At 34.2% G+C, this 141793-nt stretch overlaps 3 protein-coding genes and 2 long non-coding RNA genes across 12 annotated transcripts; 2 read left to right on the top strand and 3 right to left on the bottom strand.

Moving 5' to 3' along the window:
• Nucleotides 1-20297: 20297 nt before the first annotated feature.
• Nucleotides 20298-51992, bottom strand: LOC143245881 (uncharacterized). The gene is made up of 11 exons (XM_076492134.1): nucleotides 51886-51992; nucleotides 44275-44365; nucleotides 39831-39882; nucleotides 38723-38827; nucleotides 38203-38258; nucleotides 36868-36973; nucleotides 34511-34653; nucleotides 33121-33240; nucleotides 32572-32669; nucleotides 30675-30792; nucleotides 20298-20405 (listed from the first exon to the last, which is right to left on the bottom strand). The coding sequence occupies exons 1-11, from the start codon at nucleotides 51990-51992 to the stop codon at nucleotides 20298-20300; spliced, it is 1104 nt and encodes a 367-aa protein (XP_076348249.1).
• Nucleotides 51993-54462: 2470 nt separating this feature from the next.
• On the top strand, nucleotides 54463-95107 carry LOC143246938 (uncharacterized). Of its 6 annotated transcripts, none has more exons than XR_013026259.1 (3): nucleotides 54468-55340; nucleotides 62159-62326; nucleotides 65920-72145. XR_013026259.1 is itself a non-coding variant. In XM_076494210.1 (2 exons), exons 1-2 carry the CDS (start codon nucleotides 55316-55318, stop codon nucleotides 73777-73779), a joined length of 327 nt encoding a protein of 108 aa, XP_076350325.1. In that variant the 5' UTR covers nucleotides 54544-55315; the 3' UTR covers nucleotides 73780-76492. The 6 variants fall into 6 exon arrangements, 1 of the variants encoding a protein (XP_076350325.1); XR_013026256.1 differs by lacking the exons at nucleotides 62159-62326; nucleotides 65920-72145 and adding exons at nucleotides 80527-80621; nucleotides 94952-95107 and having other exon boundaries at nucleotides 54474-55340; XR_013026257.1 differs by lacking the exons at nucleotides 62159-62326; nucleotides 65920-72145 and adding exons at nucleotides 80527-80621; nucleotides 81010-82664 and having other exon boundaries at nucleotides 54474-55340.
• LOC143246940 (uncharacterized) lies at nucleotides 58033-60745 on the top strand. The gene is made up of 2 exons (XR_013026262.1): nucleotides 58033-58474; nucleotides 59210-60745. It is a non-coding gene; the product is annotated as an uncharacterized LOC143246940 (long non-coding RNA).
• LOC143246939 (uncharacterized) lies at nucleotides 62319-68207 on the bottom strand. Of its 2 annotated transcripts, none has more exons than XR_013026261.1 (3): nucleotides 68189-68207; nucleotides 64263-64323; nucleotides 62319-62814 (listed from the first exon to the last, which is right to left on the bottom strand). It is a non-coding gene; the product is annotated as an uncharacterized LOC143246939 (long non-coding RNA). The 2 variants fall into 2 exon arrangements; XR_013026260.1 differs by lacking the exon at nucleotides 68189-68207 and adding an exon at nucleotides 66855-66963.
• LOC143246937 (uncharacterized) lies at nucleotides 79758-87992 on the bottom strand. 2 transcript variants are annotated; one of them, XM_076494209.1, is made up of 3 exons: nucleotides 87700-87992; nucleotides 86217-86438; nucleotides 79758-80615 (listed from the first exon to the last, which is right to left on the bottom strand). In XM_076494209.1, the coding sequence occupies exons 1-3, from the start codon at nucleotides 87729-87731 to the stop codon at nucleotides 80486-80488; spliced, it is 384 nt and encodes a 127-aa protein (XP_076350324.1). In that variant the 5' UTR covers nucleotides 87732-87992; the 3' UTR covers nucleotides 79758-80485. The 2 variants fall into 2 exon arrangements, with proteins under 2 accessions (XP_076350324.1, XP_076350323.1); XM_076494208.1 differs by having other exon boundaries at nucleotides 79758-80618; nucleotides 87700-87979.
• Nucleotides 95108-141793: the final 46686 nt, after the last annotated feature.

Below are 141793 nucleotides of genomic sequence, written 5' to 3'. Positions count from 1 at the left end.
GTACAATAATTAAAAACCTTCTTCAAAACATAAGAGATTTATTTTAATTTTAAGTGTAAACTCATACCTATGTTAGATATAACTAGCACAAAATATCTGTGGAGTTTAGGACCCTTCATGATTCACAGATAACCCAATATGTCAATTGCTTCCTTATGACATCTAATTATTTTATATTTAACCATAAGGATTTGTATACAAAAAACTAAACCCTTTTGGTATCAAACCATTGGCATTGGTATCTGTGCGGCAAGGTATGTTTAGTTTCAATAGCTTCTGAGTGAGAATATAAACACAGTTTGAAACTTCATGAACAGAGGATCTGGGGAAGAGGGAGGGCAGCGAAGAAACAGATACTAGATTCGGTTAGTGCGTTCCTTAAAACTATCCATCGTGTTTGGGTAATCTTCATGGAACTTTGTAACCCCTCCCATTGGTTTGTTTTCTGGTGTGTTTTAATTTCGCACATAAAGCTACTCGAGGGCTATCTGTGTTAGCCGCTAATTTAGCAGTGTAAGACTAGAGGGAAGGCAGCTAGTCATCACCATCCACCGCCTGTTAAAATACGACATTGTCTAACTTGCATTTATAAGGACACATTTTTTCTTTACATTTTAAACAGAAACAGCATTTAGGTTCAGTTAAGCTTCTATTCCCTCAACTTCTAACTCGTCCACATATTTACCTCTAGTATCCATAGTTTAAAATAGTTTACATCCACTAAAGGAGTTGATATTCACACCCTCGTAAAATAAGGTAATTCTGATGAAAGGAAATAAGTTACTTTCAAGAAAAGTAGTGATACTCTACTGTGTCTATGTTTTCTTAAATACAACTTGAGCAATGGGCTATGTGTTCAATGCCTAACAAGTATATCAAGAGGTAATAGTCCTCAAAATTACTGTTAAGCCTATAGAAAAGTTCACACTCTCATATAGCTTATTTGTGACACTGTGGAGGCCTTATCTTAACACTTTTCAACCAATAACAGTACTGATGCATAGTTACAAAATAATTCTAATATTTTAACTACCAAAGATTGCCATCGTGCTATTAAACAGAGGAGGATAGATTCAGAAAATCAGATGCTTCATTATAAAGTGGTTATTTCTAATAATTTTTATATTTGATTAAATATTAATTTCACGATATGTAAGCCTCCGACGCCATAGTAGCTAAAAAAGCCTCAAAACATCTTCAAGGGATGTCCTACGAACTGATTGATGTGAGATTCTTGAAGTTTCTCACCCGGTCAAAGAAGTCTGCGAACATGCAGACTTCTTTGACCCTAACCTGAAATGAGCCTCGTCACTGAATACCACCTTCTTTCATTGTTTTTGCGTCTAGTTCTTGTATTTCAGACCTCATTGATACCGTTTTTTCTTCATTGAGTTGATAAGAAGTTGTTTTTTGACTGGCCTCTTTGCCCTTCTAATGTAATTTCGAATGACGTAATATTCCTCAAAATTTCGTCATATATTCCAAAAATAGATCGACCGTACCGCAAAACACAGCTAATGACGCCGTCTGTGTGAAAAAAATGAGTGTTAAAGGAAATCCAACGAGCCAACACCGGCCATCATGCTGAAAATATTGTAAAATGACCATTTGTTTCAATTAATTTGCACAAGGGTGTAGAACACAAACATATACCTATTTAAAAGCTGCGCACTCATCAGACAATAAACAAATAAAATAGAGCAAGCAAGCAGGGAAAAATAAGAAAACAACGACATAAAAACACCCAAATAAAAACATAAATCTAGCAAATAAACAACAGTCGACCTCTTTGATTATCTATACCTTAGAAGGAGCCAAAACATCTTCATAGAGTTCACCCACAAACATCAGAATTCGCAAATACAGATAACATCACTTTACTTTAAGAAATAGCAAAGAAACATTTGATACTGATAATCCTATATTTAATTGGAACAATTATTATTTTTGTTTGTTCAAAACCAAATAATTACCCTTACCAGAGCTTACTTTACTGGTATTAAATATACTATAAATATTTACACATTCAATATGAAATGCGTAATTTTATTTTCCGCTCATAATATTGTGATAAGTGATAATTTACCAGTGATCTATTTGAAGTGATATGCACGATGAAATAAAGCAAAGTGGTAATGGAACACTAAATGTATTACATTCATAACCATGGTCCTGATAATGGAAAGTAAGTAGCTTAAAATCCCTCAGTATTAAATATATAAAGTAGTTTAAAATCCTTTTCTAATCAATTAAGTATGTAGCTTAAAATCATTATGCAACAAATAAAGTATGTAGTTTAAAATCTTTTTATAATGAATAAAGTAAGCAGTTTAAAATCATTATGTTACAAATAAAGTAATTAATTTAAAATTATTTCTGTCATAAATAAAATAAGTAGCTTAATATTCCTTCAGTAACAAAGTAAGTAGTTTAAAATACCTCTGTAATAAAGAAATAAAGTAGTTTAAAATCACTTTCTAATAATTAAAGTAAGTAGGTTAAAATTCTTTCTGTAATAAATCAACTAAGTAGTTTAAATATTTTTCTATAATAAAGTAAATGGTTTAAAATCATTAATTTTGTAATAAATAAAGTAAGTAGTTGAAAATCCCTTCTGCAATAAATAAAGTAAGTAGTTCAAAATCATTACGTAATAAATAAAATAAGAAGTTTAAAATACCTTCTGTAATAAATAAAGTGAGTAGTTTAAAATTATTCCTGCAATAAATAAAGTAAGAAGTTTAACACCCTTTTTGTAATAAATAAATGAAGTAGTTTATTTTTTTTCTGTAATCAATAAAGTAAATAGTTTAGAATCATTATTTAATAAATAAACTGAGTAGTTTAAAATCATTATTTAATAAATAAAGTGAGTTGTTTAAAATTATTAATTTTGTAATAAATAAAGTAATTTAAAATTCCTTTGTAATAAATAAAGTGGATTAAAATCATTATGTAACAAATAAAGTAATTAGTTTAAAATTATTTCTGTAATAAATAAAATAAGTAGTTTAGTATCCCTTCTGTAGTAAAGTAAGTAGTTTAAAATCCCTTTGTAATAAATAAAGTAGTTTATAATATCTCTATAATAAATAAAGTAAGTAGTTTAAAATTCCTTTTTAATAAATAAAGTAAATAGTTTAAAATTTCTTCTGTAATAAATAAAGCAAGTAGTTTAAAATTGTTTCAATAATAAATAAAGTAAGTAGTTTAAAATCATTATGTAATATATAAAGTAAGTAGTATAAAATCATTTTCCAATAAATAAAGGAAGTAGTTTAATATTCTTTCTGTAAATAAAGTGAGTTGTTTAAATTTTTCTGTAATAAATAAAGTAAATCGTTTAAAATCATTATTTAATAAAGTTAGAAGTTTCAAATTATTAATTTTATAACAAATAAAGTTGTTTAATGTCCCTTTATAATAAATAGACTAAGTAGTTTAAATCCCTTTGTAAAAATAAAGTAAATAGTTCAAAATTCCTTCTGTAATAAAATAATTAGTTTAAAAATATTTCTGTAATAAATAAAGTAGTTTGAAACCCCTCTGTAATAAATAGAATAAGTAGTTTAAAATCATTATGCAATAAATAAAATAAGTTATTTTAAATCATAAAGTAATAAATAAAGTATTTGGTTTAAAATTCTTTATGTAATAAATAAAGTAATTAGTTTAAAATTATTTCTGTAATAAATAAGTCGTTTAATATCCCTTCTGTAATAAAGTAAGTAGTTTAAAATCCCTTTGTAATAAATAAAGTATAAAACTGTATGCAGAATACAAAATTAAGGTTAAAAAGTAGTTCACCATAGTAACGTATTAGTGAAGTTATCTAACCTAATGTCACATCAATTTCTCACAAATGTAGGTAAAGGAACTGTAAATATCATTTTAAAGGAACTGTTTAACATTGTATTAAATCATGATATGTGAATAAAAAAATTGTGGTTTCAAATGTTTTGTGAATTATTGCGGAAAACTGAACTGTGTTTGCAAGTTCTTAATCGAAACAAGTACTAGCACTAACCCATTTCTACGCATTGAAACTGAAACATTATAAAGACCCACAGTGGCACAACGGTTGTCTGCGGACTCACACCGCTAGAAACCGGGTTTCGATACCCGTGGTGGGCAGAGCACAGATAGCTTTGTTCTTAATTCCAAACAAACATTATAAAGAACCTCCTCATCACCACCCACTACTCTTTTACCAACGAATAGTGGGATTGATCGTCACCCCACGGCTGAAAGAGCGAGCATGTTTAGTGTAACGGAGATTCAAACCCACGACCTTCGGATTACGAGTCGAGCGCCTTAACCACCTGGCCATGCCGGACCCGTTGATAAACCCTGTTGTAATTTATCTATACACTTTTATATAAGAAAGCCCTTAAAGTAACTCATTTATGTAACGTTTTTAATTTAAGAAAGGAACTGAAACCATGAACTACCTCTTGTAGATTTTTTTACTCAGTGACATAACCTCCTTCCCTCATAGACACCAAGTGGCTAAGCAATAATTGTACAGGCTCGTGACACCAAAAAACCAGGTTTCTTTACCCGTGGTGGGCATGACACAGATAGCCCATTATGTGTCTTTGTACTCATCAACGAGCGAACCATACTAGGAAATACTGTTAAAATATTAGTACTGATTTATTTTAGGAATAACCACAATAAAGATGCTATGAAAAAAACATTTTTATTATTTTATACTCTTTTATTTAATGTTAAAGCCTACATTATTTATAGAAAAAGAGATAAAAATGAAGGCTTTATATTTGAACTTACATCCAGCCATACAGCATAGCTCGGATGTTACATTCCAGCCAGAAACATCATATGAAGTTAACATTCAAAATTTATAATATAAACATACAAAACAAAAATGTAATATTTTAACGCAGTTTACAGGCAGAAATAAAAATAGTTCTATGTACAGCAAAATTCCACGTCTAAATATCACTTTAAAGCCAAATTTTGCTTGTTTAATACAATAAAAATACAATATATTTAAAGCCTTTAAAATAAAGTATCGTTTCAAAGACACGCAGATATTCGTTACGTTCTATTTAAAATATTCAATCGTTGCTACACACTGTTTTCATAAATAGTAATATTTTTATAACAATTCATAAAAAACACCTGTTGTAGTCTAATTTTTATATCAGATCATGAATTGATAATACGTTTTTTAAAGCGAAGTATGTTATTATTATTAACGAATTTGTATTACTCCGAGAAGATAAATAAGTCCCCTGACAAAATACCTAAGTGACCCAATAATATAACATCAAAATTCCTTACAGCAAAGTTATCAACTATCTCGTGTAGGTGCTAATTTGAAATTACAGTGGTGCCTCGGTTTTCGAACAATTCGGGTTTCGAACATATTGTTTGAGAAAAAAATGTCTCGATTGTCGAACATAAACTCGGTTCCCGAACCAAGCTGTCGTAGCCCGAATCCCCAAAATAACCCGACTGATGACCCAAACGACCATTTTCAGCCCACGCCAAGCTTGCCCAAAACATTTTACCCGCATCTGTCGCTCAGTCCACACCCCCGCTAAAATCTGCTGTGAACGTTCTCGTTTTTCTTTGTTGTTTTTTTTCTAAATATTCTGATTAAATAAGCCACCATGGGGTCAAAGAAGTATAATAAAAGTAGCAAACCAAAAAGAAAAGTTGTTAGAGCCACAATAGAGGTGAAAAAAAAATCTCATAGCGAAGTATGAGAGTGGTGTTCGCGTGTTTAACCTTGCTACACAGTTTGGTATGGTGAAGTCTACAGTCTGCACCATACTGAAAAATAAAGAGTTCATCAAAGGAGCTGATATTGCAAAAGTAGTGACAGTGCTTACGAAACAAAGATCACAAGTAGTGGAAGAGGTAGAAAAACTGTTATTGATTTGGGTAAACGAAAAACAGTTATCTGGTGATAACATTTCTGAGACCATCATTTGTGAGAGAGCAAAGCAGTTACATGCTGACCTCCTGAAAACACCGCTGGAACGAGTGCTGATACAAGCGACGCCTTTAAGGCTAGTTGGGGATGGTTTGAAAAGTTAGGAAGAGAAGTGGCATACACAGTGTGATGAGACATGGGAGGGTGCCAGGCAGAAACAAACCTTATTAGACAATTTGTTAGTGAGAAATAGGTCAAGTGAGTCTCAAGCAGGTTGTAGCGGTGCAAAGCGACAGAAAAGAGAAAGAACCCCAGAAGTTACCTGACGTTTTTATGGAAGGTGACACCCCTTCCAAACAATAATAACCCTCTTACTCTCCACGTTCCTCACCACCTTTCACTTATGCCATCAGCTCAAAACTAACTGCTCAAGTTTCGAGTCATTGCTGAAACGTTTGCTTCCGGGAAATTTTAACTGAAAGAAAATGTATTTTTTTTAAAAAACACGTGGAGCTTTGTAAACAGTTTCGGAAATATCCCTAGCAACGGGTGGTAAGCAGTCGTGGAAATGTCCATTGCAACAAGGGTTTAGCAATGTCGGAAATGTCCCTTGCAATGGAGGGTAAACAGTGTGTGAAATGTCCCTAGAAATGGGGAGTAAGTAGTGGGTGAAATGTCTTCAGCAAAGGTGGGTAAGAATTGGGGTAAATTTCCCTAACAATGGGGGTTATTCAGTGGGGGAAATTTCCCCAACAACGGGGGGTTAGCAGAAAGTGAAATGTTCCAAAAAACGGTGGGAAGTCATGTGTGAAATATCCCAAACAATGGGAGTTTAGCAGGAGGCAAATGTCTCTAGCAACGGGGGGTTAGCAGGGAGTAAAATGTCCCAAGCAACGGTGGGAAGTCATGTGGGAAATGTCCCTTGCAACTGGGGGGTAAGCAATGAGGGACATCACCCTAGGAACGGGAGTAGGCAGTGTCGTAAATGCCCCTAGCAACGGTGTGTTTTCAATGGGAGAAATTTCCCTAGCAACGGAGGATAAGAAGAATGTGAAATGTCCCTAGCAACGGGTGTAAACAGTTTCGGAAATATCCCTAGCAACGGGTGGTAAGCAGTCGTGGAAATGTCCATTGCAACAAGGGTTTAGCAATGTCGGAAATGTCCCTTGCAATGGAGGGTAAACAGTGTGTGAAATGTCCCTAGAAATGGGGAGTAAAAGTGGGTGAAATGTCCCCAGCAAAGGTGGGTAAGAATTGGGGAAATTTCCCTAACAATGGGGGTTATTCAGTGGGGAAATTTCCCCAGCAACGGAGTGTAAGCAGTGAAGGAAATGTCTCTAGCAACGGGGGGTTAGCAGAAAGTGAAATGTTCCAAAAAACGGTGGGAAGTCATGTGTGAAATGTCCCAAGCAACGGGGGTTTAGCAGGAGGCAAATGTCTCTAGCAACGGGGGGTTAGCAGGGAGTGAAATGTCCCAAGCAACGGTGGGAAGTCCGTGAAATGTCCCTAGCAACGGGGTCAGACTGTGTGGGAAATGTCCCTAACAACAGGAGGAAAGCAATGAGGGAAATGTCTTCAGCAACGGTGGTGAGCAATGTTGGAAATGTCCGTTGCAACGGGTTATGCAATGAGGGAAATATCCCTAGCAACGTCGGTAAGCCATGTGGAAAATTTCCCTAGCAACAGAAGGGTAAAAGTGTGGGAAATGTCTCTAGCAACGGAGAGAAAGCAGTGGGGAAATGACCCTAGTAACGGGTTGTAAGTAGTGAGAGAAATACCCCTCACAACGGAGGGTAAGTAGTGGGGAAATGTTCTTAGCAACGGGGCTATTCTGTTGGGGAAATTTCTCTTGAAACGGGGGGTAAGCAGACTGGGAAATGTCCATTCCAACGGTTGTTAAGCAGTGGGTGAAATGTTCCTAGCAACAGGGGTAAGCAGTGGGTAATAATCGGCAGTAATCCATGTGGGAAAAGTCTATAGCATTGGGGTGTAAGCAGTGTGGTAAATATCCATAGCAGCGGGGGGTAAGCAGTGTGTGAAATGTCCCAAGCAACCGGGTGTAAGCAGTGTGTAAATGTCCCTAGCAACGGGAGGGTAAGCAGTGTGGGAAATATCCCTAGCAATAAGGGGTAAGCAGTGTGTGAAATGTCCCTAGCAACAGCGTTCAAGCTTTTGTAAAATATCCGTAGCAACGGGAGGTATGCAGTGAGAGAAATGTCCTAATCAACGTGGGTAACCAGTGTGGGAAATGTTCCTAGCAACGGTGGTGTAAACAGTGGGGGAAATTTCCATAGCAACGATGTGGAAGCAGTGTGGGAAATGTCCCTAGCAAAGGAGATTAAGCAGTGGTGGAAATGTCCCTAGCAACAGGGGTAAGCAGTGGTGGAAATGACTGTAGCAACAGGGAATTAGCAGTGAGGGAGATGTCCATGGCAATGGGGATTAAGCAGTGGGTGAAATACACCTAGCAACGGGGTGTTTAACAGTGTCAAATGTCCCTAGCAACGGATGGTAAGCAGAGAGGGAAATGACCCCATCAACGGGGGTAAGCCATGTGCGAAATGTCCCTAGCAACGGGGGTAATTAGTGTGAGAAATGATACTAACAACAGGGGATATGCAGTGTGGGAAATGTCACTACCAACGGGGGGTAAGCAGTGGAAGAAATGTCCCTAGCAACAGGGGTAAGCAGTAGTGGAAATGACTGTAGCAACAGTGAATTAGCAGTGAGGGAGATGTCCCTGGCAACGGAGATAAAGCAGTGGGTGAAATATACCTAGCAACGGGGTGTTTAGCAGGGTCAAATGTCCCTTGCAACGGATGATAAGCAGAGGGGTAGATGTCCCTAGCAACGGGGGTAAGCCATATGGGAAATGTCCCTAGCAACGGGGAGGTTAGCAGGGAGTGAAATGTCCCTAGCAATGGAGGTAAATCATGTGTGAAATGTCCTTAGCAACGGGAGGTAAGTAGTGAGGGAAATGTCTTTAGCAACGGGAGGTAAGTAGTGAGGGAAATGTCCTTAGCAACGGGGGTGTAAGAAGTGATGGGAATTTCCCTAGCAACGGGGGAATGCAGTGGAGGAAATGTCCCTTGCGAACGTGGGTAAGCAATTAAAAAATTTCCATAGCAACAATGGGGTAAGCAAGAGGAAAATGTCCTTAGGAACGGGGGTAAGCAGTTGTGGAAATTTCCCTTGCAACGGGGAGTAAGCAGTTAGAGAAATGTCCCTAGCAATGGAGGGTAAGCAGTGGGTGAAATGCCCCTAGCAACGGGGTGTAGTCATTGGGGAAATGTCCCTAGCAACGGGGGGTAAGCAGTGAGGGAAATTTCCGTAGCTACGGGGTAAGCAGTGGGCGAAATGTCCCTAGACACGGGGTTAAGCAGTGTATGAAATGTCCCTAGCAATGGGGGGTTAGCAGTGGGGGAAATGTCCCAAGCAACGGGGGGTAAGTAGTGGGTCAATTGTCCCTAGAAACGGGGGTAAGCAGTGGGGGAATGTTCCAAGCAAACGGGGGTAAGCAGTGTATAAAATGTCCCTAGCAACGTTGGGTAAGCAATGAAATTTCCCTAGCAATGGGGGGGTAAGCAGTGAGGGAAATGTCTTCAGCAACGGGGGTAAGGAGTGTGGGAAATGTCCCCAGCAACGGGGATGAAAGCAGTGTGGAAATGTCCGTAGCAACGGGGGTAAGCAGAGAGGAAATGCCCATAGAAACGGGAATAAGTAGTGTTCGAAAAGTCCCGAGCAAAGAGGGGTAAGCAATGTCCGAAATGTGCAATGGAGGATAAGCAGTAGGTGAAATGTCCCTAGCAACGGGTAGTAAGCCGTGCGTGAACTGTCCCTAGCAACGGGGTAAGTCATGTCGTAAATGTTCCTAGCAACAAGGGTAAGCAGTGGGTAAATTTTTCCTTTCAAGTATTCAGTCTGGAAATGTCCCTAGAAACGAGGGTAAGCCAGGTGTGAAATGTTTCTAGCAACGGGGGTAAGCCATGTGGGAAATGTCCCTTGCAACTGGGGGGTAAGCAATGAGGGACATGTCCCTAGGAACGGGAGTAGGCAGTGTCGTAAATGCCCCTAGCAACGGTGTGTTTTCAATGGGAGAAATTTCCCTAGCTACGGGGTAAGCAGTTGGGGAAATGTCCCTAGCAACGGGGACTAAGCAGTTGGGGAAAAGATCCAATGCCTAAATTTTTGCTGTGGGAGAAAACAGGAGCGCGCCGATAAAAACCCACCAAAAAAGGTAAAAAAGTTTTACCTGTCCTGTGCCCGAGACCTAAAAAAGAAAATAGATAGTATTAACGTGAGTTTTGTCCTTTAAGTACTTTGTTGTGTGACTTGTGATTCTTGAAATATGTTGTAAGGTGAAATATATTTGGTTGGTGCACTAGTTAATTTGTAGAGTGATGCCGTTAGTTTGTTTATGTTTTCTGCTTTTAAATAGTATTTGTGTGATATTTTTCTGTATATGTCCAAACTTTTATATATATAAGTATGAAAGAGAGATGAAATTATTGGTAATAGTAAATTTGAGAAATATTTTCACAAAAGTATCTTTTCTATTTTGAAATAAACTTAATATTAAAGGTAAAATATTTATTAATATTAAGTCTTAACATGTACTAAGGCCGGGCATGGCCAGTTGGTTCAGGCGCTCGACTCGTAAACATGCCTCTCTTTCAGCCGTGTGGGCGTTATTATACGATAGTTACTCACTCTATTTCTTGGTAAAAGTAGCCCAGGAGATGGCGGTGGGTAGTAGTGACTAGCTGCCTTCCCTGCAGCCTTACACTAAATTAGGTACGGCTAACGCAGATCGCCATTTGTAGTTTTGCTCCAAAATTCAGAAAACAAACCATATATTAGAGATTAAAATATTGTGTAAGTTTTGAGTCACACTATTACTACTTCTTGTAAAAATTATTTTTATTAAACTTGTATAATTTATATGGTATTTGAATTATTATTGTCAATAACAACTCGGTGAAAATGAATTAAACCTACTATTTATGATAAATATGTAAAAGTTCCCCATTGGCACAGCGGTATGTCTGCATACTTATATTGCTAAAAAACCGTGTTTCGATAGTCGTGATGGGTAGAGCACAAATATCCCTTTGGTTTCTTCTCCCGAGTGCGGCGGTAAGTCTATGGATTCACAATGCCAAAATCAGAGGTTCAATTCCCCTCGTTGGGCTCAACAGATAGCCAGATGTGGCTTTACTATGAAAAACACTTTTTGGCCAAGTGTGTTAAGGCATTTGACTCGTAATCCGAGAGTTGCGGATTCGAATCCCGGTCGCAAAAAACACGTTCGCCCTTTCAGCCATGGGAGCATTATAATGTGACGGTCAATCCCACTATTCGTTAGTAAAAGAGTAGCCCAAAAGTTGGCGGTGGGTGGTGATGACTAGCTACCTTCCCTCTTGTCTTACACTACTAAATTACGGACGGCTAGCACAGATCTTTGTAGAAGTAATAGTTTTCTTTTATTATTTCTTTAAAAGTTAAAAAATGTTTATTTTTGTTAAAACACGTTGTCATAATGAGATATTTCTTCATAACTTCCTGGTTTTTATTGTATCAAACAGCTTTGTTTTTTTCGGAAAAGCTTTTCCAGGAGGTGGCAACAATTGTTGCAACGATTTAGTATGTTAATATTTCTTTGTCAAAATCTTATATTTACATAAAATCACACATATGACAGAGTGGTATTGTTTTGGTAAAATAGTTAACAATTCCGTATATATGTATATTTACTTTTACGAAATTTTTCCCCTCTTCTTTGAATGATAACATCACGTAGACATTCTATGTACTTAATATTATAACTAAAGTAAAAGTTCTTATTAAAACATATCCAAATAGAGCTTGTTTGTTTTTTTTTAATTTCGCGCAAAGCTACACGAGGGCTATCTGCGCTAGACATACATAATTTAGCAGTGTAAGATTAGAGGTAAGACACCTACCATCAACTCTTGGGTTACTCTTTTACCAACGAATAATGAGATTCAACGTCACATTATAATGCCTCTAAGGCTGAAAGGGCAAGCATGTTTGGTGCGACAGAGATTCGAACCCGCGATCCTCGGATTACGAGTCAAACGCCTTAACCCACCTGGCAATGCCGGGCCTCTAAACAGAAATTTTCCAAAGTTTAGTTTTAAGAGACAGATTCCTAACACTATGAAGAAAACGTTTACTCAGAAATTCTATGTTTACATAATTGTTTTTAGTTATGCGACTGAATGTTACTTGGTGCCACTATTTTCATATTAAGATACCATTGAAATTTCAAATGCATCTTAACATGTCTACTTGGTGATTCTAATACATAGTGAGGTATTAATCAGTAGTTTGTTTTAGATTATCTTATAATAATAATAATTTTATACAAATCTTTCTTTACTGTTGGACGCTCAACTACAAGTCTAAAGATCACGGGATCGAACCCGGTCACACCAAACATGCTCGTTCTTTCAGTGATAGCGTTATAAAGTGACAGTCAATCCCTGTATTTCTTTGTAAAAGAGTATCCCAAATGTTGGCCTTGGGCAGTCGTAACTAGTTGCCTTTTCTCTGGTCTTACACTGCTAAATTAGGGACGGCTGGCGCATATAGTTATCGTGCAGCTTTCCTTTAAATTGAAAAACAAAGAAACAAACTTTACTAGTAGTGTATTATGGGTTTCTCGTAAGAAGAAAAATTGTGATACGAGTTAGGGATTTCAATATAACTTCAATCCCCTTACACGGGTTTAAGATGGGCTCAAACATTCAGACAAATAGTATTGAATGACTGTGTTTCCTCAAGTATATGATTTGAAAATTAGGAACACCAAGCGTTGGAAGCCATCTCGTAGCTTTCCGCGAAATTAAATAACAAACAAACATATCGGTATTTCTACCACACACCTGTGTGCTTCACGTCATCACGAAGAAGAACTGAAGATCTTCAATTATAAAACGTTATGTGTATGAAAACAGCTTTCCGCTTGTACAGCGGTAAGTCTACGGATTTACAATCAGGGGTTCAATTCACCTCGGTGGGCTCAGCAAATAGCTCGATGTGGCTATTTGTTAGAAGAAAATATACACACATACTCTCAAATCGTTAGTTCAATATATTCTGCACACAAAATTTTGTTTTTTTCAAATAACAGAAAAGTAATTTGTCAAAATAAAAACAAATGTTTTAATGTAAGATAAAAATAATATTTGATCATGAAAACGTTAGCGGTTCTAAATAAAAGAATTGTTATCAAGTGAGCGAATGTTTGTTACCGAAATGTTACTATTATTCATATATGAAATTTACACTGAACGTTTGGTAAAGAAAACTTTTTAAAAATTCCTGTCAATATTTTTGTGCTCTAAAGAAAACTTACCAGACAGTGGGCAGGATTCATTACATATAAAAAATTAAGTACCATAATGAGTGAAGAAACTAATTATAAAGTTTGAAACGGTAAGTGAATAGCAGTTAATCAGAGAGGGTTTGTTTGATTTCTGTTATATATCCTTACAGCTTTGGTGAGTCGAAGTTAATATAATTAAGTGTTTCATGCTGAGTTGTATAATAAGTTAAATATCTTGAAGAAAATGGTGAGATATTTGACTCAGTGGGAAGGTTGCTCGTCATCACCACCCACCGCCAAGTCTTGAGCTACTCTTTTACGAACGAATACTGGGTTTGACCGTGGAATAATAACGCCCCCTTAGCTCAAAGAGTGAGCATGTTAGGTGTGACGGGAATACGAACCCGCGACCCTTACACTACGAGTCGAATGCATTAACCTTCCTGTCCATTCCGGGCGCTGTTTAGTATTAAAATGCATTATAAATGCAAGAAATATCGTATTTGTATCTCACAACAACTGGTACGTGTATTAACGTTTTAAAACGTTATTCTGTACTTATCAATAAAAGTGTTAATACCCATACCAGCCGTTCTGAGATACATTTTTATTTTAAGTGGATTTCTCGTCATGAATAAATATCGTATTTATTGAATTAAAAGTTTAAATATGTTAAATCAAGATTATTGTTGGGCTTAAAGAATTATACACATTACTATTATTGTTAACTAACATTTGAAATTTTTACGAAATCGGTAGAGTAAGTAAACTAATTTTAAATACGACTCTCTGTCTTGAGATCCAACTGAAGTGGTTCCGAAGGCTACGCTCCCCTCGGTTTCAAAATGTACAATTACAAGATTCGCTTGGTGGACAGCACTCATTTCGATATGTCTTATTGCTTTGTGGTAAGTTACATGTTATCTTCAGTTTCATTATAATTAAAGTATGTGGAAAACAGGGAGTAATCATTTGAAGATATTGATTTCTGTACTCACACTGCTGTTAGAAACATATGCTTTCATGTGAGGTACTATATTCATGTATCTGCCTTCTTACGACACACTATGTTGATAGATCTAATTTCAAGCAAGGTATTAATTTGAGATCTCCGCCTTTATATGACGTATTATTTTGGTTCATGTGAAGTACTACGTTCCATGGGTCGAAACATTATAACTGAATACACTTGTCTAAAGAATCCATACAATTATTTGTTGGTTAAGCATGAAACACATTTATAGTTATATCTGTAACCCATTATCCATAGCTTATTTAATAATAATATGTATTTTAATGGTCTTGAAACACGTGATTCTTATTTATTTACTTTTTGTAATGATCGTGCAGCGTTCTTTGTTGTTTCTACAACTGGAAAGAAAAAACTCGGGAATGTTTTGAAAAACCGTGTTTTACACAAACAGCCTGGTGATGAAAAGATAACCACTAATGAATTGGATATATTGGAGGCTATGCCACTGATCACTGAATGTGAGAAGAAGGTCCCTACAAAGAACGTTAAGAAGACAAAAACTAATATACTAAGAAAGCAAAAAGTGACCAAACGAACAACCCTGGAGACGATATATGAAAATGACCTAGAAGAAAGGAATACATTGGTTCGAAATTCAATTACGTTCTTATTCATCTTACGTTCTAATTAATATTTGGTACAAGTAAATTCACATTTTTACAGTTAAAAAATTCCATTTTAATGTACGTATACTACGTCAAACTACGTGTACAATATCAAACAGATGTTGCATGTTTAAAATCAGTGTTGTTAATACCTTGGGTTATCCCCAACTACTGAAAAAGATGCGTTCAGAAAATCTTTAATGTTCAGAGTCATTTGAATGCATGCGATGTTTTTTCCAAAATAAACCTACCTACACGTGTTAGATGCTATTGAGGTCTGATAAGTCTGATTATCTTTTCTAATGTCCATAGCATTAATAACATGTGGAAAACATAAAGATCAGAATGCCCTTTCGTGATTTTTCATTCACATACATACTACTACTACTGATATTGAATTGTTGAATATTTTAAAGCACCATAAAGTACGTGATTTACTCCAAAGTTGCAGAAAAAATAAGACAGTTTGGATACCATTTCTCTCTGTAACATAAAGTAAATAACCAGTCATTTGGAGTTCAGATCACATAACTTTTCATGTTTAATTTATATAACAATAAATTGAGTAGAACACTTGACATTTAATTATAACCCCACTTTCATCTTATCTAGTAGTTCTTAAGTAGTACCACCGACTACTGTGACCAATAGAAAGAGTATTTTACCGGGTACGTAATTCTGACAATTGTTTGTAAATATGTGATCAATAAGACGTTTCTCTGGAAAGGAATGGGATTTTTCAACCCACATATATTTCATGATTGATCATGTTAAAATGGTTTCAAAATACAGACGAAGTTTTTACTTCTGCTACCATTACGAACAAAAATAAATAAGATAATAGATGTTTTTTAAGAACGACTCAAATGACACAATTTCATGAACGTATAATTTTGTGTATGTTTTCTTTCTATCTAATAAAAAGTCGATTTTCGTCTATAAGTGATTTTGAGAATTCCATTACTATTTGACTTTCCTTCAAGCCTTCTTTTGGGTCATGTCTGATTCTTTTATATGTTATTAATAATATATAAATTATTAAATCATTATTATTAATGATTCTAAAAAAAACTATGGTAAAAATTATTTGGTGCTTTTTAAAAACCAAACTAATCTTATCATCCATTACACAGATATTTGTGTGTTCAACTTGTTTTATACGTTTTTACAGCAGTTTCTTAACTTCACATATGTGATTAAGATACAAAAAAAAAAAGGATTGGTACAGTTTTCCATGTTGATGATAACCTCCAGCAGGGAAACTGTTGGTGTGACTTCTAAAATTAACAATTTTTTCAGTTTAAAAATACCTCTTTGGTTATCCTACACGTTTTTAAGGTGCTTCTGTTTCTATTTCTTCTTTGTGAATATACACTATACTTAAAGCAAACATGCATCTATACAAATTGAATATAAATATCTTCAAAGTAATGTTAAAAATCTCGTATTCTTCAGTCATCTGAGAGACTTGAACCACAAGAATGAAAGGATCAGTGCAAAATAAAACACCAGTTTTTACAAATCAAATTATTATTAAAATTTTTAATTCAAAACCCTTTTTACCACTGAAGTTCTTTTGCCACATTTAGTCCAATTCAGACATTAAACCTCAGAACGTGTGAAACCATTTTCAAAGGAATATGGCCAAAGAATATCTTCGCTTGAAGATTAGCCGAAAAGCTTTTTGCTTCACCATCTCAATCATTTAATTTCCATGTTATAAATATATTTTACGATGCATAAAGAAAAAAGTATTTTCCGTTTTACAGTCAAGCTTCACTTAAAATTGAAGATAACGTAGACCTGAAACAAAATTTTCGCACACCAGTAGCCAAAGATCGACCTAAAGTGGGGTGTATAAGTAAAATATTGTGTTTCTTTACGTTTACAAATTTTTAGTGAAAACTTTGCGTTCCTGAAGTTGATCCGTCAGAGAGTATCTTGTGTACGTTTAACCTCGTTAACAGTTAAACTTTGTAACAGAAAAGCCAGTAATTTCATAACAGTGTTTGTGTGTTTTTTTCGTATAGCAAAGCCACAAAGGGCTATCTGCTCAGCCCACCGAGGGGAATCGAACCCCTGATTTTAGCGTTATAAGTCCGGAGATATACCGCTGTACTAGCGGGGGGCAATTCAATAACACTAACTAATGGATGCACATTAGCTTAGACACAAATATCGCAAACATATGGTTATTGTTTGTTTATTTGTTTTTTGGAATTTCGCACAAAGCAACTCGAGGGCTATCTGTGCTAGCCGTCCCTAATTTATTAGTGTAAGAAAGAGGGAAAGCAGCTAGTCATCACCACCCACCGCCAACTCTTGGGCTACTCTTTTACCAACGAATAGTGGGATTGACCGTCACATTATAACGCCCCCACGGCTGGGAGGGCGAGCATGTTTTGGCGCGACTCGGGGCGCGAACCCGCGACCCTCAGATTACGCCTTAACGCGCTAGGCCATAACATATGGTTAAATTGATAAAATATTTGTTATCAAATTTCTAGCGGCAGTAAAAGTATATTTCAAATACTTTCCAAACAATAAATAACACAATTTTTTTCTTTGTATGTACATCTAGCTTGGTTGTTTGTAAAAGTAAGACATTAATATAAAATTCTAAAGTTATAAGTGATACTATTGTGATCATATTCATAATCTTACGTATACATAAGCAATATAAATTATTTTTTAATCAACACACATGGTGGGTGAAATATCAAAGGAAAACTTAATGGCTGTAATACATTTAAAAGCGAGATGGGTGATTTCGATTTAGGTGGTCTTGCTGTAAAATTAATATAGTGCAATCAATGAAAATAAGGCCTAAAATCAAAAACTTTGAAATAATCTGTAATATCACGTTTGTAATGGTCATCACTATATTAACATTTGTATATTCATGCGTCTCACAATTGTACGTCAGTCAACACTAATTCGCTGCTATCTTTCCTTCGTATTCTCTCGCTACTAGTCACTACTTCATTGAGAGGAATGTATTAAGTGATTGGTTCTTCTCCTACGGGCTTCTATTGTACAAACTAATATAAGAGTGGAACTACGTTCAATTTCGTGGACTACTTCAGAACCTGAAGCAAGCAGTATACAAACGTAAATATAGATTAATTGACCAAAAATAGCCATAGATAATTATTTCTCTCTGCACTGTACGCTTTATATGTAGCTTTGTTTTCTAAGTGAAATAACACTGTTACTATGGGCACAGAGTATACTTATCTGAGTGATGTCGTGAACTGATGTAACATTGTCAGGTGAAAAAAACTTTCTATAAGAATAGTGATATTAAATTTAATTGTTTTCTCCTGAACTGGGAAATTATAACATGTTTGTATTATGCGGTACCAAATTAAGTAAATTAACCGTAATAAACAATAAAAACTTTCTTAAGATTCAGCGTGAAATTAAGGTACAATCAAACATAATATATACAAAGTTTCTCTTTGCAACTTCTTTCTTAAACCAGTCTTAGTAGGTAATGTATGATATTAATCAAAATAAGACCGATAATAAACATATTATAATACACTAGTATTTGCGATGAAGAACCCGTATAGTTACGGATACGTTTATTTTCGCATTTCATAAGCCATAATCTTATTTTTTATTTGTGTGTGTGGGGTAATTCTCCCAGTGTTCCAAGGCCTAAAATATACACCACATGTTATATTATATACGTAAATTCATATATATACACACACAGTGGTACCTCGGTCCTCGAACGACTCCCTTCTCGAAGAATTCAGTTTTCGAACATATTATTTGAAAAAAAAAAATGTCTCGGTTTTCGAACATAAACTCGGTTCTCGAACCAAGCTTGGCGTGGGCCGAAAATGGTTGAAGGGTCGTTCGGGTCATCAGACGGGTTATTTCGGGGGTTCGGGCTAAAATCTGCTGTGAACGTTCTCGTTTTTACTTCTTTCCAAATATTCTGATTAAATAAGCCATCATGGGATCAAAGAAGTATAATAAAAGTAGCAAACCAAAAAGAAAAGTTGTTAGAGCCACAATAGAGGTGAAAAAAAATCTCATAGCGAAGTATGAGAGTGGTGTTCGCGTGTTTAACCTTGCTACACAGTTTGGTATGGTGAAGTCTACAGTCTGCACCATACTGAAAAATAAAGAGTTCATCAAAGGAGCTGATATTGCAAAAGTAGTGACAGTGCTTACGAAACAAAGATCACAAACAGTGGAAGAGGTAGAAAAACTGTTATTGATTTGGGTAAACGAAAAACAGTTATCTGGTGATAGCATTTCTGAGACCATCATTTGTGAGAAAGCAAAGAAGTTACATGCTGACCTCCTGAAAAACACCGCTGGAACGAGTACTGATACAAGCGATGCCTTTAAGGCTAGTGGGGGATGGTTTGAAAAAGTTAGGAAGAGAAGTGGCATACACAGTGTGATGAGACATGGGGAGGGTGCCAGGCAGAAACAAACCTTATTAGACAAGTTTTTAGTGAGAAATAGGTCAAGTGAGTCTCAAGCAGGTTGTAGCGGTGCAAAGCGACAGAAAAGAGAAAGAACCCCAGAAGTAGAGTTACCTGACGTTTTTATGGAAGGTGACACCCCTTCCAAACAATAATAACCCTCTTACTCACCACCTTTCACTTATGCCATCAGCTCAAAACTAACTGCTCTCTTTCGAGTCATTGCTGAAACGTTTGCTTCCGGGAAATTTTTACTGAAAGAAAATGTATTTTTTTAAAAAACACGTGGAGCTTTGGTTCCGAAGCACAATAATAGATTTATCCATGGATGGTGGATCCGGAGGGGACAGGTGCCCCTTTTTCTTTCCAAAGTAGTAAAGTTTTCTTTTCCAAAGGCAAAAACTATAGCATAAAAGTATAGTGAAGTTTGTGACAACAGTGTGTAGAGTCTTAAAATACAAGTTGGGTTGAATTTAATAAGGTTTTTACCGGCTCGATTATTTTTTATTGGGATAATTGATAAATTGGACATCAGTTTGTATTTATTGAAAATGGTGAAGCTGGTGGGTTTTAAATTATCGAAATATAGAATTGTTTGTTTATAAGTTTTCTTCTGTCGAAAGACTTGGGGTGACTATTTTCCCACAAGTAGCTGAAGAGAGTAAAAGGCATTTGAAACTGAGATACTGTGTGTTCAAGCACTCAACTCCTGCCCCTTAGCTGATTCTCCATAGTTGCTGACTAGTTTGATATCTGCGTTTGGATCATGTCTGATAGATAGAATATCCTCAATGTTTTTGGGAGCTGTTACAACTTGATGGTAATGCAAAAATCTGGTAATGAGTAACATTTTTAGTTTTTTTAAGTTTGATTTTTAAGGTTTTGGTTTTAATTTGTGTATGTATGTGTATATATATATATAGTCACTGTCAAGCTTTTAAGAGTTTCATCTATTTCAAGGGCTTAACATGTCCTTGTGATTAGGATGCTCCTCTCGCAATCTGGGGGAGGGGTCACAGGTCGGAATTCCATCACAGAAAATGCTGTCCTTTTCTGCCGTAGGCTATCGTTTATAATTCGGGACAACTAACGCAGGTATCTTAGGTATAGTTTTGTTTATAATTTAAGAAAAAAAAATTTGATAAAAAAATTTTGTAATTATATTATTCAAAACTTCGCCTCTGTTTGGTTTGCCGACTTGATCACAAAGATGAACACTGATAATTAGTTAAGTGAGGATATCACTAGGGGTTCAGATGGGTGTGACTGTTTTTACACGCAATTATCCGTTTTCGAAACGCGCGAAGGACAAACAATCTAGATGTGAACTAAACATACTACCTCAGGGTATTCAAACATACACGGTACACGACGACTTCTTATATACCTGATGCTAATGTAATAGGCGGTTTTTATTGTTTCAGACTGAACATACACTAGACAGGAGTTCAGTCTGTTACCACACTTACAGAGTCTAATGGGTTATTGTTGTGTTAGAAGAAGTAGGCTAATAAATAACGAAACAAACGGCATTCTTGGCCTTAATGTGACCAAATTTGATAAGTGTAACCTGTAAGAAAACTATGCTTTCCTTTGTAAATGTGAACAGGGGCTTTGAAGCAATAGAATTGATATGTGTAATAGACGTTGCCATGGTGGCTATTCGTTACACATTGTATTTTCATATTATCGTATAAACACACATTATAGATGTGATAACTGTTTTGGAATTACACGTAACAGTGGCTTACCTTTTCTTCTCAACTTCTCATATCTTGAAGAATCTACATTATCTATGTCAAGGTCTCTTCGTGTGGTTGGATGGTAACAGTAACATCGTCTTGAAGTTAACGAGTCCATTAAAGCTACGTGTGGTTAATTGGGCTTTAATTTCAAATTATGTTTTAATTGGTTACTTCATATTTTGCGGTAATGTTGGAAATATTTATATTTTAAATAACTCGAAACAGCTTTCTCTTTTGGACCAGTTTAATAATGTGATGTTCCCTCATTACAGATGCTATTTCGAAAGCAACATCACGTTTCGACAGTTCGAAACTTGGACATCTGTGTCATCAGACGTACAATTATACGTTTCTCATCCCTGAGTTCAAGATCAGTGAAAGTGGTTGAATAAATGCAAACATTTTACTGTTTCGTAACACAGAAACAATCGATATCCAAAACTTTTGAAATATTGGATGCATCCTCAATGATCTTTAAATCTCCCCGCGAAAGATTTAAGCACTCAACTCAGTTGGTGAGACACTCGCTTTGCTCGAAAGAACTCAAATATATATTTTAAAACTTTATTACCATGTTAAAAAATGTTTCCCAAGTAATAGTTATTTCATGCCCTTGAGACAAGGGCTTGAGGACTAGTACTTTTGTAAGAGGGAGAAAGAATGTAGTAACTTGATTTGTTAAGATGTGTATTAACAGCAGTAATTAATGGGTCACTAGATAACTAGAGAAGACAAACCTAATAAATAATGTGTTAATCTTATGAATGGGACAGTGACTTGTTATAAAAACATAATGGTTCCTTGAGAAACACGTGTTGAGTCATTTTGAAAGGTGTCCTAATTATGTGATTCAGAATCATACAAATTGAAAACATACTTTGTTTCTTTTACATGAAGGCCCTTGTGGACTGTACAATACTAGAAAACGGATTTCAATTCAAATGGTGGGTAGAACACAAAGAGACCTTTGTGTAGCTTTGTGTTTAATTGCAAACAAACAAATCTTACTTGAGGACGGATGTTATTTTCATGAATTAAGGTATTTCTTTCTGTTATTTTTATGCAATATTTCCATCTCGCTGTCTTCAAAGCAGGTCATCTCAGACATTATTTAAAATGAATGACTTTGATTCTTGTTCTATGATAAACTAATAAAAGCAAACACGAATAACAGTAATCTATTACAATATTTTTCTCTACAAAAAGAAAATAACAATCGAGCAACCAAACGATCAGGAAAATTTCTAAATATGAAGAGAAGGAGTATTCATAATAATCAAAAGTCAGAGAAATTTCCAAACATGGAGGTGTATGGTAACAATTAAAGAGATTTCCAGAAATGGAGGGAGGAATTATTCAATAATAACTAGAGAAGCGCAGACATTTCCAAACATAGAGGTACGGGGTATTCAGTAATGACAAAACAGCCAGGCGTATTTTCAAGTATAGAAAGAAGAATTATTCAGTTATAACATAACAGACAAGGACATTTCCAAACACGGAGGAAGAGATTATTTAAGAAATAATTTCCTTGATTTACTAAAAATAAAGCAAATGTGAATTAATTCTGAAAAACATAAAGATTCATTATGAATGAGACGATAACTCACAATAAAAAAATATGTTGTCTTGCTATGAAAGAAAAGAAGACTTTTCGGAAGACTCATTAAGAGAGACAATGCCTTATTATAAAACTCATGTTAAAGTATTGTAAGAGATGTGTTAATTGTTATCGTCCAATAGCGATATCATGCTCAAGAATTTTGATGAACAAAACAATTTACTGAAATTTGACAAAATGCAAAGAAAATTTGAAAACAAGCATGTGTTTGTTTGGAATTAAGCACAAAATTATACAACTAACTATTTGTGTTTTGCCCACCACGGGTATCGGAACCACATGCTAGTGGTGTGAGTCCACAGGCATACCATTGTACCGTTGGGGGGTCACAACAAGCAAGTAAACAAAATTATTAATTCAAAATAGGCTTCTTCTTAAATTTCTGGTCCTTTGCATTGATATGATTAACTATTGTCAGATGTAAAAGATTACGGACTCTTGTTGATTCTGTTGTTGTTATTGTTTTAAATTAAGCATAAAGCTACACAATGAGCTATCTGTGCTCTGCCCACCACTGGTATCGAAACTCGGTTTTTAGCGTTTTTAGTCCGCATACATATAGCTGAGCCACTGATGGGGGGTGTTGATTCTACAATCTTCATGAATACCTTGTATTCTGCGTTTAGTTGTGGGAATGCTTTGACGCTTTGAGTCAATCTGATGTTGAAATTACCCAAAGACATTATCCTTCCATCTGAATGGCCTTCTTACAGGTTCCATCCTCTTATAAGACTTTAAATACTAAATGTTCTCACGACCCCGTCCCCTTAGAAATGTTACGTTTCTGAGTGCAATTTCGACAAATTTCATTTTTATGCAAAGCATTAATTACCTATGTTTCTTTTTCCCCACAATTTCAGTTACGTAAACAGAAACAAGTGTTGTTTATTTCAAACTAATGTTTAAACATTTGTTTTTATATTTGTTAGTGAATTTAGCAAAAAATACTTGAATGATATTTGCGCTCGCTGTCCCTAATTTTGAACTCATAGATTAGAGGGAAGGCTGTTAGTCAGCCACGACTACTCTTTTACCAACCAAGAGTGGATTTGGCCATAACATTATAATTTCCCCATGGCTGAAAGGCCAAGGTTGTTTGATGACGGGATTCAAATCTTTAGGCCGCAGATTGCGAGTCAAGTGCCCAAACCTTCACACTATTCCAGACTTTGTATAAAGGAAATAAATAATTTTCTCCACCCAGTCCATACCCATTAGTCCCTAATGGTGAAATGGAATTACGTCACGATAACAGCCATAAAGTTAGTAACTGTTTTGTTGCAAGTATAAAACAAAGACATCCATCAAGAGAGACTCTGTTTAATTTTATGTTAACACAAAAACTCTACCGAACTTAAAAGCTCAGCAAAGCTGCGAATAAAAAGAATGTACAGATGCAACTTAGACATCTTCGTACTAACTTCTATCCTAATACGAGAAGTAACACAATACACTTGCGCAATTACTCCAGATCCATCTGTCGGTAAGTATACGGACTTACAATGCTAAAATCCGAGGTTCAATTCCTCTTAGTGGAAAGAGTGTACATAACTCATTATGTTCCTCTGCACGACAACAACTCCACTATCTTCGTGACTCACGGTAATAATAATACTTCTTCCTACTTAATTATTTTCATTTCGACTCCCACAAAGAGTCGATTGATTAATTCCACCCACGTAGATTTTGTATGTGAATACGGGTTTTGAAAGATTCAACCCATTACAAATAGTTATAAACACAATTTTAAACATAATCATCACACTCACCACTGGAACCATTTGTCATGCTTGACAAATAGTATTTTGATCAACCAATACACCTCTTTACAAATATATCATATATATCCACAAAGCTATAAACCGTGACTATCTTTACTCATGTAACGTTGATCGTTTCAATATATTTGGTCAATTATCCAACATAATGCAGAGGAATATTAGTGTTTAGCAGTTAAAACACTAAGAACATCACACCAGATGTGAAGTAACAACACGCCAGCTTACTCTGTGTTTCAGTCAAAGTAGTTTACCACATCTACTTATTCTCTGTTTCAGTTACAGCTGTTTAAAAGGTCAGCTTGCTCTGTGTCACAGTTATAGATGTTTACTACGTCAGCTTACTCTAGGTCTTCGTCATAGCTGTCTACCACGTCAACATATTCTCTGTTTCAGTTACAGCTGTTTATCACATCAACTTATTCTCTGTTTCAGTTATAGCTGTTTCCCCGTCACCTAACTCTGTGTTTCAGTTTTTGCTGTTTACAACGTCAGTTTGTTTCAGTCATAGCTCTCTACCACATCAACTTATTCTATGTTTCAGTTATAGCTGTTTAAACGTCTGCTAACTCTGTATTTCAGTCATACCTCTTTAGTATCAGCTTACTGAACGTTTCAGTTATAGCTGTTTCTTACGTCAACTTACTGTTTATACGTTTCTATAGCTGTTTCTTACGTCAACTTACTCTATATTTCACTAACAGCTGTTTACCATGTCAGCTTACTCTATGTGTCAGTTACAGCTGTTTACTACGTTAGCTTACTCTATGTTTCAGTTATAGCTGTTTCTCACGTCAACTTACTCTGTTTCAGCTTACTTTGTGTTTCAGTCATAAATGTCTACCACGCCAGCTTACTCTATGTTTCAGTCATAGCTGTTTACTACGTTAGCTTACTCTATGTTTCAGTTATAGCTGTTTCTCACGTCAACTTACTCTATGTTTCAGCTTACTTTGTGTTTCAGTCATAAATGTCTACCACGTCAGCTTACTCTATGTTTCAGTTACAGCTGTTTCTCACGTCAACTTACTCTATGTTTCAGTTAGCTGTTTACTGTTTCTCACGTAGCTACTCTCTATGTTTCAGTTATAGCTGTTTCTCACGTCAACTTACTCTATGTTTCAGTTATAGCTGTTTCTCACGTCAACTTACTCTATGTTTCAGTTATAGCTGTTTACTCACGTTACTTACTCTATGTTTCAGTTATAGCTGTTTCTCACGTCAACTTACTCTATGTTTCAGTTATAGCTGTTTCTCACGTCAACTTACTCTATGTTTCAGTTCAAGGTGTACATAATGACAACAAAACATTCTAAGACACTTGAACTTCCTCCTGATGGCATCAAAACAAACATCCAGTGGCATGTTCTAAGTATTACTTGGTAACATTAATATGCATCCAATGGCATGTTCTGACCGTCTCCATACTGTAGTCACATTACTCACCTATCTGAAGACACTAACATGTACTTTCGACCAAAAGTAATATGGTCATAGCAAGAATTTTATGGTAAAATTATATTCCTTAAGTTATATTCATGTCTTATGGCTAAAACTGTATTTTTTTTCTCAGATGTAGTTGTGTTATTTGAGCAAATACAATAACTTTGTCTTCCAGTGTCAAAGCTTTGAGGCTTCCCTAAGCCTATGAAAGGTGACGAAAGTTCTGTTTAAGTGCAACGTTTTAATCACATACCTCATAATTGATTTATTTTGGAATTCATCACAGAAGATGTAAACAACAAAAACTGATTTTAAATGTAATTTTCACTCTTATTTTAATCTTATTAAAGTTCTGATTTGAAGGAATGCGAAAAAATGCACAAATACGATTTTTAAAGGTCGTTGTGGATTAAATATTTTAGTGCACACTAAATAACACGCAGTGCTCGTAACTACCTGGCAATGGAATATTTCTCTAGCTGCTTCAGAAAAAGAATTTCAAGATTAAACTGAGGCTAAATTACAAAGACACTAAATCTAAACGGAAAAACAAGCCAAGCTGAAAGTATAAAAATAACCAAGCCTAAGGCCCGGCATGGCCAAGCGCGTTAAGGCGTGTGCTTCGTAATCCGAGGGTTGCGGGTTCGCGCACGAGTCGCGCCAAACATGCTCGCCCTCCCAGCCGTGGGGGCGTTATAAGGTGACGGTCAATCCCACTTTTCGTTGGTAAAAGAGCAGCCCAAGAGTTGGCGGTGGGTGGTGATGACTAGCTGCCTTCCCTCTAGTCTTACACTGCTAAATTAGGGACGGCTAGCACAGATAGCCCTCGAGTAGCTTTGTGCGAAATTCCAAACAAACAAATAAACAAACAAAATAAACTAAGCCTAAAATACGAAAACCAGTCAAGCTAGAGGTACAAAAGCAAGAGAATCTCAATCACTAGGTGTAAAAAAATGAAAAATAACAAAGTAACATATATTCAAAAATGTAATTTATAGAAAACTTACAATCTTTATTATCTTTACTGCTAGATTATTCAACGTTATCTGAACTGCTACACCTTCATACACCGGATACAGCGACCTTATCTACCACTAAAGAAATTGATCTACTGCGGGATGGGTTAGTTATGTATTAGTTTTATTCTCAGTTTTGGAAACAACGGATAACACACAATTTGGCAACTAATTAAAATTCTATTTTTTGTTTCGTTTGAAAAGTATTTAAACATTTGACTGAATACAAAAGATCTGTTGATTTTTCTGATTTTTTGTGTCTGTTTGTTTTGTATAGATGTGGATGGTCTGACAAATGAAGTTGGAACCCCACGTCCCTCAGAGGACATCTTTTTTTTTTCCATCGCAGTGACCTCTGGTGGGTCTTCAATTATTATCTCATTCTTTCTCTTCCGCTGACTCTTCAACCTCAGGGACATCTGGTCTCTCATTTGGACTCTGTGATCTAACAATGTTGTTGTTGATATTGTTGTATTTAATCTTCTGTTAAATTATTGTAAAAACTAACAAAACATTCCTTAAGAAAATTCAGTGGCTTTTTCGCACCTTTTCTCCAGTAAAATTAATCACACACTGCTAGAATGTCATGTTTAATATGGTAAGCTTCATGGGATATCAAGCTGTTGTTGAGACGATTAGCTTAATCTAAAGACACAGCGACCCGAAATATTTCAAAACACTGGTCGTAAATAAAATACAAATCTCCAAAAGAAGTTACTATTTTCAACACAGAATAAACCATATTTCGTCTGTTAGTAAAATGGCGCTTTATTTTTGATATTTCTTATTCTACTTAGTGTAACAGACCAGGATTCACTGACCGAATCGAATGCAGACATTTTTAACTGAGTGATTAGGTTAATATGAAAATTTAGGTTTCAGTTTTCTTTAAGATACAGACTCGTTTCCTGAAGCCCCGCCAGAACAGCGATAAGTCTACGGCTTTATAACGTTAATATCAAGGGTTCTATTACTCTTTGTGAGCTCAGTAAATAACCCAATTTAACTATGTTGTAAGAAAACTACACACACTTCCTGAATGAATTTGTAATTGTTTTCCAAATTACACTTAAAATGCAACCTCTTTACGATCGATAGAACTATATACAATTTACCAAAGACACACAGTTAAGCCTAGTATAATTGTAATGCATGTACGATATTTATGAGGGATTTTAACTCGTTTTGTAGCTCACTATATAATAACCTAAATTAATTTAGGTGTGAATAATACTGAGGAATTTTGAATAGATGAAAATGAGGTCCACAGTGACTACGTCACAGATTATGTTTTCAATTTTATTTTTGGTAAAATACACGAAATCAGAAAAAAATTGATATAATACAGTTAATTTCACCAACACAAATAAGCAATCATAAAAACATTTATTCTGTCACAGAAATAAAAAAATGGCATAAAGAAACATTTGTTATCGAAAATACAAAACAAAATTAGGATCGCCATCTGCCGATAAGTAATATACACTTCTGTAATTTCACAGGTAATTTCAAATGGGAACATTTAACACTTAAAAATAGCTCTCTTTACTTGGAGAAAATTTATAAATTTTCAAATAATTTGAATTTTAAAACTGATGTTTCTTGCTTCTAATTTTGAAATATTTATTTTACACAAATCATTCTCAGTTTAGAACAAAACGACGAATAAATACTTACCATAACCAATGGGCTACTCTTTTACTAAATAATAGTAGGATTGATCGTTACATTATAATGCCCCCACCTCTGAAAGGGCGAACATGTTTTGTGTGACAGAGATTAGAACCCGCGACCCTCAGATTACGAGTCGAATACCTAAACTACCGTATACATTTATACACGTGATATTATTATAAAAAATATCAACAGCTCTAACTTTATTCACTGTCTGAAGTATTTTTCTTTGCGATGTATTTAGATTTAAATTTATTTTGGCAATTAGTTTTTCCGTGTCAGAATTGTTTGGTTATAATTACGTTTAACTTCTTTGGTTCATCAAAACACTAAACATTTGTCATGCTCCACATTTTGTGGTGTAGTACAACAAGTATCATGTGTTTTCTACTGAGCAGATCTGAGCTTGTTTTAATACCAATATGTTCTCAAGTATAAAGTCAAGTTTGTCCTTGTAAAATAAAAGAAAGAATTTATTAGAATTAGGGACTTTTCATAATTGTTTAGTTTCTTACATTTCCTAAAGTTGTAAGTTAATCTAAGCCTTCAGCCACAGTAGTATTTAACTTAACGTGATTTTCACTTAACTTTGGTCGAACCATTATTATTTTCTAGGGAAGTAACGTTCACCTTTAAAAAGGTTTTATTAAAGAATTTTGGAAGAGTTGACTTGTGCTTTAATTATAAATTACTTAACATTGCTTTGCTGAAGTTAATAGTGCTGCATTTGTGATTTATAATGGTTTTACTAATCTTCATTGAATAACATTTATGTTTTAACTTTTAAGAAGATGGGCATTTGTTTGTTTGTTTTCATTTTTAGTGACAGTACAATTTACAGAGTAGAGGAAACACGTAACTAATGAGAATTCAATCAAAGTTTAACAATAATCGTGCATGTTCGACGCACCCAGTTGCCCTTGTTTTTTATGTTTTTATTTTGTGATTGTATTATTGTTTGTTTCTGTGAATATACATTTTTATCTTAGTAGTTCTTTAGACTTCATGTGGAGACCTAAGAGATGCTCAGTCACACTATGTAACCAAGTATATCACATATATCTAGTCAGTAGGCCTAACTGACTACTCAGTAGAATAAAACACTCTACGGAAAAAGCCTTAGGGGTCATAAGAGTGACTGTCAAATTTCATTATACGATTAGTCTATGATTCGGCGGAGGGTGAATACGGTATAATTGATGCCTTCTTTCTAATCTTCCTGGCCTGGAATCACCGGGTGATTAAGGCACTCAACTCGTAATCCGAGGGTCACAGGTTCGAATTCCCGTCACACCAAAACATGCTCGCCCTTTCAGCCGTGGACTCGTTATAATGTGACCGTCAATCTCTCAATGTTTTGTTAAAAGAGTAGTCCAAGAGTTCGCGATGGGTGGTAATATCAGACGAGCTGCTCTTCCTCTAGGATTTCCGATGACTCTAGATAAAGATTTCAAAGTTTTCATAAAGATCAAATATTTATAATGTTTTATATACTTAAAATCATAAATGAATATTAAAGGTTTTGAATGTTCTAAATATTCATTCAAATTTTCTCTCAATAGCCACCCTTTCTGTGCAAACAGTGAAAGAATGTAAAGATGCAACTGTTCCTTTTCTCTTTATACTACACATATGAGGTTGAACTAGGTAGTGGATGTTCCCTCCCCCTCAAACACAATTTGTGTTTTACTTCTGCTAGTACTTAAAAAACAATAAACGCCCTAGCATTCTACATTAATGAACCACCACATTCGAGTCGAAGTACTTGGGTTGCCCCCGCTGGTACAGCGGTATGTCTTCGGATTTACAACGCTAAAATCAGGGGTTCGATTCCCCTCAGTGGGCTGAGCAGATCGCCCTTTGTGGCTTTGCTATACGAAAACCACCACACCTGGTACTGGGTATTTGTTTAAGGGGCTAAATTTTTTTCATTTATGTACTTATCTTATAAAGAAAATGTACAACCAGATATTGTTCACAACAAAGCAATTGTCCCCACTGTGGTGTAATGAAACAATACATACAATCAGACACTATTGACAGCAAATGATTTACCTCCATTGCTTGCTTTAGTCTCCACTGGAGTTCTTCATTTTCCATCGATAATCGAGACTTTGACTTAACTTCTTTCTGAAACTCTTCCTTCAGCTGTATACTTTCACTTCTTAACTGTCTGCAAGTTGAAATATGAAAGTCAAACTTAGTCATACAACAGTTACTATCTAACGATTTTCTTGAACAAAGCAAAACAGATCTAGTTTGTTCTTTGTACAAGTTAATCTTATTTTATTATTATTTTCATGACATATATTGTCAGAAATAATATCTGACAACTGATGGATTATAAACCAGGTACAAATTATTTTAGTATAGAACTATTTATGGTATGTCAGACAGCTGAAAATTCCCAGTTTTGAGCTAATGCTTAAATTAAGGAATTTTCAGTGATGGGACAAATATCATATCTTAATGTATAATGTATAGTTTCAGAGCAAAACCTGTTTTATATTGGTGGCTGTGTTAAAATCGTTTCATGTTTCTGCAGATATAGTTTTATTAAAAACAAATAACCTCCACATGCATGCATTACAAAATTTGATCCTTAAAGATGTGGTGTTTACATACTCTGTAACAACATAACAAGTCTAGATAGTTGTTTGATTCTAATAATGAGCTGTCATGTTTACATAGTTCATAGTAACATGTTTATAATCAAAGTCATTGGTGGAATAAGTGTTCTATTTCTATACACACTTTTACAAAACACGTTTTGAACTGTGTTATACTCGATTAAATTATGATTAGTTCTTTTATCAGATTAGACAGTCTTTGACAAGATGAGATGAAATATAGTAATTTGAGTCTGTACTATTAACAACTAATAAGTCAAGTTTACGATCTTATGTTTACTCATGAACAACTTAAGTGATTAAGTCATAAATATAGTTAACAGTAATTTTACAGAAGTCACGAGAGTAATCATTGAAATGGCACTCTCTGTTGTAATCATTAATTTTACACTGTCTGTTGTAATCATTAAAATGTCACTATCTGCTGAGCTGTCGTAATAATTGATCTCAGAACCTGTCTACAGTAAAAGTTGCTGTTGTTTTATTTTAGAATTAATTTGTGATTTTATGTTTAATAAATATTTTACTTTTAAGATTTCTATATTTTACTTTCAGTATTGTCAAATTATAGAAGAACATGGTTAAACTATAGTCTAAGAGAGATACTGAAAAAGTAAATTAAAATTATCGAATTATTTCATTGAAACTAAAAGTAATTCATAGATTACTTAAGACAATTAGCTAATTAGAAACACTCATTGTTCTAAAAAAACAAAAGTTAAACCCATAATAGACTAAATCAATGACACTCTCATGGGATATCTTAAGCCTCATTATGACATTATGTTGGATGAAATGAGGATAAAATAAATCATATCACAGACGTTAACACTGCTGTTTCCCTCATTATGTTAAACAATTAGATACAAAAAGTAACTTAATCTAAACTGGATATATTCTTAATGGATTATAATTGAAACAAATACACATAGTTATGATTAATTCACTTGTGTCAAGGAAAATGTAGTTCACTACAGAGTTACAGTAAATGAATAACAACAGTTGGCACCAGCTTTTTTGTGTCAAGGAGAAAGCAATAAAACGTAATATCAAATTAAAATCTCAAAAGGTTCTTACAAATAATTGTTGTTTTAATTTAATTTTTAACAATAACTGTACAAGCAATAACGATATCAATGCAAATAAACTTGGAATTAAATCAGGAGAATGAGAAGACACTCCTTAATTATGATTGTGGTGTTTGCTGTTTGGTCATACGTTTACAGTTAACCTGTAAACTGGTAATCGTATTTGATCACAACTTCAAATGATTTAGTTCACTTTGGACTTAGCAGTAGTCTAGTTGCTGGAACTCCTATTACCTCTCAGTTCGAACTTTCTCGTCCAACATCGCTTGTAAATCTTCGTTTCTGGCCTTTAACTTCTGAATTTCTTTTCTTGCTGATGGTAACTCATTCAACTAGTGATTTAAATAAAAAACAAACTTTAATTTGAAATATATACAAATAAATTTGTTTACATATTCTATAATAATGTAACAATTCTAAAAGATGGCTCTTTGATCCTAACAATGTGATAGTGTGTTTAACAACATATATATAGTCTCGAATAATGTAACAAGTCTATACGGCTCACTGATGCTAACAATATGTTGTTTTTATTTGACTATACTTAAATAGGTAATAAATCTACATAGCCATTTGATTGTAATGAATAACTATCTTGCTTAGCTATGTTTATAATATTATTATAATAAGTCTAGATCACTATTTGATCCTGACCATGTGAAACTGTGTCACTTAAAACAATACAATAATGTAGTATAGCTGTCTATATTTCTTTTTTTTTTGAGATACTTAAACCCTAAATAAATATTGCAACAAAAAACAATAAAAAAAAAGTAAAATAACCTCTTCCTGCATTTCCAGGTTTTCTTTACGAAGGCGATGTACGTCTCCAACCTTGAATTCAAGCACAGTTTTAAAACTTTCGACTTCTTGTTCAAGATACCAATTCTGATCAAGAATCCTCTGCAAAGAAAATGTATTCCTTTTATTTCAACACGTATAACTAATGGCATGTTTGATGATGTAGTTTTACTCACACAGATGTGTTTTTATTTTGGACGAGCAATTAGCCCTTTTGTAGCTTTGTGCAAATATTCATAAAAAAACAGACAAACAAACAAACATTGTAGTTTCTTCTCTCATATCTTTATATGTAAGTAATAATATAATCATCCACGATTTAGTGTGATTTATTTTTTGTTTTAAACATAATAAAACTCACTAATGATATTAACATATCACACCAGATTAAACATTAAATACAATATTAAAAATTTAAGTGTATTCTATAGATAAATCCACTGACTTTATTTGAGTGTTTTTTGTTTGTGTTTTTTAGTAGAGGTATAAAATCATTAATATACACAGGTATTAAAATTATTCCATTATTTAGTGTGGACAAAATGAATATTTTAGCAAACATTAGCTTGTCACATCAGAAAATTTCTAGAATTGTATCTCTTTCATAAAATTACTCCACTAGAGGGCATTAAAATAATGAAGTAAAAAAATAATATCATTACTGGGTAGCTGCTTGACCAAGTTAAGCGACAATGAGTCTCATCTATCAGGCTTCGTTGTTAAAACTCAATACCGATGAAGTTTACCTATTTCTAAAGTCCTGGATTTGGTTATAAACAATTTCAGTTTATAATGACAAATGCAACATATTGGAGAATGAAATGGTAATCATTCTTAAAAAACAAAACAAAACACACTTACCAGTAATATACAAGTTGATTTTCGAAAATTATATATTTTATTTATGCCATGTTGCTTATAAGACTTTCTTAAGAAAACAAGTTTAAAATAGAAAAGTTAATAATATGGAATATCTTTTATTTAAAGAAAACAGAAAATTAAGCCATAGAAATATTTTTGACAAACTTACTTCAAAGTAGGAAAGTTGAAATAATTTTAGTATTGTTTCCACAAAATTGGTAATCAGTTGAAAAAAAAACATCCAGACAAAATTTTGTAAATGAATTTTCTAATTTTATGAAGTAAAGTTGTATATTATCATTATTATTATTGGTTTAATACTGTAGTTGTTTAAAGATGTTTTTCTAAAGTGTCTATCTCATTTCTCAACCTATATTTGCTATTCTACTCAATGAGCTAGTTGCGATCTGCCCACCACAGGTGATGAATTTTAGTGTTATAAGCCTGCAAAATTATCACTGAACCACTGAAGGCCCTATTCTAGTAGTCAGATACCAGTCAGAGATCATACCTGTAGTTTGGTGTCGGTGTCTGTCCGCAGATTGCTTTCCATCTGCTTCTGTAGGTCTTGTAGCTGCTGCTTTAAGATGTCTAGAGCTTTCTCGTGGCTCTCTGAAGCCTGTTGCATCTGTTTTGCAAAGCCGTTCTTTAATTCTGTTGAAAAGAAAAACAAAGATATTGCAGAACCACTCAACAAATACAGCCATGACAAAAGCCATCTCAATATCAATTTTTGTCTTTTGCATTTGCCTTTAAACCTCGAACCTAAGCATTAACATCATTTGATGATAGTTAATTTTAATAAATGTTTCAAAAATCTAACCAAGCTGTAACAGACAAACAAAAACCTTTTCCTCTCCAGTGATATAATAAAGATTCTAACCTATACAAATGTAAAACTCAGTGCTACTAAGACTTTCATACAAAAGTATGTATTTCAGCTGACACACCTAACAGAAATTAATCATTGTTCAGGCCTAACTTCAGGTATCCTGTGGATCTGGAAAGAATGAGTTACGATGTTACTGGTGCTACCTTAACGAACAGTTACTGACAATAAATATGACTAATGTAAACTGAAGGAATGGTTACTGACAACAAGTATGACTGATGTCAACTGAAAGAATGATTGCTTACAACAACTATGACCAATGTTAACTGAAAGAATGGTTACTGACAACAGATATGAATAATTTCAATTGAAGAAATTGTTACTGACAACAAATATGACTGATTTCAACTGAAAGAATGGCCACTCACAGCACATATGACTGATGTTAACTGAAGGTATAGTTACTGACAACAAATATGATTGATATCAGCTGAAAGAATGGTTAGTAACAACTGGTAGCTCACCCTTCTAAAATACTTCTCATAATTTTGAAATTTAAAATAGACTTTCAACATTTTACCAACAGTCGAAAGTGTCATTAACAATACAAATAATTAATCCTAATATCCAACTTGTCATTATAAGTCATAACTAAAAATGTCAGTGAGTTGCGACTGAAAGATTAGGAAGAGAAAGCAAGAAGAAAGTGAAAACCCTAAGACGTCCGCTGAGAAAAACTTGTAATTATATCTGTGTTAATGAGGTACAATTAATGTACAAATAAAGACAAAAAATACAAAACTTTGAAACAGATGCCAAAATAAATAACAATAAGTTATGTAAATAATATAAATAATAATAAATAATGGCAAATAACGTAAATACTGATCCTTTGAAAAACCATTAGAAAATTTTCCACACACCATAAAAATTAACCAAGAAAAACAAGAAATAAAAACTAAAACTGGAGTAATATCAGAAAACAATATTTAATAATTGGTTTGTTTAGAATTATGTGCAAAGATACATGAGGGCGCTCTGTGCTAATTATCCCTTATGTCGCAGCGTAAAGAGAAGGTAGCTATTCATCACCACCCACTGCCAATTCTTTTTATCAACGAGAAGTGAGATTGACTGTGATATTATAATGTCCCCATGGATGAAGGGCAAGCATGTTTGGTGTGAGGGGGATTTGAACCTATGAATTTCACATAACGAGTTAAGTGCCTTAGCCATGCCAGGCCTAATAATTCATCAAACAAAATATGAGAAATATTGGAAACCAATGAATGAATAAAGATTCCACATATAAACATCAAAAACCAATGAATGAAAATAAAGTCAACATAAACACATCAGGAACCTGTGAATGTCAGCAACAGATGAATAAAAGAAACCCCTAAATGGAGACGAAAATAAGAATGAAATAATAGGATCCCATGAATAATAATAAGTACTTATTTATCACAGACATTAAATAAAATTTACTATTCTTGTGAAGTAATTTTAAAATAAAAATAACAGTCAACAACAACAATTAGGCGTTACTGAATAAGAAAGCAAATCTGCCCCCCCAAAATAACCATTTCGGTTCATTTAATAACCACTAGGTGATATTCAGTGAACTTATTACTCTTTATTATGCTGCCGAACTCGCTAATTAATGTTTTATTTCCAAATACTTTTAGAAATCTGAAATGTGTTTCGTTATTTGGATACATGAAATATTCTTTATGTCTTTTAACTTTTGATCTGAAAAGTCTCCATCATGAACATAAATATGTACCAATAAATTAACACAATGACGCATAAAAGTTTCCTTCCTGTACTGATATTTCTATTTTTAAAGCGGTGCTTTAGATATGTTAACCTAATATATTCTTCCTTTTCTATTTATAAAGAGAGTAGAATTTCAAAGGAAAAACAACATTATGAGATGTAGATCTATAGTATTTCATCCTTTAATTCACAATAACAATGCTTTATGAGTTTAATTGCACATAAGTTTTTTATGTTTGAATATCAACAAAGGTTACCTTCAATTTCACGATTGTGTAGTTCTTTCAAAGATGCAACTTTTTGAATGTTTTCGTTCTGGACATCTTTGACGGACTGTGCATGGATATTTTTCAAGTCTTCAATCTTCAGGAAAATATGAAATGCAATTCATTTAAACTGCTATCAAGTGTTTTTAAGCATAAATAATATATTTTGTTGTTTGTTATTTTAAAACAAGAGATGACGCCACTAAAGTGTTATGGTAACCACCTTTTCTTTTCTAATTTCGCACAAAGCTACACGAGAGTTATCTGCGCTGCTTGTCTCTACTTTAGCACTGTAAGACTGGAGGGAAGACAGCTAGTCTTCACCATCCACCGCCAACTCTTTGGCTACTCTTTTACCAACGAATAATGGGAATGGCATTCACATTATAACGCTCCCACGGCTGACAGGGCGAGCGTGTTTGGTGTGACGAGAATTCGAATTCACGACCCTCGGATTACTAGTCGAGAGCCTTAACCACCTGGCCACGCCAGACATAACCAATTTTTGAGACTAAGTTTACAACTTTAGACCGCGGTTCTTTCATTAAGTCAACTTGCTTGGAACTAAAACGATAAAACTAAATAAACTCTCAAATATAAATTAAAATCGAGTCATAATTCATAAGTTCTCTTCTTATTTTGTATCATTATTAGAATATGGTCTAAGAAACAGCTCTTATACCAGGCTAATACTTTAACTGAGACAAAGTTCCTTCTATATAAATCTTAGTGTTTGAAAGTAAAGACGAAATTGCGGTATCCAAAGAAAACTTTTTTTTTTGTTCGAACGATTAAATCATATTACGAAAAAAACAAACCAAATTTCACAAATATGAATTCAATGCAATTAATTAATAATGATTTGGTTTGTTTTGAATTTTGCGCAAAGCTACACGAGAGCTATCTGTGCTAATCATCCCTAATTTAGCAGTGTAAGACAAGAGGGAAGGCAGCTAGTCACCACCGTCCACCGCCAACTCTTGAGCTACTCTTTTACCAACGAATAGTGACATTAACCGAAACATAATAACGCCCACATGGTTGAAAGAGCGAGCATGTTTGGTGTGACGGGAATTAAAACGAAGCACATACAGAAGTTACATCTATCAAACCTACTTCATTAACTTAAGCCTAAATAATCAAGCTCACTTCATTCAATTAAGCCTAAATACTTAAACTTGTGTTCTACAAATGTTTTTAGATTAACATCTGTTGTACTCGACCAGTGAAGTATCAGATGAAAATTTAAGAAAACGAATAAGTTTAAGAATTTCATTATGATTGGTAACGAGAAATCAGTAACTCTGAAAGTGTTATTAAACTCACCTCTTTGTCATACTCAGCTCGTAATTTTCTAAATTCTTCCTGGTGGTTAAAGGCCACTAAAATAAATAATAGTTGTTGCTGTTTACACACATTTTACTTCAACCGAAATAAAGTGCCTTAAAGAACCTGTAATTCCATTTACTGTAAGATATTAAGCTTACAAGATTTGTAGTAACGAAAACAGAAGAAGCAAATAGATCTATACTAACCACAACTAATTCTTGGATAACTCTTTCACCAACAGATAGTGCAATTGATTGTCTCTTTATATCGAACACACAGTGGAAAGCACAAGCATGTTCGATGATTGAGATTTAAACCACCATGAGTCAGTGGGCAGAATAGAGACAATCCATTGTATGATCTTTTGTTTCATTTTGTTAGCTCTAACTCTCCTAAAATATGCTATAAACTCAAAATTAACGGTTAGGTCTGTTATCCATCTAAATGTTCGTAACAGACATTAGGTTTATCTCATACTGAGAATGACTTTAATGTGACAATTTGGAAGAAAACTTACACGTTTCGGTCTCTTCTTTGTGCGTTGCTGTCAGCTTCGAATTCAGTTCTTGTATTTCCTCCGTACGGTTTCGCCTCAGTTGTTCTAATTGCGTTCCGTAATCTCCTAGATAAAAGAACAGTGTCTTTAATAGCTCTATATTTTCAAATTCTTATCGTTTTGCGATTTTTATAATCTAGTCCAGCATTTCGCACAGTGTAGGGGCGGTTAGGGTAGTGTCAATAGCGTAAGAATGCAAAATGAAGATTTTTTATTATTTATTAATTAATAGAAATAATAAGAAAGAACTACAACAGACAAATTTAATGTACGTGCCTCGTCTCTTAATTCAATCACAAGGGGTAAGGAAGCACAAGAAACTATATTTATTAAAGCAGATTTGTTTGATTTTGAATTTCGCGCAACGCTACACGAGGGCTTTCTGCGCTAGCCATCCCTAATTTAGCAGTGTAAGACGAGAGAGAAGGCAACTAGTCATCATTACCCACAGCTAAGTCTTGGGCTACTCTTTTACCAACGAATAATGGGATTGACCGTCACATTATAACGCCCCTATGGCTGAAAGGACAAGCATATTTGATATGACGGGGATTTGAACCCGCGACCCTCATATTACGAGTCGAGCGCCCTAACCACCTGTTCATATTACTAGATATACACACACGTCAAACTCTTATCCTATACATTCCGGAAACTAAATTCAGAATCTGTACACTGTGGCGACTAAAATCAAGGTCTCTGTACTTCGGAATGTAAAATCAGAGTACATTAACTCAGACAATTAAAAGATCTGAATTTTAATATCCGGAAAGGTAGAGTATAATCGTATTTGGAACACGTGAATAACATAAATCATGATATAATGGGCGTGAGGTAAGGCATGTCATTGGCGTCTGCAATGGAGGGGTCAAGAAGGGCATTTCCTCCCTGGAACATTAGAAACACAATTCTTTCTTTCTTCATTCAGCATATTTACGTGAGTTTCTATTCAATTCACAATATCACTATACTGATATTTAGAGTGATAAATTTCTGCGGGCGTCTTTGAAGCGGGTGCTTCACTTTCTTAATAATAACTTCATGCAACGAAAATATTTAACCAACATACTTTGCTGAGCTCTCCATTCCAATAAAGTGCTTGAGTGGGACAACGCATCCAACTGGAAATAAACAACGATTAACAATTAACAAGCATGTAAATTATAAATAATTAAGAAATTATTACAAAAATAATTACACATGTTAAATAATGTCCCACGAATTCAAAAGTGTAGAATTCACGGTATCTAATTTTTTTTTTTTTTTATGGGGAAAGTAATTTCTCGAATAGAACAGGTGAGAAATTTTATTATGCTTTAAGCTAAGTTTTCTAAAATAAAAAACGAATAAACACTTAAATAATGGAAATTATTATTGTTGAATTATATTGCTAGTTTTGTTGCAACTCTTATCTACATCAAATAAAAATGTTACTGCTGGCTACATTCAACGAAACGACGGTTAAGTAACCAGTGTAGAGTTAACAAATAACTTTGACAGTGCTGTTGTTCGTTAGGTGTCAAGATTTACACCACATTATATATACCATATATCATATTCACATGATGCGATATACTGTTTCAGGTGTGTATAAGTGCATAGTTTTGCTACTTAATTTAAAAGTATTCCCTTTAATATTCCTCTTCCAACAGGTGAAGGGTTTATCTACATGCTTTCTTACATACCTCAATCAGTTTATTTGTCGTTTAATTCACAAAATAATTTATGTAGATGTGTATTGGTATAATATTTGTAATATATTATCTTTCTATAAGCCTTATCGTGATACTTTTTAAGTTATGAGCAAAAAACTACTCGGGACGCAAGGGATACGAACACTTTCTGTCGTAACTGGAGTTATGTTGAAAGAGAATAAAATTTATATAATACGTTCAAAAATCTTTACAGTAAAGGTAATCAGTTTCTAAATGCTGGTAACTTTACACGTGGTTTGGGGTTCACCACGTTAATATTTGGTAACACACACATGCGAGTGAGACGGCATTACGAGAAGTTACTGAAAATCTTTCCCACCACTGAGAGTCTATTTTAACACCGTATTCACTATATGGGAGGAGAGTTGTATATTATCTTGTTGGAAATTGTATAGTCCCCCATCCCCTGGAATAACAGTAGTTATAATCCTTGACTTATTAAATTTGATCACGTTGTTCAACAAGATACGGAAAATGGAAAGCCAACTTCAAAGAAAATTTAAAATTTTATCCTCGCCATAATGGCTCATAAAATGTCTTTAAGTTGGTTGTTGTTGTTTTGGAACAGCCATTTTTTCTTTCTTATTTTTGTCTTTATTTCTAGGATCATTAAATAAAATATGTCAAATGATTGACGTAAGATTATCAGAATCTCAATAACAATATTCTGCAAAGACAAAAATTCATATAATAGTTTTAATTCTCAGTGTAAAAAATTTGAAGCTCTTACTTATTTCACCAACCAGTTAAACATGCAAATCTCTTGTGCTGAGATACAAACGTTAACACTTTTACACTTAAAATGTATTTTTGATAGGTATCTATCTCCTATCACACAAAGCTATCTCAATTACTCTTTGCACTCTAAGCTTTGCTGAAAAATATTTTTGTAATTAGTGCATCAGTCTTTATACCCTATCAACTTTATGCTTTTTCTAAACATGTGCATATCATGTGACTGTTCTCCACCAGTAGTGGCACATCTGTCTCCCTCTACTATTCCTTCTTACTCCTCACTTTCAAGAATTGACCTGTTCTAAGTGAAGAACACCAGCCATGAGGAGGGTGGATGTGAATTACCAATGGGAAATTATATTTTGATGTCAAAAAATAACTTCTGATGTGGTATTATCTTCACTCTATAAAGGTAAAAGGGTCAGTTAAGAAGCACAGCAGAATAACTAACTATCCAGAATGAACAGATGTACTCTGAGATGAATAAAGCCCATAAATGGGGTACTTCTGGAACAGGTATGTTCTTTACACAGGAAGGTGGGAATGAAAGTAGAATGTGTGAAAAATGGAACAACAGGTTCAAGCATTAGTCATGTATAAATAAATGTAAGTGCAATGAACTATATACTTTCTCACCCTCAACAGTACAGATTCTATAACTCATTTGTAACCACAAGATTGTGGATAAGGCATGTAGACCAATATACACACACACACACACACCAACAATCAACTGTAAGTAGAATACCATCATTGTTTGTTCTCTTGTCTTCCTGAGAGACAATCAGTCACACTATGATGGTGTTACAGAACAGTTGCCATCTCTATTTTTCATTTTGGGGGGATTTTAACAGACACTCCCCTGTGGAGTAGTACTAATATATACATGAGGGATTGTTCCATTGAAAATATGTTCTCAGATCACAACCTATCTCTCTTCAGTAGTGGTTCTTTTCCCTATTTCCATGCACCTAGTCAGTTTTTTACTGCTGTGGATCTACGTATCTATCTGTTCCCCTTCACTTTTCTTGGAGAGATGACAATGGTAAGTGGTACAGTGAAACTACCCATTGTTTTAAGAGAGAATGGCTGTGGTCAGTGCCCTCTTACTTAAGTGCCATGGTGGAAGTTGGACCAGATTGACTGACTTTTTTACCACTCTTTGGGAACTTGGTCCTGCAGTCCTCAGTCTTCCATCTGTTAACAACTGCATGGAGGCAGTAAGTAATTGCATAATTCAAGCAGCTGCCAGTATGCCAACTGTATAACATTTCAAAAAAGTTATTTTCTCATTCTTTAGTAAGAAGAGATATCATCCAATTTTCACAACATCAGTAATTGTAAAAAACATTACAATGTATCTAAGAATGGTTTTGTAATAGTACTGACATCATTGTTGTTTAATGAAAGGAGAGATCAAAAGAAATCTGTATGTATGTCATATCGAAAGAAATAATAGTGTCTGTAACTATTTGTTAACAACAGCTTAGCATTCTTATGTTAGTTCCTGTTAAACTATGTTGAAGCATACTAAATAACCCTATCCATCTGTTAACAGGATTAAAATTATATATTTCTATATCAGTTCCTGTTGAACAAGTCAGAAATTGTGTTATCATCAAGATTAAAAGTGATGTAACATTAACAGTTGCCTGTTGAAAAGTCTAGGAATATGTTAAACAGTTTCTTTCAAGGTTAAACATTGGTTCATGTTATACAATCTTGGAGTTAAACAGCTGATACCAAAACTAAACGTTAGTTATTTTCAACAAAATTCATACATAGTAAACAGCTGGTTCAAAACCTAAACAAACATGAGACACACAGTTGCCACCACTTCTAAGCATTGCTTCCTGTTGAACACAAGTAACACATATTAAAAGCTGTTACCAAGATTTGTTAATTTCTTCTATACTCTCTGTGTTGAATTTCTTTAAACAGAGAGTGAGATTGTCATTGAATGGTTTGTAAAAGATGATCTCATTTTGTTTTTTCTCAGTCTCTTAAATATACAGATCTTTTTTAGACATCATTACTGGCATTTCCAGATCTACATTTGGTGCTGACGTACATTACAAATGCACTGAGAGCTCTTTCTATTTACATTTTAATTATTTCTATCTTTCTTGGTACAAACACTACCTTTCAGGGTCAATTCCTACATTTGAGATGTCTATACTCTGACATTACAAACGACATTACTCGTTATTTCTACACATCAGAATTATCCCAACAACACCAATAAAAAGGCTAAACTTGCCACATTCTTCATTGCAAGTTTATTTAAATTTATAAGATTTAAATTGGAAAACGGTCAGCAAAGTATAGTGATGTGTTTTTAAACTATTTTGATACACCAATTGCTTCCACAAATTCCAAATAAACTTTATCATAAACCTAATTTTGTTGGTGAACAATGAAATATTAGATACAACTGCATGTGTGTGAAAGTCAGCACCTGTGTGTGTAATCTTATAGAAGAAAGTACATTTGTTTTTATTCATGACATTTACTTTTCTCATAACGTTTTCAAATGCATTTGGGAACACAAACTCATCCACATAAGAAAAAGCCTCGAATTAAGACAAATAATATTTACGTTTTGAAATTTCTCTGATCATCTTTTCAGGTGAAATTAAGAGCATGGTCATTTCTATACATAACCAGAAAAAAGTTGTTTCCATAAAACTAAAATGCAGTGATTATACAATTAATCTGAGAGTTACCAATTGGGGTCATCAAATCCATTAGTTGCAAAAAGTTGGGTACACTATAAACCAAACATCTGAGTAAACTGAGGGTTCAGTACATTATAAACAAAAATTTAGAGTATAAAGAGGGTTGAGTACACTTTACTAAGATAATTCTGAATAATTACTTTACACAACTGTCTTACAATAGAAACTTTTCCAATAGGAACTGTGTTTGACCATCAGACATTATTTGACTGTAACAATATTGTGATGTATCAACCTCTCGATATTAAGATCATTGTTTTATTCTAGTTAGAGATCATCCATTATTGTTAGAGTCTAACATATAAAATTAATAACTAGTACTCACATTCTGTACAGATCCCGGCCTAGCATAATTGTAAAATCCCTCTACGGGCCAAGTCTCATCCACCTTTGCTTTTGAAGCTCGGTGCTTGTTTCTGAATAAAGAAATCACATCAGACCAAAAATTTATTATCTAAGGTTTTTAACATCGTGTTTGTCTAAAAATTCTTCATATGCTATTTAGTTACTACATTATTTAATATAGATTGAGAACTTTCTCGGTTTACTCAGGATAGGTTGGTGTGGGGGGGAGAAAATTTGACAATACACTTTCGTATACTCAGACAAATTGCATAGCTTAATATCAGTTCACTAAGGTCTTTTTTAAGATTGTTTCTAATATAAAGCTGCAATTCTCTCTCTTGAATTGTCTCCCAGTAGCACAGTGGCATGTCTTGGAATTCATAGCACGAGAAACCGGATTTTCGATTGCCGTAATGACCATGGTGAGCTTTATGCCTAATTTCAAAACAAACAGTCTTGAACTGAAAGTGTCCATTCTGTGTGCTGTATTTTTGTGTGTATTTAACATTGTTAAAATGTCTATTAGAATAAGAACAAGTATGTCATCATATACTGTATAAACATTTCAGAATTATTTAACTTACTGTTGATAACTTAGCAGAAATGAACATTTTTATAAACTACCTGAAGTAGCACAGCCTCACCATTCGAATATTAAAATTAGTCAAGGTATTATATCATTCAGGTTTCGTCATTCTTCGTATGTTAGTAACAGCTGATTTAGATATGTTATATATATATATTGCTTATGCAGTATGCGATTGTTATTTAGGTTGAATGCAAACTTCAGAAGATACTTTCGAAGATTTTTTTGTAAATAGAAACTGTTTTCTTATATATTTAATCATCCTTCCTCACTTTTTTGTATTACAATGGATTGTCAGGTTCATGGGACTGAATACTCTGTAGTTGGTGATGAATTTGAACAATAAATGGACATAACAAAATTCAATCATTTTAAGAATAATATATTCCAAACAAGTCAAATGAATGTAAACCCACACATATGACAAAAACTTGGTTCAATGTTGTGTATCACAATTGTTTATAAAGCTTCAAATAATACTCATTTCCTCTGAAGCATTCGTGCACGCTCGTTTAATAACTTCAGAATCCAACTGACAAGGCCTAACATGCACAGGTGATTACGGTGCATGACTTGCAGTCTGACAGTTGCGAGTTCAAATCACCATCCTACCAAACATGCTTGTCCTTTCAGCTGTAGAGAGCATCATAAAGTCGTGGTCAATCCTACTAAGCATTGGATAAAATAATAGACCGAGAACTTAGAAACTGAAATAAGACTTCTTTTGTTCACTTGGAATTCGTCAAACCACTGTAATGTCAAAAATATGTTGTTTCAAAAGTAATCATTTATAAAATTATGTTAACTAAACAACACAATAATCAGTGATGTCGAGAAACCCACTTGTTGAGTGCTCGTTTGGGTTGAGAAATATTTTACATAGAAGAGCGAACAACGTTTCGACCTTCTTCGTTCATCGTCAGGTCGAAACGTTGTTCGCTCTTCTATGTAAACAACACAATAGTTGTGCTTGTACTCAACAGTAAAGCCAATATACCATCAGGGGGGAAGTTGTCATTCAATAGTATTCTTCAACTCACCAAACACGTTAAGGGCTTGACTGTCACTCTTATAACAAGCCCATACCTTAAAGTGTAAAAATAATCTGTGGCTTCAATGTAGCATTGTTTCTAGAAGGTTCCTAGGTTAATTTATGAATAAAAGTATCTTTAACAGTTTTCAAAAAACGTATCTCCCTAACGGATTAATTCTAGTCTCTCCCGATCTACATGCCTGAAATTAAATCACCCATAATTATGATTTCATTAACTCTTTCAGCAGGGGTTCGATCACGGAGATTGACCTTATAACCATTTCGTTCTGCTTATAGTGTTCATGCTATAATTTTTTATTTATTATGTATATGTTCACGAAAGTTTGCACATTAACAGTAAATATTACAAGACTTACGTACTCAAAAGTTTTACTATTCTTAAGTGTTTTCCTATAGCAAAGCCACATCGGGCTATCCGCTGAGCCTACCGAAAGGAATCGAATCCCTAGTTTTAGCGTTGTATACCGTAAACTTGCCGCTGTACCAATGGGAGACATAAAACTGACCTTCACAAAATGTTCGGTCTTGGCTGTGTTTTCGTAGATCAACATTTTTATTACTGTTTACAAATAAGTTCTTAAACTGTTGTTTTTTTAAACATAGAACAGTAAATAAAAAGGGTGTGAGGCTAGTTTAGAAAAGTCAGCATTAATTAAGACAAGAAAGAAGCCCAGAAAGAGGTAACCCGTATCGAAATGGAAAGTAAACATCTCGAGGCTGAACAGAACTATATGAAAGCCAGAAAATAAAATAGGGCAAAAGAAATAAATTTTAGACTCAACTTCAGTTGACAAAGGCAAAATGAGAACTCTGAATTTAGTCGGCATATTAAGATACCACAATTTCATGAAAATTAAGCTGATAAATATTTAGAACATTTGGAGAAAGTTGCTTAAATCATGGACTAGCCTAGCGATAAATGGCCATTATTGCTGCAGTGTTTTCACTGGTAAAACAGACAGCCAGATGTGGCTTTGCTATAAGAAAGCGCACACACACACAAGGAGCTTATGCTGCTCTCTTTCTGGAAGATTGCACAGATTATGATAATACTAAAGCAGTTATCCTCTAAGTATATGACCTAGTTCCAGAATCTTATCGCCAAAAGTTTCGAGGTTACTTCAATCATAATGGTCAAACACATATGCAATTCGCCCATGAAAAAGAGGTTTATTTTGATAAGAGTTGTAATTCTATGCATACTGACAAAGTTTTGGTAAATTAAGTCAATTATGTTTAATTTAGGAATTTAAATGCTGTACAAGTTTCTGCAAAAATATTTTATTTCTACAAAAATAAAGTTAAAACATTACATGAAAGCAGCTGCTCTTTCCAATGAGTAAACTTTAACTCATGAAACCACTTTTCATAAAAAGAAAGTTCTGCCAGCTAAGCAGAAACCTGTACTCCTAAAGTTGAGGATACTATTAAAAATGCAGTTCCTATAGTTCGAAATCTTCTGGCAGATTGTACAAAAACTTCATCAAAATCATCAAGGCCTGTCTTCCATTTCTATAAACACCTTATTATATTATGTCCTGTTGTTGGAGTTTGAAAAAGAAACAGAGGCAACACCCAGTGCATCTGTGTCCACATATGGATGTAGTTTTACCAGATCATTCGATGTTGTTGATTTGGCCACTTATAGAAGGGCTAACGTAGTTAAGGAGGAATTTAAACTTTTTGTGTCTATTGGTTCTGTAATTTCATAAACGACACTGCTAATCTCCTACCCGTACGTATTTTACATGATACTAGAGCGACTCGACTACCATTGTTAGAAGGTATATTGACTTTAGGTTCGAGTTCTGCCATTGCTGGTCTGTCATCACTCAGGGTATTGAAGGAAGCTTTGATAATGTTCCTCTTCATAACATTTATTTAACATCAGACCTAGTTTCAAGACCAGTTGCGGGTGGAATGAGACCTACTATGCCAATTAATAGTATGTCATTATTGTTGGCAAACGATTTGGCCAGGAAAAATTTGTTAACAAACCCAAAATGGTAAGTGAGCCGATCACTGTTTTATATGAATATGATGTTGTTGTTGAGGATAATCCATAAGCTTCCTTCATGTGCTGTGAGTTGAGCTTAGGCAAAGAAATTAAGCCAAAAAGAAATGTTTTGGACCCAAAGAGAATTCTGTGAATAACTGTTACTACTCTCATTGGTGAGTGACAATGATGAAAGTGAGATATCTGATTCAACTGGTGAAGTTTATTTGCGAGAAGTAAACTGATCACTGAGCAGGAAAACGATCTACAGATATCTTCATTATTTAAATACGCACTTCCAAAAGATGAACTGAAGAAAGTTCCAAGCGGTATTATTTTCAAAAATGGTGTGCTCATAAGAAAATTGAGATTACCAAATAAACTAGCCTCAGAGAACTGGGCTAGTTTATCAAATTGTTTTACAAAAGTGTTTTGTTGTGATATATTGAAAGTAGCCCATAAACTCTCCATGAGAGGTCATTTAGGAGTCAGCAAGACGTGTCAAAATTGCAAGACATTTCTTTTTGCTGGAAATTATGCAAGAGATTTTTCGGTTTGGTAAAACATTTCATACCTGTCAATTGGTCAGAAAACCCCCATTGCTCTTTAAAACCTGCCCCAACTTTCGTAAAACACCTAGATAATGTGATTATTAGTTATGTTATGACAATAAGATAACATTTGTGTCTGAGCACATTCACGTGCTGTGTAAATTTAGTCTCATACGGTTGTTTGTATTAACTGTCGTGATATTTGAAACTGTGTAATTTTTTGACAGTGCATTGTATTTAATGTGTATATATATACATATATCAGTAAAAATTGTCTCACGTCAATTTTCAAATATCTAAGGAATGAGGTACAACGGATTTGTCGTTGTACGTTTACTTTAATGCCTACGCTTGTTTCACCAGTTTTCTTTTGCTTGTGACGTATAATTTAATAGTCTGTAACAAATTCTCACTAAAATTCATTGTCCTTTATTATGATAAATGGGAACCCAAATGGATTTAATCCCCTTGCTGTTGTCTTTGATATCCTCAACTTCTACAGGATCTACTTCATATTATGTCACTCCTCTACCTCTTTTGTACTTTATTCCTGTTAAATAGCCTGTAATCCTATATTTAAAAGATTTTGCGTCATCAAAACCATTTATGTTTAACCATTTCTCAGTTATCTCATTATGTCAAATTTTCCTCTTTCAACCATGCACTGCTTTTGTAATCAATTTCATTTTTTATACGTCCACCATTATGGCTACTTTTACAGAGATGCCAACCATTACGATTTGAGAGTAATCATTACGAGTTTGGTGTATACATTACGACTATTCGCTCATACAGACAAACATTACGACTTGTTGCAACTCCCAAGTTATTATGTATTATAAGGCCTATACAATAAAGTGATAAATTGTTACCTCAGGGCTTGAAAGAGGTGAAAAGAAAATTTCTGGTGAGATACAAATAAATTTTCATAATAAATGAAAGACATAGTACGAATGGCTACTTGCAATAATCTTGTTTGTGCATGAAATAATAAAAAAATATTTGTTTCTCCGACGCATACCAATAGTTTAAGTGCGGTGCTTCTTCATACTGGATACGTAAAGGAATCCACAGTTACGTCATCAGTGCTTGTCAGCCAATCAGTGCTTGCACAGATGGGTATTTCTCGTTTACTGAGCGGCATAGAAAACCAATGCGACCATTCACAAAATGGAAAAAAAAAGACGCCTCTTTCACCAGATTGTCTTGTTCCTGTCAAATCTAAAATGACTAAAACTGTGAATCAAAAATTTAGGAAAGGGTATAGTGCAAAATATCTGGTCATTGCATCAAAAGTCAGTGACAGTCATGCGTTTTGTACAGTTTGTCATTTTGATTTTTCTGTGGCACATGGCGGGATAAACGATTGTTCCAGACATACAAAATCGGCATCTCACGAACAAAAGGCTGAGGCAAAGACAAAAACGATACAGATAACAACAATTATGAGTAAGAATTCAGAATATGAAACCATAAGTGCAGAAGTGATGTTCACGTCATGTCTCATAATTTACCCCTAGCTGTAGTCGATCATGCAGGACATCTATTCAGAAAAATGTTCCCAGACTTCGATATAGCGAAAAAATATGGCTGTGTATGCAGTCAAAAGGACAATGTTGTTATAACTTTCAACCATCCAGAGACATTCTCATGAAAGCAAAGGCTAAAACAGCTGCAAAACTATTACAATAAGTGTCATAAACTTGATATAAACTAGTCCTTACACAAAGACATTTTCTATATATGCAAAAACGGCTCGTCTGGGTTGAGAAAATATTTTACATTGAAGAGCGAACAACGTTTCGACCTTCTTCGGTCACCGTCAGGTTCACAATGAAAAATGTGATTAACAGGACGCTGACCACAAGTTTGGAAGGGGTCGTGTAACTGATTGTCGGAATGTAGAGGGCAGTGTTAGATGTTTGAACATATAATTTTATTTTATTATATTTAATATAGATATAAAGGCGTTCCTTTATATTGGTTTATTTTGGGTTTAAGTTGTTGTATAAGTAAGGCTTCTTTAATTTTGCGTTTCTTTCTCTATTTAGTATTTGAGTGTTTTCTGTGGTTATGTTGTGTTTATTTGACTTGCAGTGTTCGAGAACGTGTGAAGGTGACTTTTTATGTTGTTTGAATCTGGTTTCCATTTTTCTACTTGTTTCTCCAACATAGAAGTCGTGGCAGTCATCACATTGTATTTCATAACTAATGTTGGTGTGGTGTTTGTCAGCGTAGTTTTCACATAGTATATACCTTAGTTTTGTGCCTGGTTTTTTGAATAAACTTGGTATTAACTGGAGTGTCATATTTTGTTATTAGTTTTTGCCATTTGGTACAAAACTAAGGTCTATACAATGTAAAAACTACACTGACAAACACCACACCAATATTATTTATGAAATACAATGTGATAAGTGCCACAACTTCTATATTGGAAAAACAAGTAGAAAATTGGACACCAGATTCAAAGAACATAAAAAGTCACCTTCACACGGTTTCGAACACTGCAAGTCAAATAAGCACAACATAACCATAGAAAACAATCAAATACTAAATAGAGAAAGAAACATAAACAAACGCAAAAGTAAAGAAGCCTCACTTATACAACAACATAAACCCAAAATAAACCAATATAAAGGAACGCCTTTATACCTATATTAAATATAATAAAATAAAATTATATATTCAAACATCTAACACCGCCCTCTACATTCCGACAATCAGTTACACAACCCCTTCAAAACATGTGGTCAGCTTCCGGTCTGTTACCGCTTTCTTTGTGAACCTGACGATGACCGAAGAAGATCGAAACGTTGTTCGCTCTTCTATGTAAAATATTTTCTCAACCCAGACGAGCCGTTTTTTGCATATATATTTCTCTACAAGTGGGTTTTCTCGACATCACTGAAAGGCATTTTCTGCTTACTGTTTGTGCATGTTCAATGGTGTTTTACCAGTATGCTTGTTACTCTGAACTAAATAAAAGACAGAGTTTCAAAATATTTTTTTAAATTTATTTATTAAATACACAAAACACAGTCATAAACGAGCAATCTATAGCAGTAATAAATAATAATAGTTATAATAATAATATAATAATAAACAGCTTAGAAACATTGGTAAGGTCTAGTAGCCGCAAATGATAAAGGGCTCTGTCTACAATCATTAGGCTGTCATTTGAAACAGTTGGCATCTCTGCTTCTATACCCATTTCTGATGCGAAACGTTTCTCTGGCTATATTTCTTTTGCACTTAGTTTATCTTCGCACTGACCCCTATCTCGTATACATGCACCGCAAAATCTTTTTCTCTGCTAACCCCTTTATATCGCCTGTTCTGCCAGTTATATACTTCACCTGTTTCCATAGGTGGCAAAATCTGATTTTGTTCTCCCTATTTACCCACGTCTTGTCAAGAAACCATCTACAACTTTAGCCTCCTCAAGTTTATCATCCACTTCCTTTTCTGGATTTTTTGTTTTCCTTCCCTCCAAATGACGACCTGACATGATCAGGTAGTTTAGGCACTTCACTCGTTATCTGAGGGTCACGAGTTCGAATCCCGGTCACACCGAATATGTTCGCCCTTTCACTCGTCGGTGTGTTATAATGTGACGATTAATCTTACTATTGGTTGGAAAAGAGTAGCCCAAGAGTTGACGTTCGATGGTAATGACTAGCTGCTGTCCCTCTAGTCTTACACTGCAAAATTGGAGACGGCTAGCGCACATAACCGTCATGTAACTTTCAGCGAAATTCAAAACAAACTAAACTCTCCAAATACAAGTGATCGTGGTCTGCTGAAGCTCAAATTTGTTGCTCAATAGAAGAGACTCATTGCAATTAAATTTATTACTTTTAGTTCTGATAATGAATTATTAAAACACAATATTTTGAATAAACTAGTTTAAAGATTACGATAACTTAACACGTTTAATGATTTACCAGCGAGTTGGAATATACCTAAGCCTAAAGCACGGTTGCTACTGCAGCCTGTGGTTTTCAATTCTTCTGCATAAACACATAATCTGGGACTTTGAGAAAAATATTATTATTTTTTTATCTACTGGAGGTATTTCGCTGTTATACATGATAACTTGTATAACTATATCTCCTTATAGAGCATTTGTCTCTGGCAAAAAAGGTTCAGAGCAGGTGTACGATATATCAACCCTAATTTTTTGACTGTTGAGAAAGTTGGAAAGTCATTACTGAGATTAAAGTTATTATATTAAATTAGAGCCTATTCTAAACGTTAATTGGAAAAAATATTTTAAAACAATGAGATGCGGTACTTAAAAGAACAACCTACTTCACTCTCTTTCCAAATCTGAAGAAATTGATAAATTTTCTACGGAAGTTCTGTGCCATGATTCTTTTTCTAAATTTATTCAAATGAAACTTGTTCCTTTAGGTCACGTGAGTTCTACTTTTGACGTAATTACGTATAAACGGTGTATCTATTGGATACTGTTACAAACCAACGTTGTTTTAAATTAGGTAATGATTGTTTATACTGCGTTCTAAATCAATTTTGAAATACAAAAAAAAAAGAATAGATATAATGATAATAAAATCTAGGAACCTTTATTTCCACCCAATTTTTCAAGCAAAAACCCTTTCTTTCAAGTTATTTCTGTTAAATATACACGATTCGAATATCACAAAAATATAACAAGTTGAAAATTTTTTTATTTTTAATTTCGCGCAAAGCTACTCGATGGCTATCTGCACTAGCCGTTCCTATTTTCAAGTCTCCAACCTTCAGGAAAGTTTGAAATGTAATTCCTTTAAACTTCTATCGGGTGTTTTTTAGCCATAAATAATATATTTTGTTGTTTGTATTTTAAAACGTTTGCAAAAGTATGATATTAAACTGAAAACAGTTGTAACTAAGTTATTGTTTCTTTAACAAAATTCTCATTTTCTCATAAAATACATATTTTCATGTAATGTGGCATAAGAAATTTAGAAAATGAAAATGTTATTTTTCTTTATTCATGGAATAGTTTTTCTGAACTGTTCTGTCAGTCTTCTAAGGACCATTTTCTAATTCCTTATGTTGAACACTTGGCCTCCAGTCTGATTTCATTCGGAAAAATATATTTAGGTTTATATTGTATTTATTAACATGTCAGCCATCTTTGAAATAAGTTTATTATGCAGTTTAAAATGTAGAAACTTGAACGTTTTGAAACTGATTGAAAGCTGAGAATAATGGTACTATTTTCTTTCATAACCATTGATATCTTGTGAGGTTTAGTCTCTCATATGTCTATCACTGTATATATGGTGTAATAACTGTGGATTTTATATCTGGCTCAATTTATAGATTATTCTTACTGAAGATTAATGTGAGTGTTTACTTCTATATTTAGATCGAGATCTAGTCTTTCAAGCTTTGTTTTCAGTGGAAGTGGAGAGATAGTTGGCATTAGGATGGTTTGTTTCTTTTGGAATTTCGCACAAAGCAACTCGAGGGCTATCTGTGCTAGCCGTTTCTAATTTAGCAATGTAAGACTAGAGGGAAGGCAGCTAGTCTTCACCACCCACCGCCAACTCTTGGGCTATCTGTGTTAGCCGTTTCTAATTTAGCAATGTAAGCCACCCACCGCCAACTCTTGGGCTACTCTTTTACAACGAATAGTGGGATTGACCGTAACATTATAACGCCCCCACGGCTGAGAGGGCAAGCATGTTTTGGCGCGACTCGGGCGCGAACCCGCGACCCTCAGATTACGAAGCGCACGCCTTAACGCGCTAGCCCATGCCAGGCCACATTAGGATGGTAGCTATAGAGTTGCACATATGTACAGCTGGCCATTAGAAAAGTTTTAGTCAATTTCTTTGGAGTGTCAGCTGTATAAAATGTTATTTTACTTAACTATGTTTCAGTAGGTTTGTTTGTTTTTGAAAAAAAGGAAATGAAATTGAGCGATATTACTGATTTAAATTACATGTTTTTGTATAAAATCAGTCAGAAAACATCTTTACTGATGAAAACACTCAGCACATAAAGTAAAATTTTCAAATTTTATCATTTTTGGAGGTATTAATACAAGAACAATGTGATCTGTTATGTACGTTTTCTGTATAAAATTGTTATTGGAGCTTCGATTGTTGCTAGATGTCATGCTAAACTATTATTTTTTACATTTATGATACAATAAATGTCACTTGTAGTCTCAAATGCAGTATTTCTACATTGATTAACTGAAGAAAAATTAATAAAAACGAATTTCAAGAACGATTTAGTTGATACTTTGCAAAGTTGGATGTGATTTTTTGGTAAGCAAATTCACCCTTTTATGTCAAACAAGAGAAACCAAAACCATAAATCGATCAGTAACTACGTGGCGCTTAAGTGAAGGAAGAGAAATTTTAAAACAAGCATGGCGGTAGTGGGAGAGGGAAGTGTAATATCCATTTGTTAATTGGGTTGTATGTCAATACCAGTTAGAACGATCGAATTGAATAAAGATCAATTTAAGGAATGTGAGTTCCTGAATATCGATAAACTTTTTTAGTTGATTAACTCTGTGTTGGTGTACATATCTCATTACTGTGATAAACTAAGCCAGACGTCGTTAACGTAGCCTGGAAGTGAATTGTAATCGACAGGATCTCCTAAATGTTATGTGATAGTCAACAGTACGTGTCTTACAATTACAACACGTTTGTTATTCTGGTCGTCAGTCCATAAAACGTGAACATCAACTTATCCGTTCTGACGAGAAATGATCTGTCTGGCTGAAATGAACTATGTTCTTTGTTATGTAGGTTTACCGTGTTCTGTGAGAAATAGTCAACTCGCAGGAGGTTTCAAGCTCGTATGACAGGAGTCGACCATCGTACAAGTACGTATCTGATTAAGAGTGATCACTCTAGAGCAGGGGTGTGCAACATTTTTCGTCGGTGGGCCATATAACCAACTTCATCAATCAAGCGGGGCCACTTAAAAAACAAGCTTATTCGTGTACATGCACAATAAATTAAAAAAATTCTCAAAATGCAAGCAATAATATTTTATATTTTTGCATGAGTGATCATTTTAGTGCGACACTTGAAATTTAGAGTCCTTGCAGAGCTTGTCAATATCAGCTTTGACAGAAGTGGTTGCCACTCTTAACTGACTGGTCAAATGTTCATCAGTCAGCTGACTTCTACATTTGGTTTTGATGAGCTTCATTTTGGAGAAAAATTGCTCACAGCAGTAGGTGCTACCAAAAAGGGAGGCAATTCTTTGTGCATGACGGGACAAATTGGGAAACTTTTCACGTACACAGAGTTTGTAAAAGTCTAGCAAACTGTTTTCAGAGAATTTCCTTTTAGTGTCCATGTCAGCCTGCAGTTCAATGAGTTCCATTTGGCAATCATCAGGACTGTCTTCCACTGCCAAATCAAAAGGTTGAGCGAACAATTTCAATCTAATTTCAGTTTGTCTGAAATCTGGAAATCTGTTTGCAAACTCATCACGCAGCTTTTGTACACTGGTTCCATATTTGGTGCAATCCAGATTAGGAAATTCCAGTTTCCTGGTTGCAAGACATGTAAAATGGGTCAATATGGCTCTTCTCAACTGAACCTGGAAAAGTTCCAATTTCTTCTCAAAAGCACAAATATGCTCAAACAACTTATTCACAAGTTGACTTTTCCCTTGTAGTTTTAAGTTTAAATCAGACAGATGCTGTGTAATGTCTGTGAGGAATGCTAAGTCATTCAGCCAGTTCTCATTGCTCAAGAAGTCCACATTCTGACGTTTGCTCTCCATGAAGAACTTAATCTCCTCTCGCAGATTCCAGAATCTCTTCAAAGTAGCAGCTCTACTAAGCCAACGTACAGCAGAGAAGTACAAAACATCTGAATACTCACTGTCCAGCTCATCTAAAAAGTTTTAAATTGTCGATGATTTAATCCTCGTGTTCGAATATAATTTACGCATTGGACGACATTTTTCATGACTTCTGCAAAATCCAGAACTTTGGTGCACAAGCTCTCTTGGTGAATAATGCAATGGCTTACAACTACGTCTTGTGCTCCAATTGCAGTTAGAAATTTCTTGGTGAATCCATTTGTCCTACCTGTCATGGAAGGAGCACCATCTGTTGTAACACCACATAATTTATAAGGATTCAGTTCAAACTTTTCTACAACCTTAAGCACTTGTTCACAAATATCCTGTCCTGTGGTTGTGGAGGAAAGGCTTGCCATATCTAAAACTCTTCGAAAACATCAAAGCCTGCAGTAACAGCTCTGATGAAAATGACAAGTTGGGATGTGTCATTGATATCAGTGCTTTCATCCAAAGCCAGACTGAAAGCTTCACACGAATTCAATCTCTCTTTCAAAGTTTCTTTGATGTCCTCTGAAAGATCTTTTGTCCTGCGTGAGACAGTAAAGCGGGAAAGGCTAGTTTGCTCCACCAAATATTTTTCTCTGGACATGCATATTCTGTGAATATTGTTAAACAATTTTAATAAATTCTCCATCACTGAAAGGCTTTCCCTTTTCTGCCATACATTCACAAAGCTTAAAACTCAGTTTTGTCACCAGTTCTGAATTTTTCTTGAAAGTGGTAAAACACCTTGTTGCTTTTCAATGGATGTTTTAAATGTTCAATTTTGTCCTTTCGTGCCTGACCAACAATTTCATCAAACTGGGAGGAGTGCTTAGTTGCGTAATGTCGCTTAATATTGTACTCTTTCATGACTGCAATTGTAGTTTGACAGACGAGGCAGACAACACCTTGATTATGTGGGACAACAAGATATTTTGTGCACCATTCACTGTTGAATAACCTTCCCTCATCATCAATTTTTCGTTTCTTAACTGCTGACATTTTACTAGCCCTGAAATCAAAACAAAAATTATTCTCACGAAAATAGCAAAGTAGAAAAAAACATAGAATTTATTTACACATGGAACCTCTTATGGACAGAAACACATGTTTCTAAATTGGCATCCCGATCATAGCCTTCCGGTACTTAAATTAATTGAGAATAGCAAAATACAGTGTGACCTCGCCTATTCGCGGTTCGCCATTCGCGGCCCCGCATATTCGCGGGTTATGCGCGAACTGCGTTTTGTAGGTCACAGAGACTGAAAGGGCTTTTCGAGGAGATTTCTGTTGTATTTACTCAATCAAGCCGTTTTATCAATTGTCGTCTTCACCAAACAAGATTGGACTGCTATTGGCTGACTGCCTCAGCTTCCCCAACAACGCAAACGGCAAAGCACAGCCCGGTAACGCACGGTACAATTTAGTGAAATACATAACAGTATGCAATATTGCTACATTATTACTGCATCAATGAGTATAAGTATCATTAGTGTTTGGGAAGCATTTCATATAGTATATAATCGCATACATATACGTTTTAAAACTGCATCCAATATTCGCGGTTTTCGCTATTCGCGGGAGGGTAAAGAACGTAACCCCGCGAATAACGAGGTCACACTGTACATAGAATCAGATGCATCTGAAAGCAAAAATTTTAATAAATTCAGTAAAGTCACAACAATATGCTAAATAATAATCAATTTACCTTCAATCTCTTGTAGTAACTGTAAAAGGTAATAAAATTTTCACCAATAATGAATGACGGACAGCAGAGGTTAGGGAAAATTGTCGCCAGCGGGCGAAGGCGAGGTTCAGGACATGACGTTGAGTCGTAGACAATAGTGCTAGTGCACGTCACCTATTCATGCCCTAAGGAGGCCGACCAATCGAATTCGGCCTGCTCCTCTCTAGCAAAGATAATTTTAGAAGTTTGTCGAGTCGAAGCCTGGGAATCCCGTAGGATCGATGCTTTTAAAAATATTCCATTTGCGTTGGATTACAGATCAGGCCACATGGTTAGATTACAACAACTAGGGCCACACTAAATGGCTTGGCGGGCCGGGTTGTGGCCCGCGGGCCGCCTGTTGCACACTCCTGCTCTAGAGAGATATAAGTTTACTATGTATCTATTATTCACATGCTTCAGTTAAGGTAATATTAAAAGATATTAGTGTTTTTCATAATCTGTTGTATGTATAAAATTTACATATGGGACATTAAAATGACAAAAAATGTAAAGTTCTCGACCTTTCTGGGAAAAACACATCACGTGATGTTTCAGAGGCATGTTCATTAATTTTGATGGTAAAGCATCTATTAACTAAGACAGTGCCCCTAGCTTTAACAGCAGTAAGTCTTCGTCTTTACAACACTAAAATGAGGGGTTTGTTTCCTCAATAGATACAGCAGATAGCCCAGTGTGGCTTTGCTTTAAGAAAACATATACACTTCACACACCAAAGCAGTAGCAGAAGAAATAGAAAGAATCATTTGTTCTGTGTCTCCATTACATTATTAGCTGTCATGTGTACCAATAAAAGTTTTGTTCTTCTGCCATAAGAATTTTCATACAAAGGCTACAAGAAGCTGAAGTGACTTACAGCTGCAACCACTGGGCCAGTGTATTGCTTACTTATTTGTATTCTCTATATTGTGAATGAAGCAGTTAGGGTATATAAGATTTACAGGGGAACAATTAATATGGTTTTGATAAACATTTCCAAAAGTGTAGGTGGAGGGAACAATAGCAGTTAGGGTGCAGTTGATTGTGTAATAATGCAAAATTAAGCATTTTAATGTATTTTTTTATTAATGAGGTTATAAGTAATTGCAACAACACATATAACATTTTAATCTGTGTGTATTGTATCTCTTCATTTGATAAAGGGTGTGTGTGGAAGAAACCACATTTATCAAAGGGGAGATGTGGACAACAAGACTTCAGGAAGTGCTGGTCTAGATTTTTATTTCTTTGTTATGTCTACACATCTAAAGGTTAAATGAGAATCTCTTTCATAGAAGTGTAAGGAAAGTGAAATCACAATATAACTAGTTGTAATTTGAGAGAAAAAAGTATTTGAAGTTCCTGGATTGGGTCTTCAGTAACATAATTATGAAGTGTCTGTTTCTTTTGCCAAGAAAGTGATCAGTTTAAACACATTGCTGGAAGAAATTTGTTTCTGTCTATATTTCAGCTTAGATAACTTTTTTTCTTACAAACAAACTGGATTGACATCCTTGTGCCTACAAACTGATAATTTTGCTTTTTAGTAACAAGTGAAATTTCAATAATAATATTTTTGTCTGTTCATTTGCAGGTTTTTTCTTTTAATAGTTGGTTAATCTTCCATTAAAAATTAATCATGGAAAACAGTAAAGGCCTTTACACTGAATGATTTTAGTGTTGCAGTCTTCTCACACAATAAAACTTGTGTTTGAAGATTTATACATAAATTAAGTGGCCTATATATCAATCAGTCTGTAAAACTTACTAAATTCTGTAGCAATACTGAAAATGAAAGTTAAACATAAAAAACTATTGATCCGTGTTTTAGAACTTGCTTTACACTTGACAAATTTATTTTTAGTTTCTTGCATTCATCAGTGGTATGATTCCAGATTATAATATTACTCTTTATCATGCTAATACTAACATTAACTTTCCATGTGAAACAAGCCATTTTATTTTGATCTTTAATTTTTACTTTTAAATATTTGCTGGAGCATGTCTTTATAAATAAAAGTTATAGGCAGTGGACCAGTCATTTTTTGTAACTATCTATGGTAAACTTAATGATTAATGTTATGAAGTAGTTTCTTTAGTTAAAACTTGGATATTCTTCACAAGTATAAAATGTATGCCTGTTTCACTATGATGCAAGTTTTGTGTAACTTTATTGATGTGATAAAGAGATCATCATATCAAAGTTGTGAAATATAAAATTATAGCAGTCTGATGAGCAATGTTATGGTAATTACTCAACCATGCAGTAATAGTAAATCTTTAGTCATAGTTTACTGTAGTGTCTCGCATTTAGATACAGGCTATTTGGATCAAAATTATTGTGTAAGCTTATTTTATTAAATAACTTTGCAATCATTTTGGAAAGAGTCCTTTATATTTTTGCTTATATTTCTTTAGTTTATTAAAACTGTTGAACTTAGCAAACAATTTTGAAAAATATTATACATCAAGCTTATGTTTTGGGAAAGATATAGTTTTTATCCTACTCAGTGTCCTCAAATACCAAAAAAAAGTGTGTGCATAATAAAAGGAGTTAAGTTGATTTTGTGTAAACATGTGTCTTTGTCCTTATTCAAGTAAGCAAATATGTCATTGTTTAAGTTCACCAAATTAAAAAAATATACTATTGATTTTATTATTTTATGTTTCCAGTATTAAATAAAGTATTTAATTAAATACTTTTTATTGTAATAGCTCATTTAAAGTTGACTAAAGTTATCAAATTTAACAGAGTTAAACATGGTCCTTGAATATACTGAAGCCAAGAGAATGATGCATGTCACGTGTAATTTATAATGTATCATGTAGACATTATGAAATATATACTAATGCATAAAATTCTGTTTAGTTAAATAAACACTGAAAATAAGGTAACAAAGATTATCTTCTTGTTGCTTACTGTCACTCGGTTTTCAGCTCAGAGGAATTTCTTCCACTTGTTAGTTCTGTTCAGATGACAAACAGTATATCAATATTCATAAGGTAACTGTGCTTATGAAGATCAATGGAAGATTCATTTTAAATTTTGAATTAACCCTACAAATGAATTACACTATTTTCTTTGTAGAATGACTAAACATTATAATATAAAAACACAGAGGTTTTGTTTGAATATCTTAAAATATCATAATATTATTCATTTATACATATGTTTATACTTTTTATTAAATTGACCCTACAGCCGTTTTTGGCTGACATTACATCAGATGCTGTGATGTAGTACACATGCACGTGTTACTTTATCCAAGAACCTAAAACTCGTCTTTACAAAGTGACCTGTATTGGCTGTATTTGTGTGAACTAGTATTTTGTAAAATCGTCACAACTAAGTTATAAGTTATAAAAGTTCTTAAATTTAAGTTATCTTAAAATACAGAACAGTAAATAAAGAAGTAGAGTAAACAATAATATTTTCTATTTTGAACTTTTTTATTCATTTGAGGCTTGACTCAGTACTGAATATCAAGTCTCATAAAATTTTACAGTAGGATGTGAAATAAAACAACAATCATTTAGATTTAGCATGTGTACATTTCAAAATAAGAAAAGGTCATAAATTACAATATCAGTATCTTAGAATTGCACAATAATTTATAAAATTCGGTAACTTAGCTCTGAGTCATATTCAGAAGAAAGTGTACCTAAAGAAGTACTTCCAAAAATGGCAAGAGGTAGGTAGGGGCACTGAGATTAATTCAGTTAATGCAGTAAGCAGAAAAGATGGGAGATTCAATTTTCCATATTATAACTTCTCAATATTAGTAATTTGAGTTCCTAATTCTTAAGAAACTATAGACTTGGTATTTGAATATTACAAACTCTTATTTGAGCATATCATATAATGCATAAAAACTGATATTTAGAAATTGTTTTTCAGTATTTACTTTTAAGTTAAAAACTTAACTAATGTATAACACTAAAATCTGAATTATAATTTACAGTTTAAAACCAAACATGTTTGTTTTGAATTTTGAGCTAAGCTTTATGAGGGCTATTTGTGCTGGACTTCCCTAATTTAGCAATGTAAGACTAGAGGGATGGCAGTTAGTCATCACCACCCATCACCAACTCTTGGTCTTCTCTTTTACCAGTGAATGGTGGAATTGACCATCACATTTAACACCCCCACAGTTGAAAGGGCCAGCATGTTTGTTGTGACGAGGATTTAATCCCGCAACCCACGGGTTACAAGTTGAGTGCCTTAACCACCTGATTTGAAATTAGTGTTTTGAAGAAAATGTTTAATGAAAAATTTTGTGGTAATTAAATTTTCTTATCCAGCTTTCATCATTGAGTCATAGAAATTGATATGAATGTTATGATATTATGCCATTCATTAGACATGTGGTATCAGATTATGTATTTTCACCACCTAACTTTCAAACTTCCAAAAGTAGTATGTAAAATGTTATTTTTTTTGTGTAACCATTTTTAAATAATACAAAATCATAAGTTATTTTATCCATACTACAAAATTTCATTGCAGTTAATAATTTTTATAAAGTAAACTGTATCTGTTCTAAAAAGAAAAAACCTTTTGAACATCACCCTTTCTTCATGAGACTATAACCACAACAACACAAGTTTACTTATGAATACACTTTGCAAAGGCTGAGAAATTGTGCAGGAGGAACTGTGAACTTTTGACTAGTTGTGCTGATTTCTCCAAGCCAGTTCCCTTGGCTGTGGCTTTGCTAGATAGTAGATAGGGATAGTGGGAATCTTCTTAATCCATTCATGCACGTCACTAATCAGATGATGAGACACTTGGCTAATCATTGAAATTAACTTTTCAAGTAACCATAGTTTATTCTCTTTAGAAAGCACACTAGCTGACCTTGCACTCAGTTTATTAAACTAAGCCTCAGATTGACCTTAATGTGTGGTATTCAAGTACAGTAATGCCTATCGCACAGTTATAAGTAGCTGCAAAATACAAATCCATAAATGTTTTGCACAGAATTGTTTCAAACATGAACAATAAGAAATCCAAGCTAATATCATTGTGCAATCAACAAAGTAATCATTACTCAAACATTAAAAATAAGTCTCCATCCAACTACTGTCTTACAGGTTTCTTAGGACTACAACAGGCTCAGAGAGAATTGAACAAGATGTGTAGATAGAGATGAAATCCATAACTTTAATACATATTCCACACTGTTAAGTCTAACTCTGAACCTAGTGCACTTTATAACAGATCATTTCATAGTAAGGAAGTACTAATTATTGTAATGATTTAAAACCATCTCACTTCAGGATGACATGACAATAAAAACGCAACTACAAGTGTTACAGCACAATAAATACAGCGTATAACATTTGCCTAAAATAAAAGATTAGTATTCGTATAAGACTTGGATCTCATTTACATAGACACTTTAACTGCATTTAAAAAAGTATGTTACAACAGAAAATGTAACGTACTAAATAAAATAATCAAAAGTTTAAAATTGTGAAGTGTTAAAACTATGAATGAAAACCAATTTTTGAAAAACACTCTAAAAAATTTATCATACATCTGGAATAGCTGCTGCATACCTATTACATGCAGTGAAATATTAAACTACTTATGTACGACCAAACGGGTCCCAAAAATAATTTTCTGATCATGACTTCATCAGTAAATAAAACAGTAAAAACCATTATTTGTGTGAACCTCAACAGACACAATTACAATGTTCATCATGAACTGGATTCTTTTTATAAATCTTTGAATCAGCATGATGCACAAGCACACAGAAATGAACTAAAATCTGCTGATAATGATATATATGATATTAATGAAATAACTTTGTTGAGGACCAGTATTTTGTAGAATACAATCACATTTCAGTTGTAATACAGTACATTTTATGTATATATATAATGTATATACATGTTATTATTACTGTCTACAAATAAATCTTGAAATATCAATTTTCATAGAGCACGGAACATTAAGTAAAGAAATATAGATCAACAATGATCTTTCCTTGTCAATGAATTTGTACTCAATTTCCACAGATTGTTGATCCTTGTCACATTTTACAACTGGAGTATGTAAAATATTGTTCTTGTTTTATATACACACATTGATATAAAGAACATCAAAGGTTATATTTAAGTACCACAGATGTCTAGTGTAATTAATAATTCTTATTAATTAAAGTGTATTTATGTCTAAAAATATTTTCCAAACATCATTCATCTTACCTTTCCTTGTGAGTCTACAACAACAAAATAAGGATCTTCTCATGAAGACAATTTTCAAAACCTTAAATACCACATAGAAAAAATTCTGAGCTTTCAATTGGCTATAAACATTTCATAGAACAAAGTAAGAATGTGTTAACAGTCATTTCCAAAAACCAAAGAAATAGACAGAATTAACTTTTTTGATTTTCTAAATATAGTAATATTTCAGAAAATAGATAAGAAAGGAGGTTTTTTTATTTTATATTCAAGTTTGTCAAAATTTGGCAATTTAAATTTCTATTTGTTAAAAAGTATAAAATTTGCCTTTGGATATCAGAAATATAATTTAAACCAAAGAAGCATTTAGCATAGTGCATGACAAACAAAAATTGATATTTAGGAAATTGTTTTAATATTTATTTTTAAATTAATTAATTATTGTGTACTATTACATTTGAATTACAATTTACAATCTGCTACCACATGAATTCACATATATTCATAAAATAATGGTTCAATAATGTACATTCAATAGATTTTGAATGTAAATCTACAAATGTGATAACACCCCTACACATAGTCATACAGTTAAGAAGGTGTAGAATGAAACAAATACAATTACTAGTATAAAATAATAAATAACATTCAAGCCACCAGAAGCAATACTTAAATATTATACATGCTATTAAACTGTTCTAACATGCCTTGTGAAAGCATCGTCTTCATGTACTGTATGGTTTATGGAACACGCATGAAAAAGTGGGGTGCTTTGGACATGAAAGCTTTCTCATGGCATCTTTTGCAAGGGCAACAATGCTGCAGACACACAAAACTTGGTTTTGGTAAATATCAGTAAAATCATGTTAACAATAAAGAAGGGTACATAATTTCATTATAGCAGTAATTTGGTTGTTCAACATCATAATACTATTGTATTAATGCACCACATAGAGGTGTGTGAATTTCTACACATTACATGTGGCACTTAGAGCATAGTGAAAGCTAATCACTAAGTTGTTACTGAGTAGTCATAGCATATAACTAGTTGAAATATATCCTGCAGACTCTCCCTTCAGTGTCACACAAAGAGGGATATCTAAGAATGGGTTAACATTCAAAGAGTCATATCCATAGTTTCATAACAAAGTTGTATAGTACTTTACACTTCCTTGTGTATGTGAAACTTTATTGTTGTATGATGTAGAAGCTTCTTCTCTGGATACTTGTAATCAACTAAAGAGAGGGAATGAATATGGTCAGATTTATTTTGGAGAAGTCAAGATTTGCTTTTAAGATATATTTGTAATTTCTTTCTTGAACATGCTAAATGTTTGTGCTTTAGTTATTCACATGGAGTAAAACTTTAGGGCAAGTAGTTTTTTGATGCAAAAGAATGTTCTTGTAATTCCAAAAATATTAAGAGACTGGCTTATCAAAACTTCCATAAACAATACGTTCATAGAATTTCTCATTAACTTTGTCACTTTTCACCAACAGATGTGAAAGGTTGCAAAGATCATACGTTATTTATTAGATAAAATACTTGGTTATACAAGCAACGGACCATTTTAACTGAGAAGATATTCACCAACTGTCCCATTTATTAATAGAAGTTGGAAATGTTTTTTGTGTGATATAAAGCTGCTATAAATCATTTGTGAATGGATTTTTTTAGCCCATCTCAAGCCCACCACCACCTCTCCAAAGTGTACTCTTCTATCAAAACTATAGAGAATCCTGGCTGATACCCATGTCATTTAAATGTAAACATCCAGTGTACCTTTGAAAGATTATAAATGTCAATACACTCGATACAAAAGTTAACACCAAAGGTAAACAACACGAATAGCCTGAAGTCAGCTTTTATATCTGATAAACATAAAGTTTTTGATGTTTATGACAATATCAGTCTGAGGCATGTTTATTGTAGTTTTGAAAACTGATTGTAAAAAATCAAATGTATCTCATACAAATATCTTTGGTAGCATGTATGTAAAGTTCAATTAAAAGTTGTTGCTTATAATTATTAATACTGTACCAAATATAGTTTTGTTTCTGGAATGAATATGTTAAATACTTTTTCCTTTCATAATTACTTGCAGCAAAGTCCACATATTGTGAAGGCTGTAATTGTACAGCCTGATCCAGTGTCAAATTTAAAAGTCATATTGATGTAAAAATGTTGTTATGAATTAGGAAGAAACAAAACTTTTGCTTATATCAAATTATTATTTTGTTTACCACAATGAACATTTTTTTATTATTATATTTGTTGACAAAAATAAGAAGAAAGTTGATGTCATTCAGATTCATCCTGATATTTTTGTGAAATCTTCATCTTTTAGTCACAAAACTATGTGTTATGATCTTATATATTCCAAGTTCAACTCACAGTCTGGAATAGTGGATTTGAATTCTTGTCCAACCAAAAATGCTTGTTCTTTCAGCTTTGGGACATTATAATATTATAATCTTTTTTGTGGGAATACAGTTTCCATTAAATACTTTAAAGTAGAAAGCAAATAAATAGAAATCACCCCTAATATTTCTACCAATTATACCTCCAACCTTTAAAAAAAAAAAGATATTAATTTGAAATATACACCCTACCATGATATTTGTGAATGATTTTTGATGATTATTCATGGCTGCTGACTAGATTTACATCACTGTCTGGATTTTGACTGATAGATGGGATATTCTGAACACATTTCAGTGCTGGTCCATTATGGCAGTAAGTTGGTAATATGGACTATTAACAACAATGCAATATATATATATACACACATGTAAAGAAACTCAGGAAATAACCAAAATTACATAGTAAAACACATACCTACACATATAGAAGTTGCTCAAAAAATGAAACCAGTATGCAAGTGGTACACAAACATTTACCATAATGTCAGTGGCACCATGTTATACATACTTATGAATAATGGAGATTTTCAATTTTTTTATTATTTATATGTGGAGACATTCACAAGTCATGGGTTAACTCATTTTAAAATATTTTCAATTTTTTACAAGCTTCTTCATAGTTTTTCAAATTGTTTGAAAAATGTATGTTTATAAATTAATTTTGGGTGCTGATATACTTACATGCAGTCCAGTTATGTTTTAATCATAATATACATGTAATTATCATCATATTTTGAACTTTTTATGTTAGTTTGTATAATAAAAATAAATTGATTAATGACATTGTCAGTTCATCACTAGATTGATTTATAACATCTACAAACTAAAAGATAAACAAAATGTATATATGATTCACTCTGTTCCTGTGCAGGTACAGTGGTAAATTTATGAATTCTTAATGCTAAAATGAGGGGTTCAGTTCCATTTGGTGGACACAACAGACAGCCTGACGTGGCTTTGCTATAAGAAAACACACACACACACTCGTCTCCTTAGTAATGCAATTCTGTGTTTCACCATCAACTATTTCTAGTTTATTCATATAACATTTAATTATTTTCAGGCATATTTTAGTGTTTTTAGATTCAATTTTATGCATATTATTTCGTAAAATTTGTGAAGTATAGTTATAATTTATAATGCTAAATTTGGATGTTTCCTTGATAAAAGAACAGATTTTAATTTAAACTTATCAAAACTCCTGTGAATCAGTATTAAGTTTATCAGTCAGAAAAGTCAAATAACATGAATATTCTGAAGTACAAATGTTGTTTGTAGTAAAAGATCTGTTTGTATGATTGCAATGCATGTGGAACTTGTACATGCTTGGTTTAGTTGTATTTTTATAAATGAAAGGTAAGCTATATTACCCACATTAAGCAAGAATACATTTGTGTCTAAGAGAAATAATCTCAGATTTATAGAACAATGGAAAACATCCAAGAATCATTATAAATTTTACCCGGCACATTTGTCTTAAGTAATGTAGTACTAACATTAAGAGTCGTATATTAGTTATTTACCTTTTTTCTAAATTTGAATCAGGAACAGCAAGATAGTTGTACTATATTTTCTATCCATTTTCCTTGTCGTGTAGAAAATTAAATTTGATAACAGTGCATTAGCTTATATGTTATCATTTTTATGATATGCATAGTTGATAGTGTACATTCAGTCAGATTAGATTATTATGTAGCTTACCAACTTGCAGCCAACAGTATATAATATTCCATAGTTTTAAAATATATATGGATGAGTGCAAAGTGAATTGTTTTAATTTGACTGTGTACACAATATGTAGTTATTATAAATTAACTGTATACATGACAACCATGTATATACCTTTTCATAACGTGTAATGACTACGTACCCCACTGTAAACAGTATTTTGCACGTGATTACATAATTCAGATGACGTAACTTTAAAAATAAAATTCCAAGACAGACATGTATGTTGTTAAAGTTTAAAATTAACTGCATTATGGTTATCTGTTTATTTTCATTGTGTACAACCTCAGCAGATATTTACAACAATGTTATAACAATAACTTGACACACCTAAATGTACAGTTATAGTAATATTGTCTTACGTGACATATTTTAAACTTGAAGTGACCTAAACAAATCATCTTATTTAAGGCATAATGAACATTAAAATCTTAGCACATACATAAGCTCTTAACATTAGGTTCAAGTTAGTTTCACTGTTTAGCATTGTTTTGACCAGAATTGTATATTTCTACTAAATAGGTTTGCCATATATTTTTATGTAGAATGAGCAGGATTGTTAAATGGTGACCTTCAAGTCATTTGTTAAAAACTGTATGGGGTATTATCCATATTAATGTTTAGAACTCTGTTGTCTCTTGCGAGTGTGTTTAACTGTTGGTTATTGTGGAGGAGTGAATTTGAACTTGAGTACGATCAACAAAACGGGTTATTGCAGCATTCAAATCAATAAAGGATACATTCTACTTAAGTTGGTTACTTTTGTTGTGTTTGAAAAACGAGCTTTTGTTGAAAACGTGCAAAGTGTCTTAGTTTTCTTTCTCTTTACACGTCCCTCCCAGTGTCACACAAGTATGTCTGCGGACTTGCACCGCTACAAACCGGGTTTCGATACCCATTGTGTTTTATTCCAAACAAGCAAGCAATTAAATCTTTAGGCGTAGTATGTGGAAAAAACAAAAGAAATTTATCACGTGACTGACTGGACAGTGGTCAGCGTTCTGAACTGTGAATCGGAAGTCTTACAACTCGCGGCATGTTGCCTTAAAATCGCGCCTCGCACTTTGGGTGTGTGTCAAAAGAGCGACATTGAAATTACATTATTAGAGTGGCTCAAGGGATGGATGTTAGCGCTGTTGTAGCCACTTTAAAATTAGGGACCACTAACCCAGATAGCCCTTGTAAATATCCGAAACAAACTAAATTATTTCTTTCAGTGGCCATTCCCTACACACGTCTGGTTGTGGAGTTGATTATGCGCTTTGACCCTCACTGAGCTGAGACCCCGTTGCCTTTCGACTCTGAGATTTCACTGACCCCTATGCTTTTGGGCGAAGTCTTGATGGGAGATAAATCGCTTGAACTTGTCGGGTTTTAAAAGACTTTCATAAAAGCAGTCTTTACGTGTCAAATTGTTTGGATAGTTTTCAATAGCGGCTGTTTGAACAAGTATGCACGAAATATTTCTATTACCTAAATTACTGAGACAAAACTAGACCAGTTTGACTGTTGTCTCTTGGCGACATATATTTCATAATAGTTTTTACTTTTATGAGACTTTTTAATTTGTTTTAAGTTCAAATTCCTTTAGTAACAAGTTTCTCCAGTATAGCTGTTTACATGTAACACCAATCAAATATTACTTTGTTATTATATGGTTACAAGTCTTATTGTACATTGTAGGTTATTAGTGGCGTGTTAGCAGTTGTCAGGATTTTTGAGATTGGAAGAAATATTTTTATCCTGGCATTGATTACGTAAATCAAATTGTAAAAACGTTATAACATAATTGTTTAAAATTAATTGATTAAAATCAATCAAGCATGTCTTCATTCGTTGAATTTCTCTTTATTTGTTTTATTTTTGTCGTACTTTGGTCTCTCTAAGTGTTTCGGTCTCGTTCAGGCCAGTCGAGAGGTTGTACAAAGTAAATATAGGCAGCGATTATGTCTTAACTGTACTTTTCAGGTACTACTTTTTGTTATCTTGGTTAAAAATTCTTACACCTAGCTCCTGTCAGTACAGTTTCTAAAGAATGGCATGTGTGAGGTTGTACAAAATGAGTTGAAGCAGCGATTAGGTCTTAAATGTGTTAACTGTACTTTTCAGGTACTACTTTTTGTTATCTTGGGTTAAAAATCTTACACTTAGCTCCTGTCAGTAAAGTTTTAAAGATGGCTTCTATAAGGGCTGAAACTGGAAAAACAGCCAAAGAAAGCTTGTTACACCATCAAACTTTAAAAGAAATCCAAAATACTTCAGCAATCCCGTAGGTCTTCAAATTTCCAGGTCGACAGCGGTTATATGAATGCCGTAGGTGAATTTCGTTTGCTCGTCAGCTCATCGTTGTACAAACGGTTTCTTTAACGACACTATAATAAACATGAAATGTAACTGATTTTACTCGCTGGTTTTAGGCAGAAATATATAATTGCTCAATATGATAAAATCAGTTGGACTAACGGTTGTGCTCACTTGTCTCTTGTTAAATGCAAAGCTGCATAACGGACTATATTTGACTGTGCCCACCGCTTATCGAACTCCGATTTTATCTTGATGAGCCTGTAAGATTACTTCTGTGTTAGCGAGAGCCCCCCATGCTTGTGGACAGTGTAAGAACTTGAAGACTATGTTAATATAAGCCTTTACCTCGTGCAACTAACTATTCACGTAATGTAATATACATCTTCGAGAGAATTTTGTGAACTTGTCTGGGAGCTGTAAATTCGAATAACCCTTCAGTGTCATATAATCAAGGTATTTAAGTTGTACCTGTAAAAAAAAGAAGGGCTGGCGAAACGACAAGTAAGTAACTGAACAGGAATATTAAACAAATATTTGGAAGTACTTACTTGGATTGGAAAAGTTGTTTCTATCTTATATGGAACGTGAACTAGAAGATAGGTGTTAACCTTAAAGTTGATTTGGCTCTAATAACGTCAACAAAAAACTCATTGAACGTTTGAAACCTGTGTCACACGAATATCGCTGTCGTGCAAGATTCGAATCTTCGTTCCAGACTTTTCTTCAAAACCAGCAGTTAACGTGAATTATTTTTCGTATTTAATCAGCGATAACAGGAATAATTATGTGGATACAGATAATTAAGATTTATTTCCCTTTTGTTTAAAATCGTAATTCTATTTTCTGATATCTTTGTACCGATATCGCCTTGAAAACATACTGTTTATCAGTATTGTAGGGTCAATACTAACTAACTCTTACTGTTATTTTTAGCCGCGGCATAGCGGCTCGGAGAACAGTTCTGAGTTGCTGTTGTTTTTCTTTAAGCCAAACGTTTAACTCCCAGCTCCGTCATTTCTTGATGTATTTGAGATTTAATTGCAGTTTTGAACTCAGAAGGTCAAACCCTTTCGACTGACGTATTTGGTAACGTCTAAAGTCTAGTAGATGGATTTACTCTAATCGTGCCTAAAAGAATTTCTGTTTGAGGGTAGGCTGGTAGGTAACGTGCTGAGTAATAAAGTTGAATCGGGTTGTATGCTTAGTATTGCCTGTAAAGAAAATATAGCTAATAAATAGACTAGTAGAATATCCGTGTTTAAAAGTGTTCCAAGTGTTGTGGATATTAAAGATTCCTTCTTATTTATTTTAGTAACCTTTAATTTTTAGGAGCAGTTCAATAACGCAATAAGTTATTCGTAGCGTACTAGGTTGATACTGTATTTCCTGCTTATCCTAGAATTTCCAGTTCATCAATTCGAAAATAAATATTGGGTTATTACAAATGGTTACCATTGTTGTTTGTTATTAAACACAAAAATTCACAAAGGGCTATCTGTGTTCTGCCCACCATGGGTATCAAAACCCGGTTTCTTGTGGTATAAGTCCGCCGACATACCACTGTGCTACTGGGGGAATCAGAGAGGGTTCTTGCCTTCATAATATTTATCTTTTGCCATTACTAGAAAAACATACAATGACTTCAGAATATTTTTCACGGTATCACTGATTATTAGATACCACTTAGGAGAGCTAATTATTCGAATATTTTAGAATAAGCCTTTGTTTACAGTTATAACTCTTGAGTGTAAGTTATGGAACAGGCTTTTCATTACAGTTATAGCTTTGAAGATGAGTTATCATTTCGAGAATGATACCTGTAATATTACCCCACCTTTAAATAATGTAAAAACGTCATTTGTTATGAACATTTATTCACAATAAAAAGAATACAACATTAAAATCTTTGCAACTTCTCTTTGTTGACATGAAAATGACATAAGAATGTCGAAATGTTGTTCTTCACTTTACTTTACTTAAAGTTTCAATACTCATACCAGCCATCTTGATAATACATTTTACTTCAAGTGGGTTTTCGTTAGCACAGACAATAAATATTTATTAAAAACAGGACTAGCCATAAAAAGATTTCACATATGTTTCGGTATCTGTGTAAAGTATTGTAACATTGTATTAATTTCAATCGTAAATACTCTATTTTATTACAGACATTAGAGTAGCCTATTTTTCAGAAAGTTAGTGTTAAAATTCCGTAGTTTTTAATGTCGATAATGATTTCAGAGATATAACATGAAATAATTCAGAAATGAAATAAATTTTATAATATTGTTCAGATTGTTGGTACAAAATAAATTTCTGTTTAAAATTAACTTTACTAGAGTGTTGCTTCATACAGGTTCACATAAACCTCGTTCATGCGAATGAATATAAATAATTTGTGTATCTGGTAAAAATAAAAATAAAATTTATTTACTGTTGCGTTTTTTTATTATTTACAGGAAGAAAAAAAACAATCTTGTATTATTTGGGGGTTATGTTACAAGTTCATGAAAAAATTACCACACGGAGTATTATATAGATATTAACGACTTTCAAGGTTTCTGTGTTAAATATTTTATTGTTATAGAAGAAATTCCCACCTTTATAGTTTGGACCAACAGAAAGAATTAATTCATTGAATATTTATAAATGAAAAAACGATTTCAAATAATAGCATAAACATGGAAATGTCTGATCATGTGTCAAATATTCAACATAGTTCTTGTGAAAAGATGACTTTGTGGAGTCATGTTCAGAAAATAGAACTTTCTGTATTCCAGATACGAACTATTCAGATAATATCATCTATTCAGAAGCTTCACACGAACCATCTTCCAAAGAAAAGGTAGCCGGACAAAAACTGACAGAAAAATATGATACTCTGGGCCGAATTAATGTAGAGGAGACAGACAGAATTATCAGTTGTAGTTCTTTCGACGATACGGATTTTCGACAAGATTTAGAAGATGAATTAAATAACTTATGCAGCGAATTGACCGAACAGGACATAGCCCAAGTCGAAACGGTTTTTCGTAGCCACAAAACATTTGTGTTTGTGTGCCAGTGTCTGGCCAATCTGTAGTTGAATAAACCAGAGGAAGAATGGCAGGTATCCCTGACCTGCTGTTTGATAAAGGAGAAACGAGAACACGAACTAAACGAAGACTGAAACTGGTCCTCGCCGAGAAAGGCACATGTTTCATTCTTTGGCATGATGTCATTGACAATTTGACGAACTACGAGGCCCAAGATAATACTTTTCACACCATGTTCCTTTCCACCGATCACAGCCAAATGGGTGGTTTCAGTTTCGAAAACAAAACAGTTGCCAGATAGTTTCACGAACAAGTCGATCTACTGACGTCGGGTCCTCTCAATATTTCTTTATCCGTTCCTAAAGATAAAGGGAAAAATTCCAGGAAGTTGGAAAAAGTAAAGTTACCCCAAAAATGTGATATTTCTCTTCCTTGCTGTTTCGAACACGTCATAAGTATTGATATTAGAGACAAAGAGCAATTCTATACTAACCAGTTTTAGAGTAGAAATAGGTTTTTAAAAGACAAACCATCTCTCGAGATGCTACCTTCGGACTATAGTTAATAAAATTATGTGTCAACTTTCTTTTAAGAACTTTATATAGAACACAATAGTATAAATGAATTTCGTGTATATACACACTTTTATAACAAAATGTAGACAACATTAACGACACGTAAACCGCTAATAATAATTCGCTCTGGTAATAACAGATTTTGTGTTGTTGAAATATTGTAGAACACATTTCTTTATTTGCAGGCAGAAATCCTTATTAATATTTTAAACCTGAAATTGCTAATGTATTTTCTTGTATGTTGTAGAATTCACTAAGACTTAAATCACAAAAGAAACGTGACATTTGTAAATTACTTTTAATTAACTTCTATGTTTGGTGACAACGTTATTTTTATATGGAGAGTGAACCTGAAAATGTGTGCACACGTGTATGTACTGCAATATAACGACAAAAACCCTTAAACCAATTTTTTTAGTAGATATTACATCCTTTGAATTTTTTTTAAACTAGTTTCTTCAAATATCGGAATTTTTTCTTTGATACCAACTTTCGCGAGTCATGTTCTCTGTCATTACCAATTTTCGTGAAATAAGCTTCCTTCCTTTATAAAAATAATATGCGACAACTATGTGTAGTGAGAATACAGACAGCTTTATATAACATTTTATGATTAATTAGTTAGTTAGATCTGATGATCAAGAAATTTTTTAAGTTACTTAAGTTAAAACTCGTAGTGATCCTTAATTTCTTGTGTTTTTATAATAACAGACCTTGAAATTTAAACCAATAGTGTTATGGTAGAGATACTAGAAATAGCACGAACTTTATGTTATACAATGAATTATGGTTCAAAAAGAAAAGGAAAAAAAACTTTAATTAAATAATTTGGCCTTACTGTTTGCTATCGTCAAACTGTATTACATACGTCTTCTAAAATATGTGTAGTTGATATATACATGAATAGACGCCTTTTATCCGAGTTAACTTTTATTAGTTTATTATATCTTAGTACAGAGCCGGGGTTGTTTTTAAGGGACAGAATCCGATATTTCCATCAGTCTTACAGTGTTATTGTTATTATATGAACGTATAACTACTTATACTGTTTTTGTTAAAAAAAGTTTTAAATTGTTGAGACAAACATAATTTATGTGGCTTGTACGTCACTAAAAGTTAACTACGTTGAATAATTTTATTCCAGGATCTTTACTGGTTTGTGCCATCTTGTTTTTTAAATTTTATTTTGTACATTTATACATTAGATATGGAAATGGTGCTTGCATTGTGATCGCTACATATATTTACTTCGTTCTATATTAAACCTCAGCTAAGACTTTTTCATTTATCAATAAATTTTCACCTGACAAATATTTAGCGATCTGCAGATAATTTGTTCACCGAAGAAGACAGGAAGAGCTAAACATCCATTTTTTTCTTTGTATAACGTTTACACAACCAGTTCCCCCCAATCATCAGGTGTCTGAATTACATTCACAAACTACTCACTAAAAGCATCGTCGATTTTCTGTGTAGCATCTGTTAAAGCAAAGCTGTAAAAGAATTTATTTTCATTTTCTTACGTTAATAATCGGAGCAGGAGGTGAATGTGTGGTGAGTAAAGAAAAAGTTCGCAGAATTTTTCAGCTTGAAGTGGCACTTATCTGAGATAGTTCAGTGGAAACCACTGATAATTTGTGAAGAGAATTTATTAGACTCGTGTTTGTACTTCATTAAAGAATACTTTCTGTGTAACGGAAACAAATTTTTATTCAGAAAAAAGTGAGTAAACCTAATACATGAGAAACACTCAAGAATCTGAAAATGTATCAGTGAAGTATTCGAGGATAAGACCTCATCGCACTAATTCAGATAATAGTGTATTTTTACCTTTTCTGATACACTAAGGTATTCTTGATTTTTGATATACAGTGGCACCTCGGTTCTTGAAAAACTTCGAAAACTGAATTAATTTTTCTCATAAGAAATACTGTAAATTAAATTAATCAGTTACAGACCTCTAAAAATTACGCATTATGAAGCATTTTAAGTAAAATATTGCTTATTTATACCTGTATAATAATACTTACATGCATAAAGTCAACCACAAAAACTATAAACACAATAAAAAAAACAATAAATGAAAATTTAACTGCACTTTACCTGTGCTGAGGAGAGCTGATGGCGTAAGTGAAAGGTGGAGAGTAAGAGGGTTATTATTGTTTGGAACGGGAATAACCTTCCATAAAAAACGTCAGGTAACTCTCCTTCTGGGGTTCTTTCTCTTTTCTGTCTCTTTGCACCGCTGCAAACTGCTTGAGACTTACTGGACCTATTTCTCACTAAAATCTTGTCTAATGTGGTTTGTTTCTGCCTGCATTTTAAAATGTTTCTGAAGTAAGATATGGCATTGTTATTGAAAAGTTTTATGCTGCGGTTTCCTACAGCTTTGCCAGGGTGAAATTTTTCCACAAAACTTTGTAACTCTCCCATATTTCCACACATTTCTTTGATCAGTGAACTGGGAACATCATCCATTCCCTCCTCCTCATCTGAAGACACTTCCTCAGTTGCCTTCTGGTGCTGCTCCTTCTAAAGGTCTTGGAGTTCTTCCGTGGGGATCTCAGTGTTGTAGTTTTCCACCAACTTTACACATCATCACCACTCACATTCAAGCCCATACACATGCCTAGTGAGACAATATCCTCGACAACAAGCTCAACCTCATAGCCTTCAAAGTCTCTATTTGCTGCTGAGTCTTCTGAGTTCATGGTCCTCAAAGACACTTCCCTCCAGGTCTTGTCTATGATTCTCAAACAATGAAGTACATTAAAGTGATTTTTCCAGAACTCTCTAAGGGTTAACTCTGTGGTAGTGGTCACTTCAAAGCACCTTTGAAATAGTGATTTGGTGTAGAATTTCTTATAGTTCGATATGACCTGCTGGTCCATTGGCTGAATGAGAGGAGTCGTGTCAGGAGTCAAGAGCTTTACAGTAACGAAACTGTCTCCTACACCAACCCGTCCTCCAAGCCTGGTGAATGAGCAGGTGCATTGTCCATCACAAGAAGGGCCTTGAGTGGTAACTTTTCTGTGAGGTAATTCTTTACACTTGAGGCAAAAACTTCATGAACCCACTCCATAAAAACTGCCTGGTTAACCATGCTTTACTATTAGCCCTCCACATGACATTTAGTTCACTTTTCAGGACTTTATTTTTCTTAAAAACCCTCGGGTTCTCAGAATGGTACACAAGCATAGGCTTAAGTTTTAAGTCCCCACTTGCATTACGACATAACAATAGAGTTAGCCTGTCCTTCATTGGCTTGTCCTAGTAGTGACTTCTCCTCCTTGATGATTTCGGTCCTCTTTGGCATTTTCTTCCAAAAGAGGCCTGTCTCATCACAGTTGAACACTCGTTGGGGAATAAAACCTCAGCTTCTATAGAGTCCTTAAGTTCCCTAACGAATTTATCAGCAACGTCTTTGTTAGAACTGGCACCCTCCTCATGTCTTGCCACACTATGTATGCCACTTCTCTTCCTAAATGTTTCAAACCACCCCTACTAGCATTAAAGGCATCGCTTATATCAGCACTCGTTCCAGCGGTGTTTTCAGGAGGTCAGAATGCTTTCCTTTCTCACAAATGATGGTCTCAAAATGCTATCACCAGCTAACTGTTTTCGTTTACCCAAATCAACAACAGTTTTTCTACCTCTTCCATTGTTTGTGATCTTTGTGGCGTAAGCACTGTCACTTTTTTTGCAACATCAGGTCCTCTGATGACCTCTTTATTTTTCAGTATGATGCAGACTGTATACTTCGCCATACCAAACTGTGTAGCAAGATCAGACACGCAAACACCACTCTCATACTTCGCTGTTAGATCTTTTTCACCTCTATTGTGGCTCTAACAACATTTCTTTTGGTTTGCTGCTTTCATTATCTTTCTTTGACCCCATGGTGGCTTATTTGATCAGAATATTTAGAAAAACAAAAAACGAGAACGTTCACAGCCGATTTTAGCGGGGTGTGGACTGAGCGACAGGTGTTTTGTTAAGCTTGGCGTGGGCTGAAAATGGTTGAAGGGGTTTGTTCGGGTCATCAGTCGGGTAATTTCGGGGGTTCGGGCTGCGACAGCTTGGTTCAGGAACCGAGTTTATGTTGAACAATCGAGACATTTTTTTTATCAAACAATATGTTCAAGAACCGAGGCACCACTGTAATTTCAAATTATGACGCACACGAGATAGTTCATAACTTTGCTGTAAGGAGTTTTGATGTTATGTTATTGGGTCATTTAGGTACTTTCTCTGGGGAATTAATTATCTTCTCGGAGTAATACAAATTCGTTAATAATAATAACATACTTCGCTTTAAAAACGTATTATCAATTCATGATCTGTTATAAAAATTAGACCACAACAGGTGTTTTTTTATGAGTTGTTAAAATATTACTATTTGTGGAAACTATTGAATATTTTAAATAGAACGTAACGAATATCTGCGTGTCTATGAAACGATACTTTATTTTAAAGACTTTAAATATATTGTATTTTTGTTGTATTAAACAAGCAAAAATTGGCTTTAAAGTGATATTTAGACGTGGAATTTTGCTGTACATAGAGCTATTTTTATTTCTGCCTTTAAACTGTTTTGTATGCTCATATTATAAATTTTGAATGTTAACTTCAAATGATGTTTTTGGGTGGAATGTAACACCCGAGCTGTGCTGTATGTGTACGATGGCTGGATGTTTGTTCAAATATAAGGCCTTCATTTTTATCTCTTTTTCTGTAAAAAATGTGGGCTTTAACATTAAATAAAAGAGTAGAAAATATTTTTTTTCCATAGCATCTTTATTGTGGTTATTCCTAAAATAAATCAGAACAAATATTTTAACAGTATTTCCTGGTATGGTTCGGTCGTTGATTAAGAACAAAGACACATAATGGGCTTTCTGTGTCGTGCCCACCACGGGTAAAGAAACCTGGTTTTTGGTGTCACGAGCCTGTACAATTATTGCTTAGCCACTTGGTGTCTATGAGGGAAGGAGGTTATGTCACTGAGTAAAAAAATCTACAAGAGGTAGTTCATGGTTTTAGTCCCTTTCTTAAATTAAAAACGTTACATAAATGAGTTACTTTAAGGGCTTTCTTATATAAAAGTGTACAGACAAATTACAGCAGGGGCTTTACTCTTCTATGAGTTGCATCAGGGTCTTGTCAGTTTATCAACGGGTCCGGCATGGCCAGGTGGTTAAGGCGCTTGACTCGTAATCCGAAGATCGCGAGTTCGAATGTTACACCAAACATGCTCGCTCTTTCGGCCGTGGGGGCGTTATAATGTGACGGTCAATCCCACTATTCGTTGGTAAAAGAGTTGTGGGTGGTGATGAGGTTTTTTATAATGTTTCAGTTTCAATGCATAGAAATGTGTTAGTACTGGTACTTGTTTCGATTAAGAACTTGCAAACATAGTTCAGTTTTCCGCAATAATTCACAAAACATTTGAAACCACAATTTTTTTATTCACATATCATGATTTAATACAATGTTAAACAGTTCCTTGAAAATGATATTTACAGTTCCTTTACCTACAATTTGTGAGAAATTAATTTTTATTTTACTGTGACATTAGGTTAGATAACTTCACCCATACCTTACTGAGGTGAACCACTTTTTAACCTTAATTTTGTATTCTGCATACAGTTTTATACTTTATTTATTACAAAGGGATTTTAAACTACTTACTTTATTAGAGAAGGGATATTACACTACACATTTATTACAGAAATAATTTTATACTAATTACTTTGTTACATAATTATTTTAACAACTTTAATTATTACAAAATTAATAATTTGAAACTTCTCACTATTTATTAAATAATGATTTCAAGCTATTTAATTTAGTTATTACAGAAAAATATTAAAGAATTCTTTATTTATTACATAATGATTTTGAACTACTTTATTTATCACAAAGAGATTTTAAGCTACTTACTTCATCACAGGAAGGATATTAAACTACATATTTTATTCATTACAGATATATTTTTAAACTACTCACTTTACTTATTAAATAATGATTTTAAAGTATTTATTTATTATATAAAAATTTTAATCTACTTATTTTATTTATAACAGAAAGAAATTTAAACCACTTACTTTATTTACTAAAAAGGGAGTTTAAAAATAATGATTTTACACTACTTAGTTTATTTATTACAATTGCAACTTTAAGCTTTCCATATCTCATTCTCTTTCTTTGATTCCACAGCCAACTGTAACTGAGTTATTTTTGCATGTTCAGTTTCAAGAGCTCCTGTTAAAACTTCACAGCCAAGGTTTTTTCTTTCACAAGCTTCTCTGCTGGTAAGACAAAGACTGAAGATTACTTTTTTGATATTATCAGAATGCTTTACTGGCTTGTAACAAAGGTTAAACAGTTTTTCAACTAATTAAAACATTTAAAAGTCTCTTACAGAAAGCCCTTAATAATAATACTAAAAAGATATAAAAAATAATATATATTATAGAAAAATAAAATAATTTAATTAAGTAATAACATATACAAATTATTATTTCAATAATAAAGGAATTCATTTTCATTTATTTATATGTTTATTTCACTCTTCTATTTGCTCTACCACCATTAAGTGCTTTTATTTATAAATCTTTCAAAATTGTTAGTGTAAGTTATTCATTTTCTGTTTCCAATCACTTACACAATTTTATTTCACAATTTGTATCATATTCTTAGAAAAGTGTACCAGTTCACTTCTTGAATACTGGATTATAGTCTAAATGTAGAACAGACACGGTAGTGATAGCAGAAGAGCAGACGGACTTATCTGTCGTGTCAGTTCATTCCAGTAAATACCAATGTGGCCTGGTATCCAGAAAAAACTGGATAGAAATGGAAGATGAAGAGAAATGGGCCAGTCAGGTTTGAATATTGATGAGAACATGGTGAGAACTAACTTGAAGTGATTTCAGCACTAATAGAGTGGTAAGAGAGTTGGTATAAATAGTACAATTAGTGTACAGCATAGCCTCTATGTGATACAGGGCAAGAGAAATGGTATGCAATTCAGCAGTGAACACAGAAACTGCAGAGGGAATTGTATGTGCAACAACTGAACCACAATCAACCACCCTGGCAGAGCCCACAATCATCTGATTTTGAACCATCCTTATAAATAGGAATGCAAAGATTGTTCTGAAGATGTTCAGCAAACAGAAGACAGAACTTTCAGTCAGGAGTAACTGCTTTCCTCAGATGGCTCATAGAAAGGTCACAGGTGAGGATGGTGATAAGCCATGGTGGGACTGACTGACCAGTGGAGACAGCAATGTTTTCTAAGGACAGGCTCAATTCAGCCAGCTGTGCTTGGACAGGAAGACCAAAAGGAAGCATGGCAGATCATCTATTCTGAAAAAAACCCTGCACACCAAGGAAGAAAGACACACCCAAAGAGGGGATACTATGGTGTGGATCAAAGTTTTGAAGTATAAAGTAAAGAAAGTTGAAAACAGCAGAGATGAAGAGGAGGTGTTTGAGACTCAATGTACGAATTCTGGACTGGAGAAGTGTGGAAAATCCCCCTGCAGAGCTGAAGCCACAGATAGTGAATGGGGTCCAACAATTTTAAAGCTGAAAACTTTGCAGAACATTAGACCACTTTGTAATGAATAAGGGGTAGCTCAAAACAAACCACCTCGAAGATCTGTGATAGCCAGCCCTTACGATGGGGAAAAAAATCAAGAAAGGTTTAACATTTTCCTTACTTGAAAATGTATTTCCAACAGATATATCTCTACACATACAATAGTTATTTCTCATGCACCCACTGTTGAGAACTTGCACACACAATTAATCTTGAACTATGTTCCAGCTAAATCACATTTTAATGTGAGCTTCACTAGAACATGAGATAATCATCATTTAAAAATAACCACCCACCAATAAAAGAGCAACATATAATCCATCCACAGTAGATTCCCATCAACACTTGCATTCACTATTAACTTCATTCATAGATGAGACAGGAATAATGTGAACCAATAATGCTGAGAAAAGGTTGGGAAGGTGTTTAGTGAAGTATGCATCTGAAACACATTCTCAAACAAGGAAAATACAATCTTCTGAAATAATCTAATTAATTCTCTTCACACAGTAGCCAAATTCTACATTCACACAGTGGAGAGGCCTATGCAAAGGAGAAAACCTAAATGAGTTCTATTCTCCAAATGCAGTGGAAAGGAAAAGTCCACAGAACATGACACCTGTTAGTGAGGGCATAGTATGATAGAAGGGCAAAACTTGTGGGACAGTGCTTTCTTCTGAGGCAGGGTTTACTTTTTTTTCTAGATGGAAGTACGAAAGGAGGAAAACAAAGATTAGCTAATTTTTCTCAGGGTAGAAAGAAAATTATATGATCAACTGATCTTTTCACATAACAGATTGGATGGACATAAAATGTAGTACATATTAGCTTAATGATCAGACATATATTTTAGTCTGTTTTCTACTGTACAATTTAATCACTACACATACAGGAGACTAAGGTCCCTTCCTGATTCCAAAGGAGAACACTTTGGCCCATTCTGATGACCAAAACCAGTGGAAAATCAGACCTTTTGGTTGACCTGTACTGTAATAACATGGATACTCCTTCCCTACTTCCTTATGCATTGTGCTGCTCACTCTGACTTTTTTCTGGAGGGATTCCATAACTGCTAAGAAACTCTCCCAGTTAACCACCCTAATAGTTATATATAATATGGAGATGGTGAAGGTCTCTTGTTCTCCTCTTTTACACCATGGTGAGCAAAAGATGTTGAGGATAATCCATAAAAGTACCTGGACTCAGATTTAACCACTGTAACAGTCTTTCACTGGAAAAAGTACAACAGAATACCATGAAATCTATTTTATAAAGCCAGTATACATAAGCTATGAAAGTGGACAGGCACTTCCTTGGTGCTAGATGTTTTCAATGTACTCCTTGGCAAGCACAGTCTGGATGAGGCATTAGCATTTTTTTGACTTGAAATATCCACATGCCTCTCTGATCCACATAGCATTAGCATGCTGATTGTACTTTGCACAGAATGTGTTGACTTGTGATCTTGTAAATCAGAAACTCCTGTCACACACGTTCTGCATATGGGTCTGCTTAATGTCAAAACTTGGTTCGTAGACTGAAGAAGACCAATTGAAAGGAAAAATATATGTATATTTAAAACAAGTAGACTGTGTACTGTTTGTTTACTGTTAAAATCTATCACCAACAATTCACAGACTCCTATTGTAAAGGATTCAGCCCATACATAAGACCTCACAGTGATCCCTGAACTGAATAAGAAAAAAATCAGGCGAATGGTGCTCATACAATAAAAAATCTTGTGAGTCAGCAAAATATCACCACAGGAAGAGAAAACAAAATATACAAATCCATGGAATCCAAGCAATGAACAATGAAAGTGAGACTACCTGGTCCACATTGAAAAGAGAACAACAGTAGATATGGAAATATAAAAACAACAGTAATGAAACACTTACAGAATGGGGCAGGCTCAGATGCAGATAACTGTGAATCCTAGATCTGAGATCAGAATGGAACCAATCACATGTTGCACAATATTAGAAGTATCACTGACCAGTAGTGAAATATATATGTAAAAACGACACGTTTGGGTTGAGATTTTTTTTTTTTAGGTGTAGAGGAGTGAACAAAGTTTTAACCTTCTTCGGTCATCGTTGTTTGCTCCTCCATATAAAAAAAAAAATTTAAATTTCAACTCAAACCAGCCGTTTTTACATATATATTTGTCTACAAGTGGGTTTTCTCGTCATCACTGACCGGTAGTGTCTTTACTGTCAGTACACTATTGAATGACTACTGCGAAGCAGTGTTATATATCTTGGAAGATGCCAGAAACATGAATACATAATCCAATAAATCCATGAAAATGTTGTTGAAGTGGCATGTTTGTGTTTTTATTTTATGTATCAGTTAAAAATAAACTGATCTAGGTATGACGACTGTGCATAAATAAAAAGATGTGGGAAAGAACTGGGATGCCAGATTAAACAATGAGAACAGATATAGGAATAAAAGAATAGGTCAATTAAACAAATATCAAAATGAAGGTAATTCAAATGAATGTTCCACTGATATGTTTTAAAATATATATTGTTCTTTCAGATAAAAAAGAAAGTTAAGAAGAGAGGGACTAAACAATGAATAGTAACAAAAGATTAAAACAATAATTACAGAAGGCAAACAGTGCCTAGGAAAGAATGAGCCTGCTGGTTCTCATGCAGATTACTATGAATGTAGGATGTATCATTCTATAATTGACTGGTACAATACATGTTGAGATGTACAGAAGTTGGAAATTTATTAAAGGCTAGTAACCTGCACACAAATTTACATGGTGATACGTGTAATGTATTAGCTCTTTGTGGTGCACAGAAATGAGTAGTGTTTCTGAACATTTTTCTCATGCTGCTTAACACACATTTTTAATTAAACAGCAAGACCCTCATTCAACTGTTTAGTTCCCTTGAACATAAGTAGATTATTCTGAAGTTAGATAAAAAAGTATCTATTGCAAATAATATATACTGATCACTGTATCTGAAAATTAATGCAACATTAAATTTTTGGTATCCAGCATATGAATACAAACAATATCATTAATTCATATCAATTTTAATAGAAAATTGAACCTTTTACCACTATATTTGTTTGCTCATAACTCTTTCTGCTTATAGTACAGAGATGCCAACTATTTCAAATGACTGAGCGTTATGATTGTAGACAGAGCTTTTTCACAGTTTTAGTCCTTTTAGATTTACCAGAAACAAGACAATGTGGTGAACAAGGCCTCTTTTTTCCATCTTGTGAACGATCACATTGGTGTTTCTATGCTGCTTAGAAAACGAGAAATACCCATCTATGCGAGTGCTGATTGGCTGACAAGCACTGATGACGTAACTATTGATTTTCCCACGTACCCAGTATGGAGAAGCACCTCACTCAAACTATTGGGAGACATTGGAGATACAAGTATTTTTTATTATTTCAAGCACAAACATGATTATTGCAAGTAGCCATTTGGACTGTCTTTTATTTATTATCAAAATTTATTTGTATCTAACTAGAACTTTTCTTTTCACCCCTTTAAAGCCCTGGGGGAACAATTTATCACTTTATTGTATAAGCCTGTATAATATAACTTGGGAGTTGCAACAAGTTATAATATTTGTCTGTATGAGTGTATAGTTGTAATGTATACACCAAAATTGTAATGATTTCACTCAAATTGTAATGGTTGGTATCTCTGATAGTATATAGGTTATCAACATCATAACATTTCCTGAAGAACAAATGTACAAGATATGTCTTTGTAAATAAAATGTATGTTTTTACATGTTTAATTAAATGCCAATACTGTATGATATAAACAAAATGTATAAGATTGTAAAATTACATCTGTGTTTATTGACGTTATTTTTAAAAACAATAATAAAGCAATTACAAGTAATCACAATTATTAGAGAAATGAAAATAACCAAATGTTTATGTTTACTGTTTCTCTCTATATTTATAGTCGTTAATATGATATAAAACATATCTTTCAACATTTCAAATATTTTTTAGCTTCAACATTACTTTGCAACTGAAGTCTCATTTGATATGTACATAAGTTGTTCAACAAAATACTTTGTACATCTGCTTAACAGATATGATAGAAATGCAAAAAACTATGAGCTTTCAATAATTATTTTCCATTTGTAAGATTATAATTAAAAAGTTAATATCAACTACAACCAAATTAAACACCAGATATTCCAAGATTAAAAGTACATCTGAATGAATAAAAGTCAACATACTAGTATTATTTGAAGCTTCTTAAAACTACAAAAAATTATCCAAACATAATTTATTAACATACAGGTACTCCTTCATTTGCTTTTGACATCGGACCAAACCCTCTTTCAAATCAGAAATATCTATTTCTGTTGATGATAAAGTCATTTCAAGCTCAAAGCACATGTTATGCTGTTTAGATAGCTGCTTAATCAGTTCAGAGTTTTTCAGTTTTTCTTCTTTCGAGGAGGAGTGCAAGTCATTACTTAGAGCTTTCCCTTCTCTGCCTGTAACTCCAAGAGCTCTTCTATCGGAGTAAGAAAAAAAATATTGATTAAAGAGTTATTTCATTAACTGAAAATCCATACTTTTCATACCTTTTGACCATTAGTGCTTTATAAGCTGTTCTTATAATCATATATAAATCATATATAAGTATGACAGAGAGATGAATTTATTGGTAATAGTAAAATTGAGAAATATTTTCACAAAACTAGCTTTTGTATTTTGAAATAAACTTAAAATTAAAGGAAGAATATTTATTAATATTAAGTCTTAGCATATACTAGGGCCGGGCATGGCCAGTTGGTTAAGGTGCTCGACTCGAAAAGATGCCTCTCTTTCAGCCGTGGGGCGTTATTATACGATAGTTACTCACTCTATTTCTTGGTAAAAGAGTAGCCCAGGAGATGGCGGTGGGTGGTAATGACTAGCTGGCTTCTCTGTAGCCTTACACTGCTAAATTAAGTACGGCAAACGCAGATAGCCCTTTAAGAGTTTTGCTCGAAAATCCAAAAAACAAACAAACTATATATTAGAGATTAAAATATTGTGTAAGTTTTGAGTCACACTATTACTACTTCTTGTAAGAAGTAAGAATTATTTTCATTAAACTTGTATAGTTTATATGGTATTTGAATTATTATTGTCAATAACAACTCGGTGAAAATGAATTGAACCTACTATGTATGACAAATATGTAAAAGGCCCCCATTGGCACAGCGGTATGTCTGCAGACTTATATTGCTAAAAACCGTGTTTCGATGGTCGTGATAGCGCAAATATCCCTTTGGTTTCTTCCCCCGAGTGCGGCGGTAAGTCTATGGATTCACAATGCCAAAATCAGGGTTTCAATTCCCCTCGGTGGGCTCAACAGATAGCCAGATGTGGCTTTACTATAAAAAACACTTTTTGGCCCAGAATGGCCAAGTGTGTTAAGGAACTCGACTCGTAATCCGAGAGTTGCGGATTCGAATCCCGGTCGCAACAAACACGCTCGCCCTTTCAGCCATGGGAGCATTATAATGTGACGGTCAATCCCACTATTCGTTAGTAAAAGAGTAGTCCAAAAGTTGGCGGTGGGTGGTGATGACTAGCTGCCTTCCCTCTTGTCTTACACTACTAAATTACGGACGGTTAGCGCAGATAACCTTCGCGTAATTTTGCGCGAGATTCAAAAGAAACAAACAAAATCCCTTTATTTCACCCGTGTAGGTTAAATTGCACGTGTCACGACGTTTGACGCGTTATTTTCAAAATTTTATGAACTAACATTTTTAACCACTTACGTCAATGAGATTAGCATCAAAACGTAGTTCATAATCTAAATTTTAAAATTATATATGTTTTAATTTCTTAATTTAAGAGGAAATGTATAAAGACAAAAGTTAAGTATCTGTTACTGTATGTCACATAATACGTCCAGCTGTCTTGTTACTCAGTTTCTATTTCATCACGCCCACTATTCAACATGTACAAATACATAAAGAATTAGAAACTCGAATTTGAGATTCAGACCTGATAAATATAAAATAAGAACCTCCCTCTTCTATGATTTGTCGAGATAACAATACATTTAGCAAATCAACTTGAGTAAATCCGCCCTTCAAACCAATCATTTGAAAGTTCTTAAGTACTATGACCAATAGAAAGAGTAAGTAGTAAGAACTACGTAAACCTGCTTAGTCAGTTCCCAGTATACAAAAATCATACATACGTTCACATTGTATCCCTGCTTCAACAGAATTACACATATCTGTTATTACTATTTAAGAACATTTCTGTTTCTGTATCTCTCCTTCATTCACAACAGACTGTTCTCCAACTTCTAACAGAATATATACCTGTTTATCCCTCTTTTAGTTTAATCAGAAGTCTATCTGTCAGTGAAACTCTCGCGTAAGCTAAGCCTCACTGACATTGCAGTTTTTACTTAACAATAGCAGTGACTGGGCAGTTACTACGGGTTGCCATACTTCTCTTATTGTTATGTATTGTGTTTACGTCAATCGTGTTACCAATAGTGCACTGTGTACATGCCATAGTGGAACGTATTGAAGTCAAATACGTATTCCAATTTCATTCAACTACAACTAAAGTTCTCGTAAGTTGTAGATTTACAAATGATTCACAAAATTTTCACCGGAATTACTCAGAAATCAGAACTGAACAGTCAAGATTTAGTTTAAGGTTGTTGTGTTTTTTTATGTAATACTCTGACTGCGACTCTGATAGTGAGATAGGTACCAATAAAACATACGAATACAATTCAAAGTCGATTAGCACCAGACGTTTCAAAAAGTGGTTGTTTTACTTACCTTTTAGCCGTTTATTCCTTTCTATTAGCGCCAGTCGATTAATTAACAGACGTTTCCAGCTTGGTCTTCGTCAAGATATCTCCCAGCATTGTTTGCTTTTTATCTACAGTATTATTATGCCTTCTCTATTATCATTATGATAGCGTTATAAACCTGTCTAACTGAGGCAAGAACGGTTTATGTACAATCATACCAATTATAGAGTTCTCATGCTGTTTGGAAATGGAGCACATGTTACAGCTCAGAACTTGTCCTCGAATGTTTAGTCAATTACATAAGGTTAACACTCTTAATCCAAACCCTTTTCTAGACTGAAACACTAACAGTAACTTGTCTCAAACTCGAGCTAAAATACAGTGAGTGCCAACCGACTTTTCAAGAGACATGACGTCATACAGAATAAGGGCCAATGGGATGAGTTTGTTTTTCGGCACGTAGGACGATCGTGACTTCGGAAAGTTATCTGTTAAAGGAAAAAAAAGTAAATGCTATTAATGGTCAATTAATACATAATTTTGACGATGTGTTAATATTGACTGAAAATTAATTATGTGTAATGACTAAACATCAGTGACGTGTAGGTGATCACATTGCGCGAACACTTCTTATTTAGTTCCTCATGAAGTGGAAGAACAAACAGTCGTTAATAATATTAATAATGTAATTCCTTGTGTTTGATAAAAAATACTATTTGTTGGTCCGTTACTAGTCTATGAGTGGTACAACGTGATTACCAATTAATTAGTCATATATTCCTTGACTCTTGGTGATGTCTCGTGCCTTAATATTAACCGGTCATTGTTCCTAAATGTCAGGTGATTAACCATTAACTGGTGAATTTTTCTTGACACTTCATGGTGTCAGATGAATAAAAATAAACTGATCGCTCGTTTATAGACACTTCGTAGTTTCAGAGGAATACACATTAATTGGTAATTTGTTCATGAACACTTGGTAGTATCAGTTGAATAAGTGCTAACCGATCATATGCTCCTGGACACTTGGTGGTATCAAGTAATTAACCATTAATTGGTGATGTTTCCTTGGCACTTGATGGTTTCACGTAAAAAAACATTAACTGACCGTTTGTTCTTGGACACTTGGTGATACCAGTTGAATGAATGTCAACTGGTATTATATTTCATGGCATTCGGTGATGTCATCTGATTAAACGTTAACTTATCATATTTTAATGAGGAATATTTCATGATGTTTACCCGGATACTTTCTGGTATGGGATGATGAACATCCATTCATCTTGTGACGGGTCTTTTCTGGTAAGCAGAGCCTTTACTGGACTAATAGGTTTAATTAAGGTGAAGTTTTCCTATATTAAACCGAAAGTTAAAATTCTTAAGTGGAATTTATCAACTTTCCAAATCAAATGTCTCCTATTGGATAAATTTCTTCATTGATGAGTCGATTCTGAAAAATGTTCATTTGCATAATTAATGATAGCAAACTTTAAGAGCTTTGTATATTAAATAATAATAATAAATACGTTTCTTCCAAATAAAACTTCGTTTTGTTTTCTTTCAAATTAAATAATACTGTCGTTTTTTATATTTGTTTTTTGAATTTCTCGCAAAGTTATTCGAGGGCTAGCGCAGATAACCCTCCCCCAATTTAACAATGTAAAACCAGGAAGAAGGCAATTAATCGTCACCACCTAAAGCTAACTCTTGGGCTACTCTTTTACCAACGAATAGTAGGATTGACCATTACATTATAACGCCCCCACGGCTTAAAGGGTGAGCATGTTTAGTGCGACGAGGATTTGAATTCGCGATCCTAAGATTGCGAGTCAATCGTTCTAACCGCTTGGCTATGACTGGCCTACATCAATGAGTACAATATGTTGGAAGCACACAACAGAAGTACGATGTTCTGTTAAGTTTAATTGTCTGTTTGTTTGTTTTTTGAATTTCGCACAAAGCTACTCGAGGGCTATCTGTGCTAGCCGTCCCTAATTTAGTAGTGTAAGACTAGAGGGAAGGCAGCTTGTCATTACCACCCACTGCCAACTCTTGGGCTACTCTTTCACCAACGAATAGTGAAATTGACCGTCACATAATAACGTCCCCACGGCTGAAAGGGCGAGCATATTTGGCGCGACCGGGATGCGAACCCGCGACTCTCAGATTACGAGTCGCATGCCTTAACACGCTCGGCCATGCCGGGCCATTTAATTGTTTCTGAGAGAAATGGAAGATGGTTCTGAACCAAACAGTACAATGTAGTGAAAGCATTTATCGGGATTATTTTCTTCCGTTACAGAGTGAAGAGTGGCCCTGAAGAAACAATCTTCCACTTTATGTTAGTTGGTAGAATGTGTAATGCGAGTGGTCCAAGGCTCAAATCTTGTACGCAAAAAAAAAAAAAAAATCAAAATTATTTCAGTTGTCAAGAAAATAAATATAGGTTTGTATTCACAACTGGTAGCAACATGTGATGATTTTTTAACACACAGTAAGTTAATGAAAGATTTTATGGTCATAGATGAAGCGATGGCTGTTTTCTGAATACAAAACAGGAACCTGGATGTAGTACAGATCGGATCTCTGTGTTTTGTTACATGGACCTACATGAAGTGATGAATTTTTTTGAACACATAACAGGAATTTGGATATCGTAAATGTTTGTGAGGCAGATCCAATGAACCATATACTGTTATACATATTTTGGTGTTTGAAAATTTCAACTTGAATTGCACTTTCCAGGTTACATGAACTAAACAGTAAGATCAGAGATCCTCTGGGTTGAGACATAGTACTCTCTATTTCAGACACGCAATTTAGAAGACAGCCACCAGTATTCACCACCTAAACAGAAGGATTGGATATTACAGTATAACGCTCCTACAGCTGAAAATGCTAAGCATGGTAAATGGTATGTCGCCGCCCAAACCTTGGGCCTTTCGATTCGAAAACTCCGTAAATAACCAGTATGCTATGCTTGATCGATATATTTCTATATAAATATTATAGTGTCTGTTGTATGTCCATGTAACTACTTCGCACGATGTGTATGGATCTTCACCAAAATTGGTATGGAGATTCATTAGATCCATGCGGGAGTACACACAGATTTCCAGTTTTACATCTGGCAGTTTTATGGGCGTTGCTTTGTTGTTGTTTTTTACAATTGTATGTAAGGCGATCAGCTTTGCATGCCATACGATAAGATTTCATTAATCATGAATTTACATACCTTCCGTCCAGTTAGTTTATTAATAGATTCTAGTGAAATAAAGAGTACTGGTTAAGCTGGTATATTCTGCACATCTTTCGAGGAGCAGGTACCATATGCAGTTCAACAGCTTACGTCTATGGTGTTATATAACCATGACTACTACTTAAACTAGCGTTCTGGTGCAACTTTATCATATTTAAAAACGGCTAGTATGGGTAGAGAAAACACTAGTAGAGGAGCGAACATCTTCAGGTTCACAAAAAAAGAAAGTGTTACTGACCGATAGCTGATCACATGTTTGAAGGCGGTTGTGTAATTGAGTGTAGGAATTTAGAGGGCGTGCTTAGATATATTACATACCAATATAGCCACATCAATATTGTTTTCATGTTTCTGACATGTATTACAACCATTCCTAATTATTACATTGGAACATCAGTTCTTTTATTGTGTAATCTTAACTAAAATTCACTTTCCTGAAACATTTATATTCAACGTGCTATTATCTCTTCCAGAATTTTATAGGTTATTAATGATTCCAATGAACTTTCTGTGATAGAAATATTTCCAGTTGTGTTTTATGAAGACAACCAACTTTCTTCATCACTAAGTGTCTGTGTTCAGGAGCAATGAGCATATGCAATTGAAAGTTATATTCTTGCGACAGAGATAACACTACATTGACTGTGTTACAAATACCTAATTACATAACGTAGAACTTAAAAACCCCACCTATGTAAGTACAATGAGTGTTTTACTCATCCAGCTCAACTTGCTAGTATTAAACCATGGAACACTGCTTGGACAAACAAAGGAGACTTAACTCTCTTCTATACATGTAATCGGACATTCCACTGTTTCTTCGACACAATCTGGGAAGAATTGGATATATTTTCTATAGAACATCAGCTCGCCTATTTCAAAAGTACAACTGACTAACATATTCCGTGTTACGTGGAATCAAATCAAACTGAGCTAAAGATTCGCCTCTCTTCTAAAGTACAGGCACTTTATATTTGTCAGAATGAAATCAATATTCATATATATGTAAAAAACGGTTGGTTTGAGTTGAGAAAATATTTTTATATACATAGAAGCAAACAACGTTTCGACCTTCTTCGGTCATCGTCAGGTTCAAAAAAAGAAAGAAAGAGGTAACTGACCGATATCTGACCAAATGTTTGAAGGGTGTTGTAAAACTGAGTGTAGGAATGTAGAGGGCGTGCTTACTTAGATGTTTGATTATATATATATTAATATAGATATGAAGGTGTTCCTTTGTATTGGTTTATTTTGGGTTTAAGTTGTTGTATAAGTAAGGCTACTTTAAATTTGCGTTTGTTTATGTTTGTTTTTTTATTTAGTATTTGGATGTTTTCTATGGTTGTGTTTATTTGATTTGCAGTGTTCGAAAACGTGTGAAGGTGACTTTTTGTGTTCTTTGAATCTAGTTTCCCATTTTTCTACTTGTTTCTCCAATATAGAAATCGTGACAGTTATCACATTGTATTTTATAAATAAGGTTGGTGTTGTGTTTGTCAAACATGCGATCAGTATGTCACGATCAGTTGGTTACCGGTCAGTAACACTTTCTTTCTTTGTGAACCTGACGATGACCGAAGAGGGTCGAAACGTTGTTCGCTCCTCTACTTGTGCTTTCTCTATCCATACTATCCGTTTCTAAATATATAATTTTCTTTACAAGTGGGTTTTCTCGTCATCACGGTTCTGGTACAACTTTTTGTATCTACAGTTTTATATGACAATGGCTGCTCAACGTAGCGTTTTTGTAAGTTTTAAATTTTTCGTTTTTCTAATGGTTGATTATTTAGAATTAAGCACAAAGCTATACAATGGACTATCTGTGCTCTGCCAACCACGGATATCGAAACCCGGTTTTTAGCGATGTGAGTCCGCAGACACACCGCTTTGTCATTAGGGGACTTTCTAGTAATAAGATTATAAGGAAAACTAACATAATCTTAATGATCTGAGTTCATAAACTTATGTTTTTTTGTTTTCATAGAATTTTAGCTTAAATAATATCTTTGTCTATCTCATTCGTTCTCATTTGCATGTCATCACAACCCAGTATGTGTCACTATTTGAAAAATGATTACTTCGTTTTTCATTAGAAATACACCACGTGCTACTCGTAAACTAGTTGTAGCCTTGAAGACAGTAGATAACCATCCGTCTCTAATAATTTTGGAGTCCTTGAATTACGATATTTTTATACTTTAGGAATTACGTGTTCTACTGACCAAGAAAAGCTTTGAAAATCGTTTCTAAAATTTAAATAAATTAATTACATTACTCAAATGTTAAGGTTGTTTTCACTTTAATAGATTAAGATATAAAAAAATTAAATGTTCTGTGATTATGGTTTGCTTAGTGACCATTGTTTCAAAATCATGATGCAACAGACGCAAGTTCTTGATATTTGCATATGTGAATATACAAAAATTATGATTTTTCCCCGAAAGAGGGCCACAGATCGCCTTGAAGAGTCATCTGCTCTAACCACTCCCACCAGTCAGTGATTAGACACCTAAATGACATCCCATAATAGATGTTTAATGTTGAGTTTGTACTATTGTTACGGCAGTAAAATGTGCACCTGCCATGAATCACGAGAAGCATTATGCACTCTGTAGGCCACAAAACAGTATTACATATGAACTTCAAAAGCAAGAAATAATAATATTTGTTACTCTTAATTATGGTTTCATTTACTTTTAAAACAAAATGCTTTCGGGAATCTTGCGGAAGTACATCTAATATCTAGTCACTTATACACATATAACATAAGGGCCATTTTACCCGATGGACAAAAGCAGCAGTTGCCCAGGGTCATTTTGTCGTCAGAGACCCACTGCGTGTTGTAAGCATAGAAATAAATAATAAGATAACATACATATGTATATATATACTATTTTTTAAATTATTCTCTCACTAATACATTCAATTTATGGTATTTTCTTAAAAGCAAGAGAGAATAATAATTTATTCTTTTCCCCGGGGCCCATAGTGCCTTAACTCTGACTAACTGGTTGAAGTTAAGCACAAAACTACACCACAAGCATCGAAACCCGGTTTCTAGCAGTGTGAGTCAGCAGACATTCTGTTGTGCCACTGGGAGGACTGCCTTAACTCGGCACACCATGATATCTACATATGTGTGAGAGAAAAGTGTGCTATATATTTAGACAGTACATTTTGAATATCGTGATATTGATTAACATTAGTGTAAGAATGACAAGTGATGGTGGTGGACTTTCAGGTACCAATATTTATCAGTTTCAGAGCATGGTCGTCCATAATTTTTTAACTGATAGACCAGAGGGAAGAAAGATACTCACACTCTCGAGTTGCTCTTATCTGACGAATTAGTGGTATTTGAACGTTATTTCTAAAGAATGGTTTTCCTGTAACTGGAAAATTAATAAATCCTTGGGTTAAATTTCTGGGCACGATAACCACAGCTATCCGAAATAGCATTACATTTATACACACCTTTGAGTATTTTGTTTTGTTTGTTTGCTTTTGAATTTCGCACAAACCTACTCGAGGGCTATCTGTGGTAAGGAAGCTAGCCATCACCACCCACCGCCAACTCTTGGGCTACTCTTTTACCAACGAATAGTGAGATTGACCGTCACTAATAACGTCCCCACGGCTGAAAAGGCGAGCATGTTTGGCGCGATGGGGATACGAACCCGCGACCCTCAGATTACGAGTCGCATGCCTTAACACGCTTGGCCATGCCGGGCCCGTAGGGTGAGATAACATTATGTTTTGTTTGAGAAACAAAGCAAAAAAAAACAAACAAAAACGCCTAATTTTGCTTGGAATAACGCTACGTTTTAGATATTATAAGCAGTGAAATTCCCTTAAAACTATAGAATGTGATGAGAAGTGGTAAATCGAGTGACAGACTAGTCTTTACGTTAATTCTTAATGGTCCGACATGGCCAGGTGGTTAGGGCGCTCGACTAGTAGTGTCAGAGGCGTGGGTTCGAATTCCTGTCACACCAAACATGCCATTTCAGCCGTGGGAGCATTATTATGTAACAATCAATTTCACTCTACGTTGGTAACAGAGTAGCCCAAGAATTGGCGGTGGGTGGTGATAACTACCTGCCTTCTATCTAGTTTACATTGCCAAATTAAGGACAGCCAGCACAGATAGCCCTCGTGTGGCTTTGCGCGAAATTGAAAAAACAACCAATAAACAAAATCTTTAATACATGTACTATGTTTTCCAAGTACGTAATATCTCGTGTTTTATAAAATTAATTTGAAATATATAATCTTATTTTAAAATGACTGAATTATTCACATGATCTTCAAACAACGAACAAAAACGTTTTAAAACATAAAGCTAAAACAATTTTTCTGATTTCGTAAATAACAGCTGACCCTGCGTTCTAATACTGTCGCTTTGTCAGCTTCAACAACGTTATTTATTAAAGAACATTTATTCAGTGAACTGAAGAAAATAGCATGAAAGAGTAAACTACATGCTAGTACTAACCACGTGATCAACACGAGGGCTCGGGTTATGTGCGCTTGGGAACCCATCTTAAGTACTTGAGCACTTTATAAACGAACTAAGATCTTTCCATCACACTTTGTTTTGTTTATAACAAAATGCAGACAAGCGTCGCTTGATAGCCTAAAGCTATAGTACACGCTCTGTCTTTCCACGAAAGGAAAACAAACAAAACTAGTGTCAACTCTGGAAGCATTCAGAAGATAGAGGTTCTTCAGTCCTTAATTACGCCCGTAAACACAGGGAACTAATTGAATACATCATAGCGTAAAAGTGGATTAAGAGTAGAAAAGTCAAGGACAGGATATAAAACTGCCAGCTGCTAGCTCGTGCTGTTGTCGTCATCTCTTTTAAAATTTATACACTCAAAAATATTATCTGTTCAAGTAAAAAACAAAACAAAACATAGTTCTGCCTGTACTATACATGTCACGATCCCAAAGGATGGTTGCGGCAGCTTGTGTTGCTTGTTGTAACGAATGAAAGAGAAGTAACCAGTGTTAACGGTGATTTTTATTAGAAAGAGAAGTAACGAAAAACTAGGGGTTTTGGAAGAAATCAAGTGAGGAAAAAAAAACAGAAACTAACATTACAATTCAGAACTTACTTATAAAAAGTCATGCTTTAATATACTGACCAACAAAATTACAAGGCATGCTTGTACTCGTTTAGAATCGGCAATAAAAAAAAAGAATGGCCCAGCATGGCCAGATAGTTCAGGCGCTCCACTAGCAATCTGAGGATTACAGGTTCGCATCCCCATCACACCAAACATGCTTGCCCTTTCAGTCGTGTGGACGTTATAATGTTACGACCAATCACACTATTCGTTAATAAAAGAGTAGCCCAAGAGTTGGCGGTGGTTGGTGGTGACTAGCTGCCTTCCCTCTATTTTTGCACTGCTAAATTAGGGATGGCTAGTGCAGAGAGTAGCTTTGCGTGAAATTTAAAACAAAACAAACCAAAATCATATCTAACAAGTATTCAATTACAGTACTGAACAAAAGTGTTGTCTCCCGCTGTTACAGTGGAAAGTCTACGGAGTTACAATGCTAAAATCAGGGGTTCGATTCCCCTCGATGGACTCAACAGATAGTCCGATGTAGCTTTGCTATAAGAAAACACAAACACAAAAGTGTTAAGACAAGAAAATATTTTGTCATTCTTTCCATTTTGTGGGGCTAATTCTTCCATGTCACCACGTAAGAAAACTCAAATATTTTATACCTAAAACAACATGGTAATACTTTACTGTTGACAACCGATGAATCAGTATGAGAATACTTGTCATTCTTTAGAATTTCTGTAAACTTGTACCAAGGACATATCATAAGGGTTTTGCTTGAATGAACATACTGATTAAATTTAAGGTCTGAAATAACTGTCATGGTGCCCAATGCAGTGTGTTAACTATATGGAAAGAAGTTAGTAAGGAACTAACATATGGTACCGGTGTATGTTAGAAATAAATTTCATAAAACTTCACAAATAAACCTTCATACAGAGAGTGTTTAACACATTATATTAAGTGTTATTTTCATTGCCCAAAAAGCTTAGAGAATTGTCACTAGAGCAGAGAGTTCGTACAAAAACTTTACGTTGTGCTGATTGGACTCTATAGCAAATTGCTTCAGAATTGAAATGTTCTCCTAGAACTGTCAAGTACACCCTAGATCATGAGACTGAGACAGGTAAATTAGAAAATAGGAAAGAAAGAGTTAACTAAATAGTTAAATAGTTAACCCATTCATTCACTTTCTAACTAGAAATAAACTTCTATCATCATATCTATCTTTTCATGCCCGGCGGTTAAGGTACTTGACTCGTAGTCTGAAGGTCGCGGGTTCGAATTCCCGTCATACCAAACATGCTTGCCCTTTCAGCCCTGGGGGCGTTATAATTTAACAGTCAATCCCACTATTCGTTGGTAAAAGTAAAACAAGAGTTGACGGTTGGTAGTGATGACTACTAGCTGCCTTTCCTCTAATCTTATACTGCTAAATTAGGGACGGCAATCGCAGATAGTCGTCGTGTAGCTTTGCGCGAACTTCAAAAACAAACAAACACTATCTTTCAACTTACTCAACTCTTCAACATTATCTTATATTTATAATTACCTTTTTAATATGCTAGAACATAAATTTGATATCAAATTAGAATTAAATTTGCCCTTCAGCTAACAAAATATTACATCATTAAAAATATAGGTTATTATAATATGTTACACAATAGTATTCGACAAAATGAAGGAAAACTTCATTGTACGGTTACTTACGAACGACATCACTAAGCTTCGAAGGGATACACCATTTTTCTTAAGGAAGGTTAACTGTTTGGAACATAAACTTGTGCTGTTCAAGTTGGGCAGGAAAACGATTAGTCTTGACGTTAAGATAAGTCATTTTGAATAAATAAACTTCTAAAGTAAGTTTTCTCTCTGCATACAATTAGAAAATATTATCATTATACGAACAGTTATTTCGAACTATAATTACATATTTCATTATAACTTTCGAAAGCAGGATAATTTATATTTTATCAAATTTTCTCAAAGAAAAATTAAACGTCTTATAATAAGGAAACAAACTTTTCTTAAAAAACTAATTAAATAAATGAGTAAACTAATTGTTTCCCAAATTAATATAATTTTAAAAAATTCTCGTAATATTAAGTTTGTTTTAAATTTCGCACAAAGCTACTCGAGGGCTATCTGCGCGATCTTTGAAAGCTTCGGCTATTTCTTTATTTGTGTGTGCTATAGTATTATTATGTTCAAGTGGAGGTTATTTCTTTGTGTCTGATTCAAAATTACCCGAAATTCAAAACGGAGTTCGAAAGTACCGTCAAACTTCAGACCACCTGATTCGACTTACAGAATCAATTACTGACACTTTTAATAAAAATGAATGCACTGTAGCTTGCTTTCTCGATATTGAGAAAGCTTTTGACACAGTGTGGCATAATGGTTTACGACATAGGTTACAGGAAATGGCTTTACCCCAGGTAACTATTCGCTGGCTGTCCAACTTCCTGAACAACCAAAAGTGCAAAGTAAATGTGAATAGGGCCCACTCAGGGTCCTTTTCACCCGAAGCAGGAGTCCCGCAGGGAGGGGTTTGTTAGCCCTATATTATTTATCATGTATGTGAGTAATATGCAACTGTCGGGCCTAAATTTTAAAGTATTACACTTCAAATGTAAAGAGGTTTTCACAGAATCATTTGTCTCTCATCACATAGCTCAATTCATGAGGCTGGTATTCAACGAAAAACGTATTGGGTGATGACAAATATAAGACTGGAAAGTTACTTTTTATACACCTTTCTTTTCTAGCCGTAATAGAATGAAATCAAAATTGGCGGTCAAACTTCTAGCTACACTTGTAACATTGACAATAAATAATTCTAGAGAAAATATTCATTCATCAATTAGCCTGGCTACGTTGTTTGTTCAGTTTAGGACATAAAGGTATAGCTACCAGTTTGGTCTGCAATTTTATTTCATTCCTTTAAGTCACACATTTAATTCTTCTTTTTCGCCGCACATCACTTTCACATTTAATTTGATTAGACTTTTTATCAATACACGTTAACAAATCCCATCAAATAAGAAATGAATAAGATCACAACCATATTATTCAAAACAGAACTTTACGTATCTTTGTTTCTTCTCAAAACATGGTCAATAGCTTATTTATAGTAACAACATGGAATATAGACTAACAGATACTTGTCATTAACCCTCTGAAATCGGCAGAGCTCTTTGAAACATCATCATCTGTGCTAAATACTTAATATAACATCTCCTGATGCAAAATTTAATCAAAGTTTTTCACGTTATATCTCATTAATTTCTTAACACATTGCCTTATAATTTGGTGTGGGAAGTAAAATTCCAATAAATATAATCACATGATAGTTTGGGTTACCAGGGTCTGAAAGACAGAAAATAGAAAAACGTTAAACTATTACTCCTGTTAACTCTCCAGTCGGATCGTCACCTTGCCGTGGTGAGAGGGCATGCGCGTGCAAGTAATACTGAGAGCGATGTCGTCGGGAGGCTTGCGTTTCTGGTAGGGTCATCCATGATGGCAAGATCGAGGGTGAGGTTCTTGACAATAAACGACCCAACTCCAAGACTCCAACCTGGACTCCTCAACGGCAGGAAGGACGGACAAGGGCTGCAGCAGTTCTACAAGTTCTAATGGTTTTGGTGTCCATGCCATTGGACTCGACTTGTTGGGGGCGTTATAAGGTTACGGTCAATCCCACTTTTTGTTGGTAAAAGAGTCGCCCAAGAGTTGGCGGTGGGTGGTGATGACTAGCTGCCTTCCCTCTAGTCCTACACTGCTAAATTAGGGACGGCTAGCACAAATAGCCCTCGAGTAGCTTTGTGCGAAATGCCAAATGAATCAAACAAATCCTTGACCTCGGAGAAGGACACCGCCTTAAGGTAAAACGCTTGACGCTAGCGGTTTCAACATTTGGTTCACATCTGCTAATTTCCGCTGCAAGTTGCTGTTGATTATATGTGCCAGGCACGCCTTCAATAATAATGAAAAAGTTGAGTGTTTTGTTTTAAGTGGTGTATTTTTTGGTTGTGTAGTTTCATTTTGTAATGAATTTCCACTTTTTATTTTCGACACTACCAGAGTATACTCTTGGTTTTCATTTGTTTGTTCATCGCTTTGTTCTAGATTTTTTCTTCTTCATTAGTTTTTGCGTTATCAACATACAAAGCTTTGTTTAAATTAGTAACATCATTCGTATTATTGTTAGTGTAGGAAGGAACTATCTCCACCTCTGTATGAGAAGTTTCTTCACCTTCATCTTCAGAATTTTCACTTGAATTACTTAACTATTTTTCTTTCTGATTTTCGTTTTTCTCTTATATTCTTTTTATTGTTTTCTTTATCACATTCCAGAGATGTTAATTTTGCTTTTGTAATATTACAAAGTGCCAGTAACGGGGAGTTGTTTTCTAAATTCTAAATTATTCCTAGTTTTTGGCCACCAAGCGAAGTAGACATCTTTGTTTGTTTTCACTCGTTGTGGATGTTTCTTCGTTTTTCAAAGTCATGGTTGTATTCCAGTGGTCAGCATCGCTTTTTTCTTGGCGACCCGCACTTTCGTCGACCTAGTTGGATCCATTTGTTTTTTCTTCTCATTCAACTGGTGCTGTTTCTTACAGTATGGGTAATTATTTTTATCCAAGAGAGTATAGTAATTTATCTTTGTTCAGATAAGTGAAGGTGGTTGTCGCAGAGAAAGGGTTATAAGTTTTCCTACACTATTCATATAAACTCAAGAGTTTGCAGAAAACTCTCCTATATCTCAGCTCACACTCGCTAAAAGTCCCCGGCGTTTGACTCAAAAACTTAGTGCCGCGGGTTCGAATCCTGGTCGTACCAAACATACTCGCCCTTTCAGTCGTTGGAGCGTTATAATGTAACGGTCAATCCCACAGTCAATCCACTATTCTTTGGTAAAAGAGTAACCAAAGAGTTGGCGGAGCGTGGTGATGATCAGCTGCCTTCCCTCTTGTCTTACACTGCTAAATTAGGGACGGGTAGGCGCAGATAGCCCTCGATTGGCTATGCGCGAAATTCAAAAGCAAGCAGTTGAGATGTTAACTCTGATAGTTCCAGTAAGACATAACTAAAAACACATCTTTTGCTATCAAAAGCATTATTTGATAAAACAAGACAGAAACCTAAATAACCAAGGGCACTTCAAAATCTGTTAAGCAGAATTTGAGTAAATTAATCTACGAGACAATTTTTGTGTCCTTTTTCAACCTATATTTACTTACACTACTAATACCAACGGTAGGGAGTGGGTATATTTTATTCAATTTTATTATTATTCAGGATTCCTATCAACCTACCTTCAATTAAAATTATTCTAGGCAGGATTACACTGAATTAATCTATGATACTTTTGGTACGATCGAAAACATCAATCGATATTAGCTCTCAAATCGATCAAGAGGTGATGAAGATATGAGTTAGAAGTTCGTACTTAAAATATTAATAAAATAATAATAACTTTGAGCCGTTTTATAAGCCGCTGTGCTGCAGCTGAGAAAAACATATGATATATATATTTTAAAATAAACTTGCCACTTTGTTTTTCATGTTGTTTTGTTAAAGGTACACATTAAAGAATAGTATTAGAACAAATAAACTACGTTGTATGTATATTTCAACTGGAGATTCGTAATACTTCTCTAAACAACTGGAATATCAAATCACGTCAATAATAACACATCCAACTCTAGCTGTCTTCAATAAATTGTATAGAATACACGTGCAGTGAGGTCTATTCGAGATGTTTATCTATATTTAGAACAGGTTTTCTGGTTCAGTTGTGACATTTTTGACTGGAAACGTATTGACCTCTTTTTTTTTTTTTACTTCAGGGCTACATAGTGTATAACTTGTTGTTGTTAATCTATTCACATTCACTTGTTAAAATGCGCTGTGCAGAAATCTCTACAAATTGGCTTGTGATAATATACGTACTTAGAAGGCTCGGCATGGCCAGGTGGGTTGAAGCGTTCGACTCGTAATCTAAGGGTCGCAGATTGAAGTATGGTCTCACCAAACATGCTCGCACTTTCGGCCGTGATGGCGTTATAATTTTCGGTCAACCCCATTATTCGCTGGTAAAAGAATCGCCCAAGAGTTGGCGGTGGGTGGTGATGACTGCCTGCCGTCTCTCCAGTCTTAAACTGCAAAATTAGGGACGGCTAGCGCAGATAGTCCTCATGTAGCTTTGCGCGAAATTCAAAAATAAACAAACTTGCTTTGAACCTGAACTGAGGAATATATTATTAAAATACAGCCGAAGTAAACAACCAGCACTTACATGCGGTATTGGCAAAATGCCTGAAATTCAAACGATACGCCAACAAGGAAGTGTAGTAAAATAATACAGAAAATCATAATTGCGAAGAATTTTCACAAATATCAAGGCAAGTATTTAATAACAATGATAAACATTATTTTGTTTCATCAGATATAAAAGCAAAACACGTTTATTTCAAAAGTGTTTCAGTAAATAACCATACGTTAATTGCAAATGCTTTGTTACATCACAAGTGTTTTAGAAAATTACCTCACGTTTTTTACAAGTACGGTTTTATGTCATAAATGTTTCAATTAAATATTGTTGCTCTTTGCTTGCCCTTCAAGAAGAGAAACTATCTTCGAATTATAGCGCTTTGTGTTACAGTTTAGAAAAAAGGTTCAGAGAGACTGTATCATAGATTAAATCTCTGATAGATTTTATCCCAGTATGGAAATTGAAGTCCAGTTATATTATATGCTGTTACAGTACGTATAGATACCGTACATCGCAGTTCAGAAACAGTTGAATTTTGTACCAGTAAAGAATATTCAGATACATTTTATCTCAGTACAGAAAGTTCAGAGATATTGTACGACTATATAAGAAACATGAATTAAGACACACGTTAATTAGTCTTGCAAACAAAACAAACTCTATGGTGCGTCCAATAATTATTTCTTATTTACTTAATGTTTTATGTTTCACAATTGAGACAACTGAACCAGTGGTGGACTCAGCAGATAGCTCGATGTGGCTTTGCCATCGTGAAAACTCACATACAACTGAATATAAATAAACTTACCGAACGCTATTTTCTACAGCCACATACTTGTATCGTAACAATATTTTCTCAGTTGGCACTTCATGTATGCTTAACAACTCATGTTCTCATGAAATAAGTTCCTTTACCCACTTTATTTTTTCAATTAACAGCTCTTGAAGAATGTATAAATAGATCTCAAATCAATTCAAGTGTTTGATATACTTTACTATCATGTTACTGAGCATAGGTGTGTTCTTCTAATATATGTTTCAATTTTTTTAAGGTTACTTTCAGTAACTTTATTGATTATAATGTCTGTAATATATTTAATTTATAATATGTATAATGTATGTTGTATTAAATAGCTAACTTAAATATCATTCCGCAAACTATGTTTGCCGTATATAAGACTGTATATATAGAAACTTGCTTAGAGTGTGGTTGTAATAATATTATGATAAACACTTCTACTTGTTCAAAATCTTTAAAGAACTATTTGGAATATGTAACGGTTTACAATGTAATAGATCAAACACTGATGTCTCGTGTGAGGTGTAAATCGTACATATTATGTACGTCTAGTGTGGTGTAGTTCTCTTTATGATAAACATTTCTATTTGTTGAAAATTGCTGAGGAACTATACAGAAAATGCAGCGGTTAAGAAATTAATAGAAGTAACACTAATGTTTCATGTGAAGTTCCAATGTATGCTGTAATGTTTATCAGTTTTTCGTTTTATTCACTTTTTCATTATGATTATTCAGCATTATTAGTTTGATATCCTGTTTAGAAACAACCTAAATTTTATGGGAAATCGTCAACATTATGTCTGATAACAAATATAAATCTTATTCTTAATTACCTATATTAGTCACTCAATTAATTATCAAATTCTGATCCCCATTGGTTGATAAGATCAGAAGCTACTGAATATAACAAACTGCTATACTTTTAACAGTTTTGATGAATCTTATTAAACTCGACAATAAAGTGTCATATTGTTTTCCTATATCACAATAAAACTGTAAAAATGCAGAAAACCTGGAAATGTTACGTAAAGTAAAGCCAGTGATCTCGTTCCTCCATACTGTTTCAAATAACTATTAAAATGGAAAAGACGAAAATAGATCAATAAAAATATTTCATGTTGCAACTGGAATTGCCAAAAATGTAGAAATATGTAAACTTAAGTATAGTCTTTCTTAAATGATCTGAAACCATGATTTAATTTGATTAATGAAAGTTTCCTATCAAACATTTTCTGGAATATAGCGTCATCTAGTTTTACCCAAACAGTATATGCCTGTCGATTAATGAGATTTTAAATTAAAATTATGATAACATCACATCTAATAATGGTTTCTGACTGTAGATATAGTAAAGCATCAATTGTGAACTTTATTAGACTGACAACCGCTGCTTTCATTTGTTGAAATAAAAATAGGTTGTTAGATGTTATAGTATCCAATAAAAAAAGCTGGATTATGAAAGAGAGCTTTTACTCTAATTAATCTTACTTCATATCCCATAAAAGAACTTGGGGAATTGGTTAATTACCTATCAAAATTCATCTGTTAGTGTCACGTGATAATGTGACCCAATAATATCATTGCATAAGGAGTTTTGAATACTGTTCCTAAGATCTTTCGCAATATTACCTTGACCTAATAACTTAAATTCCATACAAGTTATTTTTCTTTTACAAATAGATTTTCCATAAGATACGCAGACTTCGAAATTAATATTCATTTTTTCCATCACGTAGAAATTGTTTACAAATTGGTAACAAAACAAACTCTTTGTTCAATTTATTATTTCCTTTATCACAATGAATAATTTTTAGTATTATGTTTTTGAAGAAAAATATAAACTGATGAAAGAGAATAACATTGATAACAAATGAATATATATCTTTATTCATCCAGAATTTTTTGGAAATACGCGTCTCTTGTTTTCAAAACTATATGTTGTCATGAAACATACCTCTAAATGTTCTAATGTTAAGTTAGTAATGAACTGACGCCTACCTCTAAATGTTGTAATGTTAAGTCAGTAATGAACTGACGCCTACCTCTAAATGTTGTAATGTTAAGTTAGTAATGAACTGACATCTACCTCTAAATGTTCTAATGTTAAGTTAGTAGTGAACTGACGCCTACCTCTAAATGTTCTAATGTTAAGTTAGTAATGAATTGGCATCTACCTCTAAATGTTGTAATGTTAAGTTAGTAATGAACTGACACCTACCTCTAAATGTTGTAATGTTAAGTTAGTAATGAACTGACGCCTACCTCTAAATGTTGTAATGTTAAGTTAGTAATGAACTGACGCCTACCTCTAAATGTTGTAATGTTAAGTTAGTCCTACCTCTAAATGTTGTAATGTTAAGTTAGTAATGAACTGACGCCTACCTCTAAATGTTCACTCTAAATGTTGTAATGTTAATGTTGGTAATGAACTGACACCTACCTCTAAATGTTGTAATGTTAAGTTAGTAGTGAACAGAAAGTCCACCATGTACATACACCATTGCCACAGTCCGTTAGCCCATTGCAGCCAGCACTTGTATTGCGCCCAGGTCCAGCCAGGTTTTGGAAGAAAACGCTGCTCCGTTCAGTAGAAGGATGGAGATGTGGAAATTGGAAGTGTCCTTAGGTAAAGCTTCACGGTAGAAAACTTTGACATTCTGGTTACAGTTATGAAATAAACATGATTACAAAAAATAAAACAATATTGGAATATTAACCACAAACACGTTTCGTTTTTTATTTTTTAGAAAATCGTAACAAAACGTCAAATTGATACGATTACCAACTGCTGTTTCCTTTTAAATATAAATATTATATATAAATTACACACTATGTATATATTATATAGGTGGTTTATAATTTCTAACAATATTTTAGTGGTTCTAACAAATGTAAAACTTGAGGCAAAATGTTAATTCTAAAAACATTTTCAGGTTCAACTTGAACTCGAAATAAAAATAACTGTGTGAATAATGTATTAATTTATACACATTGACAAGTAGTTTCTAAGTAACAACAGGTCTATACAAATTGACAAGTAAAGTTGTAATTTCTAATTAACAAAAGAAATTCATATCTCACGAAAATTTATTACACGTACCTATCCACGCAGTAATGAATGATGAGTCTACATAATATATTCATACACAAAACACAATACTCACTTAGAATCTCAGGTTTAATTCAGTTTTCAATTCACACAATAAAAATAAATAAATGTTGTGTTTCAAATTATTTTATTAAAGAGTTTATTTGTTTGAAGGAAGACCAAAGTTCAATAAGATGTCTGTGTTCTGTTCACTACGGGTGTTGAAACCTGGTTTCTGACGTTGTGAGTCCGTAGAGGTACCGCTGTATCACCGAGTCATAAAAAAGTACAAAATGTAAAGATCTATAATTTATTTTGCAAATGTTCCTTGCAACGGGGCGTAAGCAGTGGGGTATAAATCCCTAGCAACGGGGGGTAAGCAGTGGGGGAATTGTCTCCAGCTGCGGGGGGTAAGCAGAGAGAGATATGTCCCTAAGAACGGGTGGTAAATAGTGTTCGAAATGTACATAGCAACGGGGGTTAGGCAGTGTGCGAAATGTTCCTAGCAACGGGAGATTCAGTGGGGAAAATTTCTCGAGCAACGGGGAGTAAGTAGTGAGGGAAATTACCCAAGCAACGAGGATTATTCAGTTGGGGAAATGTCCCTAGCAACGGGGTAAGCAATGGGGAAAATGTCCCTAGAAACGGGGATAAGCAGTGGGGGAAATGTCCCTAGGAACGGGGGGTAAGCAGTGTGGGAAATGTCCCGAGCAACTAGGATTGCTGGTAATTCCTCATACACATACTTGAAACAGTCACCATCTTTTCATCCTTCTATTCCTATTTATATGGATGGTTTGAAATCAGGTGACTGTGGGCTCTGCCATGGTTTGTTGTGGCTCAGTTGTAGCACATAGAATCCGCTCAACATTTTCTGTGTTCACTGTACGCCATTTCTCTTGTCCTGGAGTACATGCTTTTCTTAAATGATCTAAAGAAAGACCACATTTGGGGACTGTAATAAGCCATGGTGAGATCTGCTGACCAGTAAATACTGCTATGTTATCCAAAAACAAACCCAATGCTTTTTGTAGCTCTATAACCATTGTAGCACTGGCATCTTTTGATTCAGTTGCATGGTGGAAATGCATATATATATGGATGTGAAGTTTTATTCATCAGAACATCAAGCGCTCTATAGAAATGAGGAGCCCATCTTGTCCCTTGGATGTTCACAAGTTTTAATGTTCTTTTCTTCTAGAGCATCACCGACACTTTTTTAATTCCCTACTTGCTTTGGCACTCAAATGATACTGTTTGTAAAGACCTAACAGAAGGTATTTTATGTACGATAAAAGCTTTCTATTCCTTCACAGCATCCAACAGTTCCCTTTCATAAAAGTGGGCCACACACAACACCTCAACTCACCATGGCATCCCATCTCTAGTAAGAAGTGCAATTAGTCCATTTTCTGCTCCATCATTGATGGAAACACCATCAGTACCTATAGTGGTTGCCTTTCTTTTGCAGTTCTCCACACGAACTGTCTCAAATGCTTTTTCAATTGCTGTTTTTAATCCTGTGGCAGTATCACTGGGTGGGTGAAAATTTTGTAAAATTTTCTGCCTTAACAAATACAGTTTCTTCTTCAATCACTCCAGTCTCTTTAGACACATCTGAGATGAAGGAAAACACTGCAGCATTATCAAGGTCTGCTCACAGATCTTGCAAGTCCAAAAATTTTGTAACAACATTTTCTGTCTTAACAAATACAGTTTCTTCTTCAATCACTCCAGTCTCTTTAGACACATCTGAGATGAAGGAAAACACTGCAGCATTATCAAGGTCTGCTCACAGATCTTGCAAGTCCAAAAATTTTGTAACAACATTTCCTGCCTTAACAAATACAGTTTCTTCTTCAATTACTTCAGTGTCTTTAGATACATCTGAGATGAAGGAAAACACTGCAGCATTATCAAGGTCTGCTCACAGATCTTACATCATGTCATTAATACATGTGATAAAATTTTTCGCTGATTTGTCATTTATGTACATGTCTCCATTTATTTTCTGTAAATCGCATAATAGCCCAAATAGAGAAAACAGCTGTTCTGTTACTACTAAGTAATAGGCGGTAGTGAAAAGTTTTTCCGGTTTCTCAAGCTCATAAGCATGTAAATTTCTTATGCATAAATCTATCTGCTGAACCTGTGGTTTATATTCAGCATTGGCAGCTTGAACACACGGAGTATTCCTTCTACTTATATCGTGGGCTTTGATCAATTGTAGGTGAAAATTACTGGTACCTTTTACCAAGACACTATCTCTTTAGCAAACGTTTTTGTGGCTTTTGCATGCCTTGCAAAACATTTCATTAGTTTCTTGATCAAACTTTAACCAAGGGAATGTTTCTTCCCATTTTGGTTAGTAACTCCGAGATCGCTTCTCTCATACTTTTCATTGCATTCCACAGAAGACATTGGGTTACCTCCTTGATTGATTGATCTTGCTGCCGAAGCAGCAGGAATGATCCCACTACAACCATTGACACTTATGGTGGTGCCTGCTTTTTCCTTGACTTTTTTATCCTTGTCAATTCTGTCATCTTCACTACAGAGTTCCTTTGTACAACTATTGTCTTTACTAATATCACTTTCTCTATTCAATTCTAAACTCTCATCATCAGATTTCCTTCACTTTTTGAAATATTTCAACAAAGTCACATTCTTTTGTAAAACCACACATTAACCACAGACAAGAACTGTTGTTCTGTTTTTTGGATGCACGGACTTGTTGGGCTAGGTAATTTATGTGGAGACAACCAGATATCGGAGGGAGGGTATCTGTTCACAAAAATTGCTGGCCCTGAAACCCTGTCACCCAAAGGTGATGTCATCGGCACACAGAAACTACCGAACAAGGCTGTTCAATAGTTTAAACATGTACCTTCTAATCTATATGTTACAACATGTGTTGCCGGTGTGGCATGGGAAATATGTCTAATGAAAGAAATTGCGGCTTGTTTGCCCGGCTTCCAGTTTTATTACAGGCTGTTATTGCCCATTATCGGCAAAAATCCGTTAAGGATGACCAATAAAACAATTATTTAAACGTAGAATATCACTTATCCGCTCGGGAAATAGACATAGCAAGAACTGTTGCCCGCAGGTAATATTTATATGTCCTGGGACGTCGGGAAGTTCTTAAATTTGAGCTCTGGACTGTAGTAGCCTATTTACAGTGATCGTTCTGTACTGGTACAGGTATATAACATATAATCAATTGTACACTGCACTGCATGTTGAACTACTAAATAATGGGTTAGGTCTAGGTTAGAGTACCTTAATCCAACTCAAATATCTGAATAATGAGTTGTAATCTCAACTTTGAGCTCAGTTTTGACATAGGGACTTAAAATGAGCCAACAAACCATACATCAACAAAATAGGCATATTTCTGAAACTTTATCTGCATGCATGGATGCGAAAGTAAATTCAAAACAACGGCTTTAAGTTGGGAATAGTCCACTTAATTATTTCAGGCTACAGTAGCATTTCCAGTGTTCTTACACTAAACTAGTTACAGTATTTAGGCCTAATGTTATTGTCACTCGGTTCTCAGATTACAACTCCAACGTTAGGCCCAATGCAAATACATTGCAACTGAGGCCACGAACGTTAAGCCGAGTACTCAGTACTAACCTTGTTCACTTGAACTTGTTCAACTCGTGCACTTTTCCAGACAATCCTTAATTGATTTTGTTGATTTGTCGGTGCTTTACACTAACTTTACATGAAGCCGGTGCCACAGTACTGTACTATTGCTAGTGTTATAGTGTATACATAACAAAGTTAAGAATAATGTTGTCATACATGTCTAAGTCTTACGCAATTTGACCTAAAATGTCGAATTATCGTCTTTAGACTGCTCCGACCAGTACGTTGTTTTGCCGGCTTTTCAAAACATACTGATCTGAATTTACAATCGCAAAATAGTTAAATTACACCTAAAAAGTTTGTCGTCATTGTCTTTGTGCTTCTGTCTCGCACTGTTCGTTCGTTTCATAAAAATATCACCAGAGGGCTGGTTGGGGCATTATGATTTCAGGATAGGATCAAGAAAGAAGTTAGAAGAATATAGTTGTGATTTCCATTTTTGAGTCACAGGTCGGAATTCCATCACAGAAAATGCTGTCCTTTTCTGCCGTTGGCTATCGTTTATAATTCGGGACAACTAACGCAGGTATCTCAGGTATAGTTTTGTTTATAATTTAAGAAAAAAAATATTTGATAAAAAAATTTACTGAATATATTATTCAAAACTTTGCCTCTGTTTGGTTTGCTGATTTGATCACAAAGATGAACACTGATAATTAGTTAAGTGAGGATATCACTAGGGGTTCAGATGGGTGTGACTGTTTTTACACGCAATTATCCGTTTTTCGAAACACCCGAAGGACAAACAATCTAGATGCACTTGTGAACTAAACATACTACCTCAGGGTATTCAAACACACACGGTACACGACTGCTTCTTATATACCTGATGCTAATGTAATAGGCGGTTTTTATTGTTTCAGACTGAAGATGCACTAGACAGGAGTTCAGTCTGTTACCACACTTACAGAGTCTAATGGGTTATTGTTGTGTTAGAAGAAGTAGGCTAATAAATAACGAAACAAACGGCATTCTTGGCCTTAATGTGACCAAATTTGATAAGTGTAACCTGTAAGAAAACTATGCTTTCCTTTGTAAATGTGAACAGGGGCTTTGAAGCAATAGAATTGATATGTGTAATAGACGTTGCCATGGTGGCTATTCGTTACACATTGTATTTTCATATTATCGTATAAACACACATTATAGATGTGATAACTGTTTTGGAATTACACGTAACAGTGGCTTACCTTTTCTTCTCAACTTCTCATATCTTGAAGAATCTACATTATCTATGTCAAGGTCTCTTCGTGTGGTTGGATAGTAACAGTAACATCGTCTTGAAGTTAACGAGTCCATTAAAGCTACGTGTGGTTAATTAGGCTTTAATTTCAAATTATGTTTTTAATTGGTTACTTCATATTTTGCGGTAATGTTGGAAATATTTATATTTTAAATAACTCGAAACAGCTTTCTCTTTTGGACCAGTTTAATAATGTGATGTTCCCTCATTACAGATGCTATTTCGAAAGCAGCATCACGTTTCGACAGTTCGAACCTTGGACATCTGTGTCATCAGACTGCAATTTTTTTTAGCGTACAATTATCGTTTCTCATCCCTGAGTTCAAGATCAGTGAAAGTGATTGAATAAATGCAAACATTTTACTGTTTCGTAACACAGAAACAATCGATATCCAGAAACTTTTTGAAATATTGGATGCATCCCTCAATAATCTTTAAATCTCCCCCGCGAAAGATTTAAGCACTTAACTCAGTTGGTGAGACACTCGCTTTGCTCGAAAGAACTCAAATATATATTTTAAAACTTTATTACCATGTTAAAAAATTGTTTCCCAAGTAATAGTTATTTCATGCCCTTGAGACAAGGGCTTGAGGACTAGTACCTTTTGTAAGAGGGAGAAAGAATGTAGTAACTTGATTTGTTAAGATGTGTATTAACAGCAGTAATTAATGGGTCACTAGATAACTAGAGAAGACAAACCTAATAAATAATGTGTTAATCTTATGAATGGGACAGTGACTTGTTATAAAAACATAATGTGTTGAGTCATTTTGAAAGATGTCCTAATTATGTGATTCAGAATCATACAAATTGAAAACATACTTTGTTTCTTTTACATGAAGGCCCTTGTGGACTGTACAATACTAGAAAACGGAGTTCAATTCCAATGGTGAGTAGAACACAAAGAGCCCTTTGTGTAGCTTTGTGTTTAATTGCAAACAAACAAATCTTACTTGAGGACGGATATTATTTTCATGAATTAAGGTATTTCTTTCTGTTATTTTTATGCAATATTTCCATCTCGCTGTCTTCAAAGCAGGTCATCTCAGACATTGTTTAAAATGAATGACTTTGATTCTTGTTCTATGGTAAACTAATAAAAGCAAACACGAACAACAGTAATCTATTACAATATTTTTCTCTACAAATAGTTTGTTTGTTTGGGAATTTTGCACGAAGCTACTCGAGGGCTATCTGTGCTAGCCGTCCCTAATTTAGCAGTGCAAGACTAGAGGGAAGGCAGCTAGTCATCACCACCCACCGCCAACTCTTGGGCTACTCTTTTACCAACGAATAGTGGGATTGACCGTCACATTATACACTCCACGGCTGGGAGGGAGAGCATGTTTAGCGCGACGCGGGCGCGAACCCGCGACCCTCGGATTACGAGTCGCAAGCCTTACGCGCTTGGCCATGCCAGGCCTGATCTACTAATAGAAAATAACAATCGAGTAACCAAACGATCAGGAAAATTACTAAATATGAAGAAAAGGAGTATTCATAATAATCAAAAGTCAGAGAAATTTCCAAACATGGAGGTGTATGGTAACAATTAAAGAGATTTCCAGAAATTGAGGGAGGAATTATTCAATAATAACTAGAGAAGCGCAGACATTTCCAAACATAGAGGTACGGGGTATTCTGTAATGACAAAACAGCCAGGCGTATTTTCAAGTATAGAAAGAAGAATTATTCAGTTATAACATAACAGACAAGGACATTTCCAAACATAGAGGTACAGGGTATTCAGTAATGACAAAACAGCCAGGCGTATTTTCAAGTATAGAAAGAAGAATTATTCAGTTATAACATAACAGACAAGGACATTTCCAAACATAGAGGTACGGGGTATTCAGTAATGACAAAACAGCCAGGCGTATTTTCAAGTATAGAAAGAAGAATTATTCAGTTATAAAATAACAGACAAGGACATTTCCAAACATAGAGGTACGGGGTATTCAGTAATGACAAAACAGCCAGGCGTATTTTCAAGTATAGTTATAACATAACAAAGCCAAGAGTATTATTCAGTTATAACATAAGACTTTTCGGAAGACTCATTAAGAGAGACAATGCCTTATTATAAAACTCATGTTAAAGTATTGTAAGAGATGTGTTAATTGTTATCGTCCAACAGCGATATCATGCTCAAGAAGTTCTGATGAACAAAACAATTTACTGAAATTTGACAAAAATGCAGAGAAAATTTGAAAACAAGCTTGTGTTTGTTTGGAATTAAGCACAAAATTATACAACGAACTATCTGTGTTTTGCCCACCACGGGTATCGGAATCACATGCTAGTGGTGTGAGTCCACAGGCATACCATTGTACCGTTGGGGGGTCGCAACAAGCAAGTAAACAAAATTATTAATTCAAAATAGGCTTCTTCATAATAATAATAGGCCCCACTTTTCGTAGGAGTGTTAAATTTCTGGTCCTTTGCATTGATATGATTAACTATTGTCAGATGTAAAAAGATTACGGACTCTTGTTGATTCTGTTGTTGTTATTGTTTTAAATTAAGCATAAAGCTACACAATGAGCTATTTGTGCTCTGCCCACCACTGGTATCGAAACTCGGTTTTTAGCGTTTTTAGTCCGCAAACATATAGCTGAGCCACTGATGGGGGTGTTGATACTACAATCTCCATGAATACCTTGTATTCTGCGTTTAGTTGTGGGAATGCTTTGAGTCAATCTGATGTTGAAGTTACCCAAAGACATTATCCTTCTATCTGAATGGCCTTCGTACAGGTTCCATCCTCTTATAAGACTTTAAATACTAAATGTTCTCACGACCCCGTCCCCTTAGAAATGTTACGTTTCTGAGTGCAATTCCGACAAGTTTCATTTTTATGTAAAGCATTAACTACCTATGTTTCTTTTTCCCCATAATTTCAGTTACGTAAACAGAAACAAGTGTTGTTTATTTCAAACTAATGTTTAAACATTTGTTTTTATATTTGTTAGTGAATTTAGCAAAAAATACTTGAATGATATTTGCGCTCGCTGTCCCTAATTTTGAACTCATAGATTAGAGGGAAGGCTGTTAGTCAGCCACGACTACTTTTTTACCAACCAAGAGTGGATTTGGCCATAACATTATAATTTCCCCATGGCTGAAAGGCCAAGGTTGTTTGATGACGGGATTCAAATCTTTAGGCCGCAGATTGCGAGTCAAGTGCCCAAACCTTCACACTATTCCAGACTTTGTATAAAGGAAATAAATAATTTTCTCCACCCAGTCCATACCCATTAGTCCCTAATGGTGAAATGGAATTACGTCACGATAACAGCCATAAAGTTAGTAACTGTTTTGTTGCAAGTATAAAACAGACATCTATCAAGAAAGACTCTGTTTAATTTTGTGTTAACACAAAAGCTCTACCGAACTTAAAAGCTCAGCAAAGCTGCGAATAAAAAGAATGTACAGATGCAACTTAGACATCTTCGAACTAACTTCTATCCTAATACGAGAAGTAACACAATACACTTGCGCAATTACTCCGGATCCATCTGTCGGTAAGTATACGGACTTACAATGCTAAAATCCGAGGTTCAATTCCTCTTGGTGGAAAGAGTGTACATAACTCATTATGTACCTCTGCACGACAACAACTCCACTATCTTCGTGACTCACGGTAATAATAATACTTCTTCCTACTTAATTATTTTCATTTCGACTCCCACAAAGAGTCGATTGATTAATTCCACCCACGTAGATTTTGTATGTGAATACGGGTTTTGAAAGATTCAACCCATTACAAATAGTTATAAACACAATTTTAAACATAATCATCACACTCACCACTGGAACCATTTGTCATGCTTGACAAATAGTATTTTGATCAATCAATACACCTCTTTACAAATATATCATATATATCCACAAAGCTATAAACCGTGACTATCTTTACTCATGTAACGTTGATCGTTTCAATATATTTGGTCAATTATCCAACATAATGCAGAGGAATATTAGTGTTTAGCGGTTAAAAACACTAAGAACATCACACCAGATGTGAAGTAACAACACGCCAGCTTACTCTGTGTTTCAGTCAAAGTAGTTTACCACATCTACTTATTCTCTGTTTCAGTTACAGCTGTTTAAAAGGTCAGTTTGCTCTGTGTCACAGTTATAGATGTTTACTACGTCAGCTTACTCTAGGTCTTCGTCATAGCTGTCTACCACGTCAACATATTCTCTGTTTCAGTTACAGCTGTTTATCACATCAATTTATATGCAAAACGGCTCGTTTGGGTTGAGAAAATATTTTACATAGAAGAGCGAACAACGTTTCGACCTTCTTCGGTCATCGTCAGGTTCACATAGCTCTGAGTTACGAAACTGTAAAAACCCAGATTACTACTTACTTTTTTAATTATACAAAGGTCATACTTTATAATTGTTTTTTTCCCTAGATGTATTGGCAAACGAATTTAAAACATAAATCAACGCTACAAACTTTATAGAAATGTTTTTAGTTTTTTTCTGATACTAATGTACTTTCGAGGGACGATATCCTTGAATAAGCCTGATGGGGTTTATATAACTTCGTCCAAAAGTAAAATACAGAGTTATTTGTTTCCCTTCATTACACTCAGAATAATTTGCGTTAAAATGTAATTTGTTTCTTTTTACTTTACACAATATTATTTTTTTTATACTCCAAACGAGATTAGGTTAGGTACAGTTACGTTACGTTATGTGAAACTTTCTAAATAAGTTTATTTAAGGCTATTTAGGTGAAAATTTAAATTTTACTTAAATTATACGTTATGTCCAATAATTACTTCTTAATGATTTATTGTTCTATGTTTCCCAGTATAGACAACTGAATATACGGAAGACTCAGCAGAGAGACCGATGTGGCTTTGCTGTGATAAAAACACAACTGAATATAAATAAACTTTCCGAACCTTAATTTTTATTGTCACGTACTTATTTAATAACATTTTTTTTAGTTTGTATATCATGTATGATTAACAGCTCATGTTCACATTAAATAAGTTTTTCTTTCTTCATTATTGTTTCAATCAAAAGCTGTAAACAGATCTGAAATTGATGCAAGTGTTTAATATACTTTACTATCATGTTTTCGAGTAAATGATACGTGCTTCGTACGGAATGTTCTATTCTTCTTTTAAGGGCAGTTATACTATCTTTATTGATTATAATATCTGTAATATAAGTTATGTTGTATCGGATGTATCGCTAGATTTCTTATCAAATTCTGATCCTTATTGGTTCATCAGTTCAGAAGCTTATGAATATAATAATACTGTTTGACTTTTAACAGTTTGGATGACTGTTATTAAACTGGACAATAACATTGTACACTGTTTTCCTATATCGCAGGACAACTGTAACAATGCAGGAAATATAGAAGTGTTAACGTAAAGTAAAGCCAAAGAGCTCGTGTGACTCCTAATTTTAGGGTCGCGCCAAACACGCTCGCCCTTTCAGAAGTGGGGACGTAATAAGACAGCTGCAGTAAAGAATACACTTAGGATGTTTATAGAGATGTATTTAAGAGCAACAAATAGAATGTTTAAATTATATAGAATTGTATACTTACCCTTAACCTTTAACTATTCGTTAGCTCTATGTGTGGAAATGAAACAAAAAGATGTCCCGAAATGTAACCCTGAACTATTTGGAAATAGAATAATTATACTTACATTATTTTATTGATACAAAATTAAAACACCGGTAACTTAGTTAACTTATGTGTAAAAGATGAACTTATCGATACTATGCCCTCAATGAAATATAAATTGGTTTCTTTATCGAGCTGAGGTATTAAATTAAAGAATAGTTGATATCTTAGATTGGTTAGAACTAGTTCAGTTCCTACGTTGTCCTCTTGTTTTAGAAGTAAAACTAAATTTACACGAAATCCGTTGAATATAAGAACACCCTACTAGCAAAAGCTATTGCCAATAAGAGAGTTACAGTTAATTCAGAATAATAAATTAGATTCAAATTTTAAACGACTATCAGACTTATAGGATGAAATCCGAAACTTGCTCTGTTCGAGAGCTGGGTAAAGTATCAAGGAATGTTAAACAAAATGTATATCATAGGAAAGCTACAGCAGAAGGAAGTAGCTCACATAAGTGGAAGTTCACTTATTCAGTAATGATAACATGATGTTTGGTAGTTATACTAGTAAGTATGGTGTTATACACAGTACGTGAAAGATTGGCTTTAATGACATATTGTAAGTTGGATGTGCTGTATAATTTCAAAAATAATATCAGAACATGGCCAGTCAACAACAGAAGGTTGTCTTACCCACAGACCACTGAGGAGTTGAATTACGTGACAATCTGATTTTGATGTAGAGTGATTTATGATAGCTACACGTTAGTATTATTTTCCTAACTAATTGACAAGGTAAGCTAATCGTGAGTTAAACATAGATATCAAAATTAATAGAATCAATTAATATAAATATGTGTTTGATAATCCAAAAATGAAATGTTCGAGAAACGGTGTAGAAAGACAAGATTAATTTTCCACAGACGATTACAACAGAAATTATGAAATATTACCGCAAAATAGTTAATGAATAAGAGCTAAAAGAAAACCCACATTACTATAGTGTTATTCCATTAGAAGACAACTTGACCGGAGAAGTGTTAAATTGAAGTGCGTATAAAACAATGAAGTAATCGAGAAATTACAACGTTTGTGTGGAAAAAAGAAATTTCCTGTATGAGTTCTAAGAGAAGACCAGGGAAGAACTAACAGTGGAAGTAAGAAGAATGAAGACGTATCTTGATTGTTACAGATGGTGTGCAGTTTGATGTATTAAATGAACTTAATATTATACAAAGTATAGCTGTATTTATCACTTTTTTCTTAATTTAGAGTTTCTTTTACGATTACGTATCATATGATTAAGTGTTATATAGCTAATGAATATTATGTGATAATGTACTATCATTGAATGTGTTTACTATATCTATGAAGAACTTTATAATGAATTAATGGTATATATATATATATATATTTACATTATTAATACTAAATTGTAAATGGCGATGGATGTAAGAGGTAAAGATGAAACATATGAGCTTTAGCGAATAAATATTTATTAGAGATTTTAAAAACAAGTAGGAGTGAGGTCTGGCTAAATATTTTAGAAGCCTCGTAATATATTGGTTAATAATGAGAAGTGTGATACAGGATACAGTGAAGTATCAGTACGCACGTGTATAAAACAATAATGATTATAGAACAACAATGATTCAATAAGTCATGTTGAGAAAGTTTCTGCTGCTCGTTTATCGTTCAGTCTGTAATAAGTTGACGTTATCAAGGTCAAAATAGTAGTTGTGGAAACTATGGATACTGTACTAATAAGTTCAACCAAGAAGATACTGTGACAGCTTGACACCAAGGTTCAGTTAAATACTGCCTTGGAAGCTTTTTTCTCTGAAACAACGTCTCGAAAATCTTTTATTTTTCTCTTAAACCTTCAGTAAAACATTTGCAAATTGACCAAGATCGTCATCAATAATTTCAATATTGAGATAATTAGTACATATGTAAGAAGACTGGACAAAAAAGAAATACAGAACATACAAAGTAATGGTTATTTTGTATCAAAAGATTGGAAATCCATAGATAAGTTACATTTCTCTCTCCCTTTTTTCCTCTCAATTACATATTACTGCTAGCGTAGAAATATTCATTTACGGATCATATTAACAACAGTTTTCTACCTCAGCATCACAATAATAATATTATTATTATTTATTATTATACCTCTCGATTCCATGAAGGAACATAGGGCCACAATCGCTTGCGGATTCATTAACAGGCTGGTTTTTTTAAGTGAGTAGATTGTTAGCCTAATGCACAACCCCCAACCAGGAGGACAAACCTTAGCCGTCACTAATTTTGCAGTGTAAGACTAGAGGGAAGGCTAGTCATCACCACCCACCGCCAACTCTTGGGCTACTCTTTTACCAACGAATAGTGTGATTGACCGTAACATTATAACGGCCCCACGGCTAAAAGGGCGAGCCTTAACACGCTCGGCCATGCCGGGCCACAATAATAAGAATTGGACAGAAATTATCATAAACTGACCTCACAAAAACGGTGAAATATCGGTAAGACATTTTACCAAATGTACTTTTTTGTTTAGAAAATTCAATATAAAACGCCCACGCTAGTACAGCGGTATGTCTCCGGATTTACAACGCTAAAATCAGGGGTTCGATTCCCCTCGGTGGGCTGAGCAGATAGCCTTTGTGGCTTTATTGAAAGAAAAACACACACACAATATAAAATCTTTAGAAACACCGTATCCCTGTGTATTTATTAATTAAAAGTTAAATTAATTTCTATATATATATATATATAATAACAGTCTTGTGTAAAACTTTGGGTCTGTCTCAAAACGTATTTCCGTCGGTGGGCTCAGCACATAGATTGATGTGGCTTCGCTAAAAAAATATATACCCATACTCTTTCTTGACTTGTTAACCGATCCAGACCCAACCTGACATGCTAATTTAATTGTCCGAAAAAAAAAAAAATAGTATTTAAATTTGAGCAAAGGTAACACCACAATAATATTCTACATATCAAAGAATGTAAAAATATATTTTACCATTTTAACTTGTTTTCCATAATAACCAAAATATCCAAAAATAGAATATGTTGGTTCAGTGTGTAGAATAAATATATCATTGATTCTCTTTAAATTTCCTGACCTTTTCTGATCCATACCGTTTAATCACCATTTATATTAAGGTTGAAATAAGTGCTTAAGCCTGAATATTTTTCGGATATTTCATACAAATTGAAATCGAATATCAAAGAAAAGTATCAAGATTATCATAAAATTAAATTATTAAATGCGCCAAATTCAGACAGTGCAAATCCCGACCACATCTCTGCAGTAAATATGGCTGCTTCGAGCAAGCCATATGTCGCCAATGCTTCACCATTTCTTCCACGTTTTTCATTTAGATTACTACATCTCACTTCTGATCGAAATCTCTTGTCTTACAGGAGTTTTCTAAAGAATGAATGCTGATGAAAATCATCGCAGTGATTTTACTCATTTCTAGTAGATTTGCTAGAATTTACTTAGAATGTTATTTGACGTTTAAAATATTTGTAAAATTGGATATTTACTAAAATATATATATAAAAGTTGTTAATTTTCTTTGCATGTACGCGAAACACAAAAGTGTGCCATTTAAGCAAACCATACTAAAAATAAATTTACAAGAACGATTTTTAAACATAATGACACATTATTCAAATATTATTCATAATTGAAATATTTTTGTCAAAATATATTAATAACAAACTAGCCTAACTAAGCATTTGATGAGTGAACAGCGTAATAGTTAGAGAAGTTCCAGAGCTATTCACTGAGCAAGTCAGACGTGCTAATATCTCTCCCAACATGCTTTTTTAGAACGAAACGTTCATCCTCGCCAGTCAGGCCGCTAGTACCGCCGGTAATCGTCAACGGCCTATCGTCGAACTTCACTCCGTTTCAAGTCGCCACGTTGATCACCCGAGTCAAGCCAGGGGCAACCATTGAACAGTCCAGGACCCGAATTTTACGCTGGGGAGAAATCCTCATCCAACCAGCCACTACTGCAGACCAAATTTATCTTTGCGAACCATGGAACACCAAATTTAATGTAAGTTGTTCCCCTACTAAAAGTCCAGTCAGTCTTTACTCAGTATTCCTCAGGGGGAGTCGACCCATAAATAGAACAAGAAGAAATCAAATAAGCCATAGAATCTCAAATCCAAGCCAATGTGTATGCTGTTCACTGAATCTTTTCTAAAAACACTGACCTGCCAACGTACTTTATGAAGATAGTGACAACGTCGAAGTACAATGCTGACTGTATTTTACGTGACGGCTGTTATTATCACATATTCCACTTTAGAGCCGAACGCCCACATCGACGACCTTCCAACACTTGGTCAAACAAAGCTTCCAGACATCAGAAACAACCAACGGACAACTTTCAACAAGAAACTACAAAAATACCGTCAAGTCCAGACCTAACCAGAAGAAACACGAAAACAGATACAGCTAACTCGACCCAGAAGACGTCAACTCTCTCTGCTAGCAACACGCCAACCCAAGAAGGAAAGAGGACAGATCATGCCTGACTTCAATCCAAGTTCCACAGAATTTAACAACTAGCCAGACTCAAACCATTACCAAGGTAACCATCGACGCGACAGTACAAACTGAAAAACAAACTACCTCCACACAGAAAACTCAAACTAAAATCACAAGAAGAAACAAAGCATCACAGACCAGCGAATAACAACTCACCGAAGAATAGCCAGTTGTTCCATCACCGAGACCACGTTTTTCACTTGCACCAATGGGCTTCAAGTGTGAAAACAAGTTCATGACGAAGATACCACCCGATCTACAAGACCGCAGCTAACAGTTTCCATGTATACCACCGTCATAGCTCATCAGTTCTTCTTTTTTAATTTTATTTATTTATTTTTTATTTTTCTTCCTATCTTTCTTCTTATCTAATTCCGGGCATGGTCTGGGTAGATTTTTCGGCGCCAAGGTCGTGAAAGTGGGTTTTCTCGGGGGTACTCCCGTTTCCCCCACAGCAAAATCTCTGGCATCGGATCTGCAAGTCCCAGATACATTCTGAAAAGGGCCGTTTATTCAGTCATAGGGTATCTAGTCATAGTAAACAGTAAATTTTAAAATCAATTCGCCAGCCGCCACTGTAATCCGTCCTCGGGCCAAGGTCTGGCTCACTTCACTTATGCTGCTCTCGTCCGGTTCTCCCGTCTCTCCTCTCACTCACAAATACCCCACTCCACCTTAGAAATATTAAAGAGAAGTAAAGGAAAACCCCACGGATATTTTAACAATTTCTCAAGTAAGGGGACGAAGAGGAACCACAACGATCCTGAACACCCCAGTTGGAGAGAGAATTCTTCTGATTTCTCTCTCTCTAAACTAAACCCCTGCCACGTAAGTTTGCGTTTGCGTAAGCATATGATTCTGTATCGAAACGTGTTCCTGGTAGAGGAGAAACACAGACAAACAGATTTACAAAAGTTTTATTTTAACTATAAATTACACTTTATTTCTTACTTTATTAGTTTATTGTTCTTTGTTTTCTGTTACGTAAAAAATCAAACTAAATTCCAATGCAAAATTTATTTATATCAAAATTCAGTTTACAGTAATTTCAATATTTTTGTTTTCACTATATTACCTACGGGTTGTTGATTGAACAAAGGAAAGATTTCACAACATCACTTCTACCGGCGATAATCCAGATTCTAAGAAGCTGTAAAAAGGAAAAACATCTATAAAGTTTAATATAAGTTGAATTAAAAAGAAAAAAAATTGTCGATGTTGTTTTACGTAAGTTATTTAATTAACTTTAATAATTTTCAAAGGATTTGGGAAGTTTATTCGTGATAACGAGAAACTCACTTGAAGCGAAAAATTATCTCAAGACGTTTGGTATGGGTATTAAAACTTTTATTAAAATAAAGTAGACAACAACGTTTCCACCTATGTAGGTCATATTCAGGATAACAAAGATCTGCAAACTTTCTCTTTGTTACCCTGAGGAACTTGATGTTTGAAGACAACTATAAATTATTTGATTACTGTTGTATTTGGTTTCAATATGCACTATACTTTTATTCATACATATATATAGATAATTTGTCTATTCATATAAGTTCAATTTCCATTTAATGTTATTATACCCGACATATATATATATATAAATACACCAGTGGGATCTTTCGCAACAAATAATATATCACAGATGCTATTCTATTTATGAATCTCCTCTTATTTCCTTTCAGCTAATTCTGAAGTAGAAGTTAAAACGTCCCATTCTTACCCTTTAATAAAATCGAAGATTACTTATGCTGCACAAACACAACTGTTCTCTCTCTTCCCCCAACGACTTGTCGATGACTTTAGTAACTTAAATCGCTAATATTTATTATAGGTTCTATGCGAAAAAGAAAGATCACATTGACCACTGTGTGGCTTTGCATTAAATAAACAAAGTGACCTTAGGCCCTTATGTTTCTCATTTCGTACCTGATACGTTTTTTAATGTGTATAAATTTTAAACTCTTGGGCAATACACATTACCTAGAAAAGCAACGACTTATATTTACCATTAGAAGGCGGCAAATTTTTTTAAATATTCAAATATTTTAAAAACAATAAAGTTATCAAACCAGATTCTTCCAGAAACTTAACATACCAATGACAATATGGTGTTATAGTTATTAAAAAAAAGAGTATGCATTCTTTTATCCTATGAGATAATGTTCATATTAATAAAAAAGACATTGCATTAGTCACCAATTTTGAAAATGTTGGGGCAAACTTTGACAAGTGATAGGAAAGCATAATTTCAACCAGCGATCCTCAGATACACGAGCCGAGAGGTATGGCCTGGTGGTTAAATTGATTAACTTTATTATTTGAAAAGAACTTTGAAGCTCTTCCGTTTTAAATGTTGATATTCTTACTTATTTATACTAACTTGAGCATCGAAATTAAGTCAGTTATTACCAATTACCTTCCACCAATACGATTTTATGCGTCCAAATGTAGACTGTCATTCATTCTTAGCTCACTATCCAATCTTGTTTCACTTTCTCTTCTTCCTCCGGAATCTCCTTGTCTTGTTGTTCGTGTTTCTCTTGTTAACTCATCTATTAAGTTAGGGTCATTGTGAAAACCAAGCCTACGTCTTCAGTGATGTCGAGAAACCCACTTGTTGAGAAATTTATATGCAAAACGGCTCGTTTGGGTTGAGAAAATATTTTACATTTTCTTTATTTAGTATTTGAGTGTTTTCTATGGTTATGTTGTGTTTATTTGACTTGCAGTGTTCGAAAACGTGTGAAGGTGACTTTTTTATGTTCTTTGAATCTGGTTTCCATTTTTCTACTTGTTTCTCCAATATAGAAGTCGTGGCAGTTATCACATTGTATTTTGTAAATAATGTTGGTGTGGTGTTTGTCAGTGTAGTTTTACATAATATAGACCTCAGTTTTGTGCCTGGTTTTTGAATAAATTTGGTATTAACTGGAATGTCATGTTTTGTTAGTCCTTTTTACTAAATGTTAGTTATTTTTCTGCTGATGTCGGGAATATATGATATCCAGCAGTATATGGTTTCGTGATTTTTGAAATGTATTTTGAAAAATACATGTAGATGTCGACAGAGCAGCCAAACCCGATCCAGATACTACACTGTGATCTTAGCCAAAAGGTCGATACCTTCAGTATTAAGCAAGTACAGCGATCAACATTACAAGTACACTGCCTCCCTGCCAATTTTCACTCCCGGTTAAATTATTACTCTCCTACACAAATTTATTCCAGCTCTACGATGGTAATATCAAATTTTGCACGATTCGTGGATATTCTCCATTATTCTTTAAACCTAACCTTATTACTCTTGGATACAAATTTATTCTAGCACAACGTTGGCAATATAACTTGCCTTACATGAAACGTAATTTATAAAAAGACAACCAAACTATGTTCCAAACGTGTACAAGATCCTCATGCACTGATGCTAGCTCCACCTAGCGATCATACAAACAGCTCTTTTACCCCAAACAATATTTTGTTTGTTTTTTAATTTCGCCTAAAGCTACTCGATGGCTATCTGCGCTAGCCGCCCCTAATTTTGCAGTGTAAGACTAGAGGAAAGGCAGCTAATGATCACCCCCACCGCCAACTCTTGGGCTACTGTTTTACCAATGAATAATGGGATTGATCGCACATTATATCGCCCCACAGCTGAAAGGTCGAGCATGTTTTGTATGACAGGGATTCGAACCCGACCCTCGGATTACGAGTCGGTCTCCTTAACCACTTGACCAGGCCGAGCCAACGTTATATAATACTGCAAATGTAATATACAGCATATACTGTCCTGTTGTATTATAAATTAACTTTATTTTAGTTCCTGATGTTAGAGAAATTTTGATAATTATATCTATAACAACTATAGTAGCAACTTAATATACTATGGTGGTTTACATTTTGTTGTCTCACAATCTGTCAAATATCTTGGAAACTTTTATTTCAAAGTTCTCCCGGGTATATTTGGAATGTTTTCTCACGTTGGATGATAATCAATTCACAGGTATTGACATTTTGAATGTTGTGAAGAGTAACCAACATTTTGATCAAGTGGTCATTTCGGCTATGCCCAGCACGGCCAGGCGGTTAGGGCGCTCGATTCGTAATCTCAGGGTCGCGGGTTCGAATGTTGGTTGCACTAAACATACTCGCCCTTTCAGCTGTGGGGCATTATAATACGATGGTTAATCATACTATTCGTTAGTAAAATTCGTTAGTCTTTGTATAGCTTTGCGCAAAATCCAAAAATAAACAAAATAAACATTTTATTGAAGAATAACGATGGTACTTGCGGATGATGAAACACGGACATTTTTATTTAGTGACAGTTCTTTTAAAATAATTCTTCAGGACTTAGATGGTTAAGGTGAGTCTTAGACTTAAAGCTATAAAAAGGAGAAAAAGTAGATTTTCTTATAAATGAAGAACAGTGGTTAATTAACGTTTCTCAATGTTTTGATGAACGATCTAATATTTGATCAGCTCTAACTAGCAAATGGCATTTGGTTTTGTCAGTATAACAGGCCACACAATCTTCACAGGCGTAAATATATAAAAGTCATGAACAAAGAGAAATTCCGACGTCTTTAGCCAAAAGAAATTCTGTGTGTGTGATGTGGAGTTGAAACTAATCTGGAAGTAAAACATAATTTGTGAGTTATAAAAAAACAGTTACCTATCACAGTATGGTTCTGTTTGTTGTTTTCAACCTGTGCTCTTTTAACTTACCGGTTGTTTTTTGTATTAAAACATTTAATATACCATTAAGAGTAAAGCTACAAATCAAAAGAAATATAACATAAAGACATAGTTCACATAGCAGAAACGAATTATCCTATGTGAAGTTAATACACTCTGAGGAAAAGTAAGGCTAACTGTCTTTCATTTTAATGAAGACGTTGAATTCTACAGATCTATGTCTCATTGATGTTAATTGTTAAGCAACAACGATGATTGCGTTTCCCATATTTTATGAATATATGTAGGCAACAATATTGGTTGAGCTGAGGTGGGCTTGGCTCATTTTTTGGGGCTCAAGCCCCCCCCCCCTCCTGGCGTCGCCATTGTTGAGATCCACACCAACAAACTGTTATACACGTGATCGCGAAGAACGACTCTTTATTTATACCCTAGTTTAAAAGATAAGTTTTCATTTTTATTACTTTACTTTTAACATCTTCTGACTTTTTCTTTGTTGTCCCTCACTTATCAGTTTTGTATTTCTTTCATTTTCATTCTGTTTCGGTTACGACATTTCGTTACAACAATTGATTCAACAGTATTGATACACTTCTAACCAATACAAACTGTGAAAGACAATATTAAAATCGAACAAAAATAGTAATGAAAATTTGCATATAGTAACTAAGGTGACAACATATTAAAGTAGAAATCAAACTGTGAGGAAACAATATGTTATTGTCGAAAGTTTTTCATCTTACATCCCATGGATACTTCGACCAGTACAATTTGTATACATTTCTCATCTTACATTCCATGGATACTTCGACCAGTACAATTTGTATAAATGTATACTGATTTATACTGATTATATATATTACAGTTATGTTGGTTAACAATGTGGCTACTAGGATTGAATGCTATTAGTCAGTCAATTCAGCCTCAAATTTTGAACATGTTCACTTCGAGCAATTTGTCTTAGTTCTATTGGTTCCCCTTGTTTAGTACATCGGTGTAACCAACAATGCTAACAACTATTCTTAGGTTAGTAGAGTAAACATTGAACTTTTTTAGTAAGTCATTTGTTCTGTCGACGTTTCGTTCGAAATGCTTGATATAACTGTGGCTCCATCAAACATGCTCACCCTTTATCACGCGTGACTGGAGGATATATTGTTACATTCAATCCAACTATTCCTGGTTGGTGAGTGATAATCACGAGATGCCTTTCCTCTGTTCTTTCACTGCTAAATTACCGACGACTAGGGCAGATAGCCCTTGTATAGCTTTAAGCCAAATTTAAAACAAACCAACAGTCTTTTTTGACAAATTTGATAAGCTAACGAATTTTGCAAATTTCGTTTTGGTTCTTTAAATTGGAGAAACTTTGGAATAACGTGTCGTAGCTTACATTAAGTCTCATTTTTCAGAGGAACATCATGCAGGAAACAGTTCATTTACATATGGTCATATCAAGACATTAGCAATCGGTGTGCTCAAAGGAAAACGATGTTTGAAAATTAATTGCATAACTATGTTAAATATGAAGAAAAAGATTCATATAACAGAAGGGAACAGAGATAAAGTTTTCAATGTTTTACAGATTCCATCTTCAGTGTTTAAAGCAAAACAAAAATAATACATTATTTCTAATTAAATAACTAAAATCCATTGCTGAAATAACAATAATTTAATCAAAACTAAAATACATAAAAGTAAATTATTAACAATAAAAGTACCGTACATATTTTAAATAGTACTGTGTGTTTTCTTATAGCAAAGCTACGTCGGGCTATCTGCTGAGACCACCGAAGGGAATCAAACCCCTGATTTTAGCGTTGTAAATCCGTCGACATACCGCTGTACTAGCGAGGAGAGTTTAAATTGTACAATTTTAATCAAGACTACATGATATTCGGTGTTGTTTAAAGTTGTTTGACGTGGATGGTTTCTTTAAGTACTAATTCTGAATAATTTTGAATCCCAACAAAAATATTTATATTTTACAGTTCGTGTCCTATTTCTTCTCTATGTTGGTGTATAAACGAAAACCATGAGTCACTAAACTTTTCTGTGTATTTTCATGAACAATACCATATTTTATTAACTCTTACTACTGGATGGCGATCGGTTTTTGTCAATACAACAGGCCCTGCAGTCTTCTTATGCGGAAATACGGACAATTCATGAAGATAAATTCGAATATCTTTTGTCAGAAGAAATTCCAGGTATATGATATGAGGTTCAAACTAATCTGGAACTAAAACATTATTTGTAAATTATTAGAACGCAATTACCTATCATCATATTGCTCTGTGCTTTTTGTTTTTAACTTATCTGTTTTTTTTTATCCTATACCATCTTGTGAGCACCTTCCACATGTTGAGTGCACACCCAGATATCATATTTTAAACTTTAAGTAAAGCGTAATTCTAAATGCATACGAACGTTTTTACTCAGAAATACTTCAGACTTTGTAGTTTTGTAACATACAATATGTGTATGTCACAAATAAGAACGAAAACGAATCCAGACTTTCATGTTTGTTTACATGTGAACTCTGACGAGTTTCTTAGGTGGACACTCTACTTATTGATTTATAATTCCTGATACCAAATCCTATTATTGTATTTATTAACTAATTTAAATTTCTTCTCATACTAATTAATCATGTCTAGTTTTTCTTAATGATTTACTTACTGCAACCTTATTATCTTATCATCTTATGATATAGAATTTGATCTGAACAACGACCACAACTTGTGAATAACTTTCAAATATTTAGTGCACACCTTTATATTAAATTTTAAAGTTTAAGTAAAACATAATTTTAAACGTATATTAACAGTTTTACTCAGAAATACTTTGTAATTTTTAATTTTATGACATTCATTAAGTGTTAAGTCACAAAGAAAACTGAAATCCAATCCAGATTGAACAGAGGACGTTATGTGCTATTTGTTTTATATATATCAGAATCGTGGTGTCTGACCGTCTAATGAAATAATAACACTGTGATTCACTTATCAAAATGTTATTTTTGAATAGTTCTTAGCAGAACACTTCCTATACACACATGGAAAACCAAAACCCATTTATCACACTTACTCCAGAGTATCACACAATCTCACAGTTTGTTTTTATCACTGTTAGTAAATTATGTATCCTTTCAACTTTAAACGTTTTTTTCTGAGAAGTATCTATTTGTGTTCTTTAATCATAAAATATTTTGCGGTTCTTTCTGTATTTATATTTTATATAATACAAATATATATATATATATAAATCTAGAGACGACAGAAAAACGACCCTTTATTTATACTCTAGGTACTATTTCTTAACTAAAGGAGAAATTTTCTTTTTTTATAACTTTACTTTTAACACCTGACGTTTCCTACTGTTAACCCTGACTTATCAGTTTTATATTTCTGTCATTTTCCTTTTGTTTTGCTTACGTCATTTCACTACAATTAATTCACCAGTATTCTAATACCTCCAACCAGCACAAACCGTGAAACCACAATATTATTGAATATTTGCCCATAGTAACGAATGTTATAAGATCACACAGTAGCATGTAACAACACCGATGAAGCTGAAAAGTTAAAAATATTTTATAATTATGTGAAGAATAAAAGATTTCTTTCAGTCTTTTATCAAAAAGTGTAAATATCTCCAATATGCACTACAAGTTCTTGATTCACCAGTATTGTTGGACTTTCAACTATATATGCATACACAAACAGTTAAAGACAACAAAGCTGAACCACAATAATATTAAATATTTACATAACAGTAACTAAGATGGCAAGATATTAAAATAAAAACCGAACCGTACGAAGAAAGAACGTTTTATTACCTTGCAATCCACGGATACTTCGACCAGTACAATTTGTAGGTATAAAGTTTTGTATAAATATTTTAATTGTATATTCACATAAGCTCATTCTATAAATGTGAATTCAATTATTGAAATGAGAAACAAAAGTTAGACAACATGTGGGTAACATTCACTTTACAACCTATGAGAGGCTTAGGAAATAGTGTCAGGGAACACTCGGCTGTTTTAGATAGTGTCGTATTTAAAAATTTAGAAAAAGTGAACATTTTATAAGAAAAGAAGAGATTCGTTTTACAGCAAGTATTGCAGTGGAAAAGTGTTTGGATTGTGTTGATACAAATTATAATTTTTAAACTATTAAACGTGATACCGTTTATTGAAAAAAGTATTTTAAATTCCATTTATTAATACTATATTTATAAATTACGTCAATAAAGATACAATCAAACCTTGTGGCTCAGTTCTAGTGAAAGTCGGGTTCAAGTTATACGCAGAGTACTTAATAGTCTTTTCTATAATAAACAAAGTCTTGTTTGTATTGTAGCTATTTTGATAAATTAATTTAAAACACCAAAGTGGGAATTTTTTAGAGAATTTTGTTTGTGGTGCCATCAAACAGATAGTGACGCAGTTTATTTATTATTTCGGTCACATGGACGTAGATATAGTCACCGTGTCCTTTATATAAATAGTAAGATTAGAAATAATGGTGTAATTAATTCTTTATATTGGATTTACCATCAATATATATCTAGAACACTATACAATGCTGCAATTGTTAATACATAGCGTGTACAATGTTGTTTGTTGTATTATTAACTAATTTTGCTTTCAGTTCGTGATTTTAGTGAATTTTGGATAATTATATCTATAATATATAACACACAATAGCAACTTAATGTACTATGATGGTTTACCTGGTGTCGTCTCGTCAATTGACTACGACATTTTTAATTCAGGTATCTTTGGAATGCTTCTCACGTTGGATGATAATTATCTAAGAGGCACTGATAATGTGTAGAGTTCTCAAGAATAACAAATATTTTGATCAAGTAGTTATTTTATTTATATTGTGAGACTATGTAATATGAATATTTTTAATTATTGATACTCTTTTAAAATATTTCTTCAGGGCTTAGATAGTGAGAACGAATATCAGACATAAGTTTATAAGTAGAAAAGGCAGAATTCTTTATTTTCGTGATGCAAAAAAATTGCTGAGTCGTTTTTTTATCTTCCATTGGAAGGTCTTTTAGATATCTGTATGGTGATTTGATAGTGCTAACTAAATTAAGGACATTGAGTTTACGTGATGGAATAGAGAAGTTAAGAGCTTTAGCTAGGATTGATTTACACTGATTATTTATGTTACAGTTACTTAGGTTAATAATCTGGTCACCAGGGTGAAACTAGGAATAAATGCCGTCAGTCAGTCAATTCAGCCTCAAAATTTTGGACATGTTCACGTCGAGGAATTTGTCTTCGGTCCATTGGTTCCACTTGTTTAATACATCAGTGTAGTCACATTGAACTTTTTAGTAAGTTGTCTGTTCTGTCGATGTTTCGTTCGAAATGCTTGATACAACGTTTGTTCCACCAAACATGCTCACCCACTGTTTGTTTTGAACGGGGTTGGTAAGTGGTGTTGACTAGATGCCTCTATCCCTTTACTACTTGACGGACGGCTAGAGTAAGTAACCCTAGTGTAGCTTTGAGCCAAATTCAAAATACACCAATAGTATTTTTTGATAAATTTGATAAGTTAACGTATTTTCCAAATTTCGTTTTGGTTCTTTAAACTGGAGAAAATTTGGAATAATGTGTCGAATCTTGTATTCTGAGGAAAGCAAATTTCAAGGTTGAAAAAGTCCCGTTTTTCAGAGGCACATCATACAGACAACAGTTCATTTACGTATAGTCATATCAAGACATTAGCAATCAGTGTGATCTGAGAAAACGATGTTTGACATTTAATAGCATAACTATGTTAAAGATGAAGAAATAGATTCATATAACAGAAGGGAAAAGAGATAAAGTTTTATTATTTTACAGATTCCATCTTCATTTGCCATGTTATATTGTGAGTTTTGTTTACATAGTTGTATTTAATGGATTGTTTTGATTTTCAGAATTCTACCAAATGTACTACAACATAATTAGCTGAGATAAATTGAAATTTACCTGCTAAGTGTTAGTGGAAACAATAAAAAGATACAAAGGAGAAAAATGATTTTTGTTCGTCTGTCAGTTTTATTTGATGAATCCAGAATATTTGGAATGTTTGATTAGTTGATCAAGCTTTATTTTGAAAAAAAACATGTAATATGATTCCCAAAACTGTTTGTTAGGCACCGTTTTGAAACACATTTAAGACTATACACATATGGAAAGTTATACCAGGTTATTGTACGTAGTCTAAAATATCTGGTTTCATACTATTTTCGATAGAATAACTTTTTGTTTACACATGACAGCTATTCTTGTTCAGTGCAACCTCCAATACGTGCAAATATTTTTGGTCATAGAAGCCTTGAAATGGTTATCTACCCCATGTTTCAACTCGGTTCATCTGCGTTGTAGCATGTAAATAAGCAAGCACAACGCTTCACTGATACATACTCTACTATCAAAGCTGGCAGCTGGCTTCCTATCTACTGTAGAACACAACCTTCAACGTTGACAGAAAAGAAGCACCAGAAATGAGAAGTGTGAGGAGAGTAAAGTATCTATCGGAAATATATTTTCAGTGTAAGAAAATATCAACTTTGATACGATATCTTACCCAAAAACACATAATAACAGGAATCTCATTGAGAATCTCAGATTGACTCAGTGGAGGAACCTAGACGAGCACCCCTAGGAATGTGCCCTCAGGATGTTCTTGAAGTGTGACTTCTCTTCTTGGAGAAACACACTAGTTAGATAACGTATGAACTAGGTATACTCTTTTCCCATCCTGAAAGTACGGGTCACTACGTTGGGTGTAAAATGACATTTTAATTGTAGATATCCTGGCTGGTCCACCTTCTTTTCCATGTTGGGGTAGGGATATCTGAGCAAATACAGTACATATAAATTAGTCCACCTTTTCCAATAGTAGAGTAAGGAGCATCTCAGCAAACACAGTACATATAAATTAGTCCACCTTCTTTCCCAGTATAGGGTGGGAAACATCCTTGTCAACACAATACATCTAAACGGGTCCACCTTCTTTCCCATGATAGTGAGGGAAGCATCTTATAAAACACAATACACAAATATTAGTCCGCCTTCTTTCCCAGGATAGGGTGGGGAGCATCCTTGGCAACACAATATCTCTAAATGTCCCACCTTCTTTCCCGTGACAGGTTGGGGAGCATCTTAACAAACACAATACATGTAAATTAGTCCATCTTCTATCCCAGGATAGGGTGGAGACCATCCTTACCAACACAATACGTCTAAACGGGTCCACCTTGTCTCCCATGATAGGGTAGGTAACACCCTTGTCAACACAATATATCTAAATGGGTACACCTTCTTTCCCATGATTGGGATGGGGGACATCCTAGCCAACGCAACACATCTAAACTGGTCCACCTCCTTTCCATACCAGATCTCCAAAGAACCAACCTGCAGGAGATGGTATGAGAGGAGTTTCTTAGCCGACTGGTATATTCTTTGGCTGGTACAGCTTCTTCTGAAACAAGACAAATCTTTTAACACGGTTAAGATACCTTCTCTGTTCGTTTGCCTTAGATATTTGCTCTTCAGGTAATTGTCATCTTAACTCATAAAATTCCTTATAATGCAACATATGTCTTCCAACAATTTGAGAAGACATCACTTCCTATTTTCTAGCTCTCTCTATAGCTTAGCTATTATTAAACTTAAAATATTGTGTTTTGGAAATTTACTACCTTTAACGAGAGAGATTTGTTTTGTTTCTGGAAAGGAAAGTTACGTGTTGAAGACGTGACAGCCACTTTTCATATATTAGTGAACACCATTATGTAGCCTGCAACTTCATTCACATCTATTTGATTCTCTTTCATCCCTTCGATTTCAATAGGACATTTATGAGAAGGTCAGCTTGTTTGTTTATGTCCATCTACTTCTTAGGCTTTGTGGACTTCCCTTTCCATTGAGAACAGTATTCGATCATCCTTTCATTATACGGAGATAAATTCTCAAATATATTCCATTCCAGCCCTTTTCTCTCTTTTGCAATCCCGTTTGTATAAATCTAATCCTGATGCATTACTTGTTTTTCCTCATTTACTTACATTTGCATACCAACTGATTTCTTATTAGACCAACTACATTTCCAGGACCATATGTCTGGTCCTCGTAGTCTTACTGATTCATTCATTAGAAATTATATTTATTTTTACATGCACTATTTGGATTCACAATCTGTGGTATGAATTTGAAATGTTTGGAAAGCTGACCCATTTAGTCTAGTTCAACTATGTAGCACACAATTACCCTGTCTTTCCCTGAACCTTTTTTGTTTGCTTCTTTGCACTTTACGTCTTCATCTCACGTCAGAAGTACTTCATAGAGATGCTGGTTCCTGTGGAATGATTCTTGTTCCATCCTATTTTCTGCTGTGGCCTGTGCTATACATTTTGTATTCTCTACACTCATTTGACTAATTTGTAATTATAACTTCTTGTTTCGTTGCTGAGATCATTTGCTCGTTACATTTCTGTACAATGACATTTTGGGGACGTTCTACATACTGTTGATCTAGGGAAGAAGCTATATGTCAACAATATTATTTTATCACAATCAATTCTCACCTTTCTTAAACCAACCATTCCTTTACTGTAATTGGCTCTGCTCCCGATATTCCCCTCGTGGAGTCTTGAGCGAAATTAAAAAGAACAAAAACATACTCTTTCTAATTCCAAATTTTTTTAGATCTCAGGTTTTTGTCTCTTTTGTGTCAAACCCAAGTAATCGCACACGTTAAGTACGTGGTGGTCGTAATTTTTACTCCTCTGATCCCACATGTCAACGAACGGATGAATTACCATCATTTTTACACATGGGCTATCACTTCAGTTTTATTCTTTCTTACTATTAGTTTTATCCTCTTTAGAATCTATTCTGTCTGCTTTAGGTGCAAAGAAAATTACCAACCTTTTAACAAGGTTTTACTTGGTATCCATAAAAAGACACGGAGTGGGTTTAGTTGTTAATCTGTCCAACGTTTTCATTTGAAAAAGTTCTCTTCACTTCATTCGACCATTACTCCATATTCAGGTCTATATTGCAAATGCCTTCCTTCCTATTGCTATTGCAGAGTTCTCTAGATGCTTCCTTTTCTTCATCCGTTGTTACTATACTTTATTGTTTCAAACACTGCATTGTCTCCTGTGATTTCAATCTCGTGGTCAGAGCGTTTCCCTTTATCTCCATTGATGTCGTCTATGGTTATAATGCATGCAAGATGGCCTTCTCTTTTTATACCCATCAAAGGAGTCCTCCAGTCTTATCTTCATTCTTCTGATGGTGGAAATTAATTTTTGGTGAATTGACAAAATGTTCAAATACTTACTCACTCCTATCCAATACCTTATCTTCTTAATCCGATTATCTTCCTTGTCCCATACTGTACTCGAGAAACTTATGCAGTGGTTAAAGAATTGTACCGTACCTACACCTGTTCAGATTCTTTTTTCTTCCTCGTTAGGATACTTCACTGAACAACAATCTAATCTCAGACATATGTACCAGCATAAGCAATTCCTTCACATCATTGTATCCGACTTCTTTCTGTTCACTGGACACGTTTGTATTCCTTACCATTGCTAATGGATTGTTTGATTATGATCCATTCTGAAAATTTCATGGTGATCTTTTTCATCAATCATGAAGCAGGTATCAGATCTTTAACTCTGTTTTAAAACACCCCACCACAGAGCATCGCTCTATAGATTCTCGTGTATTAGAAGTGATGAACCTGAAAAGAGACCATCTGTATCATGTTCTTCCTATCAAATAGCCGCTTGACCCACAAGATTTCTGATAATTGTGTGCCCTTTTGGGTAATTACGACTTATTTCGTCCTCAATAATCAAATTTCTTGAGTGGAACAGTGTATAGGAAACTAGTAAACAGGGAGTTGATGTCGTTCTCCTATTGATAGAGGGATATTACTTCACCATAACATCATTGCCCATTAATAAGAATCACGTGAGTGTAGGTTAGAGTTGCCTAAAAGCTAGTGCCACGCAGATTCCTAAGGAAGATGTTCACAGAAGATATATTTTCTGTGTGAAATGGTAAGTCTCTAAAGGAAACACATTTCCATGTGAGAAAATGTAAACATTCCAAAACCAAATGTTTTCTGAACTAACCAACAGGAGATAATAGAATGGAGGTTCCTATCTTCATCTCTACATTTGACACAATAGTTTTATAATGTGTTATAATTTTCGTTCCTGCTTTTACTTTAATGTTTATCATGCTGTTTATTACTTTTCATTTTGTACAGTTATTTAGTAACTGTAGTTTGAAAATTCACTCCAGGTGAACACAAATTTTAAATTTCACATTGCCTTTGAGACCCTTTTCATCTGGGACTATTTTTCAACACAATTCTTAACCAGTCTGAAATTTTGTTTTAAATGGAACCATGTATCTATTACTTAACTCCTATAAGATCCGTTGCACAGTGTGTTCTTTTAATACCAAAGTGTTCTGATAATTATACAATCAGTGAAATAATCTCTGTACATATTTACCACCCATCTCAGAAAAAAACGTTACACGTTTATGGTCCCCAGTACCACATCGTTCTGCTTAGATGGTAAATTAATGCTATTAAGTTCGGACCAAGTTACTGTATATTTGCAAGTTTCCTTCCCATCACTCAATCCACACCAGCATCTGTCCTTTGTGGCCATTGTCAAACTTAAGTTCCAGTCTTTATCCTTCTTCAGAAAACATTCCCTTTAGTACTTCCCATTTTTATCTTTAAATATCACTCATTCAACAGACCCAGTTTCAAATGTATCATTCCGCTATCGTCACTCTCTGGTTTCAAACGTGGCTTTTGGACTAATTGTACATATAGCTTATTTCCTTTTCATTTCCACTTATCATATTTCCTTTGTGGTATACAAGAGAACGTTATAACTGATGGATACAATCTTTTGCTGGTTATTTTGTGGAAGAACTGGTTTTAGAAAGGTACTGGACCAGCTAGATAATATTAGTTGGTTAAGAAACCTCTGTCATATCTTCTTTTAAAGGTTCATTCCCGGAATTTCTGGTATAGAAAGGAGATAGACTAGTCTAGATGTACTGTGTTAGCTAGGATATCACACATTATCATGGGAAAGGTGGACCAACCATCATATCTACAATTAAGGATGTCATCCTCTTTTTAACACCCAGTTTAGTGAAACATACTGTCAGGATGGGCGATATCTGTATCTGGTTATGAGCGCTCTTCCACATGTATGTTCCTCTAAGTTGAGATGTTACACTCCATAGAGATGAATTGGGACACTTTCCGAAGGGTGCTCGTCTAGGTAAATTATACACTGTTTTGTACTCAACCAACTTTATGTAAGATATCATAATTTCTTACACTAATACCTCGACTCATATTTCTGGTACTTCTTTTCTTGGAAGCAGCTGCGACAGTAGTAGTAGTCACGTTCCTGTTGTAACCTTGGGTAGGTGGAACTAGTGGCGGCAGAAACTGAACGGTAAAGCCATCATATGAGAAGTGGTGTCCGTCTGAAATGTATTTACGGTGTATGAAAATATTAAGTTTTCATAAATTTACTATCATCCTGCAATAGCCGTTCGTTTCAAAAAAATATAGACATTACAGATGTAAGGCAAAGCTGCATATCGACATTACCAAAATGGTATTGAAATTTTATGTGTGTAATCTAGTATATATATATCTAAATAATTGTAGATAAACTCATCTACAGGTCCTTCTGTTTGTAAGTTCAAAAGTAGAATTAGTTGGCTTTCTTTATGCAAAATATTTGCCATCGTAAATTATCTGTATGTTTAACCTGTAAAGGCAGATCACAGATATAATGACACATATAAATGATGTAACAGTAATATCTGATTCCATGTAGTCCTAAACATTAATTATAGTAAGGATATTATTGAAACATTTTATTCAGAAGAGATTCAAAGATGTCATATTCACATGTTCAGATTATTTATGGATACAAATAACTGAAATCATGCATATTTTTTGCAATAAGATTTTTTTCAAAACTGTAGGTATGCTGTATAAAAAAATTATAAAAACCAACAACAACTTAAGACTGAATTATTTAAACAGTGAACAAACAGTTTGTCTGATATATTTTCATTACATTGGTTCTTAACAAAGTTGAGGAATGTCTTTACATTTGTTAATTCAAATATGACCACGTACCAAAAGTATAAAGTACTAACTTATTTATATTTGATCGTATCTTTGTATAATTTTACTTTTATTAGATAGGCTTGTTTAAAATATTTTACAAACAAGTTTTTAAGTCTTCATAACATGTTTTGCTCTACTTGATCCATTCAATAGTCGATTATTATTTAAGAAAAACTGAGGAAGAAAACATTTCTACATTTATTGAAATAATGGGATTTAATACGATCACATTTTATATTTTTTAGTAGTATACACAGGATTCAGGATGTTATATTAAAATAATTTTGCATGACAAAATCAACATCTTGAATATAAGGTTACACAGGTACAGTAACATAAAAAGCTATATTTGGTATTTAGTGTGTAGTTTCATGTCTCCAGGACTTTGTAACATTTTGGAAAGTATGTGATGGAAACTAATCATGTACGTGGATTATGAAGACGTGTTCAAATGAAGGTCTTTTCAAGATGGAGATAGTCCTTAAACGTAGTTGAATTGAGAAACAAAACAACATATATCAACACTTTCACTGATATACCTTCATTAACACTATATCAGTCCTCCATGGCTAGATAACTAAGCTCTTGACTTCCAGTTTGAAGATGGCCGATTCGAATCCCTGTATCAACAAAAATGCTTGCCCTTTTAGCATTGTGGACTTATAAAGTGACGGTCAATTCCGCTATTCATCACTATAAGCGTAGCTTAAGAGTTGGCGGTGGGAAGTGACGACTAGCAACATTCCTCTAGTATTTCAGTGCTTAATTAGGGAAAGTTAGCGGAGATGACCCTCGTGTGATTTTGAAGTTCAAGCTACACCAAACCAATTAACACAATATCACTGGTATGTCTTATTCTATAACGGATATATTCGAAGTGGGTGTTTACTGTAAACTGCTATAATAATACCGTATTTTACAAAATTTACACTAGTAACAGATTAGCGTCAGTCACAGCGACACCCATATTAATTTCTCAGAAGTCACACTGATGCCTGCAAAGGTGACGTGATTGAAAGTGGAGCTAGTTTTACTATCTCGTATTTTATATGTAGACATGATGACTTTTTGTAACGTTTATTACACACAGGAAAACTTTATGTTTACAGCTTTGACTGAGTATTTACACAAGGTAAAATGTTAGTAATTGGGAATGTCTATTAATTCCAATAATGAACAGACTTATTTTGCTGGCCATTCATTTTGTTCACAGAGACACAGTTAGGGACATTCAAGACACGGAATACCTAGTTATTTTCAGTTACCTAGGTTTCAGTGCCTCATAATGAATATGTAAAAAGTTTAGATTTAACAGACTAAGTGTACAGTGTCAGACTCGTTAGTTTTGGTAATGTAGTCGAAGGTAAACAACGGGTAAAAATCTGTTTAACTGGACCCAAATGTCATCTATATAATCACCTTTACTTACGTAACAGTATTTCATAAATGCTGACGGCTGATATCTTTCTTTACCTAAAGATAACCAACTTGTTTGTTAGGTTGTTTGATAACGTTTACCACATCTTTTAGTATTAGACCTAGACTGTTTGTTTTTGCAATTTCGCGCAAAGCTACACAAAGACCGTCTGAACGAACCATCCCTAATTTGTAGTTTAAGACTAGAAGAAAGGCAGCTAGTTATCATCACCCACCGCCAACTCTTGGACTATTATTTTATCAACAAGTACTGGGATTGACTCACATTATACCCCCCCCCCATGACCGAAAAGGAGAGCAAGTTTGTTGTGACAGGGATTTGTGATCCTCAGATTACCTTAATCACCTGCCTATAACGTGACGTTAGACCCGGAATATATATCTAATTGTTTCCGTACACTACGTTTGTATTCTAACGTTACGCAAGATGTACATTTGTATTTCATAGGCCACGTACTAGTAAAATTTCTAACGCATGACTCTATCCAAATATTCACATTTCTTATGAGACAAGCTCCATCCACAAAATGTAATTAATTTGGTAAAATTACAAGTTATAACATAAGTTATATTTTCATATTAGTGAACTACTGCTCCTGTTTGATAATAAAATGGTTAAAACATTAGGACCAACACGTTTATTAAATTACGAGTAGTTCACACATTGTAGTCAACTGGAGGGCCAGGACTTGACGGTACGTTGCACGTGTGTGACAGGAATATGATAGTGTAACTCACGTGCAGCGGCCACATTATTCTTCCTCGAGAAACCAACAATGACGACGAAAGTTCAATCCTGTATTTTGTTTAACCAACAGCATCACAACAAAGTAGTATTATTACACGATACAGTTCTTAGTATTTAATTGAATATAAGGTCATCGTTATTTCACTAATTTGTTATTAGGTCCAAGATGGCAGAATAAACAAAGCTGGTCAGGTGCATAACCTTTATAACGGTCTGATACACGTTACTCCGACACCTACATTTAGACTCAAGACTGTGACATCTATAACAGTTTCAGTTACAGACACCCATTTCTGTAACTGTATACTTAACAACAAACAATGACAGGTAAGATGGATACATAACTAAAGTAAACTTTCTTCCGAGAACATTAAAATTAGTTGTTTTATTTTAATTTTCTAAAGTTG

Source organism: Tachypleus tridentatus, chromosome 3 (genome assembly GCF_004210375.1).
Source record: "Tachypleus tridentatus isolate NWPU-2018 chromosome 3, ASM421037v1, whole genome shotgun sequence".
Lineage (NCBI taxonomy): Eukaryota > Metazoa > Arthropoda > Merostomata > Xiphosura > Limulidae > Tachypleus > Tachypleus tridentatus.
The sequence above is the reverse complement of the archived record's forward strand: the minus strand, read 5'-3'. Positions and strand labels throughout refer to the sequence as shown.

Bases quoted from the DNA above. Each gene is read 5' to 3' on its own strand.
- LOC143245881 (XM_076492134.1), bottom strand. From the start codon at position 51,992: ATGTCAGGTCGTCATTTGGAGGGAAGGAAAACAAAAAATCCAGAAAAG. The intron at 44,366-51,885 runs GTAAATAGGGAG...TTCTTTATTCAG, and splicing joins GGTTTCTTGACAAGACGTGG to AAACAAGCACCGAGCTTCAA. The intron at 32,670-33,120 runs GTTATTTTACTT...TTAAATCACTAG, and splicing joins ACCTGGAAATGCAGGAAGAG to TTGAATGAGTTACCATCAGC.
- LOC143246938 (XM_076494210.1), top strand. From the start codon at position 55,316: ATGACAGGAGTCGACCATCGTACAA. The intron at 55,341-73,477 runs GTACGTATCTGA...TCTGTATTCCAG, and splicing joins AGGAGTCGACCATCGTACAA to ATACGAACTATTCAGATAAT.
- LOC143246937 (XM_076494208.1), bottom strand. From the start codon at position 87,731: ATGAACTACGTTTTGATGCTAATCTCATTGAC. The intron at 86,439-87,699 runs GTAAGTGGTTAA...TTACTCCGATAG, and splicing joins TTGATGCTAATCTCATTGAC to AAGAGCTCTTGGAGTTACAG. The intron at 80,619-86,216 runs GTATGTTAATAA...TTGTCTTACCAG, and splicing joins AAGCAAATGAAGGAGTACCT to CAGAGAAGCTTGTGAAAGAA.